The sequence below is a fragment of the Pinus tabuliformis genome, chromosome 8, assembly GCF_031772625.1.
Source record: "Pinus tabuliformis cultivar Carrire ecotype Pingquan chromosome 8, CPIR1, whole genome shotgun sequence".
In the NCBI taxonomy this organism is placed as follows: Eukaryota; Viridiplantae; Streptophyta; class Pinopsida; order Pinales; family Pinaceae; genus Pinus; species Pinus tabuliformis.
Window position 1 is genome coordinate 18,533,438 of NC_142294.1, and position 144,179 is coordinate 18,677,616.

The 144,179-nt window shown below is 39.2% G+C and overlaps 1 protein-coding gene across 1 annotated transcript; it reads left to right on the top strand.

The window, feature by feature from the left end:
* Positions 1-13,207: 13,207 nt before the first annotated feature.
* On the top strand, positions 13,208-96,574 carry LOC149233938 (uncharacterized). The gene is made up of 11 exons (XM_089371689.1): positions 13,208-13,363; positions 13,616-13,995; positions 53,153-53,211; positions 53,309-53,363; positions 53,476-53,524; positions 94,584-94,787; positions 94,988-95,058; positions 95,182-95,242; positions 95,364-95,452; positions 95,578-95,826; positions 95,956-96,574. The coding sequence occupies exons 2-11, from the start codon at positions 13,852-13,854 to the stop codon at positions 96,106-96,108; spliced, it is 1,134 nt and encodes a 377-aa protein (XP_089227815.1). The 5' UTR covers positions 13,208-13,363; positions 13,616-13,851; the 3' UTR covers positions 96,109-96,574.
* The last annotated feature ends 47,605 nt before the right edge of the window (positions 96,575-144,179 follow it).

Genomic DNA, 144,179 nt, shown 5'->3' on the forward strand with positions numbered 1-144,179 from the left:
TGCTTATTTAATTTTCTGCAACTTAGATATCATATTACTCATTTGTTTATGATTTCCTTCCTATAGCCAAGCGACTCAAATAGTGAGGAATCAGAATATTACTTGATGTAGTATGATTTAGTTTACTTTCCTGCAAGTTAGTGATTAAATTACTTATGTCATTTTCAGAAATTGAAATATGAATGAGTAGTTAAATCTTAGTTTTATTTTATGCAATTTCATTTCCTGCAATTTAGATATCATATTACTCAACTTGTTTATGATTACTTCCTATAGCCGGAGCGAGTCGAAAGGTGAAGGGTCAGAATATGGGTTGAAGTAGGGTGATTTAGTTTGCTTTGCTTTCAGTCTTTGAGTTGCTTTGAGTTCAGTTTTTATTTTCTTTTTATACAACAGTAAGGATATTGGGCTTCATTGTCACTAGTTCACTGTTTTGGTACATTTTTATTTTTTTTTAGAATTGATTTCATCACAGCCATTTTGAAACCATCTTTTTGAGAACTTTAAAGTTTGGAAAATCATTGTATAAATCACCATTACCATCCATACTTGACCTTCAATTTTGCCATCTCACACTAGGGAATCCATAGAAGATAAACCCAAAAACAAATCAAAAACTCAAAAACGACAAAGAACTAAGAAATCGGTTATCTTGCATATACAGTGCACTTCACTTCAACAGTTTACGACTCCCGGATTGACATTTTAAATAGCAATTTAGGACACACTAAATTGACCAAACACTTGTATCAACTCTATCATTTGGGTTTACCAGTTTCTTTCTCTGAACCTAAATCGGTTTTGTGCACATGTCGTTTACTAGTCGTTGTAGTAAGCATTTTTCCCTGTCTATCTGGTTTCTCAACCTCTGTTTAAGTGGGTCTGCCCATTTTCCTACTGGAGCTATCTTAAGAACAAGTATCGTTCTGCAGATGATTCTCGGCCTAAGAAGTGTATGTTGACGGCGTCACTTGGGTTTGTTTCGGCTTTAACTACGGGTTCTCGAGTTTTTCAGAGAGAAGCATTTGAACAATGGTGTTGTTTAGAGGGGGATCGATTCTGTCAAAGATTTATTCTCATGTCGTACGCCAATCATCCACTAGTTATCATTCTGTTTGATGGCTTCAAGTTCAAAGTGCACCGCAGGAGGTGTTATTATATTAGACATATTCATAAGGACTTGATTTATTTAATGTGATTTGTGAACTCTCTTATGACTGTCGCCGATCCTTGAAATGCTGACAATATGCTCTCTTAAAATTTGGTAGAAGGTAACTTGACTCCAGAGCTTGGAATCATTGTTGTTGTTGTATTGAATGGATATAACTCTTAGAGCGTGGACTTCGCGTTTGAATTAGAACTCATTTTATTAATCGCTGAGTGTTAAAAGAAAAGAAAGAATTGATTCATAGAATTACTCCCTGGTGTGTTGGTGCACTGCCCCTTGTGTATAATTTGTAGTTAAAAAAAAGGTGGTATATTTGTGTAGTTTGATCGAGGAGTCAAATGGTATGAAAGTGTTGTTCGGTAAAATTTTATGACAATGTTGGTTTTCCTTTCTTGGAGACTGTGGATGTCGTTGGAATGTTGATCACTAGTGGAAGACCGAACGACTCTGCATTGAATATGCCTGTGTGAATCGACTCTGCTACAGTGAACTGCGTTGAACGTTCTATGGGTATTCTATCGTGCACTCATCTCTAGTATGTATGCTTCATTTATTAAAAAAAAGAGAATGAATTGTGCGTTTAAGGGTATATAATTTTCTATGAAGGTCGTGACCTGTGCGTTGAGTTATTATCTTGTACTCCATACTCCAACGTGCAGACCTTCAACATTGACTCTCCATTTTAGCGAGGGATGGTTGCAAGTTTGCACCATTCATTAATGTAATCTATGACGACAACTTCCAAACGCCTTCGAATTTCACCTGCTGACACATATTTTGTAACTTCTCACCATATGAGATAGAGTTTGTTTAAAAACACAATTGTACTATTTAGTTGAAATCTTAACGCTATCCATCGCTTGTTGCAGTTTCCAATAATGAAGACAGCTTCTTTATATTGAAATATGTTCAAGTGAAGGAGTATTTGAAGGATCCAAGCAAGTTTGCAGTTATTGTTGCCCCAGTGTGGCATTGTATTTAAAACTCATTTTTGTCTACATATATATGCATTGATTCCTTGATTCGATTGCTACATAAGAGTTTGGTGGGATGTATAAAGGCAATGATTGTTTTGACAAATAAAAATAGTCTTTTGTGGAGAAAATTTTAGTCGATTGTATTGTCAGAACATAGTGATGGTCATGAGTAAGCTCTTATTTTTTATATGGATTGTAATTGGTGCTTGTTGGTTGCACACTGATCATTTGTTGCACATTTATAAAGGATATTGTTGTGTACTGTGAGTGGGTATTACTTTTCTGCATTGAGTAGTAGTTGTGATCAGTTTTTAAGGTGTAATTCTGACATTGAAGAAAAAAAATGACCAGAATCAATGAAGTATTAGAGTTCCTCAAAACTCTGATATTGTCTACTAATCATGATACATTAAAAGTCAACAAAGTTTCTCTCACAAACATTCAGGTCTGTCTACAAAATGCACAAGAGAAAATTGATTTTTTGTAGCTCGAAACTCAGCTACAACAAGAAGAATTAAAACAGAGGAGTCATTCTGAACATGTTTCTGTTCAGAACATTGAGACTGCAACCCATCAAAAGCAAGTCAATAATGTTACAGTTGGTTCAGATTTAGTACCCAATAAAGCAGCAGTTGTACATGCAAATGAAAAAACTCAGTCTGCACTTCCCAAGCCCATCATCAGACCTTGGGAACAGCTTGTCCATAACAAACACAGAACTAGTCTTGGATATGACAAGGACTTGTCCTTTCATATTCCAGACTACTCAAAGCCAATTCAATTTCAAACTGCTGGATTTCTTGAGGATGATTTATCTTCACCTGTTCTTCATGACACTGCACCTTAAGCTATTTTAGATTATGGTTCTCTTCCACAGCAAAAGCAGCAACTACAGATTGTGAAATGCCAACATTGTGACCGAGTTGGCCATTTGAAAGATCATTGTTTTGATCTTCATCCATGTAAGCAATGTCATAAAACCAGTCATTCTTCACACAGATGCTTCAAAAACAAACGTCTTGCAAGAACAAAGATTCATCTTGGATGGATCGCTTCTTGGCAATGGGCATCAACGACCAAGAAGATATTCCAATCACATGTCAGAACTTGTTCCAGAGTATTGAACAGTCTTGCAGTTGAGTTTTCTCCATCATCTCACCTTGTATCTGACCAGGGGGGAATGATGGTCATCTACAAGCTTCAAAGTCACATCAAGCGAGCTTGAGCCACAACTTGCCACACCAGTTTCAGAGTTGTAGCCAGAAACAAAGATGCCCCTGAGCATGCCTTCAGCTGGTAATCTGGGACACTTCCTCTAGCAGAAGACTTTAGCTTCTTGCCAATTTCAGAAGTATTCCAGGAACAAAATTGAGAACACTTCCTCTAGCAGAAGACTTCATCTTCTCGCCAGATTTGGAAGAGTTCCAGGAATTGCATTAAGCATTCCAGAGTTGTTGGTCATCCTTAAATCATCACAAGTTGAGACTTCCCTTTTCAGGTTAAATTTCTCCCTTTTATGCGGGGTGAGACCTCCCTTTCATGGTTGAAGGTTTCCCTCTTCAAAACAGTAGGAGCACTTCCTCTAGCAGAAGACTTCAACTTCTTGCCAGTTTTGGAAGAGTTCTAGGAACTGCACTAAGCGTTCCAGTGTTGGTGGTCATCCTTAAACCACCACCCTTTATACCAACATTTCAGAGAGCACATTTAGCCTAGTGCTGCCATGCATTTTTGCAAATTTTATATTACAACTCTCTTCTTGGACTCATACATAACCCTTCGGATTAAGAGGGGGAATGTTGGACACCTAAGCCTTAATGGGTTAGTGTGGAAGCCGAATAGACAAAAGGAGTCCAAGAGACCTTGGGATGTGGAACCCAACGGTCACAACATGTGCTATAAATGTATATCACTTGTTAATAAAAAAATGTATTCTCATGTTTTATCTTTCAAATTATGTTGCTGCCCATGTGTGTTTAACACATTCAGCTTCTCCCGAGCTCCATTAACTTTCCTCTTTCCCAACCAATTCCTAAGACTCAAAACTTAAAAGGCAAGCACAAGAAAAAAACGAGAAGAAGACCATGAAAATCAATAACAACACGACACCACAACAAAGTGGCAAGGCCTTACACCAGACATAAATGAAACCACAAATCAAACTCAACAAATGACAAAAGACCAAAAGCACAAGACTAGCAACAAACACCATGACTCCATCCCCGTGGTTCCTAGTGCCTCCAAGTGAAAGCTCAACCCAAACCTTCTTTAAGACTTCATGGCAATCTCTTTTGCCATGTAATCCCCTGTATCATACTACCATAAACACATAACTGTCAGTGCATAAGTAAACATAACGACATACTAGTTACCTTACCTTGTCATAATAATGCCAAGCATGTTACCCTGCAACTGCTCACACATGTCAACCACATGTTCCAAATATCAAGACATTCATATCCATCAATTTGAAATCAACCTTTACCAAGACTAACAATCATGTCATAATCCATAACCAACTCATAGTCATTAGACATAATGCTATCACTGTCACCTATTACACTCAAGTACATGTCAACTATCTCAACACATGTGTGAGTAAAACCATCTTAAAATAAGATCATTTCTTGATGCAATCTTATAGACACATACTCATATCATGCGATTAATCAAACATTCAACAACAGATAGACGACCTAATAGACACCAACACTCAAACACCAAATAGAGGACATAATCAAACATTCAAGCACAAAGGAGACAACATAAGTAAGCTCATACCTTAATGTATCTTAGGGAAGGCTATCTCATCTGCACAATCAATCTAGCTAGCATGATATAACTCCACAACACATCAACTCAAACACAAATAAGATTATGATATCCATAACAATAACTAACTAACATGTTCACATCATAAGCACATAAACATTTGTCGTTCATGCATAGCAATCACATATGTACGATCAGTTTAGATTAGTGCAACACAATGTCACAAATAAGTCGACTCATACCTGAATGTCATAACCCTAACCATCTGCATAGGCCAATCCAATTTAGCATGATACATATAACATCAAGATATTAATGTTATGTCCCTAATCATCAAGTTAACTAACATAAAACAACAAAAACAATGCATACAACCACAGGTTACTATCATTCATGACTATCTGGCACATGCACATATGACTACACTAATCAACTAGCATTTATCATACATGTAACCATAATAATAATATAATGACAAGCATATCAGTAACCCTAATGCTTATAACAAACATTAACCAACATACCTGCATGCCCACCATACAAACATGTATGATGATCTGCATCTCCTGCTCCATCTCAACAACCACATTAGCATCAAAACATACCAATATCATCATGATGACCTTATTGCATATAATGACCTCACAATGCATGTCTAACCTACTATACATGCATAACCATAACCATGACAATGCATGCATTACAACATATAGACATTGCTATGCATATACAATCAACATGCATTCATGACAAACATATCCCAACAACAACATCATCAACTCCTACATGGTGACACAACGAAAACAATGACCACTATCATGCATACATAGCAAGCACATATACAACCTACATGCATGCATGATAAACACATTCTATCCATCTATTCCAAGGATTGAACCATGCTCTGATACCACTCTTTGGTATTAGATATGACCCAAAGCGAGCGCAAATCAATTTGATACCATTATGTGGTATCAAATATCACACAAAGAGATTGGAAACCAGATACCACCTAAAGAGACTGAAACCACTCTCTGATACCACTCCGTGGTATTAGATATCACTCAGTGGTATCAGATTTCACTCTGTGGTAATAGATATCACACAAAGAGACCAAAAACTAGATACCACCCAAAGATAATGAAACCACTCTCTGATGTCACCCAAAGAGAATGAAACCTGCTCTGGTACCACTCTGTGGTATCAGACATGACCCAAAGAGAGCGCAACCCGCTCTGATACCACTATGTAACACCCTCATCCCACATTTACCCAAATACCCAAATGACTGGGGTAAATATGTGACGAGAGGCCATTATAATGGGATTCAACCTCCTAAGTCACAATAAGGAAGTGGAACACATGGAACACATCACACAGACCTTCCACATTAGCAACAAAGATCCCATAAGCCATCCCAATCACTCAGGTAACCAACCCCTGAGACCAATTGAAGTTTTAGTGCCTCAAACCCCTTGATGCTCCCTTGATATGGACAAGGGATCATCTAGGAGGCTCCAGGTGCTCCCACGACAAGGGCAAGGGAGCGTTCGGGGACTTTTTTCCCTAGTGCTGTGCCTACGACTTCGATATTTGTGCCACTTTTTCAGGCCCAGAGCCCAAGTCACTGCCTAGAACTTGATGACACCTTCAGAGATGAATTTACACAACAGAACAATGATACATTTGCAAAAACATTAATAAGGACTAGATTGGACCCCTACTAGCCATGACAAGCATTTCATCAAACATGTCACAAACATGAAAGATAAGGGGTCTTAACAACATAACTGAGCATAGGGGTCTCATACTTATCTGAGAATCACTAAGAAGCATTGACGCCTCAACACATTAGCTACAATTTCATATATTAGGCCATAGATACATTGTTCATTCATTTACAAGTAAAAACACGATGAGAGCCATACATAGCCACTGCCATAATACGTGTTCATAACCAACATAATAACAACAAAAATACCAAGGAAATAACATCCATATAATCCACATATAAACCAGTATAATACTCATGAATTAACAAGGAGAAATAACCTCATATTAATGATGCAAAGGCCAACCAGGTTTCGGATTTCCATGAACCACCCGACCATAGACATGGCTGAGCCAAATGTCTCTTCAGCCAGTCACCCTCGTGCCATATTCCAAGCATGAATGTGGGATATCATGAAACAAATCCATCAAAATCGAACCAGGGCTTCTAGAGGCCAAACCACCTCAACCCTCAACCAAGATTCCACCTTAGGGTCGGACATCATTAACCATCACTGGATCGATCTCTACTGAAGTTGTCCAAGGCTCCAAAGCATTTGTTCTAACCCAAATTAGGACTAGTAACTCAATCCACAAATGTTGCTGACTTCCAAAGCCTTTGTCCAACCAAGGCTTCCAAGATTAGTAACTCAGCCCACAGCTGCCCAGGCTTCTAGAGCATTTATCCAACCAAGGCTTCTAGGACTAGTAACTCAACCCACCAAGGGCTTCTAGAGCATTTGTCCAACCAAGGCTTCTGAGACTAGTAACTCAACCCAAGTTGTTACAGGGCTTTCTGAGCGTTTGTCCAACCAAGGGTTCTAGGACTAGTAACTAAACCCAAGTTGTTATAGGGCTTCCAAAGCATTTGTCCAACCAAGGCTTCCAGGAACTAATAACTCAACCCACAACCAAAGGCACAAGAAAACCAACCAGAAAACACAAGTAAGACCCACAACACCATGGCTATCTAGGAAATGGCAAGGCTAGGCAAATCCACTATCAATCTAGGCATTCCTCCATGTTAATGACAGATCATGACCAATAAACCACACACATATGCCATGCATGCCAAAACTAGTGAGGAAAACATACATGCAACTTGGTACCTGCAAGAAGAACCCGTTGTAGCTGCTGATCCTGATGTCCTCTTGCGCTTTCCTGCTCTTCCTTTGCATTCCTGCTCCAAGAATCCAAGTATGTCACACTCTTTAAGAGTGCTCCAAGAAAGCTCTAAGTTTCCAAGAGTATGAGAGAGAGAGAGAATAGAATGAGAGCTCCAAAACTAAACTGACAAAATGTTACATTGACCAAACCTTCCCACTGATCCTCAAAAGCCTTTTTATCAATAAGGCCTCTATTTTCTTCATTTCCCATTATTTTCCTTCATTTTCCTCTTCATATGCAACCTGTGACCTTTCACCTTCATTTTCCACATAATTTCCATTATTTTCATAAATAAAATGCCAATTAATGCCTCTTACCTTTCCAAAGCCTTTGCCATTGCCTTTGCCAATTTCCTTTAGCCATAATAACCTACATGAACACCCGCTAGGATGTTTTTCCCACCATTCAGCTTGGAATATGTGTCCCATGACTGTGGTATTATATATTTTTACATGGATTTTTAACCAAGTATGTTACATCCTTCCTCTCCCCAACAAACTAACTACCCATTCTTTTCCATGATTGCACAACAGTCGACCTCATGGACAACTCAACCCATGTTGCCTTCAATGCTTTGTCATGTTCTTACTTGTGGTTAGAGTAAAGGACACTTGAACCTTTGCTTATTTCACTAGTTAATTTATGGCATAATCAACCCGCTCAACCTACCAAGATTGGTATTTAAAACAACAGTTCCCTCAAACAATCTCCTACCTCAAACAATGGAATTCATGTCCCTCTATCAACCATTTAAAATAATTTCAATTATCTACAACAAAGAAATATTAACTAGGCGATGTCACACATATATTGTGCAAGTGTGCTTCACAATTGTACAGACCTGGATTGATAAGTTAATGCTAAGTAATTTAACTCATAATTAAATTAACCAACAATCCATTGTTAACATTTGTGCCAACAATGTGCTCATCCTTGTCCACCTCGTAGTGCCCTCAGTTGATCACCTCATCCAAGGAATGAGAAGCATAATGTTAGCCAACTCCAACAAACAACCATATACATTAAAAGTATCCAAACTGGTATCTAAGTAGGGGCTATGCCCACCCAACCACAAGAAAAGCTAAGTTAGGAGACATGAGGGTGGGAACTCTTCCCCTCATATTTTCTGTTGGTTGTCAGAACTAGGTTGCAAAAATAACCTGAAATTCATTTCATATGATCCTTCTTTGATTATATGAGACCATTATTGTTTGTCGACCATAGCCTCTAAGAAAGGCCACCACATTAGACACAATTTATTCTTGTTAGATAATCCATTTGTATTTACCTTAAGAATTGGGCAATAGATTCCAAACAATTTTCATGTACACCATATAAATATAGTTTTGATGGTATGAAAAATTCACAATGACATAGGTTTTATCCATGCACATCATGTCAACATCCCATGATAAAGTGCTCTGAGTTGGTCATCCCCTACATAGATTAACCTTCCATGCAAGAAGTCAATGTCAAAGTAGTTACATTTATAAAGCATAGTTTTGTCAGGTCTTTGAGGAATCATTTGCAACTATTCCAAAATTTTTTATAGGTAAACCAAAACTCCACATACTCATGGTGTTAGAATCTCTTGGGATCACAAAGCCCTAGTTGGATCTTTAGAATTACCTAGGCTTCTTTCTCTCTGGGAAGATTTCACACCATCGAGGCATATTCCTTGTTCTCTTGATTTTATACCATCTTAAAATTTCCATGAACTAGTAAAGAAGCTTTTGGTGATTTATCGAGCATCCATCTCCAAAATATTTTTCTCTTAATTGTATTATTAGAAAAATATATGTTGGCTTACCCTAACAAACAACCATGTAAACTCTTAAATATAAAACTAGACTTTGAGTACTGAGTAGGGGCCATGCCCCACCAAATTACAACACACGCTATCCTAGAATACACGAAGGTTGTAACACCACTCTTCCCATCATCATGATGAAGTGAACAATAAGTAACACCTTACCAAATAATAGATAACGACATATTTAGTATATACCTAATATTTTAAACGACCTGCATTGTAAAATGTCCACTCCACAAATCAAAGTCCTTATTTATTAGAGTATATGGTTTTGAGGAAGATTAATTAGATCCCCAACATTCAACAAGATAATTTTCATTGGGATCTTGCAATGTCATGCATCTCTTCTACTTGATTCCCCTTAAGGCCTTTAAGAGCACAAGAGTTTGAAATGTCTATAACATACCATCGGACAGGTGAGTTGTCCAAAGTAATGGGCCTTAGCCTCTTTTACCGAGCATCAACCAAATCATCCACTTAATGATTGAGCAATGAAAGTAGTTAACGTGCCCTACAACCTCTATTTCACATGGCATACATTAAACATTAGCGCATCACTCACTTGTCAACTAAAAGACCTTAAGACCTACTAGGTCCAATTACTTCTACAATCTTTGTGCCAAGACCTTTCGAGGGTTATTGTCCTTGTTGTGACACATTATGTGAGTCCTTCCACCTTCCTAACATTATTGGGTTGAGACCCCATTTATACTTGAGGTAATGTAGTGGTTGGGGCCACTAGGGAGTTAGAATATGCCATTAATATAGAATTATGGACATGGTAATCTAGGCTTAGGCACGAGAAATATTTTTTGTCAAATTGATACCTAAAAAGTACTCTTACTTTATAAGTTTACTGTGAACCCTATAGTTAAAGCGATGCTCAATCTTATAATAAAGAAAGCAATTAATACAACTTAAGATTTGCTTGAGAACATATTAGAATTGATTAGGAAACCATGAAACTCAATCTAGATTGGGCATATCTAAATTAAATGTGTTTTAATTTTATTTTATTGAAAGATTTAAGATTGAATAGATTATTATACTTGTTTTCCTAAAACATATAACAATCAATTTACTTTTGACTTTACCTTAATTTGCATGTTGGATTGAATTTTTGACACAACACTCCAAATTTGTATAGCAATAAATTAAATAATTTTTTTAATCTCTCTCAACTACACTATACTATACTGCGTTGTAATAGCTAAAATTCTCCCCACCATGACTAGTAAACTTATTTGATTATGAGAGTCCCCACTAGTATATGATTAATAAATTTACACAACTTGAGTGGGGCTAATGGTTAAGAGCATGTTGAGTGGGGCTAATGGTTAAGAGCATGTGTTTCCTCCTAATAGATCACAAGTTCAAAACCAGAGAAATAAAATATATATACTTAGCAAATGAGTCAGTTGTCCCACAAAAAATTAGAAGATCTTATACACCAATTTTGCTGACTTACCCGTCACATTAAAATTAGATAATAATAATAATAGAGTTTAGGTTTCTGTGATCCATATCAAGTTAGAGAAAGATTCTTTGGCGAAAATCACACGGAATCTCATTTTTCCACGCGTTTCTAGTTGGTTCGAAACGCGTCCACAAATGAGATTCCATGTGATTTTCGCCGAAAAATCTTTCTCTAACATAATAATAATAATTAATTAGGCCGATAGGCCTTCCTTTGAAACAGACTTTCGTCGTCCTTTTCATTCTCAGGTTGACACCTGGCGTCCATATTCCGCAGGCATCTGTCGTGCTTTCTGTTGCAACCCTCGCAGCACGCTTCAATGCGTCTTCGTTTGCTTTCAATCCTTTGCTCTGTGGCATGCCTCTCAACACCACTTGCCAACATCGTCATTATGAGCATCACCATCATCGGCATGGAAAGCGGGCTATACTGTTAATCGCCATAACTGTGGCATGCGGGGCACTGTTTCTTGTCAGCGCCACAGCCTGCTTGGTGATTTGTCTTGTGAAAATGGAGCGCAAGAATCTGTAATATATACTTGTGACCGCTTCGGCTCAAGGGTTTCACCTCCCGAGCTTTTGACTCTGGGGTTTCATTTGGCTGTCTTTGGCTTGCAATTCCACTGCCCACCATCTTTGCAGCCCAGTTGTACCCTTTGCAGATACATGCAGGTTGTATGCCATGAAAAATATATAAAGGTGCATGTGAATCTCCATAGGTACAGACACATGTCCGGACTACCGCTCCAAGGTTTCGTTTGCAATTCTATCTACTCGTGAGCGCTTCGGCTGAAGGGTTTCACCTACCGAGATTTCGACTCTGGGGTTTAATCTGGCGGACCTTGGCATGCAATTCTCCCGGCCATCATCTTTGTAGCCGAGTTGTGCCCTACACAGGTAAATCTAGACTTTAAACGGTTGTTTTTTAAGCTTTCTATTTCATTTGCCCCAGGGTTTCATTTTCCTCCATAGCTTCAATAGATTTCAGCTATAGCATTTACATAGCTTGAATAGCTAGCGGGTATAACCGTTACATAGCTTAAACAACGTTTGTGTAATAGCTAGCGGGTATAACCGTTACATAGCTTAAACAACGTTTGTCTCTAGGGTTTCATGGTTTTTTAAAAAGTTTTATGTTTCCTAGCTTTCGGCTCTAGCGTTTCATTTATTCGTCCTATTTGGACAACTAACTGCCCCCTTTCAACAAGGGAATCGTAATTTCATTTCACGGCTAATGTGAGAGGAATAGAACACTACATGAATGAGCACAACTCTCGCCTGATAAAAATAGAGTTTTAGTGCTATGCTGCATGTGAATCCCGACAGCCACAGGCACATGTCAAGACTTTTCTTTAACTAAAAGTCATTTTCAACCTTTGTTGTATTAATATTTTGATCCTTTACATAAACATCCAATGCTGGATTCTTTTCTTCTATATGGAGTATACGACTGCTATGTATTTTTTCTTATCACTGAGACTCATATATTCAGAATTATCGTCGTTCTTGCTCAAACATTTCTTTACCGAATTCTATTTAAATTCGTTTATAATTGCTCATGCCTCTCTGCATCTGCACGGGTTATACCTATGCGCTTTCAGTGTCATGGCCTCTTAGGGTTTATTCTCAGCTGTCGCCCTTCTTGCTGAAATATTTCTTTACCGATTTCTATTTAAATTCAATTATATCTGCTCTCTTTTATTTTTTTTAGCTTAGGGTTAACTTGTAATTTATGTTTCCCTGTTTTTATTTGCAGCCTTTGTGAGTACTGAAGTTCTCTCCAGCCACTAAATCCATTGCTTTTCCTTAATCACAGGTAGAGTTGTTGATTCAGTCGCAGTTAGTCCATCAATCCTCCAAAGTTTTCTGCAACTCCTAAATTTTGAAAACAGTTTTTTCTTCTAACCTCCTTCAGTTCTTTTCTTCTGTTTTAAATTTTATGTAGAGGATTTAGTTTCAATGATTGAATTATTATAATATTTATTATTTTGAACCAAAATACAATTTTTTCAATTTAACATTTCTATCGACCTCTCTTTGCACCTTTTGGGCAATTGGTTAAATGTAAACACGTTTGTGGGGGACGTGGGGATCGAAACCGGTCTCGTGTGATTTTTAAGGTAAATTTGACGGTTCTGCATCGACACAGGCTATTTGCCTTTGCCGAATTTTCGGATGTGGAGGAGGATACGGTCACTGATTGTCCAGAGATATCTCTGCAAGGTATTTCTTTACTTCAATTACATCATAGATGGAACTGAACAATCCAAACCAGAAACGTCTAATTATGTAACTGTTTGTAGACTTATTTCCATTTGCGATTTCAGTGTTCAGCAAGTCTAGCGAATTCACGTTGAACACGACGAAGTAATGCAATTATTTAAATCGATTCTATACTTTTTGCTTTGGATTTTTCGGGAATTTAAAACTGTTTGTTCGAGAATTCATAGTTTCTACTATATATTTCATGTGCAGGACTAGGGTTGAGCAGCCTCTCGAAGGCACCGCAGTCTCGAATTTTATCATTGCCTTTCACTTTAAAACTAAGGATAGTTACAGAAAATATCGCAAGGAGTTCGAGTTGGCCTTAACACTGCGTTTTTACTATAGCTCGTTATAGCCGAACTACAGTTGATCAATTGCGTAGAAGCCAGCCGAGGGTTTATCACGAGTTAAGCAAATTTGAAAATCGGAGTGACAGAGGTATTATAATGTCGGACAATCCTCCCAAAGGTAGAACAGCTCGCACAAGGACAGCTGTTAAAGCACCACAACCAGCAGTAGCAGCAGCAGCCACGTCAAGCGAGCCCACTGTATTGGATGCCGAAGCATTTACTCATGGCGGCGTTCCCAAGGTTCGATATCGTGACCTCTCTCACCTCTTTCCACAGTGAATGAAGAAACCTTACTTGTACCGCAGACAGTTTTCTAGGTGTTGATTTTAAATCAGGAAGCTAGGGTTTGATTTCGTTTGTTGCTGCTGCGTATTCTTCATGTAGGAAAAATATTACAATGCCCAGTGGTTTACACCGCGGAATATGGCATCCACTCATGGTTGTAGTTATTGAATAAGCAATGGTGTTTATACGGGAGAAGGTCTAGCTGTGCTGTCTAATTTGGAGAAACTTAAAACTATGATAAACACCGTGATTTCGCAAAAAAATTAAAAGATAAGGCAACGATCTGAAATACAGAAAACGAACCTGGAAAACCGAGAACCTCAAAACTATGATAAACACCATGATTCCACAAAATTTTTGCAAAATATGACAACGATTTCAAATACCAAAAATGAACCTGCAAAACCCTAGATACTCCACAGTGAATGAAGAAACCTTACTTGTACCGCAGACAGTTTTCTAGGTGTTGATTTTAAATCAGGAAGCTAGGGTTTGATTTCGTTTGTTGCTGCTGCGTATTCTTCATGTAGGAAAAATATTACAATGCCCAGTGGTTTACACCGCGGAATATGGCATCCACTCATGGTTGTAGTTATTGAATAAGCAATGGTGTTTATACGGGAGAAGGTCTAGCTGTGCTGTCTAATTTGGAGAAACTTAAAACTATGATAAACACCGTGATTTCGCAAAAAAATTAAAAGATAAGGCAACGATTTGAAATACAGAAAACGAACCTGGAAAACCGAGAACCTCAAAACTATGATAAACACCATGATTCCACAAAATTTTTGCAAAATATGACAACGATTTCAAATACCAAAAATGAACCTGCAAAACCCTAGATACCTAAGAGCATAAATGAAAAAGAACCTTTTATCATAGAAGATTTAGTGATGCAGCACTCGCTTTATCTCGAACTCTGTGCAGTTCATAAATTCGTGGAAATCTGTGTATTTTTTTAAGCTGGTCTGTAAATGCTTCGTTTTCAACCTATATTGCACTAAATTCTGGAATGCAGGAACGTCCAAAGCGTGGGTATTCAGCTAAAAGCTTTGCCCAAATTTGCAGGAAGCAGCAACATTATATTTTAAAGAAAATTCAAACCAAAAAAAGAAAAGAAAAGGAAACGAGGGAAATAAAAAAAAAAATTGAAATAGAAGATAATATAATAACTTATATATAATGCTAATACCAACTAACTAATTATGTTGCCATCCATTATTCAATAAACATTAACAACTGTTAGAACGTCCATGATTCGGTGAGAAACTACGAACAGACAGTTTGATGCGGTTAAAATAATTACCTGCTGCATTTAAAACAACTTCCAACAAGTAAAGGGCAAAGAAGTGATAGAATGAGAAAATGTGGCATAATAAAATATAAGCAGAAATAGAGTATTTCAAAGACTTTGAAGGCATCATCTTCATCCTCTTTCTCCTTTGGGATATTGCAGTTGCTCTTCATCAGGCAAGGAGCTTTTGTGAGCTCTTGTAGTGCCACCAAAATAGTATTGGGAGCAACTACCCCTCAATGGGAATGCCCTTGTGAAGCTCCTGGTACTCGAGTGTTTGTATATGCTCCAAAATTTTCCAAGGTAAGGGAAATGATGGTTATGGATTTCCAACCCTTGGGACTGGTACTTGTGAAACAAAGCTTGAAACTATAGCTACCGTATATAAATATAGATATGATTACAAAATGATACAACAAAAATATGCACATTAAAAAGCCAAAGGAAGTGTTAGTGGACGACACAAATCACTATGAATAAGTTGCAAAGGGGTTGGTGGTTGCCAAGAGGCACATTCATCAAAATTGACTCCATGAAGTTTGTCAAGAACAGAGTTAGAACGAACACAATCTTTGGAAGAAACGAGAGGAAGACCAATCACTGTATTCTTTTCACATAGTTGTTGCAATGAGCAGTAGTTTAAAATTTAAATGACCAAACTGCATGTCCCTAAGTTTTCTCATGTCATTGATATGAACAATAAAAATTGAAGAGATGATGACCCAAAGTTGTTAAATCTATATGACTTGGTAATATAATCAACAATTCTAGTGGCTAATATATGCTTAGGATTCTTTAAGTCTATGATTAAACTTGGTGAAGTTATTTTGGTTTCATGTGAATGGATGAAGGTTGTAGGAAACACTAGGGCGACATAATACATTATTAAAGTGGTTATTATCTAGGTAAATTGTTCTGGAGCCTTGTACCTGTTGTTGTAGAATCTCGTAGGCCTAGGGAGGGGACTCACCGAGAAAGGACTAGACACTATGGCAACAATGAGGAAGGATTGCCACTGTCACCTAGGTAGTAAGCAACCTTCCTCTTGTTGTTTAGTGGAATTTCACAAGGGAGACTTCCTCTTATTCACCTATAAGAATGGCCTAGGGAAAGATACTTTAAAGCTAAAATAGACTCAAATCTTCTTTATAAAGGAACACATGTTCTAAACTTGGACTAGCTAAGGACTACTACAAGTTAGGGCTTATTGATAGGCAATGATAAGGAATATCCAAACTTGCAAAAGTCAAAGAAGGGTTACCTCAATAATTTCAGTCAGCAAAGGGATATGGGAATCCTTAGATAGGCGTCAAGTTGAAGCTTGGCTAAGGACTAGGGTTTCAACGGTAGAAATGAGCTAAGAAAAGACATCAACCCCAAGTAGGGAAGTTTAATTGTTATAAATGCTATATTTTGTGATTTAAGAGTTTAAGAGGCTAAACCTTGGACTTTCATCGACAACGATCCAATGAAGCTCAACTTTGTGACAATTTGGCCCTAGGAAACCCTAGCAGCTTGCCTTAAAAAGCCTAGGAGACATAAAGAAAAGGAAAAATTTAAGTTTTGATGGATTTTGATCAACACAACCTTGGCCAGTGCCTAATCCTACAAGGGCTAATGGAATTTAGAACAAATTTAAAAGGAAGATGAAATTTGATTGGAGTAAGGGGGAAATTATTTTCTTTTTTGTGAAACTCCAAGTGGATGTCCCCTAGGAGTTCTTCTATAAGTTTCAAGGAAGAATAATTTTTAGCATGCAAAATTTCAGCAAGATTTCCAATAAACAATATGTATTTAGACATGGAACACTTAAGAAACCCTAGTATAAATTCATCGACATGCAAAATATAGCAAAATCAAGAATAAACTTACAAATTTCACCAAGATACTCTTCTTTCAATTCCAAAAGGCGTTTTCATTGCAAAAATCAATCTCTAATATAAAAATGCTTCATAAAAATGACATTGTGCCAAGTAGCTAGTTAAACAAAGGCAAATCCCAGTTCCTCCAAGGAAGCCAAATTCACCTATGATGATAATAAAATGGAATGGAGGGATCTACTTATATGAGGTCTATCCCCTTACTTTTACAAAATAAATAAGTCTACAAGCCCTAAAACAAGTTTACTTTTGAGTGTTTGACAAGACAAGAGGTTACAAGTCAACCTCATAGCTCAAAACCATAAAATAATGCCTTAAATGCCCACATCTGTGGGTTGATTTCCTCCACAAGCATGACATCATCTCCTTTTTGAGTAATAAATGCCACAATAAAGTGTGTAATGGGCTAAGGAGATGCTCCATTACCATAATTGACTCCAAATCTTGAGAAAAAGCCTCAAGAAGTGCCCCAAAGTGCCTCCATGTCCAAACACCATGCTCTAGGTGCCTTATGTCACCCTCTCAAGGGCTAGATGGGTGATGTGGCATGTACTCTCTCTAGCTTGGGACTCTAAGGCTGAGTACAAGTCTTCCCTTGTCATCATAGGGATGGCCATCATCATTTGGGCTTCGAAATAAATAAGTAACACCCATCAAACAATGTCAAGGCCAACCTGGAGGCGTTCTGTGCCTGCTGGGTTCAACATCAAGCAAATCCACACACCAAGCAAGGGGAGCTCATCATTTCAACATCTGAGGGTGCTCTACGGTGTTAATCATCCTGTGGAGTTTACAAAGTGCCCAACGCTCTGGTCTGGAGGGGCAATCTTGCATATGTGAGGTCATCATTGTTCTTTGGAAGGTGGAAAATGGCTTGGGGGATAATAACACTTCAAACTAAGATCACCTTCAAATATCTAACTAGACCAAGTCTCGTAAAACTGTTCACTTCTTGTGCTAGGGATAGCTAGATGGTCAACCCTATTAGGTGCTTCTAGCCCCTAAAGGGAAGTGATAGGTACTAGGTCAACTCTTCAATCCATAGGTGCTTGTGACAATAGTGGCAATAGAGGGGAAGGACTTCGAGACAAGGTGTGCCACAACCATGAAACCAACTAATGGAGGTCAATCATCTTGAGTGTATAGATATAAGGTGTGAAAAATCCATGATTGCAATAAACTGGAAACTATTGTTCTAATTGGTGCAGTTTATTTGTCTTCTGTTATTAATTAATGGCAAATAACGAATAGATCACTACTGTAATCTTCACAATTAAAATAAACGTTGCGGAAAATAAATCAGGAACTGAGAAATAATGCACACGTAAAATGACACCAATGATTTGGACTAACATCTCTGAACAAACCTCAAAAGGAAAACCGCTGCAGCAGAAGAGGGTTTATATTTTATTATCTTCAACAAGTTAGAGTGTACATAGTAGGCAAAGCTCTGTAAAATTTTCCTCCACTCTAACTAGCAGATTGACTTGGAAACCGTCTGTTTCCCCTGCAAAATCAAACTCGGCCTCCTCCAGTAAATGTGTACAAAAAATGTTGTCGTGGGAAATACACACTAGCTGGAAATTAAGATTTTGTTGATCTTGCATTCCTTTGGGGATTCTGTACTTGTTAAAATTGGAAACTAGGGCCAAACTCCATGTGGGTCATCTTATTTATGGAAGCTGTTAGTTTTCTTGGATCTCTCTCATCAAGAGGTGTAGGATTGATCGAAAGATCATCCAATTTTGATAAGTGTTCACGGAGTTATGAATTTATTTGTGTTAATAGACAATCGTCAAGGTTGGCTAGCAACCAGATAAACCCCACATGTGCTCAACGTTTTAGTATAAAAGGAGATGACTTGAGAGTCATTTCACACACACTTCTCTCTTGATTTCTCTCCACTTGTCTTGGGTTTTAGTGTGAGAAAAATCTAGGAGGAAGTAGCCCTAAAACGTAGGAGGGAAGGAGACCTACACGCTGCCCTCAACAAGCCCTAACGCAATTCTAGGATGGAGAAATAACGCTATAGAGGAGGCCCTAAACGAGCTGTACCTAGCCGCAGTCAAGGAGGGATATAACATTCCCTAGCCGCAACATTAGGAGGCTGGAACAATGTGGAATAGGAGGACTGTTTTGGTGCCCGAGTTGCCCTAATGGAGGCCGAGTATGCGGTGTGCTTGGCCAAGACCTTAAGGGCTAAACGCTGTTAGTTTAAGGCCTGTTTCTAGGTGAAAGAGGGCTGAGTTCCCTTCTTGGAAGAGCCGCAATCATAGGACTGTTTTGAGGGCACTTTGGAGGGGTGCAAATCCATGGAAAGGCAATCGCAACCTACACAGTCTTGCTGTAGGGGGCCACTATAAATTACAGGCAGGCCGAAGAATAGACATGGGCTAGGGCAGCCCAGAATTGAAGTAACCACCCTCGGCCCCTCAAAGAAGGGAAACTGCATCTCTTGGGAGTATTTTTGGGCACAAAAAAAACGCTGGTTAAGGACTGTTATGTGCCCTAACTAGACCTAGTTTGCTGCAACCAAACTGACCTCAAAACAGTGAGCTAGTACATACATGTATGGTATGTTGGCAACTAGATAAATGGGACAGCTAGGCATGGTATTTGGTGCAGCAAACAGTGGGACAACAAGCAATGATAGGAGAAACAATGGATGGCTAGCATGGTGCATCAAAGGCACAATTGGGACAACAACTATGGCATGGTAGCAAAGACACAATTGGGATAGCAGCTATGACATGGCAACAAAGGCACCATTGGGATAGTAGCTATGACATGGCAACAAAGGCACTTGTTATATACCTAGGGGGGATAATATGGGGTACAAAGGGAGGTACCCAAAGGAATAATGTAATAATGGGATGGGCCATAGTAATAAATAAGGTGGTTAACCCGTATCATGTAAGGGACCACAAGTAGTTAGTAATAATGTAATGGGCCCATGGTATTAGTTCGATGGTATGAGGGAACCATGGTAATGACTCATGGTATTATATGTATGAGACCTATATAGAGGCTAGAGGCTCCACATGGAGGGATGTCAAGGAATTATTGTATGAACAGGCATATGGCTTGTGGAGTGTTCTCCTTCCTTAATGAGTGAATGTATGGTGTTGCCCTTCCTTAAGGGTTTTGATCAATAAAGTGAATAATTTCTATATTCAGATCTTGTTATTCTTGGGTTTATTTCTATTTCACGTATATTTTGGGCTAGATCTATAACAAGTGGTATCAGAGCACTTTCTTGGGCAAAAGTGGAGATTTGATTTTTTTTTTTTTGGCAGGAACTTTCTGGGGCGTTGAGTTTGCAGATCAGATCTGTATGTTTTGGGGCAAAATTTGCAAAATCTAATTGCATGTTTGGATTCTTTGTGAAAAATACCTGATTTCAAAAAAAAATTGGCCGAATCGGAGTTCGGATGAAGGAGATATCGTTGATCTAAAAATCAGTGGTGTTGCAGACAATTTTTCGGGGCAACGAGTTTGCGGCACAGATCTGGACGTCCTAGTGCAAGATCTGCAAAATCTAATTGTAGATCTGGATTCTTTGTGAAAAAATACCCAATTTAAAAAAAATCAATAGAATCGGAGTCCGGATGAGGGAGATATCGCTGATTTAAAATTAGGTCTTTTTTTTAGAATTTTTGGTGACGGCGGGAGAGAGGTAGCGCAGATCTGAAATTCTAGTGCTTGGATCGAGATTTCTATCACATGGGCAGATGCAGAAGGGTTGTTCCATTTCCGAAAACAGGGCATAATAGGGATTCTGAGCAATATTGACTAAACTGTGACAATTTCAAATTTTCGCCAAGTAAGTGAATTTTTTTCGAAACCTTCATGGCTTCTAGCAAGGAATTTTTTTACAGGGAATGATAAAGGTCCTACTATTGAAGAATTTATAGAATATCACAAATCTCGACGCAAACAATTTTGGGTAAGTCGCCTGCTATTTAATCTAAAAGATGAAGCTGCTACATGGTGGGACTCAGTTGCTGATTTAGTGGCGAAACTTCCTCATGAAAAACTAGAAGAACTTCTTTTAGAAAAATGGTCCTAGGTTAGAAAACAAGATAAGGGGAAACATGTGGGGTTATTTCCTACTGGTATATCCTTATTGCAGGTTCATGGATTGATTCAGAAGGAGAAAATCATTGTGTCTATAAATCCGAGTTGCAAGCAAAATCTCATAAATGTCAACTTGGCAAAAAAATTACAAGTGCTAGCAAAACACATTGAAAACACACAGGATGTGCAAGTTTATAAAGATTTGAAGCTTTCAATGGATAAGTATGTGTTGCATGGTGATTTTTATACTTCAGATATGGATAACATGGATGTTGTTTTGGGATACCCTTGGATGGAATCAGTGGGTACTATCAATATTAATGTGCAGAAGCAATTCCTGAAGCTTTGGTATAAAAAGAAGAAAATTACATTATAGGATATTTCTATTAATAAACAGGTAGAGTCCAAGGAGGCTGAAGCAGAAGATGTTCCAGGGACTGACATATCAGATGATGAGCCAGTGATGATCGACAATCAAACACAAACAGAGACTGAAGCAGAAAAGGTTACTGGTGCTGATACATCAGATGAGGGCTCAGTGGTTGAAGTAATATTGGAAGATAAGATACCACAACAGGCACCACAACATGCACCAAATAACAGTCAGGCTCCAGTAAGGGGTGAATTAAAGAAAAAGACACCGTGGGTTAAAATTTCAACATATCATCACCCACATCATTCCGCAAGAAAACAACAACCAACAAGATGGCAACCAGTTAGCCACAAGGACAATAACCCCTGTAGGACAGATAGAGAAGGTCGAAGATCCACCTACTACATATCAACTCAGAAGAGCTGCCACGGTCAACTTCCATCTCAAGCGAGCGAGGCACTAGCAAGATCGAGGGTTCACCTTTCTCTTGGATGGCTAGATGCACGTGCATGGTACCAGTGGACTACTCTTTTGAGTAGATTTTATTATTTGTGTTCTTCTCATGTTTCGGGGACGAAACATGCTAACGGAGGTGGAATGTTATATACCTAGGGGGGATAATATGGGGTACAAAGGGAGGTACCCAAGGGAATAATGTAATAATAGGATGGGCCATAGTAATAAATAAGGTGGTTAACCCGTATCATGTAAGGGACCACAAGTAGTTAGTAATAATGTAATGGGCCCATGGTATTAGTTCGATGGTATGAGGGAATCATGGTAATGACCCATGGTATTGTATGTATGAGGCCTATATAGAGGTCTAGAGACTCCACATGGAGGGATGTCAAGGAATTATTATATGAACGAGCATATGGTTTGTGGAGTGTTCTCCCTCCTTAAGGAGTGAGTGTATGGTGTTGCCCTACCTTAAGGGTTTTGATCAATAAAGTGAATAATTTCTATATTCAGATTTTGTTATTCTTGGGTTTATTTCTATTTCACATATATTTTGGGTTAGATTTATAATAGCACCATTGGGATAGCAGCTATGACATGGCAACAAAGGTACCATTGGGACAGTGGCAGCAAGGCTACAATGGGACAACAACAAACCATGATGCTGCAAACTCAATAGGACAACAGCAAGGTACAACATGCCACATGGGACAGTAGCAAGCATGGTGCTGTAGGCACATTGGGAAAGCATGACAAGCATGGTGCAACAGGCACATGGGATAGTAGTGGCAAGCATGGTGCTGCAAGCAGATGAGACATGTTGTATGCCAACGTGGTTCAACATACCACATGGGACAACAGTGTGGCAACATGGTGCAATAGTGGCACATGGGTGTAGCATGGTGCATCACGGTGAGGTGTAGCATGACGATGAGGAGCAACACAATGATAGGTGCAGCTTGGTGATGGAGTCACTTGGGAGAATCAATTGAAGCAATGTGTCTTCAACTGAGTTCAACTACCTCATGTATCATTTTCTTACAGATGATCTATGCTCTTATTTAGATAAGTCAAAGTGTTGACTTTTGTTGTAAATGTACTATCTCTCTCTCTCTGCTGAACTATTGAAGAACATATAAGAAAAATTGATCAAGGGTTTCCCCACATTGGGGCTTGTCCCTGGCTAGCGCCACATATTGTGTCTTCTTGTCTTGGCTTGTCTTCTGCGATTTATGTTTATGTTCTATTTTCAATTTACTATTATGCTAATGTGATTGCTAATCTGGAAAATATATTGAGCTAATTGTGAAAATTGAAATAAATTGCTCAAAGCATAGAACATACCTAAAATTAACATGGTATCAGAGTTGAGGTGAAGACAAAGCCCAAGCAAGAGTGAAAGAGCAATCACCGAAGATAGTTGTGAAAGGACAAAAGGCTTAATGGATTCCTCATCCCTCTTCAAATTCATCAAGTGTGAAGTTGCAACAGAGAATATTATCAGAATGGCACAGTGGAAGCTTCTGATAGCCTACCTAAAGATACTTCAATGAGAAGTCTGAATCTAAGGGTGGAAGGAAAGGCAGATGCCTTGCTTACAATAAGTTTAGCCATTATACGAAGGAGTGTCCAAATGGTATGGACACATCACTTGATGAAGATAACAATCATTCCAGGGACATCTTCAATGATCAGAGGAATGATAGGTAATGCAGGTCATCAAGGAAACAACCGACTCTTCAAAGAAAGCAAGGAACCCTAGGTATGAAGAATCAAATGTTGTTTCTGATAAGATAAAGAAGCGTTATCTTGTATTGGCCCTCTCCTTCAGATTCTTTGGGAATCTGGCTTATTGATTGTAGTGCTTCAAGGCACTTCATCAGATAGAAGGGTGCTCTCTCTAATTTAGTAGAGATGGAAACAACCGTGGGATGATACTTGGAGCTGATGTCACCTATCCCGGAAAGGGTGTAGGGAATGTTACCCCTCAATTGAATGAGGGTAACTCGATTCATTTACAAGAATGTCTTTTGTGTACCTGATCGCAAGAAGAACTTGGTGTCCATTTCGTTAATGGAAGTCAAAGGTTTCAGGGTGGCATTCATCAATGGAAAGGTACATGTTTGAAAATGAAAATTTCAAAGATGATTTTGCTCATGGGTTCAGGGTTGGCAATTTGTATCAAGTTGCAGGATGGTCCATTGGGGATCATGTCAATTGACATATCTCATCTATAGCACCGAAGATCTACTTTATGGGGCCCTACATGATGTGAGTCAGATGGTGACAGGGATGCCTGAATTCAAAAGGAGCATGAAGGTACATGTCTGAGATGTACCGAAGGAAAATTTTACAAGGGGACCATTCCCCTCATGGAGCAGGTCCACAGTTTCGGAACAACTCGAGGGGTTTGAGATTCATGATCGAAAATCTCATGTATGCAGGTCGAAGAAAGCCCTCTATTGCTTGAAGCAAACACCCCGGGCGTAGTATGAGAGGATTGATATCTGTCTAATTAAGCTGAGATTCACTAGGAGTGAAGCCGATCCAAACCAATGCTTGAAGGTTGTGGATGATAGACCTCTCATACTGGCGCCTTATGAGGATGACCTCTTTTTGACAGGTGCAGACCCTCTCATTTGCAAAAGTAAGAGGGAGTTGGATTCCAGATTTGGAATGGTGAACTACAAGCCCATGATTACCTCGATGGAGCTTAACTTTCAGAATTTATGTGGTAGTGATGTCGGACTAGATTTGGGAAATGCCTTTGAGTTTCATAAACTCATTCGCATTGATGTTCTTGGTGAACTTCCGTCCAGATATATGTTTTGCAGTTAGCATGTTGGGCTCATATTTTTGGTTGAGCCTCACTAGATTGGTGCCAAGAATCTTCTCAGATATCTTTGGGGCACAATCTCTCATGGATTGAGATACACTGCCGGAAATATGAAGCTGCATGATTATTTGAATGCTGACTGGGCAGGCAGTGTGGAGAGCACTTTTGAGTGTTGATTCTCTTTGGGTTCTACTCGATATCCTGGATGAGCAGGAAGCAGAAGACGATTGCTTTGAGCACCGATGAGACCGAATACATAGCTAAGAGTATGACCTCGTGTGAAGCTGCCTGGTTGCGGAAGCTCTTTAGTTAGTTGTTTGTACATATGATGGATACCACCGTGATCTTTTGTGTCAACCAGAGGGGGATTCGACTATTGAAGAATCCGGTATTCTATAATTGCCCCAACATATAGACATTAGATACTACCTTATCTGGGATATGGTACGTTGATGAGCGAGGAGGCTCCATCTTATTGAGACTGATGTACAGGTCGCAGACATTCTGTGAAAGCCCCGGGGAAAGGTCAAATTTGTGACTTTCTCGAATGACTTGGAGTCGTTGAGAGACCTTCTTATGAGGGTCCTGCATGATGCATGCATTGAGCTCTGGGAGCTCCGGGGGGCTTGGGGTACTTCTTGGAGCAACAAGTGACCATAGGGCGACTCACCCTCCCCTAATGATGCGTTGTGTACAGGGTGAATGGCTCAACCTTCCCCTGTGATACCCCTTGGTGACTTAAAGACAAGATGAGTGGTTCTCCTGTCGAGGCATCCTACCCATGCAGTCTGGGACTCATGGGAAGTACCTCTCATCTGGCCAATGAGCAGGGAAATGGGGTAGCCCTAAAACGCAGGAGGGAAGGAGGTCTACATGCTATCCTCTACGAGCCCTAATGCAGTCCTAAGGAGGATACCTTAACACAGTTCTAGGATGGAGAAATAACACTATAGAGGAGGCCCTAAATGAGCTGTACCTACCCGCAGTCAAGGAGGGATATAACATGCCCTGGGCGCAACATTAGGAGGCTGGAACAACATGGAATAGGAGGATTGTTTTGGGGTCCGAGTTGCCCTAATGGAGGTCAAGTATGCGGTGTGCTAGGCCAAGCCCTTAAGGGCTAAACGCTGTTAGTTTAAGGCCTGTTTCTGGGTGAAGGAGGGTTGAGTTCCCTTGCTAGAAGAGCCGCAATCATAGCACTGTTTTGAGGGCACATTGGAGGGGTGCAGATCCATGGAAAGGAAGCCGCAACCCTACACAGTCTTGCTATAGGGTGCTGCTGTAAATTACAGGTAGGCCAAAGGATAGACATGGGCTAGGGCAGCCCAAAAATGAAGCAACCACCCTCGGCCCCTCCAAGAAGGGCAACCGCATCTCTTGGGAGTATTTTTGGGCACAAAAAGAAGGCTGGTTAAGGACTATTGTGTGTCGTAACCGGACCTAGTTTGCTGCAACCAAACTGACCTCAAAACAGTTAGTTAGTACATACATGTATGGTATGTTGGCAGCTAGATAAATGGGACAGCTAGGCATGACATTTGGTGCAACAAACAGTGGGACAACAAGTAATCATAGGAGCAACGATGGATGGCTAGCATGGTGCAGCAAAGGCACAATTGGGACAACAGCTATGACATGGCAGCAAAGACACAATTGGGACAACAACTATGACATGGCAACAAAGGCACAATTGGGACAGTAGCTATGACATGGAAGCAAAGGCACAATTGGGAGTCGGGACAGCTGTAATGACATGCGGCAGCAAGGCTACAATGGGACAGCAGCAAAGCATGATGTTGCAAACTCAATAGGACAACAACAAGGTACAACATGCCACATGGGACAACAGCAAGCATGGTGCTGTAAGCACATTGGGAAAGCATGGCAAGCATGGTGCAACAAACACATGGGATAGCAGTGGCAAGCATGGTGCTGCAAGCACATGAGACATGTTATATGACAACATGGTTCAACATACCACATGGGACAATAGTGTGGCAACATGGTGCAGCAGTGGCACATGGGTGCAACACGGTGAGGTGCAGCATGACAATGAGGAGCAACACAATGATAGGTGCAGCTTGGTGATAGAGTCACCCGGGAGAATTAGTTGAAGCAACATGTCTTCAACTGAGTTCAACTACCTCATGTATCATCTTCTTAGAGATGATCTATGCTCTTATTTAGATAAGTCAAAGTGTTGACTTTTGTTGTAAATGTACTATCTCTCTCTCTGTTGAACTATTGAAGAACATATAAGAAGAATTGAAGAATTGATCAAGGGTTTCCCCACATTGGAGTTTGTCCCTGGCTAGTGCTACATCTTGTGTCCCCTTGTCTTGGCTTGTCTTTTGCGATTTATGTTTATGTTCTATCTACAATTTACTATTATGTTAATGTGATTGCTAATCTGGAAAATATATTGAGCTAATTGTGAAAATTGAAATAAATTGCTCTAAGCATAGAACATACCTAAAATTAACAGTATTGCACTAGGCAACTCGCTCTATCCTATGGAATTAATCTCCGACAACTGGAAATACGATTTGCTGCCCCAATTAATGCACTGGAAACTCGCACCCATTGGTACGACTTTCCTACAGTAGAAATCAACCTTCCCACTGACTTTGGAAATCTGTGGAAATCTCCCCTAGAAATCTCTCTCCAATTTTTGTAGAAACCTTCTCACTGACGCTTTGCTGGCTTGAGCTCTTCCCTCGATGAATATTGCGCACTGGAAAACTTGCACTACCTTGCTCCCTTGCTCATTCGATGTGTCTTCTGACTCTTCTCCAAGCCCCATCGACTTTCTCTTATAATGTCTCGCTGGAGCACCAATGGCCAAGATCTAATCGTGATCAATGGCTAAGATCATCTTAGACATGATCCAAGTCACTTTTGGAAGTCTCTAGAGCATAAGTCAATCTCTTTAATTAATACACTTTAATTAACCCATTATTAATTATCGGGTCAATTAATTTAATTAAGGTGTTTCAGAGCCATATCTCGTGAAACCATTTTTGGGTATTGGTATCTCATGTTCCTTAGTCTCTCTGTCACCTTAGAGACTAGAACACCTGTCTGATGCTACCAAAAATCTAACATAAGGAGGGAGCAATCATGGAGGCATGAGTTACCCCTTTTATTGGCTTGGTTTTTTCACCCCTTTGGTGCACCTTTTACTTGTTTTGATAATGTTTTGATTGGGAGCATAGCTTAGGAGCCCAAACATGCTTTTAATGATTTATTTATTTATCCCTTAATGATGGGGGTAGAGCTCATGCTAGGAGTTTTGCCATGCACTAATTAATGTCCGGACCATATTTTGCATTTTGACTTTCTTTTTCTTTCATTGTGGGCATTTTATGCTTTTAACGTTATTTTCGCTGCATTAATGTCTAGGTTGAAGTTTTCAACCCAGACTCAAGGATGAGGATAAAAAAGTGCCAATCCCAATGAACCAATGATCAAAAACCGGAAGAATGGAGATGAAATCTAGGGAATGATGGAAAGTGGCAAGTATGGAATATCATGTACAAACTACTTCAATTCAAGTCTTCCAAGTAGTGCCCCTCCTATAACCCTAAGGCCTTAGAGGAGGTCCCATTGGACTAGGGTAAAAAACTAACCTTGGTGAAGTGAGAGAACAAGTTTTCAGTCAATATTGGTCAATCATCTAGATCACCTCTTTAGTCATATTAGGATGCCTGAAACGTTAAGTAAAAGCACATGATTGCAAGATAGTTAAAGTACCCACTGAAGGATGACCCACCTTCCTTCAAGGGGAATGCCGGATGGGTGAGAGGTATCTTACCGGGGCAAATGGTGGAGGATCCTAGCACAATGTCCTGTACTAAGCAATGTAGGGCTGCTGGCTGACTGGCTGTCCGAAGAAGGAGAAATTTTCTCCTATGGGTTTACCCACATTTTGGTGAGTAATAGTTCCTACAACTCTTGGAGATCTATCAGCAAATACAACTGTTTGTTTGGTGTTGCATTCATTAAGAACAAAAATTATGGCTTTATCCTTTAGCCATACGATAAATTGCTCTAGAATTAATAAGCCACTCATTAGAAGTAGATGTTACATTGAAAGAAAAACTAGAAGCTGAAAGATCATGTCCATGAAAATACGGGTTGGAAGGAGGAGTATCAAGATTGATGATGTTCTTCTTTATTGTCACTTCTAAGGTTTCCATTTTCTTGAAACATTTAAACTTCATATGACCATCTTTTAACGGTTCACATAGCCCAAAAATGCTTGGAAACAACAAAATCTAGAAGTCCTTTGTTGCATGCAATGGCATAGGTTCAGTATCTTGATCAACAAAGTGAGTGGATGCCCACAGGACATTTGATACCATGTTTTTCGAACAGTTTGGGCAACTGTAGCCTAGGTTCTAGAGGGATTGTAGGATTTGGTTTGAGGGTTTCATGAAAGACATTATTATTAATTTGGGTTATCAGCTCGGAGAGTTAACTTTAGGTGGGCCTTTTCCTGGTGCAAAGTTGTGGGAATTGAAATTCTGAGAGCTCTTGTGAATAAGGTTTTTAGGATAATATTTTTATGGAGAGGGCCTGTTAACTTTATTTGGTTGCTTCATAGTTGTTCTACTTCAAGATTGGCACTTCAGTAATGGGAAAATTGATGTCCAACGCTAGATTTCTTGTAATAGTGATTGCTGTTGATGAAAGAGGCACACTAGTGTGACTTTAGTTTAGTCACAACAATTATAGACAAATAGTGGTTAAAGGCATATGCATCCATAGTTTGCTTGCTATCTTTAGGAAGGTATAGTTTTATGGTGGTGGATGTGTGATCCATCTTTAGTTATAGACATCTATTGGATATGGTGCATGCATGCTATCTTTAAATTAGGCACATGAATATTTCTAGGTTTAGGGAGGGTGCATACCTTGAGGGAGATAGGGTGCATGTTAGGTTTTCTATTTAGGGAAGGTGCTTATCCATAAACCCAAGGCTGATTGGGTGTACTACATGAGAAGATCCAAGTCAGCATTCTATTCCAAGAAATACCTCATGCATGTTGCACTCTCCTAGGCATTAAGAGTTAGAATATTACCTAATCTAGGAGGTGTAGCACTTGGGGTGCTTAGATTCATTGTAACTCTAGCCTCTTCTTATTCTATAAACGAAAGGCAGGATGCATTAGTTAGTGTAGAGAAACAAGAGATTTTGATTTACTTTGTTTTGTAATTTATCTTTTCAATATTTTAGTTTCATAGAGAGACGTGATTGGAGCTGCAATTTACATGCCTTGTTATAATTTTTAGTGCTTTGTATGTAGAGGCTTTACAATTAGATTATATTTTCCTTTCTTTGATAACTGCTTGTGAAATTTGTTGGCTTCTTATCTATTTAATTATGTTCTTCTTCATCAAACAATTATCAAAACGTAAACATGACGATCACAAGAGAACAAAGAACACAAAATATAAGCTCCAAGCCAGGCAAAACCCCTCCAAGGGGAAAACCCAAAAAAATTCTCTTCTTATAGAATCAAATCAAAGTGAGATATCCAAGACCTATGACCATAGAAAACTTCACCCTCTAGATGCCAAGTCAAACCTTCCTTTAGCATGGCAAATCCATCATTAAGAGACTAGCAACAAGAGATGTATCGAGGCAAAATTTCACAAACTTTAAGCTCAAGAAGAAACTCCTCTCATACTTCGGCCCCCCTCTTCATTTGTGTCCTTTCTGCAATATATCGGAAAAAAAACATTCAAGTGTGTATGTCTGAATCAGCTCCATCTTCCCTCTATTTATACAGTCCAGAGGGGTGCGAATAGATATGTCCATTGGGGTTGGGCCGATTAGACAGGTAGGCTGACTTGGCATCTAGAGGGGTTTTTGACCCAAATTACATATTAAAAAAATATTTTTCCTTTTACTTTACAATAGGTCCAAATAGGACTTTGACTCTGTTGTCGTTTCCAGAGATAGCCTCGGATTGCTTACAAGACCAGTGCTTGGTAACATCTAGATTTTATGTGTCTCATATGATCTTCAAGAAACCGGAGACATCATATACATTTTATACACATATGTAAATACATACAATAAACAACATGGGTTGGTTCATTCATCCAAGGACATAAGCCATGTATTTCTGGTGCTCTTTCACATATACAACTCACAAGAATATATGTATGAACTAGTGGAGGCCGAGTAGTTCGAGGACCTACAGTTTAATCAACTTTAGCAGAGAAATGAAAGAAGGAAGTGAGATAGAATAACTCATCATATAGAGCTTGAAACCTCAAGAATTCTACATTCATCACATAGAGCTTGGAGCGTCAAGAGTTCTACACTTATCTAAATTATAGGTAGACATAATGGATGAAGGAGAATTGGATGCAATGATTCATGGAGCGCAATTTAAAGATATAATCTCAAAGCTACATACAGGCATGTGCATTAACCAGTCAACACAAATGAATTTGTAAGAACATATGAAACATTTCTGGCAGCTACAATTACATGAAATCAGAGAGGAAATATGAACATAATGGAATTTAATAGAGGGGTAACATACTGTAGTACTTGAAGGTTGGAATCATGTTAGCAATATTTAATTTGCTGTAACTGATAATAAGATTTCAAATAAGATTCTGAATGTCATATATATATATATTTGATCAAAATTGAATGATGATTACAAGGCTGAGGCGATGCTCCTTAAATAGGAGTTGATTGGCCACACCTAATTAGAGAGACATGTCCCTTGGGACTGATGTCTCTTCATTTAACTAATTATTTGCTAATTAACTGATTATAATTAATAATTTATTTAATTAAATAATACTATTAATATTTTAATATTTTATTTAATTTGTATTGCCTTCCCCTTAAGATGCTTTGTCCTCAAAGCATAGGTAGGCTTGGGTGTTGATGCATGAAACGTTTTGATTCCCAAGACGAATCTTCCTCTGGTAACCTCTTCCACTTGATGAGGTATTCCTTTATTGTCTTAGATCGTAAAACTTTTTCTTGGGTAGCAAGTATACCCTCAGGTTCAAGGATTATTCTTCCTTCTTCATTGGGCTCTGGTATTTCTGTTTGTGTTGTTTGATTTTGCCCTAATACTTTTTTGAGACTTGATACATGAAAGGTATTATGGATTCGACAATTATCTAGTAACTTTAACCCATAAGCTACACTACTTATCTTTTTAATTATTTGGTATGTCCATAATATTTAGGTGACAATTTATTCTTCCCTTGTTGTTTTAGTGATAGTTGCTTATAAGGTTGGAGTCTAACAAAGACCCAATCTCCCTCCTCGAACTCTCTTTCAGAACGGTGTTGGTCGGCTTGCTGTTTCATTCTATTACGGGCCATGGTTAGATTTTCTTTTAGTAAGTTGATGATTCTTTGACTTTCTCCTAAGTGGTCTTTAACAGCTGGTACCCTAGAATCAAGGAATGCAAAGTCTTTCCACCTGGGTGGTTCGTAACCATATAGGGCTTGGAAGGGTGTCATCTTAGCTGACGTGTGGTATGCGGTATTATACCACCATTCGGCCAGGTGTAGCCACTGTGTCCATCTGTTTTGTTTATCTGTAACAAAACAACGAAGATATGTTTCCAAGCATTTATTAACGATTTCGGTTTGCCCATCAGTTTGGGGGTGATAGGCTGAACTCATATTAAGTGATATTCCTGCTTGATGACAGAAATCCTTCCAAAATTTCCCTTTAAACCTTACATCTCTATCGCTGACTATGACCTTAGGAAACCCGTGTAGTTTGTAAATGTTTTTACAAAACACATCAACGATTTGTTCGGTTGTGTCAGTGTTTTTAATAGCCATAAAGTGGGTATATTTAGTGAGCCTGTCGACTACTACAAATATTTTATCCTTTTCGTCAAATGCAGGTAATCCTTCAATAAAATCCATTGAAATCTCCTCCCATTTCTGATTTGGAATGTATAGTGGATGTAGCAACCCTGGAGTTGGAACATTTTCGCTCATACCCTTCCAATAGAATGACTGTCGGATGTTGTAGTAAGTCTTGTAGAATCTGACATGTCCAGCTGCTGGTGAATTGTGAGACTCCTTTAGTATTTTTACCTTAAATTTGGATGCAGGGGTTAGATAAATTCTACCCTTGTACCATAAGATGTCATTTTTCCACTCGAAGTTGGTATATTGACTGATATTGTTGATCATGGAGTCACAATCCTTATCCTTGGCATATTCGGCTCGTATTTCGTCCAACCATTCTGGAACGACTATCATGGCGGCACATGTTGTGTGATCATCATCCTTACGTGAGAGTGCATCAGCTACGACATTCTCCTTTCCCTTCTTGTGTAATATTTCTAAATCGAAAGCTGACAACTTCTCCATCCACTTCTGTTGTTCTGTTGATAATGTCTTTTGCTGAAGTAAGTATTGAACACTGTTGTGGTTGGTTCGGATTGAGAATTTACTTCCAAGCAAATACTGGCGCCATTTTGTCAAAGCGTGTATGATGGCGAGCATCTCCTTTTGGTATGTTGATTTTAAGCCTTCTTGTTTATTAAGTTTCCTGCTCTCAAATGCTATAGGGTGGTTGTCCTGCATCAATACAACTCCAATTCCAAACCCAGAAGCATCACATTCGACCATGAACGTTTGGAGAAATCAGGAGTTGCTTGTACTGGTGTGGTTGACATCACTTCCTTTAATTTCTCAATACGCTTGTCGGTTTGGTCATCCCATTGAAAAGCATTTTTCTTTAACAAATTCGTCAGGGGTGCTGTCAGGTGTGCGTAGTTTTTTATACTTCTTCTGTAATACCTTGTTAAACCCAAAAATCCCCTTAGCTTAGATATTTTCTTGGGTTTCAGCCACTCTTTGATTGCCTTGATTTTGTTGGGATCCACTTGGACTCCTTCCCTTGATATAATATGACCTAGGCATTCAACTTCCTTATGCCCAAACGTACATTTTGATAGCTTGGCGTAAAACTGGTTTTTTTCCAAAACAGAGAATACTTCTTCTAGGTGTTTAAGATGTTCTTCCCACGTCTTATTGTACACTAAAATATCATCGAAGAAAACTAATACGAACTTCCTAAGGTAAGGATGAAAGAGCTCATTCGTGGTGGCTTGGAAGGTGGCTGGTGCATTTGTTAATTCAAATGGCATGACCTTGAATTCGTAATGCCCTTCATGAGTCCTAAATGTTGTCTTTTCGATGTCCTCTAACCTTACTCGTATTTGGTAGTAACCTGATCTTAGATCTAACTTGGAAAAATATTCTGCACTGTATAATTCATCTAACATTTCATCAATGAACGGAATCAGAAACTTATGCTTAATAGTGATTTTATTTAAGCCTCTGTAATCTATACATAATCGGAAGGATCCGTCCTCCTTTCTGATCAATACTACGGGTGCAGCGTATGGACTAAAACTCTTTGTAATGATTCCATGCTTTAGCAGGTCTTGAATTAAGCGCTCTATTTTTGTCTTGTGGTGATGGGGATAATGGTATGGCTTGACATTAACTGGAGTTGAGTCGGTTTTGACTTCGATAATGTTTTCAATTTGCCTTTCTGGGGTAACTTCATTGGTAGATCTTGGAAAACCTTCTTGTATCTCTGGATCAAGGATGAAATCTCTGATGTTTGATGAGTCCCTTCTGTTGATAATAATTCCAAGTGCAGACATTGCGCAACAAATGCTGGTGCCCCCTTGCGAATAAGCTTCTTCATCTGTTGAGCATAGATGACTTGTGTTGATGGTGCCTGAAAACCAAACAACTGATATTTCTGTCCATCCCATTTGAATCTAATGAATTGTTTTATGTGATTTGCTGAATAAGTGCCTAGTGTTCTTAACCATTGTACACCTAAAACAACATCTACTCCTCCTAGGGGAATCGTATAAAAGCTGGACTCTATTGCATAGTCGCTTAATTGCAACTTAACTTTATGGCACTTGCCAACTCCATCTATTTGTTTTCCATTTGCTACCATAACTTTTAAGTCTGCTACTGGGTAAGCAAAAATGTTCAATCTTTTTGCAACATTGACATCTACAAAGTTGTGCATACTTCCTGAGTCCACCATCACAATAACGCTTTGCTTCTTGATGTAACCTTTAAGCTTCAGTGTTTGTGGTTGAGCTATTCTTGTGATGGTTGCTATGGAAATTCGTGGCATATCGTCTTCTAATTCTGGACTGGGGTTTGCATTTTCTTCATTTTCCTCTTCGTCGGAGCTATCTTCTGAAGATTCCTCTTCTTGCTTAGCTTCACAGTTGTACAATTTTTGTGTTGCGCATTTGTGTCCTGGATGATACTTGTCTCCGCACTTCCAGCATTTGCCATCTTTTTTTCTTTTGACATTAAATTGTTGTTTTTCTTCACTTCGTAAGCGTAGTGGAACGTACTTACTAGTATTCTCTGACAAGGTTTTACCCACCCTTCCTTTGAATTGGCTGTTAATCCTGTCGTTAGTGACATATGGTGGTTTGTCAAGTATATATTTTTGCTCGATAATTATGGCTGCATGTCTGGCCTCCTCAATAGTTTTAGGTTTATACAATTTTAATTCTTTGCGGATATAATCTTTAAAGCCACAACGATACATTTTTAGCAGCTCCTCATCTGAAAACCCTCTCTGCCTTACTGCTAACACTTCCCAATCGTGAGTGTATTCACTCACTAATCTTTTTTGCTTCAGGTGAACAAATCTCTCATAGACATCATCCTCCTCTTTGTCATAAAACCTTTTTAATAGATCGCTTTTAAGGTTTTTCCAATTGAATGAGCAACCCGTGCATTTAAATGACCACCACAAAAACCAATCGTATGCTTTTGCTTCTAAGTAATTGGATGCAGTGACGACTTTTTCTTGTTCACCGAGCGGAGGGTTTGCTAAAAAAATTGCATCCATCATATTTACCCATACGACGATGCCTTTAAAGTTCTTTCCATCATACTTTGGTAATTCATTTTTGATTTTAAGATGGTTCTTTCCGGGAGAATGCGTATAATATTGGCTCCCTTCGAAGTGAATTTGGGGTATTTGTTGCTTCTCACGCCTCATGAAGTCCTGCTCTAGGGAAGTCTCCCCTTCTAGAGTCTTGGGACTTTGTGTAGCTGAAGGTGGATCAGTCTCTCTGGAGTGCCGACTCATCAAGCTTTGTACCAATCTAAGTCTCTGGTGAATAAACTGTTCCTGCGGAAAAAGCTGTATAACCTGAGGATGAAAGATGGAAACTCGGTGACAGAGCATCTGAATGCGTTTAATACTGTGGTAAGTCAGTTATTATCTGTTGATATTAAAATTTCAGATGAAGATAAATGCATCAGCTGTTGTGTTCTCTACCAGATTCGTGGGATATTCTGGTTATTCCAATAGGTAGCAATGCAACTGCTTTGCAGTTTGATGAAATAGTCTCAGCCTTGCTGACGGAGGAGATGAGACGGAAAAATATGGACAACCAAAATGGTGATGCCTTGTCTGTACGAGGACGGTCCCAGAACAGAAACAAAAATAAGTCATCGAGTGGGAGATCTAAATCTAGAGGGAGATCTAAATCTCCAGGAAAACCTACAAAGGTGGTGTGTTGGAAATGCGGAAAGGAAGGGCATTTCAGAAGGGATTGTAAATCTAAAGCTCCTGATAAAGGAAAGGGATCTGATGATGCTCCTTCTGCAGAGGCGAAAACCACCTCAGATGAAGGTGGGGATGTGTACTTGGCTTCTTCAAGTACACATGTAGATCATGAGGCATGGTTGATTGACTCAGGTGCATCCTTTCACTTCACTCCCCATAGAGAGTGGTTCTCCGAGTATGAAAAATACGATGGTGGTGATGTCTTCTTAGGAGATGATAGGAAGGCTAGAATCATTGGTCGGGGAAAAGTAAAGTTGAAGTTGCAAGGTGGAAGGGTTAGAACACTTCCGGGTGTTCTACATATTCCTGCATTGGCCAGAAATCTGATTTCTGTAAGCAAGTTGGATGATGCAGGTGTAAAGACGGTATTCGAGAAAGATACCTGCAAGATGGTTCGAGGAGCACTGATATTAATGCGGGGAGTTCGGATTGGAACTCTGTACAAGCTGCAAGGTAGCACTGTTGTTGATGGGTGCAATAGTTCTATGGTTCCTGAAAATGGAGTAGAGAATCTAGTGGTCTCTGGAGAGAAGACCATGTTGTGGCATCAAAGGCTTGGACATATTAGAGAGAAGGGCCTTCGAATACTTCATGGTAAAGGTATGGTAGAAGGTATGAATAATAGCTCTCTGGATTTTGATTTCTGTGAAAATTGTGTATATGGGAAGCAGAATCGGGTGAGTTTCCCCTCTGGTGGTAAGAGGACGAAACATATATTAGAGCTTGTGCACAGTGATGTGTTTGGACCTGTGAAAGTTCCATCACTGGGTAAGTCTGTGTACTATGTATCATTCACAGATGACTTCTCAAGGAATACATGGATATATTTTCTTAAGAAGAAATCTGAAGTCTTTGACAGGTTTAAAGAATTTAAGGCTCTGGTGGAAAATCAGACAGAGAAGAAGATAAAGGTGCTGAGGACAGATAATGGTGGAGAATTTTGCAGCAAAGAATTTGAAGAATTTTGTAAGAAGTGTGGTATAGCACGATAGAAGACTACTCCATATACTCCTCAGCAAAATGGAGTCGCAGAAAGAATGAACAAGACGTTGATGGAAAGGGCAAGAAGCATGCTCAGTGGTGCCGGGTTAGGATAGGAATTCTGGGCAGAGGCGGTGGATACTGCATGTTACCTGATCAACAGATCACCTTCATCAGCGTTGGAGGATAAGACTCCACAAGAAGTATGGACTGGTAAGAAACCCTCTCTTTCACATCTAAGGGTATTTGGATGTGATGCATATGTACATGTTCCAAAGGAGAAACGAACCAAGTTGGATAGTAAATCTGAAAAGTGCATCTTTATTGGGTATAAGGATGGTTTAAAGGGTTATAAGCTTTGGAACCCAGTCACACGGAAGGTTGTGTACAGCCGAGATGTGTTGTTCAGAGAGGTAAAAGATGTTATTCAACATGAAGTCCAACCAAAGGAACCTGAAAAGATAGAGTTTGAACCAAAGGAGGAAGAATCAGACTCTGCAGCAGAGGAGGAATCAGAAGATGAAGAGCCACAAACTCCGACTGTGAGAAGATCAGTTCGAGAAAGAAGGCAGCCAGAAAGGTATAGTCCATCTGCTTTCAGTTCAAATTTTGCTTTGTCTGTTACTGATAATGATCCCAAAACTGTGAAGGAAGCAGTGGATTCAGAGGATGGAAAACTCTGGAAAGAGGCCATGGTCGATGAAATGGCATCTTTGCACAAAAATGAGGCTTGGGATCTGATGGAGTTGCCGGCTGGAAGGAAACCCATTGGCAACAAATGGGTGTTCAAGAAGAAGACAAACGCAGAAGGAAAGGTGGAGAAATACAAAGCTCAGTTGGTAGCAAAAGGTTATTCCCAGGTGCCGGGACTTGATTTTGGTGATATTTTTTCTCCTGTTGCCAAGGTAACTTCTATTAGATTACTTTTATCTGTTGCTGCTGCTTTTGATTTTGAGGTAGAACAGATGGATGTGAAGACAACATTTCTTCACGGGGATTTGGAAGAGGAAATCTACATGAAGCAACCTGAAAGCTTTGCGGTGAAGGGTAAGAAAGAACTGGTATGCAAGTTAAAGAAGTCTCTGTATGGGTTAAAACAGTCACCAAGGATGTGGTATCAGAAATTTGATATATTTATACGGGGACTTGGCTTCACCAGAAGCAAAGCAGATCATTGTGTGTATTTTAAATTAATTGGTGACCGTATTATTTATCTGGTCTTGTATGTGGATGATATGTTGCTGGTTGGAAATGACAAAGAAATTATCCAGGATTTGAAGACCCAATTGTCCTCCAAATTCGACATGAAAGATCTTGGTGCTGCAAACTATATTTTGGGCATGGAAATTAAAAGAGATCGGTCAAAGAGGAAGCTCTGGTTAAACCAGAGGAAGTATGTCGAGACAATACTCCAGAGGTTTAATATGCAGGATAGTAAACCGGTGAAGGTTCCTATTCCTGTAGGTGTGAGGTTATCTGCTGAACAGTGTCCCAAGACATAAGAAGAGGAAGAGGACATGTCCTGTGTTCCATATGCAAGTGCAGTGGGTAGCCTGATGTATGCAATGGTCTGTACTAGACCAGACATTGCACATGCAGTGGGAGTATTGAGCAGGTTTATGTCAAAACCTGGGAAGGAGCACTGGACAGCAGTGAAGCGGGTTTTCAGGTATTTGCGTGGCACTAGTGATTATGGTTTGTGCTACCAAGGAAGACCAAGATTGGACAGAGTGTTGGATATTCGTGGCTTTGTTGATGCAGACTGGGCTGGAGATCTGGATCATAGAAGATCTACAAGTGGGTATGTGTTTAACCTATTTGGAGGTGCAGTCAGTTGGATGAGTAAGAAACAATCTGTAGTGGCACTATCAACTACAGAGGCAGAATACATGGCAGCCACTCATGCAAGCAAGGAAGCAGTTTGGTTGCAGAGATTGTGTTCAAGTATGGGGTTAGTACAGGGAGCTATAAGAATAGACTGTGACAACCAAAGTGCAATTTTCTTGGCAAAAAACCCTGCTTATCATTCAAAGACAAAGCACATTGATGTTCAGTATCACTTTGTGAGGGATATGATAGAAGACAGAAAGGTGTTGCTGGTAAAGGTGGACACTTTGAAGAATACTGCAGATGCATTGACAAAATTTGTGAGCTTTGAGAAGTTCTCTTGGTGTAGAGAAGCAATGGGAATCTCAGGGTTGAAAAATGACTAAGCTCTCCTGTGGCCCCCTGTGGAAAGAAAACAACAAGTGGGAGATTGTTGGGTTGTGTTATATTCTTTCCACGTAGTTAATAGGGGGTTTGAAGGGCACCCGTAACCCCACTTTTGGACCATATGTTAGGTTGGGCGGACCCACCTATGGTTTTGTGCATGATTTTCGCACGTGTTTTTTGGACGCGATGGTTTTGGGTCCATGGTATTGGATGCTTCGGCATGTATAAATATGTATTGTAACATTGAAAGGAACATAATGAAAAATCAAGCTGGTAGTCCCGGTTTTGGATCCAGGGAAAAATCTCTGTGCATATGTGTTTTATGGGTTATGCTCTCGCATTGTTTATTTTCTTTGTTTAAGAATTCGTATGCAGGTAATTTCTGTACAGGGTTAAAACCTACACCCACCACACCATTCTGCTCAGGAGTATGTGGTGTAGTAGTCTCCCTCTTAATGCCAACCTCAGGTATGCCTGAGTGAACCAATTGTAATATATCGGAGGTCTTGCTTTGGCTTGAGGGGAATGGTCCCCTTTTGAGCTTTCCTTCGGCACATCCTGGACATACACCTTCTTTCTCTACTCAGAATTCGGGCATCCCTGTCACCATTTGTCTTACACCGAGTATAGCTTTATAATGAAGGGGGGCAAACCTCTAATGCCAAAGTTTGGATTGAAGAGATGTGTCATAAGACATGACACCTAGCAGACTTCCATCGACCTAATATAATGAATCAACACTAAACCCAAGAGTAAAGGCATCTTTAACATTATTTTTCCATATACGTACCTTGCCATCGCTGAAGGTTACCTTGTAGCCTTTGTCTTCCGTTGCCGAGATGGACACTAGGTTCTTTTTGAGGTCAGGTGCATTTAATACATCCTGGAATTTCTAGCCTTCTTGAATGCTTGTCCTCTTCCTTGATTCCCATCTCTCTTCTTACCTTTGCTGTTGAATTTGTCATTCCTTTGATTGCCATCAGAGGGATTTCTAGTTGCACCACTGCATACTGTACCATGTTGCTCTAATCATGATTATCATGATGCTGCCCATGTCCATGATTTTTTCCATCATAATGTTGCTCAAACTAGTGTGCATCATCATCATGCTGTCCTATATGTCCATGATCTCATGTTGCCCTTTATGTCCATGATCTCATTCATCATGATGCTCATGATCTCATAAATAGTGACTTGCTTTATCGCAAATGTAACATCGTCATTTTCTTCTAGCCTTAGGTCTAGCCTTTCCTTTTGATTTAGTCGCGGAATTATTTCTTTTCTTAGCATGAGAAGGAGGACCTTTAGGCATGGGCATTTCTTGCACTTCTTCCCTTTTTTCTTCTTGAATGCATCTAGCCATTAATTCCTTGAAACCAGGAATTACATTATTGTTCAGAAGAGTAGTCCTGAACACTTACCATTCAGATGGTAATCCAGTTTATCGTAGATTTCCTTGGAGGTGTCCAGTTCAGAGATGTAGGCCACCAAGTGCTTGTCGATAGAGTCCCTGATGATCTTCTATTGTTTTGACTTCTCGTTTTCCATTTGTTCTAGGCAGCAACAGATGCATTTGATGGAGGCTCAACAATATTGCCTCTCACATGATCCAACACTCCTTGATTCTCAAGGGTTAGATCGATAGACATCTTCCATCCATGATAGTCAGCTTTCTCACGGAGCTTGTCTTCGGCAAGAAAGAGTGTTGAGGACCCCATAGTTCTTTTAGGATAGCCTTGCTAATCTTCTCTTCGATGATTGCTCTTGCTCTTGCTCGGGCTTTGTCTTCACCTCAGCTCTGATACCATGTTAAGTTATGGTATATTCTATGCTTATAACAATTTACTTCTGTTTCTTATTATATTCCACAGATTAACAATCACATATACATAAAGTAAAGTGCAGATAGAACGTTAAACGATCGACATAAAACAAGCCAAGACAAGAGACACAAGATGTGGTGGCTGGCCAGGGACAAACCCCACAATGTGTGGGGAAACCCTTTGATCAAATCTTATTTTATCTTCAATAATTCAGCATAGAGAAATACTACAATAAATCTGATTCATATCAGCAGTAGAAAACCCTAAATCAGCAGCATCAGCATTAGCGGCTTCATTATCAAACTAGGGCAGACGATATCTCACAAACCGACCGTCGGATTGACTTCATTCCACCACCAAAAGTTTCGACTTCCATTGTAGGTTCAGATGAACCTACAGCGCAGTTCAGATGAGGAGATCTTCTAGGCCACACAGGTCAATCTTTACTTCTGCAATTGCAACTTCAGTTTCCAGCTTCAAACTAGGGCAGTGGATATCTTGCAAACCGTTCGTCGGATTGACTTCATTCCACCACCAAAAGTTGCGGCTTTCAGAGGAGGTTTAGATGAACCTACAACGTAGTTCCAAAGCGGAGATCTTCTAGGCCACGCAAGTCAATCTTTACTTTTGCAGTCGCAGCTTCAAATTCAGTAGTTTCCGGCTTCAAACTAGGGCAGTCGATATCTTGCTAATCGTTCGTCGGATTGACTTCATTCTACCACCAAAAATTGTGGCTTTTAGAGGAGGTTCAGATGAACCTAGAACGCAGTTTCAAAGAGGAGATCTTCTAGGCCACGCAAGTCAATCTTTACTTCTGCAGTTGCAGCTTCAAATTCAACAACTTTCGGCTTTACATGTGTGAGAGAGAGACCCATTTCAGCGCAGTAGAGAAGAGACTCATCTCTGCGCAATAGAGAGAGAGAGAGATGTGATGAGATGAGTGAGTCCAAATGAGGAAAAGTTCTCTTATATTTATACACAACGTTGGTGGGTGAATAGATGCGACTGTTGGGCTTCTGAGCCTACATGAGTTGTAGGTCGTCTTGATAATAATTCCACAATCAAAATAAATTCATATCTCCATGAATACTTATCGGAATCAGATGATCTTTATATCAATCCCACACCTTTCGACAAGAGGAATCTAATAAAAATATTATCAACCATGAATAAGATGACCCACATGAAGTTTTGCCCTGGTTGCCAATTTTAACACTTAGTACAGATCATCTAGGATAGAATGTTATACCATTTTGCATAATGTTCTTCCAGATATTATCTAGCATTATGTTAGAGGTTGTCATCTTGCTTAAATGGATCATTATGATTCGAGAAGGACCGTAATCTTGGAAAGTCCTTGGCAAGAGCATCATGACAGGAATAATATGTATTCTATGTAATGTGGAAACATGCTGGTAAAAAGTGATGAAGGATTGCAATGGGTCAGGATACAAACCTTTTGTAAGATATATGGATAGATAGATGATTTGATGAAAGCAGAGAAATGCGTGTTTATGAGAATCTTGTGAGACAAAATTGGTTAGAAAGATATGCTGAAGTATTTATGACTCTAGAAAAGAATAGAACTTGTCTTACTTAAGAATGTATAAAAATTTAAGACTTTCTCTAGAATATGTATTTGATATTGATGCAAGAAGGAAAATTCAAGTGGAGATGCTTGATGAGAATGTTGATGGTACGAGAAGGTCACCATGGTGAGGTAAGTCTATTTCATTTATGGTTTGGTTATTTGGTTAACATATTATTTTGCTATTGAGAAAAGGATGTTGCAGGAATGCACGCTGATAGTTGAGGCAAGTTCAATTATATGGATGAATAATGTTGAGGAAAGCTCAATATCTGGTGCCTGGTAACTATGAAGTCAAAATGAGTCCATCTTGGGATTGAAAGGGTAGTTGTGCGAGAAGATAACCTGAAGGTCAAAGAAGATCACTTTCATGAGAAAACTATGATCATTGGGAAGGTTGAAATACAATGCCTTCATGTTGAAGATAAAAGTGATGAGCAAAAAAGATGACTCAGATCTTGCCACAAAACGAAGAGTGGAGATGGTTCCATGATACCTCGAAAATAAGCAGGTTCGATGCAAGAGATGCGAAGGAAAGAGGGAGCCATGTAGCTATGGAGAACTAGTAGCTAATACTCTGATGAAGACAAGCTATAAGACTTGTGGTGTTAGCTTCCATTATTGGTAGGGAGCCCGAAATCAACTTTGGTTTTGAGAGGGAGTAAAAGGAGTCTCCTAGAATAGGAGCAGGGATCTACTCATAAGATTAAAGGAGAATATGGATGTACTCTCTAGTTTGAGAGGGAGTGATATTTGGCATCACATGTGCATTCTCTTCTTCAAGTGATGAAGAGAGAATGACGTTGGATTGGATAAGCATCTATGGTTTCCTTGAGGATATAATGTCCAAGAAAGGAAAGGTACTGAAATTCTTTGAGGATGGGACATGAATCCAAGAGAAGAGTGATCGAAGAGGACTGAATTTTTTGAGGACTCAGGTATGGAGATCCAAGATAAGAATAGAGCTAAGAGGAGATACCCTGTGGACATTCGGATGGTGTATGTACCTTAGAGAGGTAGTGCGATATCACACATACAACCTCCCAGTGTAATGCTCTTGAATAAAGAAGAGCTTGTCTAGTTAGGCCTCAGGGATAGTGTTGGTGATAATGATGATGCTTACAATATGGCTTATCAATCCTACTCTTCTTGTGAACTCTTCAGTTTGAGATATGATGTACTAGTTGTACAACTATGAATTCCTCTCTAGTTAAAAGGGAGTGTTGAGAAATGTAACTAGTTTTGGTCTTCGTAATTGTTGTACTCATTTCAATATGTATCCTATGTAACAAACAAGAAAAAGAAAAGAAAAATTATTACTATATAAGCATGGGTTTTATGCTCATTATTGATGGTCTTTTAGGTAAAAGCATGTTCTTCATGCTTCTAGGGTTTGTTAAGTCTTAGGATTTATTGTCATGAGTCAACATCTTGTTTATAATATCCTTCCGGGCAACTTGTAATTGTAAAAAGAATTATTTTCGATTCTAGAAAGTTCTGGAATCTCCAAGAGTAGTAGTCGACCTTGGGATCCTCAAGTCGGCCTAAAGGAGGGACTTCGACCCATTGAGAAGGCTATATAAAGAGTAGTTCAACTTCATTTGGAGACACACTCACTCACAAGTTCGATCTATCAAGGAAAGAGTTCTATCTGTAGCTAGGAAGCTGGGAAAAGAGAGAGAAGGACAAGGAGAAAGGAGGAAATTTTTTCTTGGTTTTTGGGCTCTATCTGTCTCACATGTGTGAAAATCTAGGGTTTGTGGGCTGCAAGAAGAGGCCGAAGTTGCAGGACCGACTTGCAGTAGGATGATGTGCATCATCTTGTAGTTGGAAGGAAGGAAACTCAGTTTAGACCTCGTTGACCTTAGGAAGAGTTGTCTTTCTCTTGGAAGGTCTCAAGAGGAGGCTGTATTAGGGTTTCCTTAGAAGATGCAAGACCAAAATTGCAGGGTCAAGGTTGTAGGTCAAGTAGCAGTATTTAAGCTGGCAGGTCGAAGTTGCAATATTGAAGTTGGTTGTTGCAAAATGGAAGGAGGACTTGAGGAAGGGCTGACTTGGTACTGGGAGAAGGACTTGGTCTAGGGATTGGGTCTTTGTATCTCATTTGAAGCAGATTCTAAGAAGAGAAGAGTTTTTGGGTTTTCCCCTTGGAGGGGTTTGCCTTGGTTGAGAGCCTATATTTGTGTCCTCTTTTGTTGTTGTTTCTTGATATTGTTTGATGAAAATATCTAACTACAAAACATAAAGAAGATAACTAAAGGTTCACAAGCAAGTATCAAGGTTAAAGAAAATAAGTTATAATAACTGCCACTTTACATTTTCTAACACAAACTACGTTGCACAACAGAACATTATACAACAGTAAATCTACTAGTGCACAAATATAGGCAATGTTTTACAAAACCCAACTTCGTTATATTAACAAACTGATAATACTATTTTCTAGGGCTCTCGTACCAGGGATAATGGCCCTCATACATCCACTAGTACAAGAATACAAGAACAAGATACACTAATCATCTAATTGATGTTGCACACAATCACAACTCCTTGATTGTTCCCTAAACCCAACTGAGGGTCCTTGTGCTACCAATGCGCAACTTCTGCCTCTATCAATGTATCGACTCTTTTAGGTCACCGAACACAACTCTCCAATCTGCTCTCTAATTGATCGTTAGTCCATCAACACATCACCACATCGAGACTCTTGTTGAGTTGTTCACAACTTTCAACTGCCTTCTTCTGCTTCTCAACTTTTTTGTGACTTCTTCCCTCTAATGCCTTCCTGTGCTACTCCAATGAAGACAAACTTTGGGCCAGAGCGCTGCCACATATCGTTGCAAGATGTCATCTTCAGTGAACTTGGGCTGATCCAACTGATTTGGGGCTACTTTGAGAACCTATTTGCTGTCCTCCAACAACCACAAGATGACCAATGCCAATCTCTCTAAACTGGATTGCTCATCCACTAACATCAAAACAACTTAAACACATCATCAACATACCTTCTTGGTTGGTGTAGATAGTTGTACCTTCTACTCACTAGTTAGGGCTTCTAACAACTGCTTGTTATCCATCTCCAAGTGCTTCTAAAAGCTTCCTACAACTGCGACTTTCCCTCTTGATTAAGTCTGGGTTGTTTGCTCAACAAAATAAGGGTCATGACCTCCTTTAACGCTACCCAAACAGGGCTCGACCTCCTTGCAATGCTGTAGAACCTTGCGGCCCTCACAATAGAGAAATGTGCCTCACCAAATAATACTTAAAGCAACCCAAAATTATGCTTAACCCATGTGGCTAGCCTCCTGCATACCTCAAACTTGCAATGGATGTAGAATAAACCTCAAATAGTCCCAAAAATCCACATTCTTGTCCTCTTTCTAGCTATGGCTACCTCAGATAATGTGCTACTATGTATTGATATACTTTGGATCTGAGAAATGAGTTCCAACGTCACTTTTATTTATACTCATTCACTTGGGCTTCAACGCATTCCTTGAGGGCACTAATCTAAGTAGGCTGACTTGACTTTTAGTGCCTCTAGCCCAACAAAAATACATAAAAATTAATTTCTCTATTTCTACAAGGCATCTCATGGTGATTGAAGTTGCCCCTAGCTCCTTTTAGGGTCCTCTTTCATCTCCATGTGCCAAGTCATCCAATTTCCTCATGGTTTTGGTCCCACACGTTTGGGCACAAAACCCCAAGCTTGGGTTCTAATCCCACAAAGCACATTTGGTGCTCCTTCCTCCAAACCCCGAACCCTAGTGCTTGGAGTACCTTTCGCGCTACAAATCTCAACCGACTTTAGTGAGAGTGAAAGATATCCATTAAGAGAGAGAGAGAGCGAGAGAGAGTGAGAGTTACAATGTGCTTTGTGAGACATAAAGGTACGAAGAGATTAAGTGATGAAGGCAAGGTGACTTGAATTGCCTTTTAATAATAATAATGTCATAGTATCATAAGTATAATAATAAAGGTAATGATAATACTGATGATTAAGTTAAAATTAAACTATTAAGATTGATTAATGATAAGTTAAGTGATTTTCCCACATCTATACTTGATTAGTAATTGATGCAAGGTGATTTACTATTTTTGCAAAGTCCCGCTTGACATGCTAGACATGACTTTCTAATTTTAGAAAGTCGCTCTAAAATTGTCAGAAATTTTATTTTATTTAAGGAAATTCATACTTGAGCTACCAATTTTCAACAAATGGTGGTAGCGAGAGTAATGATTTATGATCAGGAATTGCTTATGTTTTTGTGGGTGGAGGCGTGCAATACAACTGTGTATCTACAAAATAGGAGTCCTCACAGAGTGTTGAAGGATATGAATCTGAGGAGATGTTCACAGGAGTGAAGCAAAAGATAAGTCATTTGCGCATCTAGTTTATCTCCACATTTCGACGACAACAAAGACTAAGATGGAACCATTATTAGAAAGGGGCATATTTTTGGCTATTGTAACGTCTCAAAGGCCTACTAAGTCTACATTCTAGGATAGACGAGAGTTATTGTTAGTTGGGATGTTAGATTTGAGGAGGGAAGGACCTTTAGGAGGTCTCATGATATAGTTGCACCAGGGGTAGAGGATCAAGAGCAAGAGGATCTTAAGTGTGATCATGGACCAACAACACCATTAGTAGCGACACAACTTGTGGATTTGGAAGAGAAGCGAGATGTTCCTTTGGACTCTACCAAGAAGAGGACAAGACGGGCCGAATAGACCTTAAGGGATGCTGAGGTGCATGTGGAGGTTCCTGTCAACACTTTTAGGCATAGTAGACCAAAAACGAGATTTTCTAGTTACATGGCCTTGATGAGTAGATTAGTGAGTTTGAGCCTTCTACTTTTGTGGAGGTTGTGGATGAGTAGGTCTCGAGAGATGCCATGATGGAGTAATGATGTGTGGAACAAATTGTTGAGGCCTAAAGGAAAATCAATGGTCACTTCTTGATGAATCCACAAGATCAAATGTGCAGGTAATGGCAATGTCTAGAATTACAAAGCGAGGATTGTGGCGAGAGAATTCTCCCAATAGGAACTACAAGGAGGCCTTCACACTTATGGCCAAATATGCATCCATTAGAGTAGTTGTGTCCATTGCTTTAGAGATGAGGTTGAGAATACGTCATTGACTCATGCCATAAATGGATGTGAAAACTGCTTTTCTCAATGGGGTGATTGAGGAGGTGTACATTGGGCAGTCTCAGGGTTTTGAGGTGCATGGGAGAGAGTCTCATGTGTGCAGATTGAAGAAGGCCCTTTATGGGCTGAAATCGACTCCACGGGCATGGTATGCCCAAATTGATGGATATATTCTTGGTTTGGGCTTCACCTAGAGTGAAGCATACTCTAACTTGTACTATGTACTTGTTGAGGTTGAGCTGCTCATCTTTGTCCTTTATGTTAATGGGATCATAGAAGCTCATAGGGATGTGTAAGGATGATTTTGCTTCATAGTTCGAGATGAAGGACATTGACTTGATGTATTACATTTTGGGATTAGAGGTGTGGCAACAACCGAGAGAGATTTTCCTTGGGTAGGGCAAGTATCTAGTTGAGATCTTGAGGAGATTTAAGATGGAGGATTGTAGGCCTAGGTTTACACCGATGATCACTAACTTGAAGAAGCTGTGTGCTTATGATGGTGAGTTGGTGGATCCCACACTCTATAGGCAACATATAGGTTCCTTGATGTATCTGGTCAACACTAGGTTGGATATTTGTTTTGCTGTGAACACACTCAACTAGTTCATGGTGCTGTCGAGACAGGTTCATTAGGTGGCAGCGAAGCATGTGTTAAAATACCCATGAGGTACAATGGACTTTGGGCTCAAATATGTTGGAGCTGCTGGAGTGGAGTTGTAGGGGTACACAGATTTTGATTGGGCAGGGAGTAGTGTGGACAAAGATCCATGTCTGGATTTTGTTTTAGCTTGGAATCAATCATGATCTTGTGGTGCAAAAAGAAGCTACAATCAGTGGCACTTAGTTCAATAGAGGCAGAGGTTTAGCTTGGGGTCAACAATGATCTCGTGGTACAACAAGAAGCAACAATCAATGGCACTTAGTTCAACAGAGGCAGAGTAGATGGTAGTGAGTATGACACGTTGTGAGATAGTATGGCTTCACAAGATGCTTGTAGGATTATTCGGTCTGGAGATGGGGCTAACAATGATTCACTGTGACAATCAGAGTTACATTAAGCTCTCCGAGAATTTTGTGTTTCATGATCAGTCCAAGCATATTGAGATAAGATATCACTTCATTAGAGATAGAGTCCAGAGAGGTGCTATGAGACTAGAGTACATTTCCATAGAGGAGCAGGTGGCAGATATTCTCACTAAGCCTTTAGTGAAAGGGAAGTTTGTGAAGTACAGAGACAAGCTGGGGGTAGTGGAGAATCCCTTCCTTGCTAGGAGGGAGGGTTGAAGCTTGTGGTAGCTTTGGAAGGTCTTCTGCATAGGCTTGGTGTCTTAGTGTATAAGAGATGGTTAATTGCCCCTTTAGGTGTTTGCTTGATGGAGTAAGTGATCTATGACTTCTTTCTTAAGTCTTACTTAGGAAAAGTACAATAATTAAAGTCAATTAATTATTCTGGACTATTAAGTCAATTTCTAAGGATAAATAATGAAATTATTTAAGTGACTTAGAAATGATCTCAACTGTTGATCTCCTAGATCTTATAGAAGGGAGAGCAGGGTTAGGGATTTGGGCTTGATGAAGATTATAAAATAAGCTTAAGGGAGAGGTAAAGACACAATTGGAGAAAGCAATTTTCTCTAGATCAAATGGCTCAACTAGACTATAGGGTAGAGGAAGAGTGCAGGTTGATTCGAGAGCATTTTCAGGAGGTCGAATTGCTAGAGATTGCAGGGCCGAATTGCTGAAACAAGGAGGTCAAATTTTTGGAGAGGCTGATTTTCCATGGCAGAATTTCTTAAAGTGCAGAGGCTGTTCAAGGGGAAGATGCGGGGTTGAGTTGCTAGTGGGAGGCGAGCCAAAATTTTCTTGACCAAATTTCTTTAGAGTCTAATTTCTGGTGGGCCAAAATTCCTAGTGCTGAATTCTTCCATTGGGGCTGAATTACAGGTTACAGTCAATGCATATTTCCTTGTAATTTATTTGTGGGTTGAAACCCTGATTTTTCTGAGATAAATTAGTGAAGGAGAATTGTTGTGGGTGTTTATCTGTTGTAATGCATGATTGATCTCTCTCTCTCATTTTTTTTCGCTGCATATAAATTTCTAAAAGTTAAAATACTGTTGATTTTACTTTTCAACAATTCAGAATTTATTTGGATAATAAAATAAATTCCTAGGAATAAATAATTGGTGTGAGAAATCTGGGTTGGTGTTAGGAGATTTAACATCTATGAATTACGCCAGGTAAACATAGTCAAGAAACCAAAATGACATATCAAATAAAACATGATTATTGATTTAGGCAACTTTTGTAGGAGCATGCAGTAATTTATTGATCTGTCTACTTTCATTCCGTTTGGGTTCTTGTTAAAATTGGCAATTAGGGCCAAATTCCTCTTTGGACAGCTCATTTGATGAAGATAATTATTGCATTAATTTCCTCTTTTTGAGAGGACCAAAATCGACATAAAGAACATCAAATTTGGATAACGAGAAATGTGTTTTTGAATTTTTGCCCTCTCATATGCAAATTGTCAAGATCAACCTCCACTCCATGTAGGCTTATAAAGGTCAACTGACATGTCTCTTGACCCTTTCCATCTTATATAAATAGAGGTGTCCGCCTACCTCATTTAGATCGTCCAATGTTTGGAGATATGTCTGAGGCAGCTGAGTACTTGGAAGAGGAGGACGAAGGGTTGAATTTCTTTGGGTTTTCTTCTGCATGAGGGCTGAGATGCTTCAGATGGACAGCTGCAGGCCTTGAGGAAATTCTGGACAGTTTAGAGTATGTATTGGGACTGTTTGGTGTGGGACCTCTTTACCTCAGGTGAGCCGCTGCACTTGGAAGGCTACTTCAGTTAGGCTGCAGGCCTTTATTCTATTGTTTGATGGGCCGAGCTCCGTAGGCAGGAGGCCGAGGCTGTTGGAGCAAGTCTGGGCATATTTCATGGGCATTTGAGGACAGTTCTGTGCAGTGTTTGTCTTCACGTGCATGCCACATATGTTCTATGGAGGATTACACGGTTTGGACCAATGTTTGGTGGAGATTGTAAGGCCTAAATATTAGTCCGTCCTAAGCCGCGATCTCTGCAAGGAAGTACGAATTCTTTTGGGGTTAATCACATGGTTTTTCTGCAATATGTTAGCACTGATGTATGCCCTAGCCAGACCTGCAATCTTCTCAGAATTGAACTATTTTGGTTCCACGATCATCAGCAAAGAAGACCGCATTAGTTGATCCAGGATTGAGCTTCTTTAGGAGATTTTTTTGTAGCCGCTTTGTGTATCATTGACCTCTGGCTAGGCCAGAGTATATTTACTATTTTCTGAAGGCTGAATGAAAGACTTGTCTGGGCTGCTTCTTGGTCATTTGGACCTTGGTATTGATCTTCATGCTGGCAAGTCAAGTTGGACTTTGATTGTACTCTCATTCTCTGCTGAACATTTGATATTTGATAATAAAATGAATCGATCAAGGGTTTTCCCCATCTTGGTGTTTTCCCCCTGCTTGAGCCATATCCTTGTGTCCTCTTGTCTTGGCTTGTCCTCTACTCTTATCGTCTATGTTCTTTCATCCGTTGCTCTCAATATGATAATATTCTATGTGATTGCTAATGGAAATGAAATGAATTGAAATTGGGCTAATATGGATCTCAGAAGTAACTGTCCTAAGCAAAGAACATGTTAACTTAAAATTAACAGTTCTACTACTCGCAATAATTAATTTTTCTTTAGTAGATATGATTATATAAATCAATTAACTCCTCATGCCTTTATATATATATATATATAACCATGTTATTCTCCTTCACCCATAACCACTTAACACACAAGAATCCAGACTGCCAAGTCTCACTATGAATTTCATCAGGCAAACATAGGCAAGAAACCAGAATGCCATATGAAATAAATCATGATTATTAACATTGCAGTTGTTCGTTTGAATTCATTCAGTAATGAGATGGACAAAAACATTTCGTTAACATCTATCCTTAATTACATCATAACTACTCTGAACAGGCCTTCAGAAGAGGAGAGCATGAGTAATGCTACCATGGAACTATAGGGCATGTTGCTCATTCACGTCTACAGTAATCAAGATTAGAATCTGCATTCATTCTTTTCCCTGTTCATTATGTTGCCATTCAAAACCATATTCAGAAAATTTAAGAACAGAAGGAATCCACCTTAGCAAAAATAATAATATTGCTATTGAAAGAGGGCCCAAGTATTTATATCAAGGAAGCATATTTATTTTCTCAGTTCCCTAAAACCTGTTAGTAAACTTATTTCTTTCAAGCATTTATATTGTTAAATGGGGTTTGAAAGGATCTTCTACCTCATGGGACGTGGGCTTTTAATCATTATGCATAATCAGTGTTCATGTAACAAAATTATAACAGCAAATTATTGAGGTGGTTTCAAATTTCAATAGCAAGGTGCACGCCCCTGCAAGTTGTCATGATTAAGACTTTAAAAACTGTATATTTGAAAAGGTAAATTGTTTCATTTGAATTAGATGAGAACATTCCCCCAAGGACATGGGTAGAATGAATTAACAAACTTCATCACTTGTAGGACAACTAATTATTGTTATTGTATCGAAGGACACTATCTACGACCATTTTAATTGCTCCCGTTCTTTACCATTTTCCTTGAATATATCATAGAACTGTTGTGAACATGCCATGTATTCTTGAGTATGTTTGGTATGTGTGGTCACAAGAAAAAAAATTAGTATCATGGAAGCACATGATTTTGATTAGTACAAAAATATATTTTTTTTAATTGCAGGCAAAATTTGCACCAAAGGTACCAACACGGAGACTGAAGAAACTGTCAGCAGTGAAAAAGTGAGGTTCAATTATCTTTGGTAACAATGCCTTCATTAATTTCCAGGGATAATCTTAATTTTGTATGCTAGTTTACGTTTTGTTCATATGGTTGCAGAGAGAGTGAAGGCAATTCTGAAGCAGAGATGTCTGAGTTGCTGAAGCTTGCTAAGGTACATGACCATTGATCCTTTTTGGCTATTATTATTCTATTCAATGTATAGTCATCCCCTCCACTATATTTTCTTCATCTTTTATATACTTATTGTTAATGAAAATGGGCAGCAATCAAAAGATGATCTTGCAAGGAGAGGACTTGGAGCAGATAAGAAGTGTAAGTTCTACACTTAAATATATTTTGGAAGTTGAAACATTCATTTGCACTCAATCATTTCCAAGTTCAGTGCTTTAAAATACAAGTTTAACAAAAGTAGGCATTATATGATATCTTTTTATATGTATATTTTGAATTTTCTTAACCAACCAAGCAACAAAAGCCTTTATAAGTGTTCTAAACCTAAGTTACCAGTATTCCAATCCAGATCCAGTTGCAGATGTGGATCTGCCAAATTTTTGATTGCTTAGCTGAAGTTCTACCTTTGTGCTTCCTTGAGCATATTTTCTCAAATACACTCCAATTATTTTTACACTTGAAGCGCTACAGATTTGTCTTATGGCAAATTTTTGTAATAGTGGTGGTTTTACGTTGTAATTTCACCACCAAACATCTACAAATAAATAAGAAGAAAAATACTTAAACTACATTTTATTCTCAAATACACTCCAATTATGCTCACAACTTGAAGCACTACAAGTTTGGCTTATGGCAAATTTTTGTAGTAGCGGTGCTTGAACAACTTTAGTGAAGCCAAATAGTTCACTAGCTATTGGAATCACGATTTCCATTACACCAAAACCTGTAGGTGTTAGTAAACGGACGCATCGCCAGATTTAACAGATCCTTGAGCAATGGTTAAGAACATGTCACGAAACACTCGGGGAGTGCTGGATTACCCAATGCCCAACAATCTCCCTCCAGCACGAGTTAGTTGTGTTTCAAACTCAAGACCTATGGCCATGATACCACTTGTTGGAATCACGATTGCCATTGCACCAAAACCCTAAGGTGTTAGTAAATGGACACATCGCTAGAGTTAACAAATCCTCGAGAGGCGGTTAAGCACATGTCACGAAACACTCTGGGAGCACTGGATTATCCAATGCCCAACACTAGCATCCCTATACATCTTCTCATGGTGGATTATTTTGTGAGCTTCTTGATTAGGTATCATCCTTTGGAGATATGTAAGGAATCCTTACATAATCTCATCATCGAAATCAAAGTTACCTAAGCATGAATTGGTAGTGTTGAGGATAGGTGTTATTCCATGAATGGGATGGTGGAGCACCATAGTCCGTCAACTATTAATCAAATCCTAGATCTTCATGTATTTTTCATATCTAGGGGTGCTCTTGCTCGCATGAGAAGACCAAACACCTTCTTTGACACTATCCATGACATTATAGAATTATCCCATTGTTGGCTTATCCTCATTAAACAAATGGATAACCTTTACCAAGGGTTTGTTAATTGTTCACACTCTTAGCACTCATTCATAGAGGGAAACAATGTAAACTAGTTTAGTGATGGATCTCCCATCTTGTCATGTGCTAAATGCACAATTGCGCAAATCATCACAAAACAAACATCTGCTTCAACATAAAATGACATTTGATCATAGATTGAAGAGAAATGAAGCTACTAATAAAATGTTGGTGATGTCGTCATTGATGTCAAAGGTATTCAATATTAGAGCCATTGCTAGATACCATTGTCACTGTGATATGAGTAAATTGATGTCGTGTACTACTGCTAGTGTGTCTTGAGAGATATGGCCGAGTTCATATTGTTGCTAGTGCTCCAATGTATTGGTTCCTTGTCTGATCATGTAAAGTTGTGAGTGAATATGATGCTTGTCACAAGTGTAAATGTTGTGATGTAGATGCTTGAAGATGTTGTGATGTAAATGCTTGACATTGTTTTGTCCTTGGCTTATCCAATCATTACAGTGGATAATGTTAACCTTTTAATATTATTATTTGGAGGATCATTAATTTTGTTTTCATCTTCAAAGATTGGAAGAATTTGGAAACGAAGAGGTGGACCGCAAAGAGACAACCTTTCACTTCAAATTCCTGTATTGGAATACAAATAGTCGGCAATTTATGTATATAAAAAGATGTGGTTTTGGATTATAGAGTTGTTAGATAAATGGTTATAGGGTTGATTGAGTTGTTGTGAAACCTAGTTTGTTGATTTCCTTGCTAAAAGAGAAAGAAGAATAGGAGCATATGTGAATTGAGGAAGAGACGCAGGAGATAAGTGACTGTAAAGAGGGAAGAGACAGAGTCCAAAACAAAGACAAGAGATGAAGGTTTTCAGATTTAAAGACCAAGTAAGCTAGCATGTTAAAATTTTCATGTATCAGGGGATTGGTGTCTCCTTTCAGGTACTAGCCTGAAAAGGAACAGGTTGGAGCCTATAAGTGGGAGTGGGTGCTTCCAACAAGTTGTAGCTTGCAAATAGAAGAGAGGTTGAAGCTTCCTATAGGTGGGTGCCTACAAAAGCTGGCGTAAAAATAGAGTGGGTGCTTGCATCTACAACACAACAACAAAAGTCATGGTTTTTCCCTTTATGGGTTTCCACTTACATCTGGTGTCTACATGTGGGTTTTCTTATGCTATGGTCTAATGTTGTTTATATGTTAAATATGATACTCATATGATGTATTGCTGTTCATCTAATAGTTCAGATAACTATTAAAAAAAAGTAAAAATTGTAGATTAATGACCATGAACGCACAATACTGATTCACCCCGCCTATCAGTATAGTCAAGTTTCCAACACAAAACATGTGATAGTAGGATGCAACAATTCCTTGTTTTTTGTGAATTTCTTCACGAGGCTAAGAACAAAAGCATGGTTGTATATAAATTTTGTGGTGCTTTGTGTTGTTCTAGGGTACTTTTGCCCTTAGGGTTTCTAATTCTGAATAAGGTTTTTTCACTATACATATATTAAAAGATTAAACAATAACAATGCACGTACATCCATTCGTTTGAACAACATAATATTTCCAAACAATAAATAAGATATCCAACAATGATATGACACTTCAACAACCACAATGAGCTAGGGTTGATTGCCCCAAGAACAATAGATATACTTCACCCAAGAATCCTCCAGTACACTTTTGATTTTAAACATCAGATTCAGTGGACAAACTTATAACTGTAACTAGCTCAACACTGTAGCCACTAAGTAAATATGTGTTGAAATTTGGTACCGGAGGACAGGTGGTTCCCTTAGGCTTTGATCTTTGGCCTAGGAAAAAGTGTCCAAAAGAATTTAATTTTTCTCCTAAAGTAACTTTATAATTTTTTATAAAGTTAAATCTAATTTAAAAGTGACTTTAAGTGATAAAGTTACTAAGTCTAATTTTAAAGTGACTTTTATAAAGTCAATGAAAAATTAGAAAGGAAAAATGACTTTGGAAATAAATGACTAAGTGGGTCTTTATTAAAGTGGGGTGAATTAAAAAATAGAAAGTGAGATTTAAATAAGCATTTAATCTCAGCCATTGATCTAAATCTATTTCAGCCATTGGATTTAGGGATCACCCAAAAGTCACTTAGGGTTGGGTTAAGGGAGGAAAAGGAGAAAAAGATCATTCATTCTTTCATGAGCAGATTGGGAGAAGGAGAGCAAGAGAGCAAGGGAGATTTCTGGGCAAGGAGGAGAAAGAGGCAGCAGTTTGGCACACATATCAAGGCAGCACTTCAGCAAATCTGTACAGCTCAAAGAACAAGCAGAAAAAGGGCAGATTTTTGTGAGCAAACAGGGAAAAACTGATTTTCAGGCACGAATATCGAGGAGGCGATTTTCTGCACAAATTTCGAGGTTTGTTAGTACAGTCTGTACGGCCGTCCGTACAGTCCGTACGGTCCGTACATCCGTACGGTCCGTACAGCTCGTACAACGCATTTTCCAGATTGTCTGTTAGCTGAAAAACAGATAAGTTTGCTTGCTGGAAAAATTTGTTTTGCTGATTTTTTGCTGAAAATTTTCTCACTGTAAAAAGGCATTTTCCAGAAATAAAGAAGAGCTCTCAAACTGGTTTTCCCCAAGAGTTGTAGGGAGTTTTTCCAAGGTCAAGTTGACAAAAAATCTCAGTGTTTAAATGTGTTTTAAACGCTGTTTATTACTGCTGATTTTTATTTCTGCAATTTCCAGCATTCTGTAAAATTTCCAGAATTTGTGTTTTCAGCAATATTTATTTTTTCAGCTTGTTAAATGTATGGTTATGGGAAAGGGCATTTAACTACATGGGAGAAATAAGGTGAAACTGAAAACCGGGGTGGGAAAACAGAAATTTCTACATGGTATCGGAGCTTGAGTGCTGAAGGGCAGTTTGGGACAGCAAAAGGAAAAATTACAGCTGCTGATTTTTCACTCAGAAAATTCCAGCAAGCTGATTTTTCATAAACAACAGTTTTATCTTTACCACAACAGTGCTATTTTTCAGTTTTAGGACAGCAAGATGTCATTGGGATTGAGGGTAGAGGATAGGCTGGATGGGCATACAAATTACAGCGTTTGGAAGGAGAGAATGCAGAGTATCTTTGAGGAGGCAGAAGTCTGGGATATCATGGTGCATACCACACAGAACCCTGTTGTTGTGCCTACTGATGCTACTCAGTTGACCGCTTATAATAAAAAGAACAACAAGGGTAAGAGGCTGATTCTAGACGGAATCAAAGACCATTGCATTCTTCATGTGAGAGGAAAGAGCAATGCCCATGAGATGTGGACAACATTGTCCAATCTCTACCAGAGTACCAATGAGAACCGAAAAATAGTCCTGAAGGAGAAGCTGAAGAACATTAAGATGGGTAATGATAATGCAGCTGGATATCTCATAAAGATTACTAATGTGAGAGATGAGTTGGCAGCGATTGGAGAGGCCATTCCACCCACTGAGTTGGTGCGGATTGCAGTGAATGGCCTCCCCCGTTCATGGTTGAACTTTGCTGATGGGGTTTGTGCACGTGAGACCCTTCCCACATGGGAGAGGTTTTGGGATGATTGCATTCAGACAGAGATCAGGAAAGGACAACTTGGGGCAGCCAAGCCAGTTGAGCAGGATGAGGACGTAACACTGGTGGCAGGAGGCAAAAAAGGCAAAGGGAAGAAGCAGGCTTCCATAAGCGGTGGTGGGGGCAAAGGCAAAGGTAAAGGTAAACAGGGGAACACACAGAAGGACTATTCCAAGGTGAAGTGTTGGAATTGCCAGAAGATGGGACACTATGCAGTTGTGTGTCCGGAGAAGAAGAAGAAGAAGGGGAAGAATCAGGACGTGGCAGCTTCAGCAGAGATTGAGGACTTTGCAGGTCGTTTTGACCGGGAGTTTGCGTTCACTACATGTGAGTCCTCTAGTGCAGGATCACCTGCCGCACAGGTTCAGAGGGAGCATGCTTTTCCCTCGATTAGCGGAGCATCTTCAGGTATCTGGTATGTGGACAGTGGGGCTTCACGTCATATGACAGGAGTCCGTGAGTACTTCTCAGAGCTTTTAGAGAGTGGCACTGATATAGAGGTAGTACTCGGTGATGACAAAGTTGTTAGAGCAGTCGGGGTGGGGACACTGACATTTCAGAGGGAGTCCAAACCTCCCTTGAAAGTGTTAGATGTTCTTTATGTGCCAGGGATGAGGAAGAACCTCATATCCGTCTCAGCTTTGGAGGACAGAGGATATGAGGTACTGTTCAGGGGAGGACAGGTGTTGATGTATCCCAGGGGCGCTCCAGCTGATTCAGCTAGAGTGATAGGTGTACGCCATGCAAAGGTGTACAAGTTTGCATTCCAACCCCTGTTGGCATTGAGCAGTAGTACCGACAACAGAGCTAGCAGTTCTGAGCTGTGTGAGATTTGGCACCGCAGGATGGGACACATGTATCACGGAGCCTTGAGGACATTGCGGGAGATCACTACAGGTGTGCCAGATTTCAGTACTGATCACTTTGATACTTGCAGAGGTTGTGCGATGGGCAAGTTTGCCAAATCCCCTTTTCCCAGTAGTGACAGCAGAGCGACTGGGATACTTGATTTGATTCATTCCGATGTGAGTGGTCGGATGTCTCATGTTTCCTTGAGTGGATATGAGTACTATGTTTTATTCATTGATGATCACTCCAGGAGGACCTGGATTTATTTCTTGAAGACCAAGAGTGAGGTCTTCAAGCGGTTTCAGGAGTTTAGAGCTCTTGTGGAGACACAGACAGGTCGGAAGATCAAGTCCCTGAGGTCGGACAATGGAGGAGAGTACACCCTTGGAGAGTTTGTTGACTATTGTGCGGAGGCAGGCATTAGGAGGGAGTTCACTGTTCCTTACAACCCCCAGCAGAACGGGGTTGCGGAGAGGAAGAACAGATCCATCATAGGGGCTGCCAAAGCCATGTTACATGATCAGGGGTTGCCATTGTTCTTGTGGGCAGAGGCCTGCAACACAACTGTTTACTTGCAGAACAGGAGTCCGCATCATGCCTTGGGGCACATGACTCCGGAGGAGGCTTTCTCTAGGAAGAAGCCTGATATTGGTCATCTTCATATCTTTGGATGCATTACATACTCCTATATACCCAAGGAGAAGAGGACCAAACTAGAGCCCACCGCAGGGAAGGGTATCTTTGTGGGCTACAGTGAGACCTCAAAGGCCTTTCGGATTTACATTCCTGCACAGAGGAGAGTTGTTGTCAGACGGGATGTGAAGTTCGAGGAGGACAGGGCCTTTAGGAGGTCACGAGAGTTAGAGTATCTGGATCAGCCAGACCCTCAGCAGCAGTTGAGTCAGTCGCAGGGATCCAGTGGGCAGGGATCAGGAGGACCCGGAGGTACATCTATGAGGATGTCAGGTCCATCAGTGAGCAGTGGCTCGCCGAGCTAGAGGGGTGGTGCTTCGGGCAGCATGCAGAGCAGTTCACTAGGGAGTCCACGGATGGACAGTTCACACGGTACCTCAGCTTCTACAGGTTCAGGTGCAGGCAGGAGGACAGCAGACAGACAATCAGGAGTTCAGGCTACTGATGGTGATGAGGAGTTTCATTCTCCTATGGGAGAAGCATGCTCAGGGAAGAGGAAGCTCAAGTGGCTTCAGGACACCTTGAGAGATGCCACATCTGTTGCTGAGCCGAAGAGGCCGGTCAGAGAGAGTAGACCACCTGAGAGGTTTTGTAGTTATATGGCGATGGTTACCAACATCCTTGACTCTGAGCCTTCTAGCTATGAGGAGGCAGCTAGCCAGCAGGTCTGGAGAGAGGCTATGCAGGAGGAGTATTCTTCTATCATGAAGAATGATGTTTGGGAGGTGGTGCCGAGGCCTCAGGGCAAATCCGTGGTTACTTCCAGATGGCTTTACAAGTAAAGCATGCTGCAGATGGCAGCATTAAGAAATTCAAAGCAAGGTTTGTGGCTAGAGGGTTCTCCCAGGTAGAGGGAGTTGATTATGAGGAGACCTTCGCTCCCGTGGCTCGATATACTTCGATACGCTCCATTATATCGATAGCAGCAGAGATGGGTTGGGAGATCCACCTGATGGATGTGAAGACCGCATTTCTCAATGGCTTCATACAGGAGGAGGTGTACATTGAGCAACCACAGGGCTTTGAGGTGCATGGGAAGGAGTCCCATGTGTGCAGACTGAAGAAGGCCCTTTATGGCCTGAAGCAAGCTCCCAGAGCTTGGTACTCCAGGATAGATACACATTTGCAGGGGATGGGTTTCACAAAGAGTGAGGCAGATCAGAACCTTTACTTTATTGTGATTGGTGAGGAGCCTCTCATTCTGGTGCTGTATGTGGATGACTTGGTCATTACAGGTGCAGAGAGACTCATAGAGCACTGCAAGAGAGATCTTGCGGCGGAGTTTGAGATGAAGGACATCGGCTTGATGCATTACTTTTTGGGTTTGGAGGTGTGGCAGGACGAGGGGCATTTCTTCCTGGGGCAGGGAAAGTATATTGTGGACATCCTTAGCAGATTCCACATGGAGGATTGTAGACCTATGTCGACATTGATGATCACCAACTGGAAGAAGCTTCATGCTTCGGATTCCGAGTTGGTGGATCCCACATTGTACAGGCAACTGATTGGTTCCTTGATGTATTTGGTCAACACTAGACCAGATATCTGTTTTGAAGTCAACACGATGAGTCAGTTTATGTGTGAGCCTAGGAAGGTTCACTGGGTGGCTGCAAAACACATTTTGCGGTACTTGCAGGGGACAATGGATTATGGTCTGGACTACAGGCAGGGAGATGGAGTGAGATTGGCAGGATACATTGATTCTGATTGGGCAGGTTGTGCTTCTGATAGGAAGAGCACTTCAGGGTGCTGTTTTGGGTTGGGTTCAACAGTAGTGTCATGGTTCAGCCGGAAGCAACAGTCAGTAGCACTGAGTTTAGCGGAAGCAAAGTATATGGCAACCAGTCTAGCTAGTTGTGAGGCCATCTGGCTTCGCAAGATGTTGTTTGGCTTATTTGGTCAGCCGTTGAGACCTTCAGTGATTTACTGTGATAATCAGAGTTGCATTAAACTCACGGAGAATCCAGTATTTCATGACAGGTCAAAGCATATCGGGATCAAATATCATTTCATCAGAGACTATGTTCAGAAGGGAGCTGTGAAGCTTGAGTATATTTCCACTGATGAGCAGGTTGCAGATATTTTTACCAAAGCCTTATCACGGGGCAAGCATGTCTACTTCAGAGACAAGATGGGTGTGGTGAGGAACACCTTCCTCGGTAAGAGGGAGTGTTGAAATTTGGTACCGGAGGACAGGTGGTTCCCTTAGGCTTTGATCTTTGGTCTAGGGAAAAGTGTCCAAAAGAATTTAATTTTTCTCCTAAAGTAACTTTATAATTTTTTATAAAGTTAAATCTAATTTAAAAGTGACTTTAAGTGATAAAGTTACTAAGTCTAATTTTAAAGTGACTTTTATAAAGTCAATGAAAAATTAGAAAGGAAAAGTGACTTTGGAAATAAATGACTAAGTGGGTCTTTATCAATGTTGCACGAAGCGGGAGCGAAGCGGAAGCGCGGAGCGCGGAAGCGTCATTTTCCAAAAATCTAGGAAGCGAAGCGTCCGCGGAAGCGTCATTTTCCAAAAATCTAGGAAGCGAAGCGTCCGCGGAAGCGTCTGCTATATATATATATATATTTATATTTTTTTGCATTTATACTCAAAACAAACATCCCAAATACCAAATTAATTGTAGAAGACATGAAAACATGCATATTTTTGCATAAATCAAGATAGATATGGCATCCATGATTCCATTGTAGTTACTAGTATGTACAACAATCATCTATATTCTAGCTATTACAAACATACATCAAATTTTTAAGCATATTATAAAACATAAAACATTTAAGCATATTATAAAACATAAAACATAGAGCATATTATGATTTATCTAGCAAGTGAGCAACTGTCAACATTTGTCATGTCCAAAATTCAAATAATAATGTTTACAAAATATGTCACTTGGTCACCGCCAAGCCAAAAAGGTTCAAAATTCAAATTCACAAGTCTACAAGTCTAATGAGTAATCTATGACAAAAAGAAGTAGATTGTGAATATATCTACTAATCTCTCCTCCTTCCACCACGAATAGAACGTGATGGCGGGCCTCCACGTGGTGGCAATGAAGAAGATGGTCCCTGTGTAAGTCGTGGCACTGGAACTGATGAAGAAGAACCCCCTGCTGTTGGTGTTGAACCATGGAACCTAGGAACCAAGGGACCAGATGGGGGTGGGGGTGGTGGCATATCAACACGGTCATCATCATCCTAGAATCGCTCAAAAAATTCATGCAAAAAAAAAAAAACACTAGTTAACAAAAAAATTAAAAACATGAATTAGAGAAATGCTTTATAAGGGAAAATTGGAAAATTCATACCACAATGGACATACCTGGATAAGAGCATCCTCTAATTTCTCTAGTCGCAACACTCCATCCTCCAAATTGGGCTCCTCTGGATTCTTGTCCCAAATCAACAAGTCTTTATTAGACTTTGCATCTTCACAGTAATGGGACAACAATCGCAAGTTGTAATGAACATAAACCAAGCTCTCTGCCCGGTCTAAATTCAACCTGTTCCTTTTAACACTGTGGATGAAAGAATAAGAGCTCCAACACCTCTCTGCAGAAGAAGTGTTTACCACCTGTGATAGCACCCGCAATGCCAAATTCTGTAGAAGTGGAGTAGCCCCTCCATGCATGTTCCACCACTCAAGAGCAGAAAAAGTCTCTCGATCTTGAATTGCATGCATGCTCCCAAATGGACCAGTGTTGAGCGTATAGTTGCTCACCTGTCTCCGTACCAATGCAGCCTCCTCATCATCAGGGATTAATCTACTCAATGCAGCCATATATTTTTCGTGAACCTCTTTATCTTGGTGTGGTTTTTTCCTGCTTCCCCCCCTAGGTGCTGGTGTTGAAAGCCATGATGGATGATAGTATTTAGGTGTCAAAACATATGCTAATGCATGCAATGGAATATTTAGCATTTCCCATCGGTTTTGCACCTCTTCACGAATATAATTGTACAAGGTGGTATCTCTAGGCTCAACAATGTCTTTAATCTGCCCCAACATGCTATCCATTTGCTCATACACCTCCCCAATTACTGGTCGATCTGAATCTGCAAACTTGATCATGTAATAAATTGGTTTGGTGAATTGCAAAACATATTTAACCTGTGACCAAAAGTAACTGTCAAGAACAGTGTCCTTGACTACATTAGCACCATCTGTGTCAGTGTTAATTTCATCCCATGTTTCAGCACACACCAGATTAGTTAAAGCTTGTCTCACCCTCACTAGCTGCCTAAAGGTGAGGTAATAACTAGCAAATCTTGTCTTTGCAATTTTAAGCAATTGCAACTTGGAGTAAGTGCCATAGAAGTAGTTTACCCTTGTATGCCCTGTGATGAATTTAATGAGCTGCTTCCCTTTCCTGTAAACCTCAGCAATCCACCCACAATCTTTGTGTTTCACAATATCATGCATCAAAAGGTTCAATGTGTGAACTAGGCACCCAGACCAAAAGATGTGTGGATGAGTACGCTCAATAATTTTTCCTGCTGCCTTACAATTTGCTGCATTATCTGTGATCACTTGAACCACATTATTCGGACCAACATCTTTGATTGATTTCAATAGGAGATCTGCAATGTTTTGTGCAGTTGCACTGATGGAGGAGGAGTCATGACATGCAATAAATACTGCACCACTAGAAGAAACACCAAGAACATTTATCAAATGTTGGTTTCTAATATTTGTCCAGCCATCTGATACAATGGATACCCCATAATCCACCCACTCATGTGTAAAACGTGTCAAAGCTCTTTGAACCTTAGCTTTTTCTCTTTCTAATAACACTGTTCTAGCTTTCTCATAGTTGGGGGCCTTGTATCCTTTTGGGGCTTCATTGATGGCCTTTACCATGTCATGCCAATAGGGAGAGCGAAGCACATTGAATGGTACACCACAAGCACAAAGAAAACAGACTATCTTTCCATCCACATCATCCCTCCCAGCAACATTAAGGAAATCCCCTATTGTTTTTCTACCTCCAGAGGTTGCAGAAGTACCATGAGGAGATGGGCAACTACCAAATTTAGAGGTTGCACTTGATTCAGAATGAGTTTTTTGTTTCTTGTTTTTTTGTTGTGCAGCCATCTCTATTTGGATGTATTTTTGTCTTTGTTCACTTGAAATGTTTGGGCAAATGGTTACCCCCACAGAACCCTTTTTTTCATCACTGTCCAGCACCCCACAAAGATGCCTCCTCAGACGGGTATATGAACCCGTATATGGTTTTCCTCCATGACAACCATGAGGGCACAAAAATTTGTAAGATCCACCACCCTTTCCCCCTTCAAGTTTGGTCACATAGTTCCACAAGGGATTTGATGTACCTTTCCCATCTTGTGCTTCAGTGTCCCCTTCAAGTTCATCCCCTTCCTCTTCAAACCCTTCCTCCTCATCATACATTGGGTCACTACTATTAGGACCAAATTCATCCCCTTCCTCTTCCCCTCTATTCCTCACCCTTGCCATCATTAAAACCAAGAGTGGAATGATACATAGAAGCCAAAAGAACACCATCTTGGAATATGGATATAGGTGGTGGACAACCTGTAAATAAAGGAGCAAGTAGAAACAATGGGAAAGAGTAGGAGAGGGAGGAGAAAAATACAATTTTTTTTTCAAAAAAACAAGGGAGTTTGGGGTTTGAACTTACCTCTTTAGCTCTTGTAGATGAAGTCCTCCAAGCTCTTGCTCCAAGCTCCTCCTCCTTCTCCTAGCTCCTCCTTCTTCACTCCTCCAAGCTCTCCTCTCTTCTCCTCTCCTTTCCTCTCTTCTCTTCTCCTCTCCTCTCTTCTCTTCTCCAACTCTCATAAACTCAAAGTGAGAAAATGAGAAGAGAATGGGGGCTTTATTCTTTTCTAAACTCACCCTAAACTGACCCTAAACTCACCCTAACCCACCCCCTCATGCTAAGTTAAGTTAACTTTTAAAAGAAATTAAAAAAAATTTAAGTTAATTTTCGCTGCCCGCGGGTTGCGTCGGGGTTGCGTCCGGGTTGCGTGCGTTTCCGGGCGGGTTGCGTGGCGCAACCGGATGCCAGAATCGCCCTCCGAAGCGCGGATCCGGGCCACTGCCACCTAAAAACCAGGAAGCGTGTTTAAAAAACGGAATCGCGCCACCTGAAATTTGGAATCGCGCTTCGCCTCGAGATTCCGAAACGATTCCGCACGGGTCGCGGTTCCGGGTTAGGATCCGGGGGGGGGGGGGGGCGATTCCTGCAACCCTGGTCTTTATTAAAGTGGGGTGAATTAAAAAATAGAAAGTGAGATTTAAATGAGCATTTAATCTCAGCCATTGATCTAAATCTATTTCAGCCATTGGATTTAGGGATCACCCAAAAGTCACTTAGGGTTGGGTTAAGGGAGGAAAAGGAGAAAAAGATCATTCATTCTTTCATGAGCAGATTGGGAGAAGGAGAGCAAGAGAGCAAGGGAGATTTCTGGGCAAGGAGGAGAAAGAGGCAGTAGTTTGACACACATACCAAGGCAGCACTTCAGCAAATCCGTACAACTCAAAGAACAAGCAGAAAAAGGCAGATTTTTGAGCAAACAGGGAAAAACTGATTTTCAGGCACGAATATCGAGGAGGCGATTTTTTGCACAAATTTCGAGGTCTGTCCGTACAGTCCGTACGACCGTCAGTACAGTTCGCACGGTTCGTACATACGTACGTCCGTACATCTGTACGGTCCGTACAGCTCGTACAACGCATTTTCCAGATTGTCTGTTAGCTGAAAACAGAGAAGTTTGCTTGCTGGAAAAATTTGTTTTGCTGATTTTTTGCTGAAAATTTTCTCACTGTAAAAAGGCATTTTCCAAAAATAAAGAAGAGCTCTCAAACTGGTTTTCCCCAAGAGTTGTAGGGGGTTTTTCCAGGGTCAAGTTGACCAAAAATCTCAGTGTTTAAATGTGTTTTAAAGGCTGTTTATTACTGCTGATTTTTATTTCTGCAATTTCCAGCATTCTGTAAAATTTCCAGAATTTGTGTTTTCAGCAATATTTATTTTTTTCAGCTTGTTAAATGTATGGTTATGGGAAAGGGCATTTAACTACATGGGAGAAATAAGGTGAAACTGAAAACCGGGGTGAGAAAACAGAAATTTCTACAATGTGTAACTTGGTTTATCGGTTTAGTGACCCTTGCTCTAGTGCTTCCACTGTGATGGAAAAAGCTTTTTTGGCGCTGCCGGTATAAGGAATAACAGTGGATACCTCGTGCTGCTGCTTCAGAAGTTGACATGTTGCTGCCTTCGATTTTCTTCGAACCACTTCAGGGAGAATTCCAACACTCAATCTGTGCCTTGAAACACTTCTGATGACACTTCAGTTCCTTGATCCCTTACAACTAGAGTGAATGTCTTGTTCCCTGTTCTGTTGTCCTCAACAGATCGTCATTTTGCCTTAAACACCGCTTTGGATACAATAGGGCTCGACTATGTGGCCCTACGACCTTGGTCTGTGGCCTTGCGACCTTGATTTGTACCCCTGCGACCCAAAATTATACATACCACTTTGTTGCTTTAGATTACCTCTCTGCTTCAGAGCACTTCGCTAGTCCTTAAACAATGATGATCAATATCGATCTTGCTAGCCAAACTCAAATGGGGATCCAGGAAATACTTGCTGTAACAAATAGTATGACTTGTGTACTTTTATATGTTGTTTTTAGCGGATTTTTATGAAGAGGTCCTGATAACAAATTTAGGGCTTTGGGTACTCTAATGTAGATTCTTTGTAGATAGATTGATATTTAGATAATCCTCCAAACTAGACGAGAGATGCTCTAGTGTTGTTGTTGTGCCAGAACAAGAAAATGAGGGTGTCTAGGTAGGGTGGTGTTGACCACACTTTGTCAACAGTCGAAGGAAACAAAATGTGAAGATATGAAGATTTTTTTTCAAAGTTCAAAATCATTAGCCAACACCATTATATAATTGTAAACCCAATTTCTGCAAGATATATTGTAAATAATGCTAGTGTGACTGTTTAATTATGTAACAACACCTAGGTAAGCCTCTGATTTTGGCAACGAATTTCATCATAGGATGATATTTAACTTCACCAAATTATGTGGGTTTCCAAACATGGATAATCGACAAAGTTTTTCTTCCCGCTTAAACCCCAAAGCTAGGGTGAAATCCATTGACAAGGTCTTAGGTGATTCCTAGTGTTGTATTGAGTCTTTGTAAAAATGTGTTTGGGAATAATTTAAGCACATTTGGCTAAATTATTTTATTACAAACATACTTGGTCTATACTAGATCATATTGTGTCGCATAATTGGGTAAATAATTAAGGGTCAGAGTCTAAATGTGTTTTCCGCTTCTAAAGGTGATTTTATAATAAAATGATGTAAAAATTATTTCAGTGCATAGTCCCTCATATTTAGACGCCATGGCTAAATTATTTGAGGGTGCAAAAAATAATTAATCCCTTCCAATGTCAATTAATTAATTTTTTTGGCAAAATTAAATAAAATTCCCAAGCCAGAAAATTAATTAATTTTGAGTCAAAAATAATTATTGAGAAATTAATTTCTCTCCAAGTGGAAAATAATTAAAAATTCGTGGGTCAAAGGAAAGTCAATTTTTGGAGGTCCCCCACTAAGGGAAAAATGGATATTTTAAGAAAATTTGAGTCCTTGGACCTTGGTGGTTAAGTCAAAGTCAAATTTTTGAGGAAATTAAACCAAAATATTAATTTTTGGATTAATTAAAAGTGGGGGTTAAGAAAAATTCGAATTTTTCGTCAAAATTAAAAGTTCGATAGTGGAGATTAAAAGATGATCAAACAAATTTCGACGATCGAGATTATTTTGATAGGGATCAAGCCAACTAGCCGTTATTTTCCACTTGGAGGGGTTTCTCTATATAAAGAAGCCATTTTGCTTCTATTGAATATATTTGGATGAGGTAATTCTTGAATGTTGGTATTGAGTTGCTGCTCTTTTGGGAACATTTTGTATCATAATAGAAAGACTTTGGGGTTCAGTTCATGGAGTTTTTCTTCCGCTCATCTATGGTATGTGTTAGTTATGTGTGATCCTATATTGCACTGAATATTGGTAAATAATTGTTATTTCATTTGTTGGTGATAAAAACATTCTATTGGTATGTGCTATCTTAGGTGATCTGATTCACCATATGGTCTAACAATTTTCTTGAGAATATTATAGAGATTTATAGGTACGCTAGCCCTTGGGCTCCGAGTTCACAAACTGTGGGGAAGAGATGACCATGTTTGGGCTCTAAGATTTCTTTATGGTATTTGATTTTGCAAGAGGGTTTCAACCAATATTTATTTTTCGAAATTTGCTCATCCATTGTTATTTATCCAAAATTATTTCTCCAAAATTTTAAAAATATTGTATGTTTGTAAATTATTTCTAATCCATTTGTTTTGCAGAACTTGGGGTTTTAATATTTTTTTGGGTCTTACATTTGTTATATATATTTGGAGTTTGACATTCTTTGATTTTTTTGTGTAGGAGAGCTTTAAGTTGATCAAGAGAATTTTTTTGGGGTTTTGAGGTACATCTAGGCCTAGGAATGCAAGATCTTGCCAACAAGCTCAATGTCCAACTTGAGGAGGAAGCTGTCCAACCCTTTTGCAGTGAAATTTTTGGAGAATTGTTTTGTTTGTAGGGGTTTGAAATTTTTTTTGAATCCTTTGGGCCTAACTTTGAGGTCTGGTGGCCTCCTAGGACTCTCAACCCCCCTCTTTCCCTTGGTCGCAACCCTTTTAGTGCTGGCCATGGCCTCTTAAGGCCTTCGACCCCCTTCCTTGGCCTAGCCGCAGGCCTCCAAGGGCCTCGACCTTCCTCTCTCCCCTTGCCATAAGTTTGGGTAGCCTCTTTTGCCCCTCGACCCCCCTTGAAACCCTAGTCGCAGGCTTAGAGAGGCCTCAAACCCCCTCTAGGGCAACTGTCTAGCCCTCTAAGGTCCTTGACCCCCTCCCTCTTGCTTGGCTGCAACCCCATAAGGGCTTTTCCCTTCGCCACTGGCCCTTCTAGGGCCTTTGCTAGCCCCGTGTCAACCTATAAGGGCTTGATGTTAACCCTTGTGGGCTCATCTCTCCTCTTTCATCCCTTTACCGACATCATTTGTCCTCTCTTTGCCCTTCTTTGGCCTCTAGCCTTGTCTTGTGCCTCTTCTAGCCCTAGTATTAGGGTGTCCTAACCTTCTAACCCTTTACCTAGCCTTATATTCAGTCATATCTGCTTTTTGCATTGTTTGAGTGGGCTAACATTTGGTTTTGGAGCAATTATTTAGAGCTAACTTGGTAGTTGCAGGTTCTCAAGTCCATTGGAAACCTCCCTAGCCATCTACAAGGCCATAAGGTTTGTTGGTTTTCTCTCTAACACTTTAATTTCATCACGGTCCTAATTTTAATTTCTAAATTATTTTATGACAACAATATATTTAAGGGCCTAACACATTTTAAATAATCCTAATTTACTCAATAAGTCACCTAGTGCATTAAGAAGTAAACCTAAGTTAATTTGAGTGCATATAAGTGGTTTTCTTGTAGGCTGTTTGGTTTGCTACAACCACATAAATGTATCTACAACAGTGATTAAAATCTCATAGCATAATAACTCATTGGTAATCATATTTCATGATTATATTGTCACTTGCACTCATTGGGCTTGCACTTCAATGCATATTTGACCATTTTCTAAAGGCTGTAATAATATTCCAAGGTTTGAAATTTACTGCATAAGGTCTGATATAAAAAATTACAGGAGCGATAAAAGTGGTTGAAAGTTATCTAATCCCTCTTGGCTGTTGCTTCTTACATCTTGTGGGTCTTGGATAAGTGTTTAGAATTGGCGATTTTCTTATTGCTGAAATCATATGTTTATTGACTAATCCATATTGCATTTTTGCATCATTAGTATCTATTTGCACTTGAGCATTAATATACATAAGTGCTCTAATCAAGTTGATAAGTGTTTAATTGTTTAATTGCTCTAAGTGACATTGCCATTGAAGATCTTGTTTCTCATTGCTATTGTTGGATAATTAGATACATTGTTCATTGATTGAATTGGATATCTCTTGTGGATTTCATAATCAAGTTTAATCTAATTGCATCAAATAAAGATCTAAATCTCTCTATTGTGTATCTAATTGGTATATTGATGATTCATTGATTATAATTTTGAAGATTGCGAATTGTCTTAAATAGCATTGGTTGTCTTTTGAGCAATTCTCCATTGGTATTAATGACCACACTTTTTGGCACTGTTAAGTTTGAGCACTTTCTCTTGTGGTTAAGATTGTTTATTGTTTAAGTATTTCATTGTTCATAATTGAAGATCATTGTAATTGAATACTTAAGTAATTAAATAATCTCACCTCAAGTGCATTCAGATCTTGCATTTGCATCTTAGTACTAGCCTCTTGCATTAATTAATTAACTTAAAAGCATAATCTTGGTCGATAGAGAGATAGGCCCACCTTTTCTCATCTAGCTTGTGGAGTCTAGAGCCTCTTTAGTAGTTAACACGATGACCTTGTAGTTGTCAGAGCCATAGTTTTTGTAGCACTAGAGGCATCGGGTGGTTAGAACCCAAGGAGAAGTATCGTTAACCAAGCGATAGCTTGCTTTCCCTTGGTTTCTCTCTCACAACTTACTCTGAGGACTAGCTTCAAAACAGTTAACAGGAAGGACACACTTAGAGTAGACATATAATCTAAAATTAACCAAGAATCTTGCACCTCACCTAGATTGTAGGAGTTGCATCTCATTTAGTATAGTGAAGCATCGTTAAGAAACAACTGTTCATCCAATAACTTGGTAATTAATTTGTCTTAAGCTAAGTTGCACGAAACGGGGAAACGGGTACGAGTTTCCGAAACGGGAAGCGATCGAAACGCGACCTCCCCAAATTTTGGAAACGGGGAAACGCGAATATATATATATATATATATATATATATATATATTGAAAATATTCAAATATATATATATATATGTGCAATCGTAAAGCATAAATGTTACATTATAATTTGTTACACTTAAACATTAAGATTTAATTTACATCACATTTACTCATGAATGATCACATAATGAAAATAAATAGCGGAATATCCAAAATCAACCTTTATTATATATCCAAATCTCAAAATCAGCCTTTATGTATATTAATATATGAGGCTGCAAGTACAATAAAGACTACAAGGCTGCAAGAGAGAGATCCAAATCATGATTTTTTGCATCCACATCCCATTCTTTAGAAGGACCACTGTTTTATTGGGAGTCTCCTCCTACATAGTCGAACAACCTTAGTGCTCTTGATTAAATACACGTTTCATACCCTAGTGCCCTACATGATCTTGATTATTGGGAGTTTCCCCTGCATAGAGGGCTTGGTTCTCTTGATTAAATACAAGTTCCCTACCCTAGTACATGATAAAATCCAATGGAAACATTGCAATCCCTCCAATCCTGAAATCCTGAAAAACAAATAAGTCTGCTGGATTTTGAGTGAGATCTAAAATTCTACTTTCTCCATATGAAATCCAATGAGGGCGAAACCACTCTCAAACATCTTGAGTCATTTCATGGTAATGTTAAAAATTTAAGTAAAAGGATGAAAATGAAAAATAAAGGAGAATATCACTTTTACTTTTAGAATTTAACATTACCATGAACTGCATATCCCTCAAACTTCCTGATGAACTGCATATCAACACTAGGGAAAAAATTCACTTTTATAACTTTAGACACACATCTAGAAGCAACAAGAAGTCACTAACATACCCTAAAAGTAAATTAAAAAAATAAAATAAAAAAACACAAGTTAATGAGGAAACGTGGGTCGTACGGCCCTGAAACGTGTTTCCGGCCGTACTGGCCACGTTTCCATTTCGGGAAACGTGGCAGTACGGCCGGAAACGCGTTTCACGGCCGTACTAAACGCGTTTCCGTGTTTCGTACCCGTTTCCATATGGGAACGAACCTCTATACCACGTTTCCTGCAACATAGGTCTTAAGCAAGTAATTGACTTCATTTAAGACACTAGTCTTCCATAATAATCTAATTTGATCATTTAACTTGCTAAATCAACCAAGTTGCTAGGCCATTCAGTTGTGTCTCCCAGACTTGTTGGTTGCCAACGAGTCTCTCATCTTCACATTTCAAAGAGACTGCCCCCCATAGCATGATGTAGGGAGACGACTAGAACAGAGAGGTGGGGATCAGAGTGATAGCCCCTGTCTCGAGCGTTGTCGCATCTTGCCTGTACAGTTTGGGCGACAATAGGTGGGATCAACTCCACCGAAACTAGACAAAGGATTAGGTAGGGTGGGATCACCTTCATTAAATCTAATCAGGAAGAAGGGGTCTTAAAACTCTCAAAGCCTCAGGCTCAAAAATCAGTGATATCCCTATCCAAATTGATTCTCCAAAATGATTTCAACCCCTCTTTATTTATAGATTTTCTCATCGGGTTCACTTTCATGTGAGGGGTTGTAAGTGCAACCTTGAATTTAGGCTTTTTTCCTTAGTAGACCCAAAATTTACCTTATGTTTGCCCCAAACATTGGAAAATTGTCCCATCCTCGTTTCCCCCCCCCCAAATCAAGATTATAGCCTACAGGGTTGATAGGCTATTCTGTCCTCTCGTGGGCAATTAGTCCAAAGGGGACATTACACTCTCATAGTCCAATTAGTGACTCGACGAAGGAGGTTTTTCCGATATCATCTAGCATCAAAACAATGTAATGGGAAACACATGGAATCTAGAATCTTATGGGGTGCCTCTCCATTAGCAACTTGCTTGCACCCACATAATTAACTACATTATCTGTTATTATTTGCAATTGCACCAATGTAGCTAACATCGTGATGGCGAAAAAGTTGACAAGGGTTTAGAAACACAAAAAATTATATCGAGAAAATATAGGTCAAAATCAACCAAAAAAAAAAGTAAATCCAAAAATATTAAGTTATTTTCAATTTTCTTAACATCTAAAGAAACAACAACATCAAATGAATGCATTTCCAAATAAATATGAAAACAAATGTAATTTATAAGATCTTGGGTGCTACATCGCAGATCGACCCTTGGGCGGATGCTGGGCTTTTGCCACCTGTTCCTTCAACCTGAGAGCCAACATGTCGGACTAGTTGCATGGCCTTCCTTTGCTGGCCAGTTGGTCCAATGCAATCACCCAACTCTACGGGAAGGCCTTTGTGCTCTCTTGGATGTATAAGCGGCATGCAAAGATGACCAGGTACTGATATGTCTTACGCAGTATTTTCGTCTTGTAAACCAGGCTGGGTGTTGTCTTGAACTTGGTTGGCTCTTTCACCTAGCTCTTCAAGATATCTCTGGAGTTTGCGCTGCTGCTGGGTTTGCTGAAGGGTTTCTCCATTGTAATCACCGGTTGTGACAAGTGATACATTTGCTGAAAGTCCATCGCCCTGAAGCTAGCAAGCTTGGTCCCACTGACACTGCTCAATATCATCGTCTCAGGATCTGTGTGCGAGACAATCCAATGTATCATGTTTGTGCATGGAAATGCGAGATACTTGCATGCAATCTGGTACAAGCTAGACTTGTTGATGTTGACATAGTCCCTACGGTCTTCCAGATATTTCTCAAATGTGCCTGAGAATGTGTCATTGATGTCTTGCCATTTCATCCTGATGTCTCTGTCTCTGTACAACTTGGTGTCTTCGTAAATGGGCAAGCTCATAGACACTTGTTCAACTGCATCACCAATTGCACTTCCAATGGTGTCCTTTGACCCTACTCCCTTGGAGGCCATTGTACTTGTACTGTTGAGGCACAGACGAACACCTGCTAGAGACATAGCAACACTCATCGCAAGCAATCTGTTAGTTGAAAACCAAAACAAATCTTAGAATTGACATGCAACACACCTTAGTGATTGGCAGTAAAGATTGCGCAATTTTCATCGGGAGGCTGGGAGACAGACTGCCAAAACTGCGCAAGGCACAGCCTGGGCTGTCAGGAGGCTGACTGACTGCTAGAATTGTGCAATTCACAGTCCAGTCTGGCCTATTCAGGACTGAAATTGCACACGCAGTTTCAGTCAGCAAGGGCATGCAAGCACAGGGATTGCATTGCGCAATTTTCTGGGTCAACAGGGCACTGCATCCCAGAATTGTGCAATGCAAGCCTGCAGGTCAGTGTTGGCCAAGTTTGCGCAATTTCTAGAGGGAAGACAAAGCCTTCATTTCTAGAAATGCGCATTGTTGTTCGGTTAAGGCAAGGTTCGGGCCATGGCAGCCCCGACCTGCTGATAGGCGACTGAAAACATGAAAAAGTTTGGATGCATGGTGAGATTGAGTGTAAGCAGGAGTGAATGATCATGCATGGAAATAGTGAATGCGAGATTCAGAAAACGGGAACACATGCATGTGTGTGGAGTGAGTCGCCGTAACGACGACTGTCAATGCAAAATAGTTTCATGCATGTGACAACAGTGAGATGCAAATAAAAATTAAAATGGTGCTTCTACAAGCTAACATACATTAAAACAATAGAAGACATTCAACAAAACCAGGCAACCAACATTCATACAAAGCGAAATACAAAAAGCGTCAGAAAAACAACAAATGACATGAAAAGAAGAGTTACCTTGAAAAAGCTGAGCTGAACGTGTTGAAGACTCCTTGATGTGATGTGTGATGTCAGAGCTCCAAGATTGATGTGAGGGTTGAGCTATGCAGCGTCAAATAAATAAGTTTGAGGCTTATGATGCGCATGCCGCAAATTTAGGAAAAAGCGACACTTGGAGGGAAGTTTCTAAAATGATCTTTGCATGTAACCTCCAACTGCTAAAAATATATCCCTAAAATCTAGGGATGCTTTTTGCTATTTCGGGAAAAGCAGCCCATGCATGCAAATCAAGATTGCTTAGTCCCGGAGGGAACCGATCAACCTGAAGGCACATGCAGCAGTCTGCAAGCCTAGGAAAGGGATTTGCGCAGTTTCTGGGCTGAGCAGGGTTGGTTGTCCCTCAGGCATTGCACAATTTTTGGGGTCAGTAGGTCACTGCCTCCCAGAATTGCGCAGTCTTTGGGATGAAGCCCAGTGTTGAGTTGGATTGTGCAATTTCCTGAGGGAGCGCTCCCTGGCTGGATTGCGCAATTTTGGAGGTCAATAGGATTGTGCAATTTCTGGAGGGAAGGCTGGTTCCCCTCCAAAATTGCCAATTTTCAGAGGGAGCATCTCAACTAGAGATTTGCCTAAGTCTGGAATGCTCCTGCAGGTGGGAGACAAACAAGTTGATATGCACAGGCTGGCAAGCCACTGAAACTTAGCTGAAGCCTATGTACTTGACAATGCAAGACATGTTGCTAAGAATGGTTGGTAGGGAGGCTCCAAAACGAAGCTAAGGCAAAATTTTGGAGGGTGGTTGTAGTCGCTACAACACTTGGCGACACACTAGTAGAACTCCAGCTCTCTGAAGGGACCTTGTTTCGTGAAAAGCAAGTCTAACACCTCCAGAAAGTATTGTTCAGTTCTCTAATCGTCTTGACTCCCACACTAGCTTGATTGAAAGATGTAGCACCTGCCATGCTTTTGGTCGGCAGCACACATTCCAAGCCAAGTCAATGTAGTTGTTTCGATTGGGTATGAGGGGTATCTTGGTACACAAGCATACATTGAACATTTGTTTCGCATGTCACTTGAGTGAAGTAGAAAATCAAAGATATGATTTTTAGCCATTAGCAAGGATTTCAACAGGGAGAAAGGCGGCCAGTGTTCAGCAAACAAAGGAAACTAGTTGGTAGCAAGGAAAAGAGTAGCCTTATAGCCCAGAAGAGTAGGTCGTACTGTCATATGTACGGATTTTGTACAAATTTGAGGGAAAATTGCCTCGATTTACATGCAAACTGAAATGTTCAGGTTTGTTGTTCATTTGATTAATTCTCACAACCATTTTTCCTTGTAAGGGAGCTCTTGTAAGTTCTGAAGAAAATTTTGAATTGTGAACTAATCTACAAGGGCATAAATATTTGTGTGCTGTGTGTGATTGCTTTTCTTGTTTTTCGCTGAATGTGAAAGTTAATATTGCTAGCAAGTAACTAGATCTTATTAGTCAGATAACTTGAGTCGAAAAATGATTCTCAAAACTAAGCTCAAGGAGTGTAGAATGAACCTCTCCGACAATGTAACCAACTACCTTATGAGGATCACACAAATCCATGACTGGCTTGAAGCTATTTGAGAAGCTGTATTGGATTCAGAGCTAGAGAGTGTTGGTTTGAATTGTTCACCAAGGCTTGGGAACCATTCATCATGGGTATCTGTGCTTGAGAACATCTTCCCATTTGGGAGAGACTTTGGGATGATTGCATCTAAGAGGAGGAGCAGCAAATGAAAACTTGGCCCTGGTGAGGAAGACAGAGAAGACCAAAGGGAAAGTTTCCATCAAGAAGGGTGGTAGTCAGGGAGGGACAAAAATCTTGGTAGAAGAGAGATATGAGCAAAGATCAAATGCTATATCTTCCATAAGAATGACCACTTTTTTTCTTAGTGTCCATAGAGGAAGAAGGGCAATGGGAAGTCGCAAATAGTTGCAACCACAACAGAGACAGTTGAGCGAGCTTGCTTCCAAGTTCAAGAGTGACTTTTCACTTGTGTCTTGCCTTTCTACCAACACCATTGCCAGAGGTGCCTAGTACTTGGGCAGTGATGCCTCCCCCCACATGAGTGGTTAGAGAGATATTCAGTGGCTTTGCAGAGGACGACTTAGGGATCCATATTGAGCTTGGCGACATTGCCAAGTATGTAGTGAACGAATAGGGGACAATTCAGTTCCAGCTTGAGTCAAGAGGGTCCTTTGATGCGTAGGAGGTACTCTATGTATGTGGCCTAAAGAAGAACCTTTTGTCCATCTGAGTCATGGAGGACAAAGGTTATGAGGTTAACTTTCGAAGGGGGCAAGTCTTTTGAGGAAGCCAGTCCAGAGACTGCGGTGAGAAGTGGAGTTGGATAGGGGAACCTGTATAGACTTTAGAATCAGGGTGCTCAAGCCCTAGTGCACACCAATGAAAGCATGTACGAGCTTTGGCAGATGAGGTTGGGATATCTCCATCACAAAGCTCTACCATTACTGAGATGAATGGTCACTAGGCTTCCAGGCTTCAATCTGGACCAACAGGGGGGGTGTGCAAAGGTGCACCTTTCCCTAGAAGTGAGACTTGATCCAAGGGCATTTTAGATCTGATCCATTCTGATTTAGCAGGGCCTATGTTAGTATCTTCAATAAAGGGCATATCTTACTATGTGACCTTCATTGATGACTTCCTCAGGAAGACATAGATCTACTACATGAAGACCAAATGTGAGACCTTAAGTCATTTCAGAGCTTTCAAAGCTCAAGAGGAGAACATGATAGGAAGGAAGACCAAGGTGTCAAGGGTAGACAATGGGGTGAATACACCTCTAATGAGTTCACAAATTTCTGCAATGAGGTAGGGATCAAGAGGGGTCTACAACCCGCAGTGGAATGGGGTTGCAAAGAGGAAGCATTGGTTTATCATTAGTGCGGTGAAGGCCATGATACATGATTAGAGTTTGTGGATGTTTCTGTGGGCCGAAACACTATGTTTTGGAGGATAAGAAACCAGGGGAAGGATTCATAGGCAAGAAGCCTGAGATAGGACATCTCAGGATATTTGGTTTTCTAGTCTACATCCACATACTTGTGGAAAAGAGGACAAAGTTGCAACCTTCAAATGAGGGGCATTTTGGTGGGATATGAGGATTCAAAGGCTTATAGAGTCTTCTTGACATATCAATAGAAGACAATGTTTGCTGGAAATGTAACTAGCTTTGGTCTTCATAATTGTCAATGTACTCAAATCATTATCTTATGTTACAAGAAAAAAGAAGAAAGAAAAATATTATTTTGAGCATGGGTTTAATGCTTCATTTTGATGGTCATCTACATCAAGCGTGTTCTTCATGCTTCTAGGATTTGTTATGTCAAAAGAATAATTTTCCTCGAGTCAAAAGTGTCTTTATCATCTATATAAGACCCTATCGGGCAAGATGTAACATGTAAAAAATATTGATTTTGAGTCTAGAAAGTCATAGAAACCTTCAAGCACAAGTCGGCCCAGGAAATGACGAGTCGGCCCTAAGAGAAAGAATTCAAACCCCTCAGATGTGTATAAATAGAAGCAACATCAACCTCATTTGAAGACCAATTCGATCTCTCTCATCAAGAAGTTCGATCTGAAGCTGGTAGCATCAAGGAAGCAAGTGCAAAGGTCTAGAAAGCAAGGAGAAGTCAAGGAGAAGAAGAAATATCTGCTTTGGGCTATTTTTTCTCTCACACGTGCGAAGAAGCTAGGGTTTTTGTAGGGCTGAAGTTGCAGGTCGAAGCTGGGGCCGAAGTTGAATCTGGATGCTGGTTAGAGCATAATTGATCCTTGTTGTTTTGGCTGATCGTTGACCTTCTTGGAAGATCTTCTTGGAGGGTTGACTTGTTGCTTGGAGGGGGACTTAATCTAGGGTTTAGGTCTTGGTTTTCTCATTTGATGCAGATTCTATAAGAAGAGGAGCCTAATTTTGTGTCCATTGTCTTTACTGTTTTTCTCTTAATAGTTGTTTGATGAAAATATCTAATAAAGAAACACGAGAAAATAAATAAAGTTCACAAACAATTTTTTTTTTTTTTTTTTTTTTTTTTTTTTTTTTTTTTTTCTGAATAAAGACTAATTCTATTAAGAAAAGAAAAGTATAGTACAATCAAGCTTGCATACAAGCCAAGTAGAGAAGCAAGGGAGCCAGAGGTGAAAGGCTATCAACCTTGCTCCTTAGAGACAGAGAAAGAAACGACCAAAGAAAACATAGGAGTACAGAAGGATAGCACTGAGCAGAGACAGCTACCCCGAGGGGGTAGTTCCTGCAATACGACATTTTTTGCCTTTTTTCTTGCTCACTTTGACCCACCCAGTGGAGTTTGGCTGAGCCATAACAAGTTGTAGATTATTCTGCACTGGCGGCTGAGTTTCCTTATCAGAGTCTGAGGACGAAGAAGAAAGAGAACGTTTCTGAGAAATCTGAGGGTTAGAGGGAGCCGCCGGACCGACCGAGGGAGCATCCATCGGAATCTCATCATTCTGCAAATCAGCTTCAATTTCCTCATCCTTCTGCACATCTGCTTCAGAGTCCTCCTCCTCCGAACTAGAGAAATATAAATCGTCCAAAGGACGGGGAGGCTCAAAAGGATTCCATCTCTTGGATTTGGGCTTGCGATTCAGATTCTTCTTTTTATCGGTGAACTGGGAGCAAGTGCTCTGGAGGTGCCCCGCTTGGTGACAATGGCGGCATCGGAAGGCTGTGTTCTCGTAATCCAATGGCTGAGTCCAGTGGAAATCTCCAAACTTGAGATTAATCTGATCCGACAGTCCTTTGCTGATATCTATTTTTGCACATAGTCTGCCATAAGTGTAGAGACCATTTACCTTTCTTGAGGTATCTGTAGCCAGGTAGCGTCGTAAAGTATTTCCCATGGCTAAGAAGACAGAGAACTCCCAGAAATGAGCCGGAAGATTTGGGAGCCTGACCCAAATGGGAAGCTTAGATATGACAGCTGTAGAGGGGTCGAAGTCTGGAAACCAAGGGGTGAGAAAAAGTCCAGCCGAACCCCAGAACCAAGGGCCTCCCGTAAAGGTTTTCTAGTAGTCTTCATTTAAGTCAAAAACCACCAAGAAGAATCCTTTTGAACATAAGTAGATCTTGCACTTTTTCGTCCAAGAGGAATGGACCCATTGGTAAAGATCTGCTGTGCGAGGCCATAGTCCATTAAATCTGCATATGAGTGCTGATTCTGCAAGTATCTGGTAGCGATTTTCAATCTTAGGATTATTGAAGTTAATGGAGGGAATTTTCTCTGATTTGTCTACCAAAAACGGCTTTGGAGCGCCATTTAGCTGGGCTGCCTTTGAAGAGAACTGAGGTTGGGCCGCGTCTTTGCAAGCTGCACCTTTGTAAGAGAAAGAGGGGGCAGAGGAGGTTTGCCCAAAGGAACCACCTCTTAAATGGAAAGAAGCCCCAATAGAAGCATCCTTTTGAATGCTGTAAAAGGAGAGAGGAAGGGGATTCATAAGTTGCTTACCCTTATATAGTAGTTTGAGGTAAAAGGAGGGGATCCCCAGTCGGCTTTCGAGTTTTTGCAGAAGATCCTGCACGAGATCTGTTGCGCGTACCCATTGCATTGTCGTTTTGCCCGAGATATTGACTTGGATCTGAAATGCATGTGTTTCTTTAGGTAGATCTGGCTGGTTCAAGAGGGGAAGCTGCTTCAAGTTTGTACCCATCTGAGATTGCCACCTTACAGTTGCATGCCCACAGATCTGGTTTTTTTTAAGGCTTCTTGCTCTTCTGGGCTTCTGATATGATGGATCAACATTAGATCTGAGTAGCTGAATGTTGAAGGTGCCCATAACTGTGTCATTTGCAGTTCTGATCAAAGGGGCAAAGGATTCAGGCCCCGCGACTTCCAGATCTGCATCTTCCAACTTGGAAGCAGCATAGGCATTCCACGATTTTTGCTGGTCGGAGTTATTGGGTCCTCCCATAAACCACGCCTGCGCCGTCCTCTGAGGCTCGTCTTGAACACACTGCGGAACATCTTTCACCGGCGCTTCGTCATTGAATGGAGCAGTACCATGCCCACCCTCATTGACCTTGCCCTCGCTGTTTCGGTTGCTGACCATGGCGATCCCCCAACGAAACCCTCGCTAACAGAGAAAAAAACTTGCGGAGCTTCAACCGCCAGTACATGCAAGGGAATCTTGTCGAATACAAATTCCAACTATCAGTTCACAAGCAATTATTAAGGAATAAGGAGAAATTGAATTAATAGTTACCATATTTCATTCTCCAACATGGTATTAGAGCTAAGGTGAATGAGAGAAGGTAGCTGGAGGGACACAAAGAAGGGTTTGCTTTTCAAGGAGAATCATTTGCAGAAAGACACAAGGTAAGAAGAAGAAGACCTATTGATCTCGAAGGAGGGTTACTATGTGAAGCCTTCATTGAAGAAGACCTCATCATCAAGGGCTCATTAAAGGAAGAAAAGATAAGTATTTGTTGAAGTTTCTCTCGTGCATCATCTTGAAGAAGATGAAGCATCAAGGAATCTTGATATCATCATTCAGTTTTTGAAGATGTTCGAAGACACTGTTGCTAAATGCATCCTAGAAGACATCTTTCTAGGGCATCGTTGAAGTCTCCTTAAAAGTCTTAGATAGTTGGAGACATCATCAAGGAAGAGGACTCTTGGTTGACAATTAAGTGTTAGATTGTTTTTCTATGTCTCAATCTACAAATCATATGGCTACATTTTGCAAGGAAAGAAAAACGCTCGTTGGATCAACAGATTTCCTAGCATGGAAGAAGAGGATTGACCTAGCACTCATAGATAACGAAGTCATGGAATATGTTCTTGGTGAAGTTGCTGAACCAAGCAAAGAAAAGACTCAAGAACTAGCAAAGGACGAGAAGGGAGAGGTGAGGGCACAAAGGATTATTGTTGAATCCATTAAAGATCATCTTGTTCCCTTTGTTGTTGATTTGAAGACATCAAAGGCTGTGTATGATAAGTTGGTAAAATTGTACTCTATAAGTACACAAGGTCAAAAGATTTCCTTGAGAAATCAACTATATAGAATAAGGAAATCCAAGGATGAAGACATGACCACCTATCTGATGAAGATCTCACAAATAAGAGATCAATTACAAGGGCTTGGGGAAACTGTTTCCGACTCTGAGATGACCATTTGTGTATTAAATGCTTTGCCACCTAATTGGAGCAGTTTTGCAACTAGTATCTACTTAAAGAAGGATACTACACCTTTTGATGAATTGTGGGCTCAATGTATCTTGGAAGAATCTAGGATCAAGGCAAAGGATGATACTGAATCAAATGAAATATCTCAAGCCTTCATTGCAAGGACCAAGAAGTTGAGGAAAGGGAAGTTTGGAAAGTCCAAGAAGAAGACAGACATGTCCAAGATTCGGTGCTTTGGATGCAATGAGTATGGACACTTTAAAAGGGATTGTTCAAACATTGAAGTGAACAAAAGGAAGGAAAGAAGTGAAACTCACATAGCTAAGGAAAGTGGAGAACCTGAGAGGAAGCCGAAAGGATCTCTACTATTGAAGGAAGCTCCATCTCTGTCAGGTTCTTTATGAAGTTTGTCTTTCTTTTATTAAGTAGAAAGTAGAGTAGCTTGCATTATTACTCTAGAAGAGTCTTAGTTTTGTAAAAGCATGGAATCATAGATAGAAGCATGTGATTATAGAGAAATTAGAGTCTACATAATCAAGCTGCTTTGAAAGATTATCTAGCCGTCCAAGAATGAAGAGGTGGGGATGATTTTGCATATTATTGTTCATCCGAGCATTTTCTAACATCATGTTAGAGGTAGTCATTTTTGCAAAAGAAGGATCCTCAAGATCCTATAAGAATCATCCTTATGGAAGATTCTTGGAAGCAACAATATGGTTGGTATATATTTCATCTAGTATGGAAACAATATTTCTAAAGGATGAAGGAATGCTAATGGTGAAGTTATAGTATGAAAGGCATAATGAAAGTCTTTCTCTTCTTGGAAAAGGAAACCTATCTTTGACAGGTATAAGGAGCAAGTTTGCTTAAATGATGGCTATATGATTATATGAAAGAAAAGGTATGCATATTTAAAGATATTCTTCCCTAGAGCATGGTTCATATCTTCAAGAATCATGAAGGAAGAGTTAGTTATGAATGTGCTTGGTAAGTCTTTCATATGGTTACATGTGTTGAAGTTTCTAAATTTACTTAGTTAGAAACCCTCCACACACATTATTTGATTTATTCCTACCTACTTGTTATTGTACTTAACAAGTTATTTACAATGTAAATGCTGAAAATAAACACTAGTGCATGTTCAACATATTACAAATCAACAACTACAGGAAACATAAACAATCACACCATATGACACCATTATTTTTGGACTAATGTCTCCGGAAAAATCCAATGTGGGAAAATCAGTGCAGCTATCTGAGGGTTTTCTTATTAAGCAATATCAGAGTACAATCTGGGTGCCGAAATTGACCTACCCAACAGAGAATTTCCTTGACAACAATACCTCTCAATTTCTGACAAATCCTCTTGGCTGAAAGCCCGGATAAACCTTCCGGCAGCTACTCAGCACAAATATGCCTTAGAAACCCCAGCGTCAGCCTCTCTCTGGACCGTGTCAGCCCCTCTTTGCCCAGCGCTAGCCCTGCGTCAACCCATATGGGTCTGCATCAGCCTTAGGAGTCCCTATGTCAACCCTCTGGCCCTTTGTGTCAGTAACGCTGGCCTCTCTGAGGCTCTGCGCAGCTCCCGACTGCCTCTGCGTGAGCCCTGGCTGGCTCGTGTCACTCTCCTTGGCTACTGTGCTGCTCTCCCGACACTATCTCTGCCTCTCTGTCTCTTTGTACTCAGATGTCCCTCAGCTGCATCTCCCGATCACTAATTCTATCTCTCTTAGCAAACCTCGCTCTAGAGAATAGAATGACTGATCACTCTGGTGTCCTCTCCAAGTGACGCTCAAGCCTTCTATTATACTTTTCCTATTGACATATCAACGACTGAGATTAAGTCCCTATTCAACGGCTAAGATTAGATCTGGCTTAATCCATGTCTTTTGGACCATTCTAACATAGTTTCATATTAATCCACATTAATATTTTATTTTCCCTAAGTTTAGACTTAGGGACTCCATTAAAAATATTAATTATTTTAATATCTCCTGAATTGTTTAGAATCTGCCCAAACCCTTTCTAGGTATTGGAGATCTCATGTGCCCCAACCTCTCCACCAAATTTCGTGGCTAGAGCACATTCAATGCTACCCCAAATCAACACTCCCTCTTAGCGAGGACTATGCTCTAGCAATACTCCTTACTAAGTATTACTCTAATCATTTGGCATCGGTACCTGTGCTAATGCTAGGCCTTCCTGCCCAACATCCTCTGCACTGCTGCATTCTGTACTGTTGCCCATGGTTCTGCCACTACCACTGCTGCATCTATACGACAACTCCCCCTGCATCCGTGCTGTTGCTGGTCCTTTCTCCCAGCACTGCATCCGCATTGCACCTCCTCTCATCTTGTTGCATCATGCTACCCGCTGCTGCACTGCATCTCCATTACTGAGAAGTAAGTAATTGGTCTCCCAACTCTGACCTCCCTGTTGGGCTACAGACACCCATTGATGATGAAGCTCCTTCTGCCGCTGACAAGTGCTCCCTACCCGACTTTTGCGCTGCTGCAACAACTCCTTGCATCTCGCACCATTGCACACCTCTCTGTGCCATCCTGCACTAGTGCAACACTCTTGTGCCTCTCGCATTGCTGCAGCCTGCTAGCTTAGCACTATCTTGGGACTCCTGCACTGTAGCTCTCTTTGCCGCTCCATCCGCATCAGTCTCTACCCACATTAGCCAGTCCTGCCACTTCTCTTCGGGGTTCCCGTAGCATGGTTTAATCCAAGAGGCTAGGTACCTCGAGGATCCTGCCCCTCATCGCCTGTAGTCCGCTTGACTACAACTCGATGTCTCCCCACTTCTTCTCAAGTGGCGCGTGTGCACTCATGGCACAATCATTGTCTGTCAAAACTTCCTTCTCTGCTCATGCTGGCACTGCCTTAGTCTCGGAAGACTCTCCCTTACTCTTCTTCCTTGGACACTGGACACATAATGACCCAGCTCCCCACAGTGGAAGCACTTGATCTTGGAAAGATCTTTCTTCTTCCGCTTCTCCTGCTTTCCCTTAGATGCTAGGGTAGCATCTTCCTCCTCTTGCTTGACTTTGATCTTGTTGCTGCTGCTACCCGTCTTCGACTGCCGTTTTATCTCTTCCTGGCGAAGAGCTGCCCACATCTCGTCCCAAGGTGGGAGAGTCCCTTTGCCCAGTATACTCTGGACAAATACCTCCCAGTCTTTTGAGATAACATTTAAGGCTGTCCTCACCATCAAATCCTGATCCGCTATTGCTTCTATAACAGTCAACTGATCTCAGATCTCATTCAGTCGTCCGAGGAAGGTGTTAATCAGTTCTCCCTTCTTCATCTGATACAACCTCAACTGGTTCTCAAGTAGCATTCTTCTCTGCATAGAAGTATGCTGATACAATTTCTTGAGAGCCTCCCACATCTCAAATGTTGTTTCCTTCTCGGCTATGTGTGGTACTACATGATCCTTGACCCCGTCAAGGATGATGCTCTTGACCCTCGCCATTGCCTCCTTGTACTTGTCGTTATCATTGGTGTCGACTGGGATGGCTATTATCCTCAAGGCCAAGTTCTTGACACGATTTCCGTCAAGTACAGATAAGATTTTGGTCTTCCAGATTGCGAAGTTCAACGCTCCGTCTAGTCTATCCTGGTCTCTTACTCCGCGTAGTGCCATGATGTTCCTCTACTTCCCTCCTAGAAGTTCTCTTTTCGACTCCTTTGAGTCTCTACTTCCCGTCTGGAAGTTCTCTTCTGGACTTCCCCTGAGTCTTGATTTCCCTCCTGGAAATCCTTCCGCCGCTGTCGAGATGCCCCCTACTCTGATCATCTTGTGCAACCGCACCACTGGAAAATAAGTAGGAGAAATAAATCAGTTATTGTAGTAGAATTTCGTGTTTGGAATTCTCATAATACTAAACACACATGCGACAAAGATGTGTGAGAACTCTAATTCAGTGTGCCTTAGGAAACTTCAAAAGTTTAGTTCTGCCATAAAATTTTAGACTGGCCTCAGAAGGGGTTGCCTCAAGTCAATGATGATGAACGTTAAATTTGTCCTCTGCTCAACGAGTTAGTCGTCACAAATTCGTCCTTGAATGATGTCTGTTTAGTACTCAAAGAATGGCATAGTTGATCTTGGGTAGGGCCTTAGAATAGGCCTTTGGATTTGCCACAAACTTTGCTCTTTCTAGCAGAAGAAAATTTTTGGTTTACCTTAAAATGATCTTGATAAGCTAGCTTGCTTCCACAAAAATGACCTCAAAAAATATTTGAAGAATTCGATTCCTTAACCTTGATCATTGTGCTTCATATCATAGATTCTATATTCTCTTAGCTTCGTATTGCTCCCAAGATATTATTGCCTTAGATCAATGAATTTTCTTGCCTCAATTTCCCACGAGTTGGGTGTATTTATATGATTTTTTGGTGGAGCCCTAAAAAGGAGCTGACTTGTGCAGCAACAAGTAGTTTTATTTGAAATAACCCATTTATTAGGAGCCAACCTAAGGAAGGTGAACTGACATGCTTAGAGGAGACTTAGGATACTGTAAAAAATAAATTGTCTTTCAAATAGTCTCCTTTCAAGGCTGATTAGGACACATGAATTTAGGTCAACTTAAATTATAATTTTGACCTTCTTCTAGGCACTGCAATGAAATGATAAGGTCATAAACATTTGGGGCAAAGGAACTAGTGCTAAACCGATCCTTGGGGCAGAAAAAGGCGTGCCACCTATCAAATGAAATGGTGCGATAAGGACTACTAATCTATAGGATCGTTGTACCCATATTCACTTGATGTGTGCACACAAATCAATGTACAAATGCTGGCTCATTCACCTTTTGACATCAATGATAGTTTTTCCAACAATCTCCCCCTTTGTCATTGATGTTATGAATATAATTCATATAAAAGTAATAAATATAAATATAAGTATAATAATAATGACTAATAATTAATTATCTAATGGTTAGTTAGTTAGTAATTAAGAGGCATGTCTTAGGGACATGACCATTCATGAAAGGGCGCCTGCCTAGGGTATATAAGAAGGCCATCATTCTCATTTGTAATCATCTCATATCAATTCTTTTATATAATATTCAATATACAATTACTTGTCCTACTATAGATGTTTACATCTTCCAAGTCTTTTGAAGATTACTCTGTTGTGTATACGAACTTTGTTTGTTACATTTGTATCAAAGCCACGTTCTCTGATCTTGGCCATTTGCCATTAAAGTCTTCGTCAATGTAGTTGGTGTTTCGCTATATAGTTGGAGGTTCTCCATTCTGCGTGATTCGCTATCAGACCTTTTGGGCATAAAATTATTTAAAAAAAGAAAAAAGAGAAAAAGAGAGAAAAAAGAAGTCAAAAAATAAATAAATAAATAAAACAACATATATATATATATATATATATATATATATATTAAAAAAAGGAGAGAGAAAAGAATAGGTCAAAAAAAAGAGAGCATATATATAGAATCTAGATAAATAAAGAAAAAAAAAGTTAAAAAAAATTATAGAAAAAAGTTTTAAAAAATGTGATAAAAATAATAATAAAAACAATAGAATTATTAAAAAAAATAAAAGAAAATCATATAAAAAAATAAAAATAAAAAATAAAATAACATTACCTGTGGACAACAGGCTGCGGTTCACCACAACTGTTGACCGCTTGCCCATGACACCTTGGCTGTAATCTCCTGTAGCCGCTACTGCTTTCAACTACAATCACAACGATATATATTGTCGACCGAACATTGCCGCGAAGGCCCTCCTCCATACATAATATTTCGACTACTGCCCGTTTTTCCACCAGTAGCTAACCACACCAAATATTGCCGCCACAACGACTACCATAACAAGTGAATAACAAATATAATCAGCGTTACAGTGGTTGTGTTGTTGGAGATAAAACCACCACTCAAAAAAATATCATGTTGTAAATCCACGAAGGGCCAAACACTAAGATCCTTCATAATAATTAAATCTACTCCGCGTGAGAACAAATTGACTACTTGCTGACAACCCATCTTTTCACCTACCAGAGGCAACGCCTTCTTATTTGTTGCGTTCGGTCTTGACCAACCACTGCAAATCATCACAACCCAACGATTTGTGGCATCGACTTCCATCCTTACATTTCTATATGATACATTATCATATAATTGTGATTATTGCCATATGTACCTGCTGCTTGAATGTGCCCACATTTTCTATTTCAAACAGGAAAAATAATCATAGAAATATTGGTCGGGCCATAAAGGGTTTCATAAAATTTCAGAAATACTAATAGCCGTGGAGGTGAGATAGAATGAATTAATGACATATCAGTGAACCATTGTGACTATCAATAAATAAGACGCTACTCTCCATAATCAGAAGAGATTAAAAAGTTTTTATATTTGCTATAATATAAAATATTATGAGTTGTGGTACAAAGAAGTCAAGTTATTAAAAGAAAATTTAAAAAAAATATTTAATTATAAAGGGAGTAAAAGACTTTAAAAAAATAGTAAAGAAAGAGAAGGAAGAATGATGGAAGGAATATTCTCTTGTAAACGTGGCATGATTCCATGTTATGGATTGTGTACATTAAAAGGGAATATCCAAGGAAAACATATCACTGTCATTGTCAACGAAAATCATCAGGAAAATTATATTAATGTTAATTTAACAAATCAATTATTAATTTCAGGATCAGATATAATCGAGAATAAAGATGCCTCTTTATTCGATGCCGAATACAAAATTAAAAACTTGCAAGTAATAATTGATGAATATGAGTATGTATCTCAATTTGGTGTGGCAACTATGCTTAGTGAAGAAATTGACATAATTTTCGGATTACCTTGGTTTAAAAAATTCGGTACAATTTTTTAAACATTGATTTTTTGTTTGTTTGTTTATGTTTTATTTTTTATTTTTTTCTTTTCTCCCTTATAAGAAGAAGATGATCACATTCCAATACACGACCATAAAGTCAAAATCGATAATGCAATCATCACAAAACCTTAAGGAGATTTCGAAATTGATGTTCCAAGAGATCCAATAAAAAACAAAAGGAGCTTAAAAAATTCATATCTAATAAAACCAAAGGAAATTCCCGTTTAAAAGATCATAATCAAAAACTCCTTGAACATAGAAGAACGTGTAAAGCTAAAATGCACAAATTAGAACAAGAAAAGAAAAGTGTTGAGAAGAAACTCAACGATAGTCTATCAGAAAAGGAAGAAGAAAATTTGGGTTTAAAAACCCTGAATGAGGAGAATACTAAGAATAAAATCAACAATCCAAAAAGCGAAGAGCTTTTACATCTAAGGAATCATAACCAAAACCTTCTTACGCAAATAAAGAAGCTTAAAACTGACAAGTCACTAAATGACAAGTTAGAACAAGTCAAGAAGAATTGAAGTCTCCAGTCGTAACAGATGTCAACAATCATGCTCTCCTTGTTATCATGCTTCACTCGTTCGTCTTCATGCTGCACCTCCTTTTCTCTCCTCGTTTGACATCAATGGCAAAGGGTGACTTATGTCTTTGGGGCTGCTCCCCCTGAACATATGGCCTCAATAAGACTTCCGTCTTCTTATCTTTCCCTTCTTTACGACTCTTGCTTGGCTGCAATTTTCTTCCGCTCTACTTGGTCTAGAATGTATATGTTGTTTGGTCTTCTTGTGACTATTGCAAACAATCTTCCTGAGTCTTCTTCTCTAACTTCGCACTTTCGAGAGTCAAACAAGAGATTATACCCTTGATCACACATCTTGCCAACACCGAGAAGATTGTGCTTCAAATCCTTAACTAGCAAAACGTTTTGTGCTTTCATATGTTCGCTTCCAAGGTTTGCTTCACCTTTTCCAAGTATCTTGACAAAAGAGTTATCTCCAACTGCAACACTACTGCCTTTTTCTTTTATGATGACAAATTTGTTTTGATATCTAGTGATGTGTCAAGCATCCATTGTCTATGTACTATTCATCTTCTTTATCTTCAACGACAATGCTAGATTGCATTTTTCTTTCTTTTTCTTTTCCCATGTCATAGTTGGCTTCTTTGTTTGCATAATTGGAGCATTCTCTTTCACAAGCTTGCAATCTTGTGCCTTGTGACCAAGATTATTGCACTTGAAGCATATTATGTTTTAGTTCATTAGTGGTTCAAATGGATTGTAGTTTCCATGGACATTTCTAGGTATAATCCATAATCATTCCCGCTCCTTGCATCATTGTATCTTGTATTGATTTTACAATGAATTGCTTAAATGACCAAAATTTCCACAACAATAACAACGACCAAGAAAGATATTGTTATACTTGGGAGAGTAGGATCATCTTCTGAAGTTGTTTTGCCTTGGAGGAGGTTCAATCCATTTCTGTTCATCTTTGTGATGGATGTTCTTGGGAACATAAGTAGGACTTTTTGATGCAGCAACATTTCTAGATTTTCCTTTAATTTTTTCCTTGCTTGAAGATGTGCCTTCATAACCAAGACCTGTTTTATTCAACACTAATGAGCTGTTCAAGTTCTTGTTAAGCTTATCAACTTCAACCCTGAATGTTACAACGTCCTCTTCAAGTTTCTTACACTCTTCTTCTTTCTTATTCATCTGGGTCTTCATCACTTCCTCAATTCTCTTTGCTTCTTCAAGATGGACCTTTAAAGTGATGTTTTCTTCATCACACTTTTTATTTCTGAGGTTGGCATTTTCATTTTCACTATGCTTCAATTTTTCTTGAAGATCTTCATCCTCTTGTTTGGGCTTTGAATATTTTCAGAGTCCCCAGAAAGAATCTATTCTCATATTTGGTTCTTCATCATCCGAATCATTGACCTCTTCGTCATCATGATCATTATCTTGATTTTCTTGGGTTATGAAAAGGATTTCTCTTGCATCCCCTTCTTCTGTGTCACTTTCATTTGAAGAACTACTATCTTCTTTGGAATAAAGATTTTTCTTATGGTAGCTCTTCTTTTCCTTAAAAGGACATCTTTTAGCATAATGACCTATTTAGCCGCAATGAAAACATTTAAGAGGTAGGCTACCTTTGTTTTTTCCGGTTTGTCTTTTGAGCTCCTTGATGAAATTTGCATCTTCTATATCTGATTCATTGCCTTGTGTGTCTTCTACCTCGAGTTCTTTGTTTCTTGTGTTTTTGTGACTTTAAAGGCTGTTTCTCTATTTGACTGCCCGTCCTCTGTATCTATTCTTATTTCGTATGCTGTAAGGGTGCTATGTAATTCTTCCATTGTCATCTTGGTCAACTCCTTGGTTTTTTCTATGGCAAATACCTTGGCAATGTATCTCAAGTGAAGTAATCTCAGGACCTTTTTTACGATCAAAGGATCTTTAAATTCTTTTCTAATCCTCTAATGGAGTTGACAACTTCATCTACTTTGAACAAATAGGTCACAATATCCTCTTTTTCATCCATTTTTAGGTTTTCAAACTGAGCTCTATCTTTTTGAAGTTTGACATGCTTGACCTCATCATTACCTTCATACAAAGTTTTAAGTTTATCCCAAACTCTTTGGCTGTGGTGCAAGACATCACCTTGGAATTAATGGTTCTTGACAATCCACCTATGATGGCATGAAGAGCTTTTGAATTACAGCTGAACAACTTCTTGTTAGGATCAGTTGGAGGATTTTTAGGAACTTTGTAGCCATTTACAATGGAGAGCCAAACATCCACTCCTAAAGCCTTCAAGTAGGTTTCCATGCAACTGCTCCATAGTGGATAATCATTTCCATCAAACACCGGAATTGTCCTTGAAGAGATGCATTCCATATGATCCATATTTGTTCACAATTCTCCCTCCAATGATTAGACTGTTAGAGTGTAACGTGCTCTGATACCAATTGTTGGAAATACTAAGAGGGGGGGGGTGCCATGGGTTAAATCAGTGTTTCACTTTTGTTTACAATTTAGTATCAAAAGCATTAACCAATCACATCAAAAGAACACTATATATATATATATATATCACAAGGGAAGTTACAATGGAAGGGCTACAACCCCCAAGGTTAACCAGCTTACATTGGAAGGAGGCGACATCCTCTTGAAGACAATTTTTGGCTTATCTTCAAGTGATCTTGATCAGTCAGCTTGCTTCCACAGAAATGACCTCAGAAAATACTCTGTGCTTCATATCCCAGATTCTGTCTTCTCTTCGATTTGGACTGCTCGTAAGATACTATTGCCTCAGATCAGCGATTTTTCTTGTCTCAATTGCCCACGAGTTGGGTGTATTTATAAGAGTTTTAGATGAGCCCTAAAAAGGAGCTGACCTGTGCAACAAGTAATTTTATTTTGAAATAACCCATTTATTAGGAGCTGGAGGCTTAGGACACTCTAAAAAATCAATATAAATCAATATATCTTTCAAATAGTACCCTTTCAAGACTGATTAGGACACATGAGTTTAGGTCAACTTAAATTATAATAATGGTCTTCTTCTAGGGGCTGCAATGAAGTGATAAGATCATAGACTTTTGGGGCAAAAGAGCTGTTGTTAAAGCCATCCTTGGGGCACACACTTCAAAAATCAATATATCTCCAACCAAGAGGACCCACAAGGTGTGCCACCTACCAAATGAAATGGCATGACAGGGACTACCAATCTAGAGAATCTTTGTACCCAAATACACTTGATTTGTGCATGCAAATCACCAAACAAATGCTAGCCCATTCACCCTTTGACACCAATGACAACTTTTTCAACATGAGATTCATCTAATTCACTAATGCAAAAACCTTTGCATTTCATTGGATTAACTCACTTTTGTTTTATAAAAAAAGTTACTTTAATCATTAACGTAATTGCTAAGGTTAAGGGTGTATCAGTAAACTTCAGCATGCCTTGACACTTAGGCCTGTGTAGAGGTACTTGATCGAGCTACTAACATCAAAACGAAATCAGTCAAACTGGATGGTTGGACTGACTGTTGTATTGAACCAGATTACTGACTGGAGTGGTGAGCTGGTTTGTGTCAATTAGGTTCCAAACATGCCAGTTTGGTACCTAACTGATCGGTCAAGTGTCATACGCACAGGGGGAGTCTGGGACACAATGGCAGCCTTTGAGGTGGTATTGGAGGAAACTGAGGATTGTTTCCTTCCCAAAACAACCTCCTTGGTTATAAAGCCAACCCCCCCAAACCCCTTACCCCCTACCCCCCGAAACCCCAAGCGTAAACACAGTATCTAACTCAACTCTAGGAATTCTACCAAAATTCTTGAAGTAAAAGTTGACAGTTCTTTTAAAGGAAAGGAAATGTCAACTTAAGGAAAGAGAAATGAAATGTCAACTTTTACTTAAATTTTTAACTTTACTATTAATTGTTTCAAGATGTTTGGGAGTGGTTACGACCTTATCAGGCTTCAAATAGAGAAAGTAGAATTTTATATCCCATGGATTGGTAAGATTGCAACATTTTCATTGAATTCTTTCATGTATGAGGGTATGGGATTGGCATTTAATCAGGAGTATGAAGCCCTTTATGTTCGTTGATGTTGGTGGTTTTGATTGTTGAGCTCCTCTGTTGTTGGTGGTATTGATTGTTGAACTCCTCTTCCATGGTCTTAACAAAAATGTACCCTTCACTCAAACTGAAATAATTGGTTAGGCATGTTAAGTTTTTTCTACCATATTATAAGGTTGAGGAATTTGAGTAGTCTGAAGACAAAAGTCACAACTCCAGAAAAGCAGAGTAGCTTTTGTCTTCTTCTTAGATTTTTTATACAAGCTGTTTCTGTTTAGTAGTTAGTGTGGGACAAAATCATTGTTTTGTTAAATAGTTCAATATTTTAAGGATAATCTGTACAGTGTAAATATCTCAACAATGATTCTTTTGAGTCGTACATACAAGAATTCACTGATACTGTAATTTTTGTGCATAGCAGCGGCACCTGTGCGGGTTGCTTTTGGATTTGGAGGATCTGCTGCTGGTGCCACTTCCAGGGCAGCAGGCTTTTCAAGAGGATTTGGCAGTGGCAGTGGAGGTGGTGGTGGAGGAGGAGGGGGAGGAGGAGGAGGAGGAGGAGGAGGTGGTGGTGGTGGTGGTGGAAGCGGCTTTCGAGGAGCAGACAAGAAGACATTCATTGATGGTATAATTGGTCGAGAACATTCATTGTTCATCTCTCAAAAGTAACACTTTAAGAAATTAGTGATTGCATTGCTAATATTTTGGCTTTATCTTTCTAGCACACATGATATATTTCTGCTTAGGAATAATGTGTGTATGTCTGTGTGGTGTGCCCGTATAAATAGCAGGTATTTCCTTTACTTATCTTCTCCCATTAATTAGATGGAATGCAGGGTGGAAGACTTGGAGATGGTATGGCAAAAAAATCAGGGAAAGAGTTTGTTGAACCTCTGGTATGCTCCTAACTTCATTGTGTTTTGTGCATAAATCCCTTCTTAATATTTATATTTAAGTCTTCATCAGGGTGACATTCTATGTTCTTCTGGTTGGTTTCATATCCATGGGGCATCTTGCAGGATTATTCTGCCTACTATCCTGTGACGCTTCCACTGAGAAAGCCTTACTCTGGAAAATCTGGTATATTGTCTTTGTTCATATTATCTGGTTGTATGCAGTGCCTTGAGCTCATAAAATTCACGAAATCCTTGATGTAAATACTGTTGTTGCAGTAATAATTAATTTGTATGTATCTTCACAGAATTGTTGGATGAAGAAGAATTTGGAGAAGGATCAGTAAATGAATTTGATGAAGATACTATAGTTCCAGCACAGGAGCTTGGTTTATGGGTTTGTTCCATGAGAACACTCAAGCAAATATAAATATTTCTGCGTAATTCTTTTCTCATTGGTTATATTTCTATTTGATTATGTAATAAGTTTTTAACATCAATGTTGTCGCAATTCATATGCAGAATGAAAGTGAGGACGATAAAATATTGTTTTTCCAGATTCCAGCTTCACTACCTTTAGGCAAGTTACCTGGTGTGTGGAATACAAAGGTTCCTGAGTCATCAGATAAGGGTGCTAGCAGTTCAGGTGCTCAGAGTATGAGTACTGAAGAAACTTCTGTTCTTGGGAAGTTGCCAGCAGGATTCATGGGAAAGCTGCTTGTATATGAAAGTGGGGCAGTAAAGATGCGGCTTGGTGATATACTTTTAGATGTAAGTCACAACTGTGTTAGAGCCATGTTATTCTTTTGCTGGACTTTGGTTTTATTACTCTTGTTACTCATTGCACTCCTTATATCCAATTAAGGTTCTTGACTAGTGCCATATATAATTTTTGACCAGGCTGTACCAGGATCTGAGTGCATTTTTGCTCAAGATGTTGCAGCTATTAATTCAGTAACTAAGCAGTGTTGCTTTCTCGGGGATATAAATAAACGAGTAATACTTGTTCCCGATGTGGACAGCCTTCTTGGTAACACACTTGAAATTGGGTGAGCTTGCTAACCTCTACAAGTAACCACCTGGCTTTTGTACATATGTCAAAATATAGGCAGAGCTCTTCTAGCAAATTGATTTGCATGAGAGGTACCGTCATCTTTCCCTGATGTTTGAAGGGCTTCCTTTTATTGAGAAAGCCAAATTATCAAATAAAGTTGTATCTTGGTGAAATATGTGGTATGCTACATTTTTCCTGATATAAGAACTAGTCGGGAAGAATATTTTTTCTGAAGCACAATTCTAATTATGGTTGTAGAGAAAAAAAAAACTGGGAGTATTCCTCTGTGATAATCAGGACAGTTGAAAACTTATCAACTTGCTTATCTCTACAAATATAACTCAGGAGTCAAAACGTTACCAGATGTCAAGACCTGTCAGTGGTCAATTAACCTTCTTTGGTTTACATCAACGGAAAATTGTTCTGCGGGAAATCCTTTCAAAATACATCAGAGATTTGAACAAATATGTCCAGACACAACAAATGTTCGAATTTACATTTTTTAGTTGGTGCTTAAATGATTTCTTCGGTTTCACCTTGAATCCTGCCACACAGTCTCTACAATTTTTGAGTCACCTAAATGACTATGAGCTCAGATATTGGCTGCAACCCCTACCTGTTTAGTTTAAATTTGACAATGGCTTAACTTTCTTACTGTATTATTTTAGCATTTTACTTAAGTTACCAGGATATGGTTGGATATAGATATAAATATAGAAACATCAAAATATCTGAACATATTGGATATATATCCAAGATAGGCAATAATTGATAGAAATTGCCTCTGTTTTCATTGTGATGATGCTTATAGTCCAAAAGAACACACTTGAAAATGATGAAAAAATGTAATAATAAGATAATTGAATTATTGTCCAACAAATGACCACCAAACTATGTCATTGGGACTAAAAAAGGTACATACAATGTAGTTACATAGTAGGAAGTGAAGGCAACTATATCAAAAGCAGATAAGTATAAAGATCAAAATATCTAGCTAAAAGAAGCTATAAGAAAAGGTAAGAAGACATGCTAATGGCTACTTATTGAAATAATGTGTGGTACATAAGTGAGGATGTTAAGGCATACTAGAGCTAGATGTTGATGCCGATCAGATTAGGAAGCAAGCTCCTCAACAAAGTCATCAATTGCTATGAAGGGGTGGATACATTGTTGGAGGATGCTCTTTGAGGAGTCTCTAGGGATGAGGGGGCTTGGTTGCATGATCATATGGGGGGGCACAAGGGTGAGGAAGTCCAACTCTCTTAGCATCCAAGGCTATAGGGAAGAAACTCTAGACAAAACACTTGTTCCTCCACTAGACTTGGAGGCTAGTACTCTATCCAAGGGAAGCTTGACTCTAGGATCTCTTAAAGCTCCTTAGTTATTTGGAGGAGGTCGATTGATTCATTGAGGTGGGGGTAGAGTGGAAACTTGAGATCTCATTTGTTAATCTTCTTTCAAACCTAGCAGCCAACAATTTATTGACCTAGCAGATACATATTTAGTGAATAAATGCACAACTAGATTGTTAATACACTTAGCAGAAGCAAATTTCACGCAACCAATCTCAATCACAATGACAAATAGATTCCACCCAATCAAGGGTTCTTCATCAATATTCAGAACTTACTTGAGCTCCTGTCACGAGATAATGGCCCAACTAACAAAGATTTTAGATAGTGTCTTGGAATTGATCCAACAAATTAGGCCCTAGATCAGTTCTCAAACCCCTTGGTTTATTTGGATCTCTAAGATGCCCTTTTGTGGTTCCTCGGACTTGGCACACTAGAATGAAAGTCCTTCTCCATTTCTCACTGAGATGCATTTCTCAATGTCTTGTGTTGTTGTATGGTGTATCTTCGCCCCTCCTTAGCCTTGCTTTTATAAGTCCCTAACCCTAATATCCAAAGTGATTGACAAACGAGATTAGATATCGTCTCACTTGAGATCAAGGGTTGAGATAAAAACATAATCGTTAAAGTAATTTTGTTTACTTTTCCTAAGTTTACTTTAGCTCAATTAGCCAACACAATAATTATGTGCTTTTGTAAGTCAAAACTTAGGCCAAGTTACAAAAGCAACTTGCTCACATTTGAGTAAGAGTCCTAAGGAGATTTGTGTGTGACTCCTTGCACGCCTCGACACTTAGGCTTGTGCAGAAGTACTTGCTTGAGATACACACATTAACGCTCCCTTTTAGTGTGGGAGGTACTTTTGTCCCATGGAATTGGATTTGATCCTATAACTGGATTTGTTGCCTTGTTTGCTCCCTCTAAACTAGAAGCCTTCCTTGCCACTTGGTTTGGAAACATCCTTGAATTTCTGCTTCCCTTGGTTTTGGTCGTAGAAGCCTTTTGCCTTGCTGGTCTAGTTCCTAGAAGCCACCCGCACCTAAACATCCTATAAGGTCATATCATGTTGAAATTTCTAAGTCTGACACGTCAGAAATCCCTACTGCATTATCTGGTTTATTTTCTTCTACTTGTTATTTTCATTAACAAGTTATTTATAATTAGAAATACCGGAAATAAACACAAATGCAACCTTAACACATATACAAATCAACAACTGAAATAACTGAGACAAACACACAAGGGACACCATTATTTTTGGACAATTGTCCCTGGAAAAAGCCAATGCGGGAAAACCGGTGCAACAAATATGAGGGTTTTATTATTATGCAGTTTCTGAATACAACTAGGGTGCCAGAAATGGCTCACCCAACAGATAATTCCCTCGGCAGAAGTACCTCTCCTCGGAGATAGATGTTCTGGCTTATTAGTCACCGGATGAACAATCCCACAACAACTATGGTAGCTCCTTAGCTGGACAGCGAAAGCTGCTCCAAGCTTCTCTATTGCTCTGCGTCACTCAGCTAGGGACTGCGTCACCCTTCCCAGCGCCAGTCTGCCCCACAAAAAATCTCAAGCACTACCTCTTGGCCATGTGTCAGCTCTGCTAGCCTCTGCACAACTACTGATGCCTTTGCGTCATCCTCTCCAGACTCTGCGTTGTGTCTTTGGCACTATCTCTACCTCTCTGTGATGTATTCTCGGCCTCATGCCGAACCGCCCCTTGTTGCAACAGATCACTAGTTCGATTATCTCAGCAAACCCTGCTCCAAAAAATCGAATTGACTGATCAATATGGTGTATCTCCAACTGACCTTCAAGACTTCTCTTATATTTTTTTTGTTAAGTCTTCAACGGCCGAGATTAAGTCCCTAATCAACCGCTAAGATTAGATTTGGCTTGATCCATGTCATTTAGAACATTCTCACCCAGTTTTATATTAATACCCATTAATATTTTAATTTTCCTAAGTTTAGACTTAGGAACCCCATTAAAAATATTAATTATTTTAATATCTCTCCAACCAGGTGGAATTTCCCCAAACGATTTTTGGGTCTTGGAGATCTTAGGTGCCGTAGCCTTTCCACCAATTTTCATGGCTAGAGCACATCCGATGCTACCAGAAATCAACATATCATACCAAGATACCTTCTTGATAGGCTTTGAGGAATTTGTTGTCTGTGCCTCTCCACCTAAACCAGGATGTTGACTCCCTTTGAGTTTCTCAATCTTCAAAGCTAGTTGCTCCTTGATCTTTTTAACTGCTCTGCTTCTTTCCATCACGCGAATACGCTGACCCTTTAGCTTATATAGGTTTCTCTATCTAACTCTAATGACGTGGACCTTGTTAGAGCTATATCCCATGGGTTTGATCAGTGGTTGTCCATCCCGGAACACGACATAAAATACCTTCTCTACCATAGGTAGTGAGAGGAAATTTGGCACCCCTACTATGTCCTTCACCTCCAAGCCGCCTCTTGACTTAAGTTGAAATATCACTGTTCCAACCCCTTTCATTGTATGTTTGGAATCATGTTAATTTTAGGTATGTTCTATGCCTAAGAGCAGTTTACTTCAATTTTTCTTATAGGCCCAATATCAATTTCTAAATTAGCAATCACATCAGCATAATAGTAAAATGCAGATAGAACATAAACTTAAAGAGTAGAAGACAAGCCAAGACAAGAGGACACAAGATGTGGCACCAGCCAAGGGCAAACCCCAATGTGGGGAAACCCTTCATCAAATCTTCTTATATTCTTCAATAGTTCAACAGAGAGAAAGATAGTACAAATATACAAGTCAGATATTTTATGACAACAACAGTAGGTCCATCATTCTGCTAATGATGACTGTTCTAAGATGCAACCTTGAATTCCTATGGCCGTCTTCAAGCATTTACTAAGAGTGCTGTAGCATATCCTTTTAGTAGATCATCAATCTAGTAGCCCTCCACATAACACTGCTGCAACATTCCTCTAATTGCTTGCTGCTCTTGTAATTTTGGTTAGGGCATAATATGCAGCCCTTGACCTTCCATGCTATCAGCCTTCTAGGGCTGCGGTCCACCTAAGAGAGTCTCCCTTTCATCCATGCTGCCTCCTATAAGTAATGTACACCTCAATTATGCCTTGGAACAACTTCTGTTGTTTGTTATGGCTTGCAGCCTAGCAAAGCAGCTAGTTGTAGCTGCAGTATCCACCAACAGGCCCAAACAAGTCCTTAACCCATGCCTAGACATAACCTCTATTGCTACGCTGTCACCTACAACAACTCATGCTTCTTTCACGCTATCAACAGGGTTATTCTAGTTGCGTTAGGGCTCCTCTTGCTGCAGCTTAGGGTATCTTCTTGGTTGTGTATTAGGGCTCCTCAATTGCTGCGGATCTGGCCTCTCTTGACTGTGTCTTTAGGCCTCTCTTGACTGCGTCTTAGGCCTCTCTCTAGACTGCGTATTAGGCCTCCTTGCTACAAATTATGCCTCTCTTAACTACAGTTTAGGGCCTCCTTTAGACAACGGATTAGGGTTTCTCTAGACAATAATTAGGGCTCCATTTTGGCTGCGTATTGGAGCTCCTCTTAGCTGTGGATCAAGCCTCCTTTGATTGTAGATTTAGGCCTCCTTTGACTGCGGCCAAACCTCTTCCTTAACTGCTGCTAGAGCTCTCCTACAACTGCAACTAAGTCTCCTCTTCACCTGTGGCTAGGGCTTTCATCATCACCATGGCTAGGTTTTGCTTGTGACTGTGGCTATGGCTCCTTTTAGATCTACAGCTAGGGCTAGATCTCATCTCTAGGACAACAACTAGATCTCCCTTTTAGAACTGCGGCTAGATCTCCCACTTTCCCTCTCTTGCCACCAAACCCAACCGAGTGGAGAGAGATCATGAGAGATGTGTGTAGCAAATGACTTGAGGCCTCCTCTATTTAAATGCAACGTTCAGGTTGAGTTGGGGGTTATTTGGCTACTGGCCGACCTTGATAAATTGTCAAATCTATGTTGTGGGGGAGCGCCAATCCTGCTCCCGCTCCCAATCCACGCTCTGGGCGGGAGCGACTCGGGAGCGGGTCGGGAGCGCACTCCCTAAATTTTTTTTTCGCTCCTTGCCTTTTCGGGAGCGATTTTAGGAGCATTTTGCATTTTTTGCAATTTTTTTTTGTAGTAATGTTCGAATTGCAATTTTTTTTGAAAGAAACAAATAATTTTTGAGTGGGGCAGCTTAATGATCAAGTCTAGGCCCTAGTATTGATATGCTATTCATGGTAATGTTAAATTCTTAAAGTAAAAGTGACATTCTCCTTAATATTCATTTTCATCCTTTTACTTAAATTTTTAACATTAACATGAAATGACTCAGGATGTTTGAGAGTGGTTCCGACCTCATTGGATTTCATATGGAGAAAGTAGAATTTTAGATTTCATCCAAAATCTATGATCTGGAAATGGAATGTACTTGTTTAAGGGTGCAAGGTATCCATTTTCATTTATGTAAATGAGTACACAAATACTCCAAGTTTAAATCTGCAAATATTTGAACTTCTTATTTCTAATACAGAGATTGACTGTAGGGGCATTTATTCAGCTGTACCATCATTTTGAGCTTTTAATCAAATCAAGGACATGTCCATTTGGGAGCCTTGGACCCGACAGATGTAGCCTAGGAGGGGTGAACTGCATTATCAGTTTCTTTTGCATCTGTGGTTGAGTTATTTTCCTGAATAAATCTCTTTTAGTATTTTAAACAGAGAAATGAATTAATTCTACTATGCATAAAAGGGTCATAAACAGCTGAAAAACTCATTTGTTTTTAACTGCAAGACAGATCAAGATGGTATCAGAGCTATGTTGTTGTTTCTTTGTATCAAAAGCAGTCAAATAAAGCTATAGACAGAGCCTGAAAAGAGCCAGGAAGCCTTTGAAATGCTCTTGTTATACAATTGCGAAGTAGATAAACGCTCTTTTTAGTCAATGTCTGGTGTAGTTGTCTTTTGATTGTTTTTGTGCAAGGATATTTTGACTGTCTTGCAAGTTTTGATCACAATAGCTTGGTTGTATGGCTTGAAGAGAAGATTGGGGATAGCCATTGAATAGCTAAGTCTTGGAGAAGACAAAAAAGAATAGCAGGTATTTTCCTTACCCCAAGGACCTCAAGACAATCTGTGAAGCACAAGAAGTTTGATGCAAAACAGGTTGTTTTAATAAGAGCTTGACTCTGCGATCATTTGATTCAGGAATTTGATAATAGATTCTGAATTTTGTTGAATCTCTTTTGTTCATTTTTATAATGACAACTTCCATAAGTGAGTTCTCAAAATCATCCTCCTTCACAAGATTCTTTGATGAAGGCTTGAAGCAAGGATTTTTCATCATGATGAATATGGTGAGAGAAATGTATGAGGATGAAAGAAAGAGCTCTAGACTTCAAGAGCAGTTGAATTCCATGAGGGAAGAGAAGCAGTTGCTTTTTGACCAATTGCAGGAAATGGAAGGCCAACTTCATATTGCAAACATGAAGCTGGAAAGGATGCATGAGTTGGAGACACAACTCCTTGTTGCCAAAGAAGCCTTAGCCAAGTATCAACTTGAAAAAGAGGTAAACAATTCTAGTTTGTCTTCAAATTCTTATAAGAATGTTTATGTTGGTTCTTTTGAGAAACATACCAGAGGCATAGGGTCCAAGTTGATGTCCAAAATGGGATATGAAGGAAAAGGATTGGGCAAACATGCACAGGGTATAGTTGAGCCAATAATGGTTGAGGTAAGGCCTAAGAATTTGGGTCTTGGCTATAGACAATCTTATGAAGAAAGTTCCAAAGCAGCCATGAAGGAAGAAGGCGTGCATAAGCATGCATTTGAACAAGAAAGTGGTGAAAGCTTTAAAACCATTGAAGGGACTGATAGTGTTCCAAAGGGAGCTTCTTCTTCATTTGATTCACCTCCTCATGAAGGTAATGAAGGTGAAAAAGAAAGGTATAAATCTGATTTCAATCATATTTCCTTTGATCATGTAAAGCATGGTCAATTTCCACATAAGCATTGGAAAAGAATTGCATGTTCTTTTTGTGGTTTGGTTAACCATAGTGTTTCTAGATGTTGGAAAAGAATGACAACATACAGGAAACTTTTGAAGGAAAGGAGGCAAGAAGCCAAAGTTCCATTGAACAATGCAAATAATGCTGTCAAGAAGATGAACATGTGTTGCACTTATTGCCATAAGCATGGACATACTTCTGAAAGGTGTTGGACTCTGAATCCAACAATGCTTCCACGAAAGTTGAAGAAATTGGAGAAAGAGTATGGTAAGAATGGGAAGGAAGTTTCCATCATTGATATGTGTAAGGATGATACACATGCTGATATCGATGTGCAGTTAAAAGAAGCGCCTTTGAAATGGATTGGTAAGAAATGGTTAGAATTCTTATCCAATTAAAGTTGCATGTCTTTTGATTGAATGTATTTCTTTGTTAAGGGAATGCAAGTTGCAGGATGGAAAAGCTGAGTATGAGACTCACTCTATCACAACGGAAGTTATATTCATTTCAGCTTCGAAAGTACATGTACATGTGATCGAGGATATTGTACTTATGATTGTACTTAAGAGAAAGTTGAAGGATAAACTGCATGCATGAGAATGATATGCATGAGCACAGGGATCATGATGATTTCCTTGTATTTTAAACATGTATGTGTGATTAACTTGAAGGGTTGATTACTTTGTTTTTAACTATGCATGTAATGTAATATTGACTTGGAAAAAGTTAATTTGATTTCCAAGATTGTAAAGAGGAGAAATGATGAAGTGTTTCATCTTTGTAAAAGCCTTCTCATTTGGGAGGTAGCTCTTCTTCTGGAGCGGAGATGCCATGGATGGGCATCGTGACAATTGATAAGGCATGACATTTTGGCATCATTATGCTCTTTTGGCTGACCGGAAGAGGATATTTCTATTCCTCAAGTGCTGTAAAGTTCAGTTCAGAGATTCAGTAACCTTTTGGGGACCAAAAGCCTTCTCATTTAGGAGGTGTGATCTGGAGCTCAGGACCAAGTGTTGTAAAATGGTCAAAAATGAAAGTGCTCAGAACTGGTTTGAACCCGAACGACTGAATAGAGCTCGTCTTCCTGATTTCGGCGCTGTGTACGGTTCGAAAAAAAGTCTCTGTATGAGCAAGTTATGCCAAAAAGAATAATTGGCCAATAACATTGAAATTTTGAATTTTTTTCCAAAAATTTAAAATAGAATAAAAAATTTAAAATAGAATGTTATTGGGCATTTTTTTTTTGGCATAACTTCCTCATATGGAGACCGTTTTTCGAACCGTTCGCAGCGCCGGAATCAGGAAGACAAGCTCTATTTAGTCGTTCAGGTTTAAACCAGTTCTGAGCACTTTCATTTTTGACCATTTTACGACACTTGGTCCTGAGCTCCTGATTACACCTCCCAAATGAGAAGGCTTTTGGTCCCTAAAAGCTTATTGAATCTCTGAACTGAACTGTACAACACTTGAGGAATAGAAATATCATCTTCTGGTCAGCCAAAAGAGCATACTGATGCCAAAATGCCCTGTCTTATCAACTGTTTCGATGCCCATCCATGGCACCTCCGCTCCAGAAGAAGAGCTGCCTCCCAAATGAGAAGGCTTTTACAAAGATGAAACACTTCATCATTTCTCCTCTTTACAATCTTGGAGATCAAATTAACTTTTTCCAAGTCAATATCACATTACTGCATGGTTAAAAACAAAGTAATCAACCCTTAAAGTTAATCACACATACATGTTTAAAATACAAGGAAATCATCATGATTGCTGTGCTCATGCATATCATTCTCATGCATGCAGTTTATCCTTCAACTTTCTCTTAAGTACAATCATAATACAATATCCTCGATCACATGTACATGTACTTTCAAAGCTGAAATGAATATAACTTTCGCTGCGATAGAGTGAGTCTCATACTCAGCTTTTCCATCCTGCAACTTGCATTCCCTTAACAAAGAAATACATTCAATCAAGAGACATGCAACTTTAATTGAATAAGAATTCTAACCATTTCTTACCACTCCATTTCAAAGGCGCTTCCTTTAACTGCACATCGATATAAGCATGTGTATCATCCTTACACATATCAATGATGGAAACTTCCTTCCCATTCTTGCCATACTCTTTCTCCAATTTCTTCAACTTTCATGGAAGCATTGTTGGATTCAGAGTCCAACACCTTTCAGCAGTATGTCCATGCTCATGGAAATAAGTGCAACACATGTTCATCTTCTTGACAACATGATTTGCATTGTTCAATGGAACTTTGGCTTCTTGCCTCCTTTCCTTCAAAAGTTTCCTGTATGTTGCCATTCTTTTCCAACATCTAGAAACACTATGGTTAACCAAACCACAAAAAGAACATGCAATTCTTTTCCAATGCTTATGTGGAAATTTACCATGCTTTACATGATCAAAGGAAATATGATTGAAATCAGATTTATACCTTTCTCTTTCACCTTCATTACCTTCATGAGGGGGTGAATCAAATGAAGAAGAAGCTCCTTTTGGAACACTATCAGTCCCTTCAATGGTTTTAGAGCTTTCACCACTTTCTTGTTCAAGTGCATGCTTATGCACACCTTCTTCCTTCATGGCTGCTTTGGAACTTTCTTCATAAGATTGTCCATAGCCAAGACCCAAATTCTTAGGCCTTACCTCAACCATTATTGGCTCAACTATACCCTGTGCATGTTTGCCCAATCCTTTTCCTTCATATCCCATTTTGGACATCAACTTGGACCCTATGCCTCTGGTATGTTTCTCAAAAGAACCAACATAAACATTCTTATAAGAATTTGAAGACAAACTAGAATTGTTTACCTCTTCTTCAAGCTGATACTTGGCTAAGGTTTCTTTGGCAACAAGGAGTTGTGTCTCCAACTCATGCATCCTTTCCAGCTTCATGTTTGCAATATGAAGTTGGCCTTCCATTTCCTGCAATTGGTCGGAAAGTAACCGCTTTTCTTCCCTCATGGAATTCAACTGCTCTTGAAGTCTAGAGCTCTTTCTTTCATCCTCATACATTTCTCTCACCATATTCATTATGATGAAAAATTCTTGCTTCAAGCCTTCATCAAAGAATCTTGTGAAGGAGGATGATTTTGAGAACTCACTTATGGAAGTTGTCATTATAAAAATGAACAAAAGAGCTTCAACAAAATTCAGAATCTATTAACAAATTCTTGAATCAAATGATTGCAAAGTCAAACTCTTATTAAAACAACCTGTTTTGCATCAAACTTCTTGTGCTTCACAGATTGTCTTGAGGTCCTTGGGGTAAGGAAAGTACCTGCTATTCCTTTTTGTCTTCTCCAAGACTTAGCTATTCAATGGCTATCCCCAATCTTCTCTTCAAGCTATACAATCAAGCTATTGTGATCAAAACTTGCAAGACAGTCAAAATATCCTTGCACAAAAACAATCAAAAGACAACTACACCAGAGATTGACTGAAAAGAGCGTTTATCTACTTTGCAATTGTATAACAAGAGCATTTCAAAGGCTTCCTGGCTCTTTTCAGGCTCTGTCTATAGCTTTATTTGACTGCTTTTGATACAAAGAAACAACAACATAGCTCCGATACCATCTTGATCTGTCTTGCAACTAAAAACAAATGAGTTTTTCAGCTGTTTATGACCCTTTTATGTGTAATAGAATTAATTCATTTCTCTGTTTAACATACTAAAATAGATTTATTCAGGAAAATAACTCAACCACAGATGCAAAAGAAACTGATAACGCAGTTCACCCCTCCTGGGCTACATCTGCCAGGTCCAAGGCTCCCAAATGGGCATGTCCTTGATTTGATTAAAAGCTCAAAATGATTTTATAGCTGAATACAAGCCTCTACAGGCGAAATAGACTGTAAAAATGGATTCAGAACACTCAAATCCTTCATGATTAACTACTGGTTCACCTCCAATGGGTACCTGCAACCCAATACAGCTCTCACAATGCTGGGTCCTGGTGGCTCCTATAACTTCCACGGAGCAAATACACCTGCAAATGACCTCTGATTGCTCTCTAACTTGTGCCAATGGCTTCAGAATCATTTGAATAACCAAAATAAATAAAAAATTAGTCCAAAAAGGACTTTCCTAGCCAAAGTTATGGCTCATTGAAGATTTCCTCCAATTTGGCCTAGAATCACTCCAGCTAACTGTAGTTAGAGTCCAGATAGGCCCGCCAAATATGGCGGCCCCGCCAATTTTGGCGCTCCGCCAATTCCGCCGCTAACTGACCGCCGGTTATCCGTTTGTCATAGTTGTGCATGTGAACGGGATTTCGGGCTTGACGGTTCTGCATAGGATTCCGTGCCCACCTTTAAGAACTGGCGGTTAAACTTACGTGTTAGCCCCCGACTTACGGGAATGTGACCACGTTCCAAAGGGCGGTGACCGTTGTTTATGGCGCCGGTGGTTATGGTAAGGCCCACGGTTCAAGGGCTGCGGACATATGTGATGGGGGCTGGCCCTTCGGGGCTGACCCCCTTTAGGCCCCACCCAAACGCAATACAACCTTTTAATATTGTTAACTCCGCCAGCAGATCAAGTCCGATCCCATTGGTGCATTGGTAAAGTGCTGTAATGTGGTTTGAGTGGTCGTCGGTTCGATTCACAACCCGATTAAATTTTTTAAATACATGCGCCCATTAATGCTGATGTCACCTTGGGCCATGTTTATTCCAGAGAATATTCTATTTTAAATTTTTTGAAAAAAATTCAAAATTTCAATGTTATTGGGCAATTTTTTTTTTTTTGGCAGAACTTCCTCATACAGAGACCGTTTTTCGAACCGTTCGTAGCGTCGGAATTAGGAAGACGAGCTCTCTTTAGTCGTTCAGGTTCAAACCAGTTCTGAGCACTTTCATTTTTGACCATTTTACGACACTTATTCCTGAGCTCCTGATCAATCTAGCAGACTTATCAGTTTTTCAGGATTTCAGGATTGGGGGATTGCAATGTTTCCATTGAATTTTGTCATGTATTAGGGTATGAAACTCTTATTTAATCAAGAGCACCAATCCCTCTATGTACCTTGATGTTAGTGACATTGGTTGTCGAACTCCTCTATCATGACCCTCCTAAAAATGTACGCATCACTCAAACAAAATCTTGACTTGACATGCCATGCTTGTTCTATCTTATGTTAATGCTTAGAGGGTGATATTAATGACAAACATCCCTATACAGATACAGAGGTAATGACAAAGATACCTCTGGATATTAATGCTTAGAGGGTGATATTAATGACAAAGATCCTGATTTTCCAACAAGACTAAAAAATTAGACATTTCTCATGGTGGCAAGAGGCCCAAGCATAAGAAATAGATAATAGATTTACTTCTCTTTTCTAGTTTCTAGTAGCTTTTATAACTATTGACTCTTTCATATTTATTATGATATTTTTTAAACAATATATGACAATTTAAGTTTGAAGTTGGCAATTATAACTCATTAGTAATGAATTATGAATATGATGCTTCATGAAAGTTGAAAGTTGTTTCATTTCATTTCATTTTATAACATTTCATTTCATGTTAGATATTATTTGTTGTAATGGTTACACTTAGCTTACAAGTACAACTTTGGTGATCAATGATGATAAATGTTATATATTGAATTTTGAAAGCTTGAAACTTTAAGATTGATGAATCATGAGACTCAATATGTTGTATGTTACTATGTTACTGACTTGTGGATGTGGTTGATGAAGATTATAGATTCTAGATGATTGTTGTTGTATGGTTCAATCTATGTTTTTTTATATATAATTAATTATTCTACATGTTTTAAGTTTGATTTTAAAATTATAAAAACAATATAAAAAAATAAAAATCCTAAAAGTTCCTATGGTTTTAGATTATATTTTAATATCTGTCCTATTTTGATTTTTTTTTTATAACTTAGAATCATAAAAAATATATGTATATATTTAAAAAAAAATTTAAAAAAGCTTTACAAAAATTTGATAATTTCATTTTTGGTGTCTCTATGTTCCATTTCTCTATAGTTAAACGCACTTAATTTTTATCTTGAAGTTAGCTATGAGAAAGTGGTAACTGATCAACATCTAAATTTTATGATCATTTAAAGCATTTAATTTTTCTTTAAGTTTAATTGCTGGATCACCGTTAAGGCATTGTGCATTTGTTGAAAATCTTACATCGCTTGGGATATTTGATGATAAATGATTGTTCTACATGGTTTATATTTCTACAATATTCAATAAATAATCATTTAATCATCAACTCCTTAAGGCACTGGTCTATTAACTTAATAAAATCAATTAAGAGCTTGTTTCCCTTCGTGTCTCCCAGCGCAACTGGCTCTCAGTTGGTTATCCATTTTCCCATAGAGTCTACCCGCCTTAGCCGCGAGGGACATGCTTAAACAGAGAGATTGGGGATCAGAGTGACAGCCCCCGGTCTGAGCATTGTCGTGACAATCTGTGCAACAACAGTTACACTTAGCTTACAAGTACAACTTTGGTGATCAATGATGATAAATGCTATATATTGAATTTTGAAAGCTTGAAACTTTAAGATTGATGAATCATGAGACTCAATATGTTGTATGTTACTATGTTACTGACTTGTGGATGTGGTTGATGAAGATTATAACTTCTAGATGATTGTTGTTGTATGGTCCAATCTATGTTTTTTATATCTAATTAATTATTCTACATGTTTTTGTTGACATATATATATATATATCAAAATATAAAAAATATATATATTATATAAAAATGCTCCGGGATTCGCTCCCAAACTGGGAGCTTCTGAAAATGTCGCTCCCGCTCCCAAGTAACACTGTGTCAAATAATATAAAAAAATTCATATCTCCATAAATATCTGTCGGAATCGGATGACCTTTAGATCAATCCTATACCTCTCGAAGAGAGGAATCCAAGAAAAATATTAGCCGCCATAAATAAGATGGCCCACATAGAGTTTGGCCCTAGCTGCCAATTTTAACACTCCCTCTCAACTAGGGAGAACTCCATTTGCTAGTCTGTACTATCTCTGTGATCAATGCAGTGCCCTGCACTGCTCTGTTGAACTTTGAAGAAGAGGAAGTGATCGAGAATGTATCATACCATTCTCTATTGACCCAAAGTCAGTCCAATATATAAAGAGAGTGTCTCATACCACTCTTACTGACACAAAGTCAGTTCCATTGGTCCCAGATCAATATAGGTCATCCTAGCATAGGGAGTACATTAGTACACAATGCGTTTATCGGCGGTACTATGGTCCCTATCCTCATTTCCCTACTCATTGGCCAGATGAGAGGTACTTCCCATTAGTCCCAGACTGCATTTGTGGGATGTCTCAGCAGGAGAGGGATGAACCACTCATCGTGCCTACATGTCGCCATGGGGAATCCCAAGGGAAGGATGAACCACTCACCCTGTACACAACAAATCAGTAGGGGAAGGCTAAACCACTCACCCTATGATTGTGTCTCAGTAGGAGAAGGATGAACCAATCATCCTGCCTACATAGCAAACCACTGGGGGAAGGTTGGACCACTCACCCTATGATTGTGTCTCAATAGGAGAAGGATGAACCACTCATCTTGCCTACATAACAAACCGCTAGGGGAAGGCTAAACCACCTACCCTATGGTTGCTCATCGCTCCAAGAAGTACCCCATGGCCCCTGGAGCTCCCAGAGCTCAATATCCATATCATACAAGACCCTCAGGAGAGGGCCTCTCTTCACGACTCCTAGTCGTTCTCGGAAAGTGAAGAATTTGAGCTTTACCAGGGGCTTTGTCAGAATATCGGCGACCTGCACATCAGTTCCAATGTGATGGAGCCTTATTGCTCCTTGTTGTACCATATCCCGGATAAAGTGGTACCTGATGTCTATATGCTTAGAGCGATCATGAAATACGAGATTCTTTGATAATTGGATCCCACTCTGGTTGTTACAAAGGATCATGGTGGTATCCAACACATGTCCAAACGGCTCACTGAAGAGCTTCCTGAACTAGACAACTTCACAAGAGGCTATACTCGCGACTATGTATTCAGCCTCAGTGGTGCTCAAAGCAACCGACTTCTTCTTCCTGCTCATCTAGGATATCGAAGTAGAACCCAAAGAGAAACAACACTTATAAGTGCTCTTGTGATCCACAACACTGCCTGCCCAATTTGCATTAGAATAACCATGTAACCTCACATTTCTGGTAGTGTATCTCAGTCCATGAGTGATTGTGCCCCAAGGATATCTCAGAAGATTCTTGGCACCAATCTAATGTGTTTGATGAAGCTTAACCATATATTGGCTCAACATGCTAGCTGCAAAACATATATCGAGACGAGAGTTCACCAAGAACATCAAATGTTACTATGAGTTGACGAAACTTAGAGGCATTTCCTAATTCAGGTCCGTCAGCACTACCACATAACTTCTTGAAGTTAAGCTCCATGGGGGTAGTCACAGGCTTGCAATGCACCATTCCAAATTTGGAATCCAACTCCCTCTTACGTTTGTAAATGAGAGGGTCTGTACCGGTCAGAAAGAGGTCGTGCATATAAAGCACTAGCATGAGAGGTCTATCATCTTCAGTCTTAAAGTAAAGGTTTGGATTGACTTCACTCCTAGTGAATCCCAGCTTCATCAGATAGCTATCGATCCTCTCATACCAAGCCCGAGGTGCTTGCTTCAAACCATAGAGAGCTTTCTTCAACCTGAATATATGAGATTCTTGATCATGAACCTCATGCCCCTTGGGTTGTTCACATCTGTGGTCTTGATATTACTTGAGGGGAATGGTTCCCTTGCAAGTTTTCTGTCGTTACATCCTGGACATATACCTTCATGCTCTTCTTTGAATTTAGGCATCTCTGTTGCCATCTATCTCACATCGGGAAGAGCCTTCTAATGAAGATGGGCAAACCTTCGGTGCCATAGTTCAGATTGTAGAGATGGGTCACAAGACATGGCCCCCAATAGACTTCCTGTAACTTGATACAAAGTGCCAACCCTGAACCCAAGAGTAAAAGCATCTTTAAAATTTCTTTTCCAAACACGTACCTTTCCATCGATGAATGCCACCTTGTAACCTTTGTCTTCCATTGCTGAAATGGACACTAGGTTCTTCTTGAGATCAGGTACATAAAGAACTTCTTGTAAATGAATCGAGTTACCTTGATCCAATTGAAGAATAACATTCCCTACACCCTTTACGGGATAGGTGGCATCGTCTCCAAGAATAATCTTCAAGTTTTTTTCCTTCTCCATCAGATTAGAGAGCATTTCTTTGTATCTGGTGAAGTGCCTTGAAGCACCACTACCAATGAGTGATCCAAAATGGATTTTGGATAGATTCCTAAGTCAAGGTGTTCCTCGTAGAGGAAAATGAAAGTCCAAGGAAGTTCCTGGAACTAGCCCCACTGCAGAGATTGTCTCATTCTGAATCTGTTGCAACTTGAATGGGCAAAAATGGAATTAGGATGCAAAATTTATCGCTCAAAGAAGATGCCCTTTGTTCCTTAGAAAAAGAGGCAAAATCCTTAAAAATGGCCTAAAAGGCTTTATGAAGAAAACCGCATCGGAGGAGGTCAAAGGCGGGTTTGAGCGGAAAAGGGGAAGCACCCCTGATCGTTGATCCCTGACATATCGGGTCGGAGGCGCGCACCTACATATAACATAAAGCGAGACCTTGGCCGATGCAATATCGTGATCACCGATATTGGTGGATCGCAATCAGCGACGACATAGAGACTGGGCCGAGCAATATGCCAATCGCCGACATCGGCGGATCACAATCAGCGATGCCACGAGGCAAAGGCGGGACCTCGCGTCGAGCGATATCGCGATCGTCAATACTGACATCGGCGGATTGCGTCGGCATAGGCCATGCCATATGGACAAACCCCGAGGCTCATGCGATATGTGATATGCCGATCGCCGATGATCGGATCGGCAAATCAGTATCGACGATGGTCGGACTCGACGACAATATGAACTAGATTTAAAATATTTTGAGTTCTGTCAACGACAGTTTTCTATGTATGTTCGCATATTTCGTTTAATGAACGAAATACGAAGGGAAGCAACGATGCGATAAACTAGACCTGATAGGAGTTATAAAGCTGATTTAAGGGATTTTCAAGTCCGATAAAAGGCGTTTATGCGGATTTTTCAGTGTTTTCGGTATACTTCTCTGTGTAAACATAGAAATGATATCTTTGGGATTTTGACGCGCCAGTGGCCTTTTCTGTTACAAAACAGGTGGCCACCATACCTTGGGATGTTAGCAATGATTGTTAAATGCTCCAGAAGGAAGATGAAGGGACAACGACCAGGAGCCAGAGAGCTCGAGAGCTGAAACGAACAGACAAGCGCCGATAGGCTTAAAAGCCGTTCCATGATAGAGACAGAGGGGTTGCTGAGTCTAAGAGCACGATTGAGAGGCATAAGCAGGCAACACAGTGAGCTGAAGGGGCGAGAAAGCCTGAGAGTGTGATTAACAAGCAGCAAAGTTACAGAAAGGTCGCTGGAAGGTTGCCGAGGATTGCTTGGAGGTCAAGCGGATCACAGAGGCTTGCAGAGGCCGAGAGAGAGAGAGCTCAAGATAGCCAGAGCTCAAGAGCCAAAGACAACACGGGAGCCTAAGAGCCAAAGCCAGAGCAAGAACGCTGAGAGCTTCAGAGCTGGGGACCAAATGGCATTCTAAACCTATTTTTTCTGTGTAAACCATGGAGTTGAGCCAGGGAGCCTGTAAAAAGATTGCCACCAGAATTCCAGAGAGCCTAGTCAAGTTGACTAGAGCTCAAGGAGATGTAGCCCAAGAGTTTTGGGTGAACTCCATACTAAATTGCTGTTTTGTGTGTTTTGTTTTATTGCTGCTTTATTTATTGTTATATGTATTTATATATCAGTTTGAGCACATTAAATTACAACATATAATTAGTTTAAAACAAATACTAGCATACACCTTAATATTAAGCACTTATTAATTTTGCATTGGTTAATCAATAAGACTTGGGAATATTTAAAGCTTTGGGAGTGGGAGAGGTTCTTGTAAGTTAGACAAGAAGCCTAAGTGCCCCATCTTCAGATCAATGAGCCAATTCCCAAAGACTCTGGAGGAGAGGTAGTGGAGAGGACCGATATAAGATAATACTCCTTTTGCTTATTAGAAACAACATTTGATTCCTCGTACCTGTAGTTCCTTGCTTTCTTGGAGGGTCGACCATTTCCTTGATGTCGTGCATTCATTTTTCCTTTGCCATTGAACTTGTCATTCCTTTGGTCATTGTTGTTGAAGTTGCCCCTGGAATGATTGTGATCATTATCATGTGATGTGTCCCTTCTATCTAGACACTCCCTTGCATAGTGCCCAAACTTATTGCAAGCAAAGCCCCTGCCTTTCCTTCCTCCCTTAGATTCAGGCTTTCCATGGAAATGACCTTTAGACCCTGCATTTTTTCTCCTTTTGGCATGAGCGGAGAAAGCAATGGGGTTACCTCTATTAGAAGGCATTTCTTGCTCCACCATTCTTGTTTCTTCCTGGATGCATCTTGACATCAATTCTTCAAATCTGAGAATTCGATCACAATTGAGAATAGTGGTTCTAAATATATACCACTCGGGTGGAAGCCCTCCGAGAGTAGTGATAGTGAGTTCCCTGTCAGATATGATTTCTCCAATTGATAAAAGATCATTCTTGATCTCAGTGATCCTCAAGAAGTAGGATTGAGTATCCTCGTCCTTGCCCTTCTTCATATCCTTCAACTTATTTTTGAGGAACAAATTTGATTTGCATCACTAACCTTGAACACACTTACCAATCTGCGGTAGATCTCCTTGGAGGTGTTCAAATCAGAGATGTAGGCCACCAGACGCTTGTCAATGGAATCTCTGATAATCTTCTTCGCTTTGACTTCACCCTTGGTGTACTTGTTCTTTGTAGTAGCCGATGCATTTGATGGAGGCTCAAGGATTTTACCCTTCACCTAATCCATCACTTCTTGTTCTTCCAATGTCAGATCATGAGACATCTTTCATCCGTGATAGTCAGAATTTTCATGGACCTTTTCTTCAGCCGGGAAGTGGGATGAGGAACCCATTGAGCCTTTTGTCCTTTCTAATTGTCTTCGGTGATTTCTCGTTCACTCTTGCTTGGGCTTTGTCCTAACCTCACTCTGATACCATGTTAATTTTAGGTATGTTCTATGCTTAAGAGCAATTTACTTCAATTTTTCTTATAGGTCCAATACCAATTTCCATATTAGCAATCACATCAGCATGATAGTAATATGCAGATAGAATATAAACTTAAACAATAGAAGACCAGCGAAGAGAAGAGGACACAAGATGTGGTTCCAGCGAGGGACAAACCCTAATGTGGGGAAACCTTGATCAAATCTTCTTATATTCTTCAATAGTTCAACAGAGAGAGAAAGATAGTACAAATATACAAATCAGATATTTTATGATAGTAGCAGTAAGTCCATCATTATGCTAATGATGACTGTTCTAAGATGCAATACTGAATTCTTATGACAGTCTTCAAACATTTACTAAGAGTGATGTAGCATGTCCTTTTAGTAGATCATCAATCTAGTAGCCCTCCACGTATCACTGCTGTAACATTCCTCTGATTGCTTGCTGCTCTTGCAATTCTAGTTAGGGCATAATATGTAGCCCTTAACCTTCCACGTTGTTAGCAAACTAAACCCTTCTAGGGCTACAATCCCCCTAAGAGAGTCTCCCCTTTATCCACACTGCCTCCTGCAAGCAATGTACACCTCAATGCTGCCTTGGATCAACCTTAGTTGCTTGCTATGGCTTGCAGCCTAGCAAAGCAGCTAGCTGTAGCTGTGGTCTCCTCCAACAGGTCCAAACAAGTCCTTAACCCATGCCTAGACATAGCCTCTATACTACGCTGTCACCTACAACAACTCGTGCCTCTTTCACGCTGTCAACAGGTTTATTCTAGTTGCGTTAGGGCTCCTCTTGTTGCGCCTTAGGGTCGCTTCTTCGTTGCATATTAGGGCTCCTCAATTGCTGCGGATCTGGCTTCTCTTGACTGCGTCTTTAGGCCTCTCTTGACTATGTATTACGTTGCTCTCTAGACTGCGTATAGTAGGCATTCTTGCTATGAATTAGGCCTCTCTTAATTGCAGTTTAGCGCCTCCTTTAGACAACTGACTAGGGATTCTTTAGACAACAGATTAGGGCTCCCTTTTGGCTACGTATTGGAGCTCCTCTTAGCTGCAGATCAAGCCTCCTTTGACTGCGGATTTAGGCCTCCTTTGATTGCGGCCAGACTTCTTCCTTAAAAGCTGCTAGAGCTCTCCTACAACTGCGACTAAGTCTCCTTTCCGCTTGCGGCTAGGGCTTTCATCATGATAGCGGCTAGGGCTTGCTTGTGACTATGGCTATGGCTCCTTTTAGATCTGTGGCTAGGGCTAGATCTCCTCTCTAGGACAACAGCTAGATCTCCCTTCTAGAACTGCGAATAGATCTCCTACTTGACCTCTCTTGCCACCAAACCCAAACGAGTGGAGAGAGATCATGAGAGATGTGTGTAACAAATGAATTGAGGCCTCCTCTATTTAAATGCAACGTTGAGGTTGAGCTGGGGGTTATTTGGTTGCTGTTCGACCTTGACAAATTGCCAAATAATATAAATAAATTCATATCTCCATAAATACATGTCGGAATCAGATGCTCTTTAGATCAATTCTACACCTCTCGAAGAGAGGAATCTAAGAAAAATATCAATTTCCATAAATAAGATGACCCACATGGATTTTGGCCCTAGTTGCTAAATTTAACAAATCAACACCAAAGTCTACATGTAGTTACGAGTCTGACTCGATTAGGTTTTCAAAATACTCATGTGTAGTTCTAACTCTTTATTGATCAGGCTATCATATGTCTTGTCACTTCATTGCCTAGCAACAATGCACCCATTACTAAGGTGCCTAAGGAAAGGTAGGAAACAAGTGTGAATTCGGTTTCAAACTTCCCGACAAACTCTTCTTGAGCTTATGCCAATGCAACTATATTTGAATGCATACCCTTTCCACCCTTCTTCCTCTTTGGACTTTGTGAAGCATAATGTCCTGCTTTATGACATGCAAAACACTTGACCTTAGTTAAGTCCTTCTTTGGTTGTGAGGTTGACTCGTCACTTCTGCTGCTTGAACCTTTGCTCCTCATTGCCTGATTGGCAAGAGAGATTCTCATCATCTCCACTCATATGTTGTCCAACAGAGAATAATTTTTCCTAGACTTCCTTCTGAGTGAAGTCATCACATGGTTTTCCTCAGTCAAGTATTTCTCTCGTGCTAGAACACCTATCACAAAGGTAGCCCATGTTTTTGTGAACCCACTCAAGGCTATTGTTACTAGCTCCTCATCTAACATAGCTACTCGAAAAACTCCATGCTCATCTCAATCTTGCTGAATCCTAGTGAGGTATGATGCCAGTGTATTTGATTCAATCATTTTGGTGTTTCTTAGCTTTTCCCTCAACACCATTTTTCAATTCCCATTATCACTCTGATATAGACTTAAAAGAGTGGTCCACATCTCAATGGCATTATTCTTTCTTGATATGTGAGGGATTACATGATCGTTCATGCTATCCATGGTGATGAATCTAACTTTCACATCTTTCAAATTATGGGCGCCCAGAGTTGTAACATCTGTAAGAGGTGTAACTTGTTTTCTTACAAATTCCCATAGGCCGTTCTCCATGAGAACTAGTGCTATTCTCTCCCTTCATGGATTTAAATTATAGGAGCACTCCAACCTGTCCTCATACCTCAAATTGATTGTTGCTATTTTGAAAATAAAAAATCAACTAAAAAAGTTTTGGTTGTCACACCTTGATTTGTATGGTCTCTCTCCCCCTTTATGGGCCGACCTTTGCTAATCAATCTAGGCCCTGATCACACTTCTAGCTTGTTGCCCAAATCCGTCACTTGCACACCCATAAGCTATCTTAAGTCTGGCTTGGTTGTCTCATGGTTTGACGGGGACTGACTGAGCTGACTTTGCCTGCAGTTCTGGTTGCAACCCATGCCCTGGAAATCACTTATTTGCGGTTTATCTCCTTTGATTTGTCAACCACTTTGTTGCTGTAGTGTCCTCTGACTTTTGTCTTTTGCAATGTCGCGTGCTATTTGAATCACATCACTTCTTGACCTTTAACTTGCCATTGTTGTCTGCTGACAAGGCTATTGGCTTGCCCCTATTGGCCCCTTTACTTGCGACTGTCTGGTTGTCTCTTCGTGTGTTTGTCCCATATCTATCCTTCACCTTGCTGGAAAATGTAACTATGTTTGGTCTTCAATAATGTACTTGTCAAAAGAATAAATAAAAAAATTTAATTATTATTATTGTGACTTATTAAAGCATGGGTTTCATGCTTGGGTCACCTTGTTTTAGGCCAAAGTCCCCATTGAGGACTTCAAGGATTTATTCCGAGTCTATAGAATTATTGTACATTTAAAGAGATTCTTCTTGGGCTTTTAAATCATGTAAAAAGGTTTAGTATTGAATCAAATATGAATTATGTAACCTTCACACCATGTTGGCCTATGACCCTATTCGACCCCACAAGAAGCCTATAAAAGGAAGGACATCAGATTCATTTGGAGCATCACTTCTCGTCAAGTTCGAATTGTCTTTACTGGGTAGACGTATGAAAATGTCTTGTAGCTGGGAAAGTTTGTTGTTGGGAAGCCGAAGTGAATGCGAGTTTGGGTGAGTCTAAGGAGACAAGGAAAATCGAAATTTTGGTGGTGGTCTCTCTTTGTTTCGTGCTTTGGATTGGGAGATCGAAGTCTTCCAAGTTGGACTGTTGTCGGAAGCTATCAGTTGCTGCATAGTCGAAGTTGCCGGGAAGAGGTCAAACTTCTAGAGGCTGACTTGGTGTGGAGGGAAGGTCTTGTCTTGGTCTAGGGTGAAGAGTCTCAAATAATACTATTGAAAGGAAGAATTATCTTGACTGGGTTTTCCCCTCGAGGGGTATTTTGCCCTGGCATGTGCCTATATTGGTGTCTATTGTTTTATGCGCTGATGCTTTTAGTAATTTCTTGATGAACTAAAGAAAGAAGATATAAAGAATCGTATTAGTAATAAACATCACAAGTAATTATCAAGATCAAGAAAATCTCTTCTGCCCTTCTGATTTTCCAACATGGTATCAGAGCTTTGGTGAAGAAAGAAGAAAATGACAAATCTATTCATAGGCACTATTTCAAGGAAGGAGTCTATTATATTCAAGAAAGATGTCTAACTCAATCAAGGGTGTAAACAAACTTGAAGGAGCATCTAACTTCAGATCTTGGAAGAAGAGGATTGACCTAATCCTCGAGAAGAAAAAGGGGCTGGACTTGGTGAAAGGAAATGTAAAGAAAGCTACATAAGATGCCAGTGATGCCGACAAAGTGAAATTCAAGGATTTAGAATTGGTGGCTATGACTCTAATGGTAGAAGGGATAAAAGATAATCTTGTCCCATTCATAGCTAACATCGATCATACTTAGGAGATGTATGAAGCCTTGTTTAAGTTTTTCACTATTAAGAACATTGGTCAAGTAGCAAGTTTGAAGAATGAGTTAAGGAATATGAAGATGACTAGAGAAGATACTATGGCAACCTTCTTTGTGAAGATAGCTAGACTCAGGGATGATCTCTTGGCCATCGATGAGATTGTTTTAGACAATGAATTGGTGATCACTTCTCTATTAGGATTGCCACCCTCTTGGGGTGCATTTGCTGCAGGTCTCAACAGTTGGAAGGTAGCTCCCACCTATGAAGAATTATGGACCGTATGTAGTCAAGAAGAATTAAGGATCTCAATGGTTGCCAATCCCGAAGGAGTATCAAATGCTTATGTTTCTCATCATAAAGGAAAGAGATCAAAGGGACGGAGGAAGAAATTTGACATGTCTATGATAGAGTGCTATCAATGTCACATGAAGGGTCACTACAAAAATGACTGTCCTGAGAATCCATGGAACAAGAAGAGAGGTCGGGATCCAACGAACTTTGCTGAAGAAGGAGACTCAAAGAAAGTCAAGCTTGAAGAGCCCGACATTAGGGACTTACACTATTAAGTCCTTTGTTTGTAGTTTTATATATCTTGTTTTATATGTTTTAGAATTTATAGGTGTTTAATATATTTTGGATAAGACTTTTTTGTATTATTTCTTTAAGTTTGTAGGTATCCCTCAAGTTTTGGAGGGAGCTCCCAACAACTACCTAAGATAAGTATCCTATGTCTTTTCAGTTTTGGGTTCATGTCCTCATTTAGTTTTGATTATATTAAATACCAAACACCTTTCTCCCTTTATTGTCTTGACTAGGGAAAACATTTGAAAAAAGGAGGATCTCTCAAGACAAGGTTAGTTAAGAAACAAAGGTATGCTTTGAATACATTGATTGAAAGGATTATTCATCTGATGATCTATTACTAACTTCGTTATAACTAGTTGTATTGAATCTTAGTGATTCTTGTTTGGGTGATTCATCTCTTGATAAATCTATCCACCCCACTCATATTCTTGATTGATTGTATAAAACTCTAGGCAAGTTCTAGAAAACCCTAATCGAAGGGTATGCTATCGGGAGTGTTTGAAACCCTAAACTGCTTAGGGATATTGTGAAATACTAGTTGAAGTCTTTATTGATGATGTCATGTTTGGAATTTTGGTATGATCGGGAAATTCTAACTTGTTAGGATGGAATGATAAGGTCTAAAATCCTAGAACCTTTTAAGGTTTTTGTAATGTAGGGTTTGCTGTGTTCTACATTGGAACCCTCGCTCATTAGGGTTTGGTGGAATGTGTGAACAAGACCCTTACATTGTCTTAGAAATGGTTTTCTTGGTATGTGTGTGTATATTTGATCAAAACCTAGTGTAATCAAGATGATTATGTGTCTATCTCTTATTTGATTTTGATGTGAATGTAGGTTTGACTAACACATGATATGAAATATGTTTGCATGATGATGAAATCTAGGCATGTATAGATATGTCCGTTTGATTGAAAAACTAGCTTGGTCTAGGTAAAATGTATTAATGTTGTTGGACATATGATATGCTTATGTATGAATGATTATGAATTCCTAGATATGTGTGTTGACCTAGTTATTGATGGTCATAAGTCTCAGGACTTAATGGAAGTCCTTGTTTTAGGATTTAATGGAAGTCCTTGTAGTGAGTCTAGGATGATAATATCTGGAAATCTAGGGTGTTATAGCTAAACCCTAGTGAAGTTAAAATTGTATAGTATGTGTGATATAACAACCTGAAATCTATTAGATGATTGTTGAAAATGAAAGTATAGGGTTTTGTAGTTAAATCCTAGTAGTGACATTGTTTAGTGTGAAATGTAACAATCTGATATCTATGTATTTAATGATTGTTGAGATTGTGGAATTCTAGGGTTTTAGAGTTGAACCATAGTTGAAGTAGAAACCTCTGATGAATATTAACTATGTGATAATTTGAGATGTGTGAAAGATTGTTGAAATTCTGAATCTTTGGTTGAGATTTATATTTGATTCGAAATCTAGGGTTTGCAACTAACCCTAGTAATGGTTGGTCATGTTAGTGACTCTTTGATGGTTGATTGAAAATCTAGGAGTTGCAACTAACCCTTGTGGAAGTTGGTCAGGTTAATGACTAAGCTGTGATTGATTTTGATTGACTCTTTTGTATGAAATCTAAGATTTGTATGAATGCCTAGTGAAAAGTCTAACATATGTATTTTTGAAAGACTATTGGATGTTTTGTACATCTATGTTTGTGTAGATTATTTCTAGGGTTTGCTATATGTTGAAGTAAGGCATGTCATGCCTTTGGAAGAAACAATGAAACCCTAGATGGAATGAAAAATGTTATAGTCTAGGATTTATGATAAAGTCCCTAGCAAGATTAATGAAGAGTATATGTCTCTTGTTTGTAATTAAGCATGGGTATCTGATATGTATAGAATTGAAATGCTTACGTGATTTTGATATGGCTAACATCATGCTTCTATAGAATTGGTTGTACTTGTTATTTAAGTTTTGTAGGTACACAATCTTCAACTTGGTGAAGATGCTCGTTGATGTGATAAGCATGATGAGGGTGATGATAACTCTGATGAAATTGCTAACAGCGACGAAAGATTCACCGATGTCGAGAAGATGAAAGCCTATCTCCCGGAGGAAGTATGAATAGAAAAAATATCCCTAAGATTAAGAGGGAGTCCGGATGGAGAAGTGCTTCTTGATTGAGAGGGAGGGCATAACTTGGTTTTGAGTAAAAGAATGTAATTCAGGGATATGTTGCTGCATGGGAAGTAGGAAAGAAAATTATATGATTGAGGAATCCTCTGTCAAAGATTCAGTGGATAGTCTTATGGAAAGTTGAGAAGCAACATTAAACCCTCGAGGTTTGTGTTTGATTGTGTACATGTGAAATTATATTATTGATTAGGGTTGTGGTTGTACAGGTGAATCATTTGAAGGATTTGATAACATGATGGTTACTAATCAGTTTGATTGGGAGAGATTGGACATCTTTGATTTGCTGGATCAAGGGGTGTTGAGCCTATGCGAGTGAAGCATTGCCTGGGTAGACATATGGCTGACACTTTCTGTTGATGTTTGGGTCCTGAAGTTGGAAAGATGGTGTTGGTTTTGGATACACACCTGAATTCTTTTGGTTGATGGTTAACAAGTAAGCCTGAGGGTGCCTAAAGGGTCTGAAAGCTGGAGTCCATCTTAGTCCCACATGGATGGATTTCCTTGGTCAGGAATCTAGTCCATGGCATTGCGATGCCTAAACTGTTGAGTGACTGGAATCTAGTCCATGGCATTGCGGTGCAAAAAGTTCTTCATGTTTCATATAGTTTGAGATCTTCCATTATATATGTACATTATGAATATCTCCCTAGTTAAGAGGGAGTGTTGGAAAATGTAACTATGTTCGGTCTTGTACTTGAGTTATTATGCAATGTATTGTCAAAAGAATAAAGAAAAGAATTTAATTATTATTATTGTGACTTATTAAAGCCTGGGTTTCATGCTTGGGTCATCTTGTTTTAGGTCAAAGTTCCCATTGGGGACATCTAGGATTTATTCTAAGTCTATAGAATTATTGTGCATTTAAAGCGACCCTTTTGAGGATTTTGAATCATGTAAAAAGGTTTATTATTGAGTCAAATATGAATTATGTAACCTCCACACTATCTCGGCCTAAGGGAAGATCAAGTCGGACTAAGACCCTATTCGACCCCACAAGAAGCCTATATAAGGAAGGACATCGAATTCATTTGGAGCATCACTTCTCATCAAGTTTGAATTCTCTTTACTATGTAGATGTGCGAAAATCTCTTGTTGTTGGGAATAAGTGTGTAGTTCTCTTGTAGGTGGGAAAGTCTGTTGCCGGGAATCTGAAGTGAATGCGAGTTTGGGTGAGTCTAAGGAGACAAGGAAAATCAAAATTTTTGTGGTTTCTCTCTGTTTCATGCTCTGGATTGGGAGATCGAAGTCTTCCAAGTTGGACTACTGCCGGAAGCTGCCAGTTGCTGCATAGTTGAAGTTGTTGGGAAGAGGTAAAACTTCTAGAGGCTAATTTGGTGTGGAGGGAAGGTCTTGTCTTGGTCTAGGGTGAAGAGTCTTAAAGAATACTATTGAAAGGAAGAATTATCTTGATTGGGTTTTCCCCTTGAGGGGGGTTTTGCCCTGGCATGCGCCTACATTTGGTGTCTATTGTTTTATGTGTTGTTGCTTTTGGTAATTGATTGATGAACTAAAGAAAGAAGATATAAAGAGTTGTATCAATAATAAACATCACAAGTAATTATCAAGATCAAGAAAATCTTTTCTTCATTTTTTATTTTCCAACACACTTGTTGTCGATGACACCTGATATTGGTGGCAACCAACGTTGACTTGTGGGTTCTCTTCGACTCCTTGACCCAGGGCTTTGTTTGTCACTATCGCGCTCGTGCCTCGACCTTACTGCATCACTACAACTTGTCCCCGATAGCCTTGTCTGCCTATTGTTAGTGGCTACAACCCTTCTGTAATCTCCCTTGCACTATTGACACCGATAGAGGGCGACTAAGTCTCCTTTGTTGATCACCTTGCCCCTATTACGGCTCAGTTCGATTGTCAGCCTGTTCAATTGACCTTCTCTTTAATTTTGAAATTTCATTGGTAAGTGCCTATATATATATATATATATATTTGCGTGCGTGTGTATGTTGACAACCCCTTAAATGTTCTAATTGTTGAAGAGTGGAATCAAAGGTTGTTTCCTTTATGGGACATGCAAGATCCCTGTCTCGCCTTGGAGAGGGTCATGTATTGGTATCGCAAGATCGAGAAACGATAATAAGATAGGGAAGAGAGACAAAGGATTTCCCATTGTGAGACAGATGGATCTCTCTCTCAGTCTCGACCTTGAGGCAATGGTTCTATAAGCGAGGGTGCATAAATATAAACCAAAGCAAGATTACATGGAGGACGAGTTGGGCTTTAAAATAAAAGGCATATAATGTTTTACAATAGAAAAAATTGTTTTGCACAAGGATTGGGACCATGGTGGGACCTAGGCTTGGGGCTTCATTGTCATAGTGATGTGGAGCAAGGGTTGATGTGGTGCGCTGGAGGCATGCCATGTGTTAGACGCAAAAAACCATATTGAAGGGCCGAATAGCTCAAATACAAGTGACACGTGCTCTCCTTGGAGAATGCCATGTGGAATTTATGTTGTCAGCATGATGTATCTTGGGATGACATTAGTTTGACGACTGACACCATCTCAGTGCTCAGACCTCATTGTGTCTTGGTGTGGTAGTGTTGGGGGAAGGGCTGAGATTAATGAATAAGAGACGAGAATTGTTATTAGCGATTGAAAAAATATTTTCGTGTTGGGACCTCGAGGTCTTAGACCTCAAGGTAGTCATGTTGTGGTTTCAAGTGAGGATGACAGGGTTGAGGTTGAGGAGAGTATCTTTGGTAAGTGGCAACATCATTCATGTCTTGGTCCTTAGGGTCTTGAGACCATGAGGATTTACGTCGTGGCCTTATCCTTGAGAGGGAAGGGCGAGATGATGTGGCAAGTTGTGGAGGACATGGCCTACCACTTTGGATTCCAATGTTGATTGGGCAAGTCACGTGGGCCACATTGTGTGTGCCACATGTTAGCCATGATGGCATGGCGAGGTCTAAAAGGGATGAATTCAAGGGGCCATAACTCTTGATCCATAGATGAGATTGTTATAAAAATTATATTGTTGGAAAAGTCTCAACGAGCTGGATGCAATTGTGGTGTTAATTTTTAGTTTTGGGGAAGTTGAAAATTGAGGAATTTTGTGACCTCATTTCCATGATAAGACTATGGAGGTCAGATTAGCTTGATGTAACACCTTCCAATGCCTAAGAATAACTCAAGGGGGTGGAAAGGTGTGTTATAGGCTTGTCGAGAGCTTTCTAGTGATATAAAATTTTCCTCGATCAACCCTCTAGATTGAAGGTTATTCCCATTGGAAGTGTGGACCCCTTAGCTCTTGCCACATGAACAAGGATTTACCACATGGTGCCCATGTGGCTCTGCCACCTTACCCGAGGTCCATTGTGGTGCCCAACACATCATAGCGACATTGCACCCTGTGCCATTCCTTTGGAGTTTATCCCATTCAAACCTTCACAATGTGCCGCATTTTCACGTCAAAATGACAGGGACAATCTTCGTCCCGTCTAAACAAAAAAGGATTAGTGACCCAAAATGGGGCTCCTTAAATAGTCCAAGTCTTTTGGGATGATCACTCTCGATAGGTTTTAAGGCTTCGTTGCCCTTTCACCTCTTCCTCATTTGAAGGAAAAGAAAGGGGTTTATTCTATCATTATCCTACAATTAATCTACAACTACTATTTACGTTAATCTATCTATTCTACTATGAAACTGGATTCGTCCCCCAGGCTCATCATGTCCAAAATTGGGCGAATCAGACACGATTCGGTTGGATTCGTGTCCTTCTGATTGTGTCCAATCAGGACATGATGGTGTCCCAATCGGACACAATCATGTCCTGTTTTTGGGACACGAATCTCGAATTTGGGCATTTCGCGTGGCGTTAAAATGCAGTTTTGCCCATTCTTTTTTCACATTCACTTATTTTTTTTGCTATGGGTATTTGAGAGCAAAGAGAAAAGGGTGTGGGAGCATTCTCAAGGAGATTCTAGCAACATGGAAGTGCATTTTTTCTCTATTTTTTGCATTTTTATTACAACAATTTGCATGTGCATTTCTTTTACAAATTTCTTTATTTTTTGTTTATTTTTTTACCACATTCATGGATCAATCAAGGGAAACAGGGAAGGGGAAAAGGAAGAGGAAGAATGTCCCCATTGGAGATGCCCCTCCTCTCCCAATTTCATCAGGGTTTGCTGCAAGTGTTCCCTCTATTGCAAGTGGGGCCGCAACAACAACTTCAAATGTTGAGGGAAGACATCCTCCTCAAGGTAACAAATATCCCTTGTGGAAATATGTCACAAGAGAGCAAGGGCCAAGAAACAAGGTGAAAGGAAGAGGCAATGCGAGTTGGAAATGCAACTATTTCAACACTACTTTCATGAGCACATATTATTGTGTGAAAGCTCATTTGTTGGCTTTACCAAGTTGTGGAAATGATCTTGTACAAAGGTGCCTTTACCAAAGGCAAATGTGGCTGCAAAATCTAAAAAAACCAGTAATGATGACCCCCTTCCATTTTTGAGGAAAACTAGCAACAAATTCTCGTTTGAGAGTTATGGTGGGAGACAAGCAGGAAAAAGAAAGACAATTTCACTTGATCCAATGGACAAGATTTTTCGGAAAGTGAAATGTAAAGAGCTTGATTGCACCATTGCCTTTTTTTCTATCAAAACTTCATATCCTTTAATGTTGCACGCTCACCTCTATTTATTGAGATGTGCCGAGCTCTAGCTCAAGGGGCTCCATCAGGGTATGTGCCTCTTGGGTCAGAGAAGCTTAGAACTACATTGTTGACAAAGGCCAAAAAAGAGGTGGAAAAATTGTTTGAGCCTATTAAAGCAAGCATGGCCAACATCTAGAGTTAGCATTGTTTTTGATGGATGGACAGATCCAACACGACACACACTCATCAACTTCATGGTGTCTTCCTTGAATGGTCCAGTTTTCTTGAAATCAGTGGATGCACTTGGACAATACAAAAATGCACAATATATGGGTGAGTTGTTTATTAAAGTTATTGAAGTTGTATAATGTCAAGAAAAGCAAACTTGAGTAGTTCGGAGCTGAAACAATGGTGTATGTGCACACCAGCCTTCGTCTTATTTATAGGCAGAGGGATGAGTGGTTGAAGGGAAAGACAAAGATGTGGGATGTCTTTTCTGATGATATGGGTCTGGACAATAGTGTTGAGTTGGCATTGGCCAACTTGAATCTCAATGATCCAATGCTAGAGCTTGTCACATTTAATGATGGTGATACTGTAGAGGGGTCATCCTCCACACCAACAAATGTAGAGATGACTTTGGATATAGGGGAGGAGGATGCAGCAGAAGATAGCAGTGGTGACCATGACGATGAGTACAGTGACATTGATTTTGATGATGACTATGAGGATTGATGACTCACGAGCTACCTACTTCCTTGAGGCTTGTATATTTGTAGTTTTGTATTTGCTATTTTGTTTTCCATTGGCATTGCACTACCTATTTAACACATTTTGATTTTGATGACTTAATGAGAAAACTATAATATCTTTATCTTACTATCTTGTCTTTCTCCTATTGGATTATTGATGAATTTAATATGTATTATGAAAATCTATGTTTGAAATTTGAATCAATGAATTTGCATAATGAATGAGAATTTGTGTAAGAAATATCTAATTTTTAATATATATATATATATATATATATATATAGTATTCCGGGGGGTCATCGTGTTTGTATCTGACACTCGAATCTCCGTGTCAGTGGTGTCTCATCCCTGTGTCAGTTGACAAAACTATTCTACAAGTTAAATATATTACAAGAGAACCTAAAAAGTGGAGCGACTCATGATAATGATGAATGATTAATGTTCTCTTCGTGTAAATGTTGAATATTTTAAGATGTAAACTAATTAATAAATGTGAATTATGAGTGCAATACTAAATCTAAATTGTGATAATTCTTGATGATATAATAAAAGATGAAAACTACAAAATTGTAAGTGTTGAACATTTCTAAATGAAGACATCAAAATGGGCTCGTCTATAAATAATTAAGAATAAAAAATTATCCTCAAATGCAATGCTTAAGAAATCAACTAACTAATTATTATCTAATCTATAATATTTCAGCCGAAAATACCAGAGAAAAGGTGGTTGTAACGATTCCAAAAGAATTACAATCTAAACTCCCAGAATCAAACCACAAGAATCCAGATTAAACTAACGTCCAGATCAGAATCAACCTAGGACACAAGTCACTGGAGGCAGTTGTGCTCGACTTTAAACCATTGAAATTAAATCGACACAGATTAAGGGAATGCGAATTAATTCACTGTCATTCACTGAGTCAAATCACTAAATGACAATTATTTTTTCTTCACATCTTTAAGAAATCAAATTACAGAAAGTTGAAAAAGAGGCCTGACTAGTGAATGTCTAGGCATGTAAATGATATAAATATGCTTCTATGGACCATGGGGTATGCTTTACCACCATGAACTCCAGTTATGTCAATATGAATTGAAATATAATATAATATATTAAGGTCCAAGATGGCTATAGAGAGCACAAGAAGGGCTATGATTCCGAGGGTAAGAGGTCTACTTGGGAAAGGCTAGAGCCTACGATGGTTCGCCGCTGGTGATGCTTCTGCAACCGTGGAAATAAACGAAAAGATATATGAATATACTGATCGAATTAAACCAGATCAATACAACTTACAAAAACTGATTCAAATTGAAATTCCACAGTTACTAATTGCTTGTCCAGCATTTCCTTTTCAGTTATCATTTCCCTCAACAACGCTACAATCTCCCTCGTATGCACATCACCTCTACTCACTACTGCAGGTACCCTCTCCTATATTACTAATATCCCCCTTAAAACCTTTACATGGTGTCTTTTTTAAAATCACAGAAAGTTCTGTTCGAGTCTCATTAACAAATCGAATCCCTTCCTCCAAATCAGGTGAAGATTCCACAAAAGACAATTCTAACTTACAGATCCTTATGAGCAACTTTAAACAAAGTTTTGAATTTCGATTTGAGTTTTATCCAACTGGTTCACAAGCTGAATGTACTATAAAATTGAATCGATTCATTTTCACGTATTTAGATGTAGAATCAACGCGTTGAGAACTTCGAAATCAACATTAGATTTCCGTTTTGAGAAGAGTCGATGTATATGTTCTCTGTCAGCCCCTGTGGCATATAGGGCTGGTGCATTGAGTGCCAAATTCAGCATTCCATCTTCCACGTAATGAATCTATAAATTGGATGCTTCGTCACATAGAAATCTTAGGGTATGTTAACTAATCTTTGGGGATTGTTATTGTATAATACGTAATTAGTTTTATATTCTGTTTTTACGATTAATAAGTTACCAAAACACAACTGTTTCTGTCTTGTAACCAGATTTCACATGTATAAATAAGTAATTTTATCATTAATACCATGCTTTTTTTTGGAGTTTATTTGGACTTGTATAGAGTTTCAAACTTCCACAGATCACCAATTTATATCATAGAGGCAACCCTAAATTTTTAATGGTAAAAAAGAAAAACGTTTCTTTTCTTTTTATTTTATATTATTTTTCTTTTTAACCATTACTTCTCTTATATAAATTGGGGATCTGTTACTCTCCAACCTTGTCGTGATGATGAATGTCGATAGAGGTTCGAAACTCATCACCCCTAAAATTTCTATGTGAGTTCTCCAGAAGATCTTGACTTAATTAAATAACTTAATTAAATAAAGTAAACTCTGATAACTATAAACCATTTTAAACTTTGAATTTTCAAAAAAAAAATTAAAATAAATAAGTTGAACGTCAGAGTCAAGTCAGGCAGGGTTCTAAGTTTGTCATTGGAAAGATAACCTGTTTCAATTAGTTTAAAACAATTCATTGAGATTCCTCTGATCACCATGATTACAGTGATACGACTGTGATATCAAAATTATTCTATCAGAAAATCTCGGTATAACAATAATGAAATCTCTTTGGCTAGTGTTGGCAGAAACTGCTGATTGTTATGAGTATGAATCCATAATTTACACATCTCCCTGGATTGGTTTGGTACGTTATGCAACTACGTGGCATTTATCATTAATTTTTTCATTCCCAGAGTAGATGTGAAGGATAATACGAAACCATGGAGCTCGAACTCAATTCACATCAACGCCACGAAACCATCATTTGAGTATCACAGTCTTCGACCTTTCGTGAGACGAGCGACCACCATACAATCAAACTTCATAAGTTTTTCGTAACACATAACGTAAATGTGATGTATTCTATTATGCATACCAAACATATAAGAATGTGAGTGATAATTTAATTGTTTTATTTCGTATATGTAAGGACTAACATAAATTTACAAAGAAAGAATTTAAGATTTGATGTTATTTTTTTAAATTGTGTTATATAACATTATGTACGAAGCATTATATATATATATACACGGTAAGGATAAGAATAATATGGTAAATGTTATAATTTTATTGTGTATGCACGTATAGATCTTTTCATTTTGTAACATATTACATAATGTACAAATTTAAATATGTATTACTATATAATTGGGTTTTCATGTCTTTTTAAAGGTTATGAGAATGTCGCGTGAAGTTACTGAACCGAGGTTAAATAATTCAAAGTAGGTCCGAGGTTAAATAATTCAAAGTAGGACTGAACCGAGGTTAAATAATTCAAAATAGGAATCCATCGAAACAAGGTGTCAAAATGATGAAAGTAGTCAAATCTTGAAATTTGTCATTGGAATGTGCCAAAACCCATTCATTAGACAATTGTTAAAAGCAAATAATCAAATAAAGTGAAACAAACTTTAAGTAATCAAAAAGTTGTGGGAAGGGCGAACCCAATGGGGTGATCAAAATTGAAATCTGAAATTTAGATAGGGCGAAGCAATCAAAGCGAGAATCCCAATAACAAGAGAAGTGTCACAAAACATGATCAAACCCTAAAAAAAGCTTGAAAACCAAGATAGGAGGAACCATCAACCGCTCAAGTGCCAATAAAAAGGGGAATTTTCCCAAAATTTATAATTGAGGCCCTTTCATTTTAGTGAAAAATGAAGGGGTTGTTGGCGGGCCAACAATAGCAACTCATTGGGCGAATTATGAACAACAGTTGGAAATTTACATGTCCAAATCATTTCCACCATAGTTCAAAAATAAGATAAATTATAATCCCATAAATTCAATCAATAAACTTTATTGATAACATGTAAATAATAACTATTAGATTAACTTCAATCTCAATGGCATGGCCACTGCTGCTGGCACGACAAGAATGCCTTTGAACCCAATGAAATGTCTTTATCCCATATATAAGATATAAATTATGAGCTTTGAGAATATTTACTTGAGTTTCCTTAGAAGTCAACTGAAGGTTGTTATCCTAACTTGATAACTAGTTGTTGATAGTGCCATTCACAAGAACCAACATAAGTGAACAAGCCGACTCGTGATGATACCTTTTTTCTTTTAGTCTTGTGACCAAAAACCATTTACCTTGGCTTGGTGATCAGTGGCAGTGATGTTACTTTTGTTAGGACCCATGATTTGGCAGATCGACTCATAATGAGACCTCTTATTTCTCATTTAATCTTTTTATGTTACAATAAACCCTAATTATGATTAAACTTTAATGAATTACTTAATAGATGGAGAAGCAAATATGCTCCTTAAGATCAAGGGATGGCGTGAAAAGTTTTCAATGACTCATTTTTACTGGTCAGTCTTGCTACCCAAAAGGCTCATGAATTTATAAAGTAAATTTATCGTGTCAAAATCTTTTTCTTGGGTTTAAGAGAAAACTTTTGAACAATGGTCGAAAGATTAAGAAAAGTAAGTATTAAGTACAAATGAATAATGAGTTTACAAAGTCATAAACTTAACTTTTCTGGAGGGTTTAGTGTCAGCGCAAGGAAAACATCTTCGTAGAAAGTATTTCCTTAAAGATAATATTTTATTTATGTATAATAGAGGATAAATTGTTTACCCAATTTATAATGTCAAGGAGAGCCTAGAAATATTAAAATCTATCCCTATTCAAACCAAGGAGAGAAAGACCAGGTAAACCTACAAACACCAAAGCAAAGCAAAGCAAAAGCATATGCCAAAAAAAAGGAGCATCCACCAATGTATTAATCAAATCGCAAGCTAAGAATGATAAAAAGGGTCAAAGTGTAGGGATAATATGAAATTTGAAAACTTACATATTTTACCCCTTTAATATTTTAATGATATAAACATATACTTGGCTTTAGAAGTTTTATTTAACATTGTGTGTGCTGAAGAGTCTAGGGCAAATGAAGTTAATGAGATTCTTCTTTAATGATAACTATTTGTGAGGCATTTTTAACTTTTTCTTATTAGCACAATCTTCTCTTTATATTATCAAGGTGTGTCTTCTTATTTCATCAAATAGCTACCAAAAAAATAGAGACAAGCACACAAGATGTTGGTTTTCTGCCAGGGCCAAAACCTCTCACTCTTTGAGAGGAAAACCTGCACAAAATTCTTCTTATAGAGATTCCAATTGACGAATACCAAGACCATGACCCTTGACCTATGATGCCACTCCTAGACCAAGACACAATCATCCTTCTTCCTTGATTCTTCGATTTCTTCATACTGTCACTGGATCCGAGATGCATCATGTAGCTCCCAACTACATCATATAGCACCTCCCATCACTGATCATTATGGCACTACTGAACACAACAACTTGAAATCATTGAGATATTACAACACCGATACCTTTATTCAACCTATACTACAATGATATGTCCATCCGTGTTATAATGAGTATGTGCCAAGACTGTGAGGAAGATATCACTGCAATATCACCCAAACTAGTCTGCATTGTGATCACTGTGGTAATCGAGATCCTTTTCTGTCTCAACCATCTGAAAGCCTTAGAGAGATCTGGATCCCGATCTCTCTCACCCATCCGAAATTTCAGACTTTCTCTGTTGTACCCATCCGAAGTGTCTCACTGTGTTGCCATCCGAAGTTGCCAAGATATATGCGAAGATCTCACTGTATAAATGCGAGGGTAAAGACTCATTTATATAGTTGTTTGTCCCTATATTTGAGTCGACATGTCCATCGAAAGGATGTGTCTCCATATGTGAGCTGACTTGACATTTGTATACATTTTAAGGCCGACATCAAGAAGAGGATGACTGTTCTTGTTTATTGGAGGGCTTCTAAACTTTTCTATAGACTTGTATACATTACACATAGGCTCAAGAAGAGCTCCTTCATATATGACATTGACTCTTTGGCTTAATAATAAATCATAAGGTTCTCAATGGGAGCCACTAACAAATAAACCTCTTGCTCATGAAACCCATGCAGCAAGGCATACAAAAATAATTTTATTCCTTTTATTTCATTATCTACAAAGATCATGTCATTATGAAGACTGAACCTAGTTACCCTTTCTTTAACACTCCCTCTTAAATAGGGAGGTATTCATAATGGTACTTGGTCATTCTCAATCTAAAGAATTTCTCATAAGAAGAATCAGATTGATTGATAACCCATATGTATAGTATCATAGTAACCAACATTGTTTTCACAACCATGACTTGACTGACAACTTTATCTCTCATTAGATCAAAGCACATTGTTGGTGAGACCAATGACTATAGACACCTTCATCATCGTCTTTCAAGGTACATACCCACCTGTGTGTTCACTGAGTATGATCTTCTAGGACTATTCTTATATTGGGTTCCTAGCCCTCAAAGAATATCGATCCTCTTGCCTACTCTTATCTTGGATGTCATACACATCCTCAAAGAGCATCAATGCCAGATGATTACCCAATCCTTCCATTCTTTCTTCCCAAGTGACGAAAAGAATGTTATGTCTATCTCTTCCTCTCAACTAGGGAAGATATGCCCATTCCTGTAAAGGAATGTACTCAAGTTCCCTTTGACCAAGAACTTGCCCAAGCTCCCTCTCAATTAGGGATGTGTCAGAGATCCCTCTTAACTAGGGACTCTCCTTTTCATCAACAACTTCTTCTTCGTGGGTCCTTCAGCTGCTTGATCAATTTCTTTCCTTGATGTCATGAAATTCGGTTGAGCTTCTTCATTGTAGGGCATCAACCATCCATCGCTTTCCTTCTTGGTTCATCATGTCATTCCTTTAATGGAAAGTGGCCTTCTTGATACATATCTGGAACCTTCGTCATATGGCTACTTCTTCATCATGTTTCTTTCAGGGATTTCCATCCACCACGTGAATGCTAGTTGTACTTATACTTACAACTCTTGTGCCAGTAGCCTTGCATGAACTCATCCATATATTATTCAAGAAATCAAAACATAACATTAAATCAAATTGTACCTTTCGAGATGGCCCTTCATCTTGATATCTTCCTGTAGGTATCAACATCCTGTATACACATTGACACATCTCCCAAAGATATCCATTGTCAAGGGTCTTCATCTTTTCCATCAGAGTCTTCATATCTTTCTGGGAGATTTCCTAGTAAAGTCTTCTTGGTCTTTTGGATGTTGATTGCCTTTATCATGGTTGCATATCTCACGATCTCTTCCTTCCTCACACATTCCATTCCCATGATATTTTGATCAAAGTTTCTTAATTGTAGTCAACCACCTCATACTTCATATGAGGACATATTATGTTGATTTTGTCTAGTCTGAGTTATGCTTTCCCGCATCCTTTCAGAGGAGGAGATCCTTTTTCTCTTGATCATGCTTCTCAAGATATAGGTAATGATCCATGTTACGTGAAACCATATGACATGACATTATAATATTAAATACAAGCATACATACCTCATTTTACCTTTAAGTCATCTAGGTTTCTTCCAACAACTTCCTTGATTGAAAATATATTCAATCCCTTGATTTGCTTCATTTCTCATGTCATCATACCATCATCTCATGAATTCCATAAGTTGGATTTCCTAATGAAACACTTACTTCCTCTCTAGATTAGGGAACCCTCTAATGAGGATTCCTTCATAGAATCTTGAGGATCTAGCATATCTCCATCTGGCAGATGTTTCCTTTTTGACTTGATGTATGATGAGCCTTGTCTTGGATAACTTCTTCCTTTCCTTCAATGTCCGATGAGGTTCCCAAGTGCTATATCCTTCATGTTTGACTGCCATGGATTGTGTCCTTCATGATTCCAATGGTGATTTCACGAGCTCTTGCTTCTAATGCTTCCACGATGCATCTTATTATCATGGTCATATCCATAACAAAAGATGTAGGAGCTTATGATAAGACCCTTTTGTGAGGGATACCACAAGTTGTTGAATGAGGTAACTTCCTTGTCATTTATTACCTTGCTTTATCAGTTAGATAAATAATGATTGTCTTCTTATCATCTCTCCCAGATCTCCCAATTGAGATCTCATGAAGATATTCCTTCATTCTTTGATACCTTCATTCAGATCTAAGTGATATGACCTTCTTCACTTCATTTCAAAGAGTTTATCTTCTAACATTTCATATATCTCTTTTATGTCTCCTTTCTTGCTACAGGTATGAGAGGACCTTAATAATTCCCTCCCATGAATTCAAAGGAGACCTTTTTCCTTGATATGTTCATTGACTTCTCTTATCTATGAGGGTTATGAAAATCCTCCATATTCCATGCAAGGAACTTTGATGACCCATCCAACCTATAGATCTCCTTGCAATCATGAAGTCATTTTTACCAAATTGGTTAATGAAAATACTTACTTGACATGTGAAGATAAAATCTTCACCTTGATCATGTTGAAAGTGGTTGAAGCAGATGCATTGATGCTTCCTCCGGATGAGATCCTTGTTGTAATGATAGGAAGCTTGCCTTCAAGTTACTATGCCTTATACATCTGATCCTTATGATTTGAGATGGCATTGTATAGCTGTCACACAAGTGAACCTTGTAGTATGCATCATCGTGTAGAATCATAGAACATCAAGGTTACTTGCTACAATCACCTTATAGTACCTAGACCTATTTTTGAGCTCTATGTTGTAGATGATCCACTTCAATATGCCATTGAGTATCATGAATCTGAGTTGTCAAGACTGTATTCTTTATAGAAAAAGATTCAATCTGAGGTAGTGACTATCACTGGTATGATGAGATCATGTTATTATTGAGATCACTGTATGACATAGATCGAAACTGCGGGAGACACCAAAAATGTTGCCATGTACTTGAGTTTTGAATGCTTCATCTTTTGAATGAGATTTTTTGATCCTAGAACTTTAGATAAGGATCCAAATCAGTCTTGCTGTAGGACTAAATTGTCTTGATGTTGTAGATTGATCCTTCAATCCTTGATGTAGGTTTTGAAACACAAGCCCTACAACTTGCTTTGATGCCCTTCTTGAAAATTTATCCTTGAATGTCTCTTTGCTGCCTTTCCTTTGACTTCAACACGCTAGCTCTTATACCATGTTGAAGAATCTAGGGAAAATGAAGTTAATCAAATTCTTCCTTATATGATAATTATTTGTGAGGCATTTTTAACTATTTCTTATTAGCATTTTCTTCTATTGATATTATTCGGGCGTGTCTTCTTAGTTCATCAAATAGCTACCAAAACAAAAGAGACAAGGACATAAGATGTTGGCTTTTTGCCAGGGCCAAAACCTCTCACTCTTTGCAAGGAAAACTTGCACAAAATTATTCTTATAGAGATTCCAATTGATGAATACCAAGACCATTACCCTTGATCTATGATGCCACTCCCAGACCAAAACACAGTCATCCGTCTTCCTTGATTCTTAATACCGTCACTAGATCCAAGATGAATCATGTAGCTCCCAGCTGCATCATATAGCACCTCCCATCACTGATCATAATGGCACTACTGAACACAACACCTTGAAATCATTGAGATCTTACAACATTGAGACCTTATTCAAATTGTCTCTTCAACTAGCACAACACCTTCATATTATTGAGATCTTACAACATCGAGACCTTTATTCAACCTACACTACAATGATATGTCCATCTGTGTTATAGTGAGTATGTGCCATGACTGTGAGGAAGATATTGCTGCAATGTCACCCAAACTAGTCTGCATTGTGATCACTGTGGTAACCGTGATCCTTATTGTCTCTACCATCTGAAAGCCTTAGAGAGATCTGAATCTTGATCTCTGTCACCCATCCGAAATTTCAGACTTTCTCTGTTGTACCCATCCAAAGTGTCTCACTATTTTGCCATCCGAAGTTGCAGAGATATATGCGAAGATCTCATTGTGTAAATGTGAAGATGTAGGCTCCTTTATATAATTGTTTGTCCCTATATTTGAGCCAACATGTCCATCGAAAGGATATGTCTCCATATGTGAGCCGACTTGACATTTATATACATTTTGAGGTCAGCATCAAGAAGAGGACCGTTGTTCTTGTTTATTGGAGGGCTTCTAGACTTTTCTATAGACTTGTATACATTACACATAGGCTCAAGAATAACTCCTTCATATATGATATTGACTCTCTGACTTAATAATAAATCCTAAGGCTCTCAATGGGAGCACTAACAAGTAAACCTCTTGTTCATGAAACCCATGTAACAAGGCATACAAAAATAATTTATTCCTTTTATTTTGTTATTTACAAATATCATGTCATTATGAAGACCGAACCTAGTTACCCTTCTTCGACAGTGTGAAATGTTGATGATTTGTCCTTTTATTACACACCAAAGAAATCAAACTCTATACAAACAAAAAGTAAATGTGCAATTATGATGTTTATTTAAAGTAAAGGATAACCATAATAATTAAATTGTCGATTGATAAAACCCTTATTTCCTCACATATCTCATTTTGATTGTAGGTTTCAAAGCATCTAAAAATTCCTCTACAAATTGAAACCAATTAAAAATAGAATGTGGTGGAAAAATTTCAAAGCAGTGCTTAATTCGTCCCTTGAATGTGAAAGCAAATAACTTGCATAAAACATTTAAAAGCAAAGGATAACCATAATAATTAAATTGTCGATTGATAAAACCCTTAATTCCTCACATATCTCATTTTGATTGTAGGTTTCAAAGCATCTAAAAATTCCTCTACAAATTGAAACCAATTAAAAATAGAATGTGGTGGAAAAATTTCAAAGCAGTGCTTAATTCGTCCCTTGAATGTGAAAGCAAATAACCTGCATAAAACATTTAAAAGCAAAGGATAACCATAATAATTAAATTGTCGATTGACAAAACCCTTAATTCCTCACATATCTCATTTTGATTGTAGGTTTCAAAGCATCTAAAAATTCCTCTACAAATTGAAACCAATTAAAAATAGAATGTGGTGGAAAAATTTCAAAGCAATGCTTAATTCGTCCCTTGAATGTGAAAGCAAATAACCTGCATAAAACATTTAAATCAACAATCTTATATTTAACGCATTTACACAAACTTATTTAGACGTTTCAATGCAGGTATACTCCCTTCACTGTAAAAGTGGAGTTTGGACAATAGATGAGTTGTCTCGTGATGAATATCTAGTAATGTGAAACTAAAAGCATCTTTTATATATATATATATATAAAAAATTAATATTTCATAAATAATAAATCAATTAATATATTTAAATTAAAAAATATGTATTATTTTTTCAATGTTTTAAAAACAATGACATTATTTTTAAAGGATGGGTAAATGCGTTTGTATCAATAAACGTCTCAGCGACCTCAAGACTCGAACCTCAAGTCTCAACAATGATTTTGGCTAGCAACATCAGATGCCCTTAAGCGTTGGGTTCATTTCCTTTTAGCAAGGACACCAATGACGAATGGTGGTCATTTGAAAAATGACTAGCATTGAGTCTCCAAATACTAATAGGTTAGAAATTTTCTTTTCTGATGGCCATTTCCAGGCTTTTCCATAATGAAAGATATTTAGAATAATTTTTGGTCGTTGAGCTAAAACCTTAAGAAAATTGTGATATGATTTTTCCGTCGGGGCTAAATAAAACCCCTCCTACTCCTGCCTCCCTTAGATTGCCTCTCGAAGCCCCATAAAAAAAGAGAGAGAACTAGGATTTCTCTAGTATCCACTTGAGGAATTCTAATTGACTAATCTTGATACATGGAACCATACACCTAACAAGCCTGTGTATGAATTTGGAATAAGGGGAAAATTCCTTATGAATCTTAATCCAATCATGTTCTTCTTATTTCAAATCCTTGATTTATTTGGCGTTGAAAGAGCTTCAAAGAGCATGAATGATGCTTTAGAGGAAACCAACTAAGAAGACAAGATCGCATTCTTAAAAATAACGTTGTTCCTTGTGATCCAAATGGACCAACATAGGAGCTTAGGAAGGGTTGCCCAACAACGAATCATAAAAGAGGAGGCTTTTCGACACCATGGTTAGATAGATAATTTTTCGAACATGCCCTCCCACAAACTCGGGATGGAGATAATAGAAGAGACTAGAGTGAACACCAACCACTGGGTCTCTAAAGAGAAAGGGAAAATTTGAAAATAAATGAGAAATGTTCTCCTCAAAGCTAAGTCATGAAACACATACCGAAGGGCCATATATATTTATTTTCCTAATACTTTTAGTAGTGATGATTATCTGATAGACGAACGCAACAAAAGGTGTTTATTTTTGAAATACCATCTTTGCTCCATATTTTTTACCACAAAATACAAGAGGGAGGGTGAGGAAGTCACTTTACCAAATGAGAATATCCCAGCGTAACTGGATATCTATGTTGAGGACTTAAAGACCAAGAGCGAAGACCCTGCAATGAGATAGATATAGGAACTAGACCTTTTAACAAACCAATCATTTTATCTCATTGAGGTCCAATATGAGGAGTTAGCTTAGGCCTAATCTAGCCCTTCCAGTGACCTTGACTATCCCAAAGTGATATATATTTTGGTTTGAGAAGCCATTTATCTTGCATCCAAGAAGTCATATCTCTGAATTCTTCCTGGTTTTCCAAAGGGCCATTTGGGGCATGTTATCTTTCCAAAGGTTGATATAAGATCCATTCCTAGTGCACTGCCAGAGTTGATCAACAATAAGAGGATCATCTTGCTTGCATAACTTCGATATTTGAGTGCTAGGGACAAACTAATGAACTACCTCAACTCTTAGCAGGCGATTTTTATTGAAGTATTTATGCACAAAAGATGACTTCAACCATTCCTTTGTATCTGATATAATCCTCCAGATAATTTTTTGTCTAAGAGAGATTCATGAAGATAGGGTCTTTCACAACTACACCACCATTTTATTTTGGGAGGCAAACTGTTTTCCATTGAACCAAGTGGAATTTCTTTTCATTCTTTATTCCTCCTTGCCATAATAATTTTCAAATCAAAATGCTCATTTGCATTATCACATATTTGTGAGCTAATAAACCATAAAAAATATATAAAGGGAGAGAGGATAAGACAAATTTTACCAATATCACCCGACCAATAGTGGTTAGCCATTGCTCTCCCCAAGCTTGGATTTTCTTCTTGAATTTGTTTAGGGTATCAGTCTAGCTGTCCAAGTTTGAAATGCCTAGAGATATTGGAATTCCAAGGTATTTGAAATACTACAACTCAATCTCTAAAGGGAATTCAAGGACCTTGGAGATCTCCTTAAGGACATAAACAACACTGTTCCATCTGAATAATTGAGTCTTCTTTTTGATGACGAGCTCCCCAAAGATATTCAAGTATACAAGATTTGTTTAAATCTAAGAATAATTTGTCTTGAAGCACATCCTACTTGGAGTGATTTACATCCTTTATTTTTATGGCTATGCTTAGGTCCCTTAACCTTCCATTAATCCTAGCGAGCTCTAGATTTTTGCTAAGGCTTTCAACCACTAATATATATAAAAGAGGGGAGAGGGGAATACCTTGCCTCAATCCGCTTGAGGCTAGAAAGAATTTGCAAGGTTGGCCATTTGATAAGGGGAAAATCTAAGGAATGCCCACACAAGCTCTTATCCATTTTATAAATTCTTCACAGAACCCAAATTTTTCCATGATAGAGAACAAACAAGAATAGCGAACTCTATCAAAAGTGTTTGCCATGTCCAATTTGATAACCATACTCGGTTCACCGCTTTGCTTGCTGGAATGGATCACCTCTTGGAATAAAATGACATTATTCAGGATCTCTCTATGGCTTCATAAATCCCCCCGTATTTCTCTGAGATTATTGTTGGAAGAGTCTTCCTCAACGACAAGAGACAAATATTAGTTCTTTTGGGATTAAGGCAAGGAAGGAGGAGCTTGTGTTCCCTCCCAATTTCCTTTTTGTTTAGGAAGAATTCAACATTCGCAAAATATCTTTCTTTATTAAGGCCCAAAAGAATCTAAAGAAACTGATGGAAAAATTGTCTAGGTCGGGAACCTTGTTCGAGTCAAGAGACCAAATGGCCTCTATCACCTCTTCTTCCTTAATCATCCTTATGAGTAAGAGATTTTCCGAATCTAAAACAATAAAAGGTAGGGATGAAATAAAAGATTGCACCTCACCTAGGTTGTTTTACTTTTCCTCAAAGTATACACTCTTAAAGAATTTGAAAGCTTCTTACTTGATTTCAGGGAAGGAAGATAATTTTGGCTGACCCTCCAGGGTGATTTCTTTAACCTGATTTTTGATCTCCCTCGCTTTGGTTTGCGTGCAAAAATAGGACGTGTTCTGATCCCCAAACTTGAGCTAGAGACTTCTTGAATTTGAGCTCCAATATTCCTCCTCTTGCCTGCTGAGAAGGAAGATGTTTTTACTTATTTGTTTCTTTGTTTTGATATGTCCCTTTGTCACAAGTTCATTCTCCATTTGAGCTTGATGATTCACAAGGTATCTAATGAAATTGATTTTTCTTGACTTGGAGGCTTAAAATTGGATTTAGCCTAGGTTCGAAGACCCTACTTTACCATTTTCAATTTGGACTCCCAAATGAATGCAAGGAATCCTTTTTGAGATTCATTGGGCTTGATGCATTAATTCTATTACTCCTTCATTTTGGAGCCACCCGAGGTTGAAATGAGATGGGATTGGTCCCAAGTCCTTAGGAGGATCTATGCTTAACTTGATAGGTTGATGATTTGAGTCACCTCTTGTCGGAATTTACAAGGAGCACTCAATACCTTTCACCAACCAATTACTATGGACAAGGAACCAATCCAATTTGGCCACGATATGCCCCACACCACTTCTCTTATTCAACCAAGTGTACTTTCTGTTAGAAAATCAGAAAAGCAATGAAGATTTTCTTGATGTTGATAATTACTTGTGATGTTTCTTATTATTAAGATTCTTTATATCTTCTTTCTTTTGTTCATCAAGCAATTACCAAAAGCAGCAACACATAAAACAATAGACACAAGATGTAGGCACATTCCGGGGAAAAACCGCCCTCGAGGGGAAAACCTAGTCAAGATAATTCTTCCTTTCAATAATATTCTTTGAGACACTTCACCCTAGACCTTGACTAGACCTTCCCTCCACACCAAGTCAACCTCCAAGAATTTCGACCTCTTTCTAACAACTTCGACTAGGGCAGCAACTCACGACAGCTTACAACTTCTGGCAGAAGTCCAACTTGGAAGAATTCGATCTCCCAATCCAGAGCACGAAACAGAGAGAAACTACCACTAAAATTTTGATTTTCTTTATCTCCTTAGACTCACCCAAAATCACATTTAGTTCGGCTTCCCGACAACAAACTTTCCACCTTTTTCCAGCTACAAGATAACTTCACACTTCTGCCTAGCAACAAGAGAGTTCGAACTTGATAAGAGAATGATGCTCCAATTGAATTCAATGTGCTTCCTTTTATAGGATTCCTGAGGGGTCGAATGGGTTCTTAGGTCGACTTGATATTCTCTTAGGCCAACATGGTGTGGAGGTTACATAATTCATATTTGATTCAATAATTAAGATTTTTACATGATTAAAAAGCCCAAGAAGGGTCTATTTAAATGTACAATAATTTTATAGATTCAGAATAAATCCTAGAAGTCCTCAATGGAGACTTTGACCTAAAACATGGTGACCCAAGCATGAAACCCATGCTTTAATAAGTCACAACAATAATAATAATAATTGTTTTTTTTATTCTTTTGACAAGTACATTACATGATGACTCAAGTACATTATTGAAGACCAAACATAGTTACATTATCCAACACTCCGTCTTAACTAGGGAGGTATTCATAATGTAAATATATAATGGAAGATTTCAAACTATATGAACCATGAAGAACATTAGGCACTGCAATGCCATGGACTAGATTCCTGACCAGGGCAATCTATCCAAACAATCACTCAATAGTTTAGGCATCACAATGCCATGGACTAGATTCCTGACCAAGGCAATCTATCCAGGTGGGACTAAGATGGACTCAAGCTTTCGACCCCTTTAGGTACCCTCAAGATTACTTGCTAACCATCAACCCAAAAATCCATGTG

What these genes read in the sequence shown, in the direction of transcription:
- LOC149233938 (XM_089371689.1), top strand. Translation starts at nt 13,852, where the DNA reads ATGTCGGACAATCCTCCCAAAGGTAGAACAGCTCGCACAAGGACAGCT. An exon ending in CTCATGGCGGCGTTCCCAAG is followed by an intron (nt 13,996 to 53,152) that starts GTTCGATATCGT and finishes TTTTAATTGCAG; the next exon opens with GCAAAATTTGCACCAAAGGT. An exon ending in AGTTGCTGAAGCTTGCTAAG is followed by an intron (nt 53,364 to 53,475) that starts GTACATGACCAT and finishes GAAAATGGGCAG; the next exon opens with CAATCAAAAGATGATCTTGC.